Source organism: Acanthaster planci, linkage group LG15, assembly GCF_054643075.1.
Source record: "Acanthaster planci isolate LZ-2023a linkage group LG15, COTS_SCS, whole genome shotgun sequence".
In the NCBI taxonomy this organism is placed as follows: Eukaryota; Metazoa; Echinodermata; class Asteroidea; order Valvatida; family Acanthasteridae; genus Acanthaster; species Acanthaster planci.
The window spans coordinates 7,110,477-7,254,655 of NC_141791.1; the positions used below are offsets into that span (position 1 = coordinate 7,110,477).

At 41.6% G+C, this 144,179-nt stretch overlaps 8 protein-coding genes, 1 long non-coding RNA gene and 2 pseudogenes across 15 annotated transcripts; 4 read left to right on the forward strand and 7 right to left on the reverse strand.

Annotated features, from left to right (window-relative positions):
- Positions 1-277: 277 nt before the first annotated feature.
- Positions 278-20,529, reverse strand: msh2 (mutS homolog 2). Its single transcript, XM_022244986.2, has 20 exons — positions 20,414-20,529; positions 20,247-20,296; positions 18,301-18,336; positions 17,986-18,073; positions 16,362-16,507; positions 15,725-15,931; positions 15,014-15,289; positions 13,840-13,960; positions 13,042-13,155; positions 12,071-12,324; positions 11,629-11,743; positions 10,984-11,129; positions 10,236-10,407; positions 9,345-9,408; positions 7,422-7,644; positions 7,054-7,221; positions 6,561-6,652; positions 4,889-5,043; positions 2,651-2,835; positions 278-1,467 (listed from the first exon to the last, which is right to left on the reverse strand). Exons 1-20 carry the CDS (start codon positions 20,445-20,447, stop codon positions 1,282-1,284), a joined length of 2,832 nt encoding a protein of 943 aa, XP_022100678.2. The 5' UTR covers positions 20,448-20,529; the 3' UTR covers positions 278-1,281.
- Positions 20,530-23,625: 3,096 nt separating this feature from the next.
- Positions 23,626-33,552, reverse strand: sod2 (superoxide dismutase 2). Its single transcript, XM_022245011.2, has 5 exons — positions 33,398-33,552; positions 28,294-28,493; positions 27,101-27,217; positions 25,600-25,779; positions 23,626-24,444 (listed from the first exon to the last, which is right to left on the reverse strand). Exons 1-5 carry the CDS (start codon positions 33,424-33,426, stop codon positions 24,293-24,295), a joined length of 678 nt encoding a protein of 225 aa, XP_022100703.1. The 5' UTR covers positions 33,427-33,552; the 3' UTR covers positions 23,626-24,292.
- Positions 33,553-33,594: 42 nt separating this feature from the next.
- On the forward strand, positions 33,595-46,348 carry sf3a3 (splicing factor 3a subunit 3). 2 transcript variants are annotated; one of them, XM_022245009.2, is made up of 15 exons: positions 33,595-33,856; positions 35,344-35,391; positions 36,330-36,382; positions 38,229-38,334; positions 38,618-38,782; positions 39,945-40,027; positions 40,195-40,333; positions 40,639-40,707; positions 40,824-40,999; positions 42,205-42,277; positions 42,911-43,075; positions 43,491-43,601; positions 44,017-44,107; positions 44,456-44,511; positions 44,879-46,348. In XM_022245009.2, exons 1-15 carry the CDS (start codon positions 33,761-33,763, stop codon positions 44,954-44,956), a joined length of 1,509 nt encoding a protein of 502 aa, XP_022100701.1. In that variant the 5' UTR covers positions 33,595-33,760; the 3' UTR covers positions 44,957-46,348. The 2 variants fall into 2 exon arrangements, with proteins under 2 accessions (XP_022100701.1, XP_022100702.1); XM_022245010.2 differs by lacking the exon at positions 44,017-44,107.
- Positions 46,349-50,667: 4,319 nt separating this feature from the next.
- Positions 50,668-51,981, forward strand: LOC147796643 (uncharacterized). Its single transcript, XM_087146921.1, has one exon. It carries the CDS (start codon positions 51,148-51,150, stop codon positions 51,979-51,981), a length of 834 nt encoding a protein of 277 aa, XP_087003047.1. The 5' UTR covers positions 50,668-51,147.
- A 4,806-nt stretch (positions 51,982-56,787) lies between these two features.
- On the reverse strand, positions 56,788-63,727 carry LOC110984617 (microfibril-associated glycoprotein 4 pseudogene; annotated as a pseudogene). The gene is made up of 3 exons (XR_015427786.1): positions 62,787-63,727; positions 61,766-62,118; positions 56,788-60,195 (listed from the first exon to the last, which is right to left on the reverse strand). The product of XR_015427786.1 is annotated as a microfibril-associated glycoprotein 4 pseudogene (transcript).
- A 243-nt stretch (positions 63,728-63,970) lies between these two features.
- On the reverse strand, positions 63,971-65,904 carry LOC147796644 (microfibril-associated glycoprotein 4 pseudogene; annotated as a pseudogene).
- A 2,119-nt stretch (positions 65,905-68,023) lies between these two features.
- Positions 68,024-71,607, reverse strand: LOC147796645 (uncharacterized). The gene is made up of 2 exons (XM_087146228.1): positions 69,333-71,607; positions 68,024-68,431 (listed from the first exon to the last, which is right to left on the reverse strand). The coding sequence occupies exons 1-2, from the start codon at positions 69,975-69,977 to the stop codon at positions 68,306-68,308; spliced, it is 771 nt and encodes a 256-aa protein (XP_087002354.1). The 5' UTR covers positions 69,978-71,607; the 3' UTR covers positions 68,024-68,305.
- Positions 71,608-74,668: 3,061 nt separating this feature from the next.
- On the reverse strand, positions 74,669-92,220 carry trappc10 (trafficking protein particle complex 10). Its single transcript, XM_087146224.1, has 20 exons — positions 92,037-92,220; positions 90,184-90,265; positions 89,098-89,233; positions 87,839-88,035; positions 87,079-87,283; positions 85,689-85,800; positions 84,875-85,122; positions 84,252-84,398; positions 83,547-83,735; positions 82,946-83,037; positions 82,645-82,788; positions 82,019-82,155; positions 81,249-81,805; positions 80,212-80,353; positions 79,533-79,828; positions 79,056-79,153; positions 78,527-78,653; positions 78,114-78,296; positions 77,567-77,897; positions 74,669-75,998 (listed from the first exon to the last, which is right to left on the reverse strand). Exons 1-20 carry the CDS (start codon positions 92,080-92,082, stop codon positions 75,718-75,720), a joined length of 3,750 nt encoding a protein of 1,249 aa, XP_087002350.1. The 5' UTR covers positions 92,083-92,220; the 3' UTR covers positions 74,669-75,717.
- Positions 92,221-92,233: 13 nt separating this feature from the next.
- acat1 (acetyl-CoA acetyltransferase 1) lies at positions 92,234-101,904 on the forward strand. The gene is made up of 13 exons (XM_022245002.2): positions 92,234-92,387; positions 93,191-93,244; positions 93,716-93,833; positions 94,980-95,075; positions 95,912-96,012; positions 96,933-97,025; positions 97,513-97,665; positions 98,011-98,062; positions 98,354-98,446; positions 98,986-99,099; positions 99,821-99,885; positions 100,278-100,435; positions 100,761-101,904. The coding sequence occupies exons 1-13, from the start codon at positions 92,349-92,351 to the stop codon at positions 100,879-100,881; spliced, it is 1,257 nt and encodes a 418-aa protein (XP_022100694.2). The 5' UTR covers positions 92,234-92,348; the 3' UTR covers positions 100,882-101,904.
- A 905-nt stretch (positions 101,905-102,809) lies between these two features.
- Positions 102,810-130,845, reverse strand: LOC110984619 (uncharacterized). 5 transcript variants are annotated; one of them, XM_087146225.1, is made up of 14 exons: positions 130,690-130,841; positions 127,259-127,402; positions 116,129-116,334; positions 115,168-115,266; positions 113,523-113,621; positions 113,074-113,175; positions 112,112-112,210; positions 111,506-111,604; positions 110,902-111,000; positions 110,441-110,518; positions 109,391-109,513; positions 108,406-108,582; positions 107,208-107,423; positions 102,810-106,240 (listed from the first exon to the last, which is right to left on the reverse strand). In XM_087146225.1, exons 3-14 carry the CDS (start codon positions 116,240-116,242, stop codon positions 104,627-104,629), a joined length of 2,919 nt encoding a protein of 972 aa, XP_087002351.1. In that variant the 5' UTR covers positions 116,243-116,334; positions 127,259-127,402; positions 130,690-130,841; the 3' UTR covers positions 102,810-104,626. The 5 variants fall into 5 exon arrangements, with proteins under 5 accessions (XP_087002351.1, XP_022100672.2, XP_087002352.1 ...); XM_022244980.2 differs by lacking the exon at positions 127,259-127,402 and having other exon boundaries at positions 130,690-130,845; XM_087146226.1 differs by lacking the exons at positions 127,259-127,402; positions 130,690-130,841 and adding an exon at positions 123,031-123,133.
- Positions 124,157-140,338, forward strand: LOC147796646 (uncharacterized). The gene is made up of 3 exons (XR_015427787.1): positions 124,157-124,426; positions 124,871-124,922; positions 140,208-140,338. It is a non-coding gene; the product is annotated as an uncharacterized LOC147796646 (long non-coding RNA).
- The last annotated feature ends 3,841 nt before the right edge of the window (positions 140,339-144,179 follow it).

Sequence of the window (144,179 nt, forward strand, 5' to 3'; positions counted from 1 at the left end):
CTTCTAGACAACTTTGTAGTCGTCAGGTTCAGGGCCTGGAATGGTCCTGTGGATTTGCTGAATTGTACTAGCAGGGTTGGGGGCCCTAGGCTAGGGGCAGATTGGTATGGTGTTTTCATGAGCAAAGTGGAGATCTCCAATAAACCAAAAGTTGAGAGTGACACAGTAACCCCAAAATTTGGCCTCACCGCCTCACTTTCTCTCGTCACTGGCAATTACACTACACTAGAACAAGACCATGTTCAAATCACTTGCCTTGGTATTACCATACAAAGGGTTCTTCAAAAGTTAGACCCGGCATGCTGGTGACTATGCACAAACAGCTTTTATTTACCATGACGGATGATAGTATGTGTATTAACAAATCATTAAAAAAATATTCTTTGCTTACATTGGAGTTGGCAAGTCGCAATACAATGACCATTAAGTTTAAATGCATCCATCAACAGTTTGAAGAGATCGGAAACCATTTCAAGTTAACCAGAGTTGTACATGAGTCAGACAAGACAAGTCAGTCGCCAGTCTATGCACTCATGAATGAACAATGCCAACAGTACTGAATGGACCACGTCGCAGTTCATTTGACCTGTGATTGACGAGCGGTGACTTGGCAACAATTCTTGACGGAAAACTTTCATATTAGCGAATGCAGGTGTTATGCTTTCTTCAATCATTGAATGCTGTTAAATGAATCCATCCATTATGTCCCTTCACAATTTATTTGGCATAAGCTAAGGTACTCTTAAACATTCATTTGCTTAAAAACTAAAAGAACAGAGTAGCTGAAAATTACAAAACCCCAAATTAGCAGCAAGTACCATTTCTATGTAAACTAGCTTCACACTAAGGGTAGGAATCTAACTTAACCCTTACCCTCCTGAATCCTTCACCTGTTGGAGGATTGAGGAGGGTTAGGGTTAATTTGATAAAACTTTATACCGTTTAAACGCTCAGCCAACAAGGGGGTCACTGCTGCCTACCTCGGCATTTGGAAACATACAGGTGTGCATGCATTGTTCACCTGTCCACCGCCAACACACATAATCAACCCAATGTAAACCTATAGATCAATGTGGGGGGCACTCAGAAAAAGCAATTTTTCCAACTTTCCCTCTAAAAAAGTAGATGGATGTAGAAAAGAAATAAAAACACTATGCGGTTAGGAAAAAGACATTAACTTGGACCACTCTTCAATCAATCATCCTGCAGTAAACCCTCCAACTTCACCGTACATAGGAGCTAAATATTGGTGAACTTGCCTTACAGGTCAGAGGTCAGGGTTCAACAGTCTGGTTGCAGACCCCTCTCAGCTGACCTCACCAACAGATCCTTTATGTAAGCATTGTTCTTAGCCTCCACCTCAGCCTTCAGTTTCTGCAGCTCGCTGTGGAGCTCTTCCTCGGACAATCTGTCCGTGTCCAGCTGTCTGACTTTGTCCAGAAAATCTTGGATAATCACCTCTCCCTCCTGAAGATGAGAAACACACAGTAACATTGAAGTATGCGAGCTTGCTCCATATTTCTGATGAACACATCTGAACTCTCCAACACAACCAACTCAAATGGGGCATTTCAAGCAAATCAGATCATTCCTTTTCGGCTTCTATTTCAGATTTCTATTTAAGGTTATGCTTGGAACTTAAAGAACATTTGACTGTGAGTCTTCTGCAAATTGAGCACCTAGTTCACACAAAGCAACACCCATAAAGATTTGATGCCACTATAAGCTTCAGGATAAAGTTCGTTGATAGTATCTCTGAGGTCTCTGAAATTCAAGGCAAATTATCAAAGATATAGGCATCGACAAGCCCTGCTAAGTTCTTGATGGTCAATGGACCACAGGCCGTTTTCCAATACTCAACTTCGGCTCTGTCTCAGGCTTCAACTGTTTTTACTAGCTAACTTTGAAGCTATAAGCGCAGTAATTAGTCTAATAGAGCCACAGAACATTAAATACGATGCAAGAAAGCCCAAAATTACAGTAATCCAATGTAATTTAAATGCTTCAGGTGCACAATCAGGGATTGGTTTTGGAAACGAAGCCTGAGACGGAGCCCAAGTTAAGTATTGGAAAAGGGCCACAGTGGTGGCAAAAGCCAATTTCAATTCCAAACAGCTACGTCCATTCCTTGTCACATTTACCTCCCTAATCCCTGAAAACCACCATCTCGAAGCAGGATTGGGGGGAGGTCTTAGCTGTCCCATGGCCCATCCTTTGGAATTTTGCAGGCCAGAAGAGATATCCTTTAAGAGTACGTCTCTATAGTTAAATTCAACTAAACCCAAAAGGGTTTTGGTCATCTACAGTTCACACTGACATGTGCCATGTATTAACCCCTATACTCAGCTGCACATTTCAAAGGAAAAAGTCTCTTGGTCTACCCGTCTTGGAAAAATGGACAGAATGGCAAGAATGGTGTGACCGATATTCATAAAATGAGTGCTAAATGACAGCAAGACATCAACATAAAAACTGGATGTTCAGCACAACACAAGGATATGATGCAATACTGGGGAAAACTATAATGGGGGGGTCTTTTAAGGTACTCTTGAAGGCTGTGAGAGTAAACCTATGCAGAGGGTTGGCTTTGGCTGCATGGGGATGCTCTTTAGTGAAAACACAAGGGGCGTCAGGGCCCTGGTCATGTTACCTGTTTGTCCAGCCTTCTTTTCTTAGCAGCTGGCTCGTCAAGACCCTCCCTGCTGCTTGCTCCCGACAGGCTGAAACTCTGATAGTCTTCCAGCTCAGCCGCTTTCATCTTGGCATAGTCTATGACCTTCTGGGGGAAGTGGGCCAACTCAGCGACATGGATACCAAAGCTTTGGTCGCACACACCTGTAAGATGGGGCGTGTCTCACTAAATAATCTTTTTTGCAAGTTACACGTGCTTGGTGTTAATTCAGATGCAAGACCACTTTGAAAATAACAAAAATTGCCACTTTTTCGACCACGAAGCTTAACGTCTAGCACTTGAGTTGCTAAAATCAGTATGAGTCCAGCTAGTACTTCAAGTGAGACAGAGGAGTGATTGGCTTTTTAATATCTGCATTTTATTTCAATGACTAACATCAAAACAACGTCAAATTCAACGACAAATGTCAAAGTAGAAAAACTTCCAAACCCTACAAAAATATTAGTTGAGTAAAAAAGAACCAGTGAAACAAAAATATACCTAAACAAGAAAAAAATACAGTGAAGGTAACAAAACAGTGTATCAAAGTTGAGCAAAAGTGAATTACAAAAAAGAAACTAGACAAATCTAAAGCACAGGTTTCCCAAACATTCTTCCTATTGAGATGGACAACCACAACCCCCAAATACTTCTGAAACTTTTCAAAGTTTATTCTTACAAAAAAGTCAGAGCAACTAGGTGACATCTCATGTACAAACAAATGAGAGTTACGACTTTGTTGGACTGACACAACGACTTACAGCTTAGTTATTTTCCTTTCTTTCCATTTTTCTTATTTACTTTTGCTTTTGTTTCTTTTACCACTGTACTACAAACTGTGTTTTATGAGGGCCTGGCCAGGTAAAAACAGCTACTTTCTACAAGCCTCCACCAGTCATCATTTGTAATGTATTCAATCTCTCATTACTTTATATCTTAAGATGAATGGGAATAAGGGAAAAAATGTGCCCTTGGCCAGTCTTCAACATGAGATTAAGACCAGCTCAGGAGAACAGACACATAAGCCACAGGTAAGAGCATTATCAGCGTCCGTTATTCCCATTCATTAATACCTTTTTATTTAGAGAGTCAAAAGAAGTCAACATATGATGGATTTCCAACGATTCTGTTCTAAAGCTTTACTCTAATTTTCCCGAACGCCCCCATTCAATTTTCAGTATATTCCGTTTGAAAGTTGCCCAATAGAATCCCCTTCAATGAACTTGGCGCACACGTGGCACATCACACAGACTCCTGACCAATCAGACCAGATTAAACTGTCTCATATCCAGGTGCCAGCGTGTGATTTACGTAGCAGCCGTTATCGCTTCTTAGCGGGCATTATCAAGAGCAGAGCGTGAAATTAGACCCAAAAAGTGCTCGGACAAAATGTCATGACACAATCAATTTTGGTCTGCCATTACCAGCTTTTGATCTGCCATATTATATAAAAGGTTGAGTTGTAACGTGCAGTGTCAGGGGTCGAAATTAACATTGCAGCATACATGTAACATCTTTCCGGCATACAGCCTTTTCTATTCGCATCGTGTAACACGTACGGCCGATGAAGAGTGTTTATGTACAGTACATTCAGTAGATGTACAGTACAGACTGGTACTGTTTGCTACATTTCCATCATGCATTCTTTCGCATGGGTGCGATGCAGCGGGAACCAGAGCAGCTCTGTTTAATGCATAGAGCTTGGCACACCTGTTTTCAACACTGACAGCGAAACATGAATGTGACGATGCGCCAAGAATTATGGGGCGATTTCACATACATACACACATAAAGCTGGGTGACATGGGCCAGTGATGAGCGATCAGCCCCGATGAATGCCTTGGGCGTAATTAACGTAATTCTAACACAAAACTAACAATAAATCAGACGCCATAATCCCATACATTGTGTTGATATTTTAAGAGCTGTTATTGATATGTTGGTCGGACAATTTGTCCAAGCACCTTTGATTTTCTTCGGACAAACTCAATAAGTGCTCGGAAAATGTCTGATGTTCGACCTTAACTTCACACTCTTCACGTGTTAATACACAGTCACATGATGCATTTCGACCAACAAGAATAGAAAAACTGTCCCAGGTATTTATGGCCCTCTGTGGACCTGGGCAAGATCACATAACATCTTTACTACCTGCAATAGATATCTTTCGTTCTCAGGTTCACGCAAACTGTGCACAAAGTGAGATTGACAGTTTACCTGGTTTGACCCTGTACAGAAGTGTGAGTTGCCCGTCACTAGTCAAAGCTGTCACATGCAGATTATTCACAGTAGGCACGGCGTCAGCGAGAGCTGTCAATTCGTGGAAGTGAGTCGCAAACAGACAGAACCCTTTGATCTTGGTTGCAATGTACCTGAAAACGATTTCAGAAGTCCCCAACAAAGTTTGAAACTTTGAGAAAAGAAATGCCTCAAACTTGTCCAGCAGTATCAACTTGCCTGCAAAATGAACAGTTACAGACTAATTCAATGAACAGAAATAGAACCCATTAATAAGGAGCTGCCCCATTTGCGTGCAGTTTGTACCCATGTGCTTCACTCCTATCTGACCGATGGGGAGTTCACAACTTGCAAAAATGCACGAGTGCCTCAAGCTTAACAAAGTACATCGTGTAGGTGATGCCTCTGCAGTGATGGTCTTCTGTTATTAGGTCTATTTTGGGTAGCAGAAAAGCTTGTGGGATGCTAATGACTACAAAAATATCAATTGTCTGGAATCTGTGTATAGAAAAATGTGAACTGCTCTGTGAAAACGAGTCATACGGCCCTAAATCAGAAACTTTATTTAAGTTTGCATAGGACAAAGGCAACTCAAACATTTGTGCTGATATCACAGTTTGGCACCCTGATAAAAATTAACATTATGGGGGTGAAAACTGTTGAAGGCCCAGTGCTTCATATTGTGCCAGATTTTTTAAAGGCCTCAACTCAAAAGTGACTCTGGCGACTTGTGACCCATTTTCACAGTGCAGGTTACAGATGGGTAATTCCAGAAATTAGGGGTCCAAAAGTGTGACACGTTTGTGTCCGTGTTACATCTGACCTTTGTTATTTGACATGGAAATATCACCGGAATGAATTTCAAACTATTACTTTTGTTTGGCAGGTGATTTGCATTAATTCATCACTCTAGAAAATGTGTTCTGAACTTACAAAATCATATGTCAGATGTGACAGGGACATGAAAAGCAGGACCCCTAATTTCTGGAATTACCCATATGCCACAAAGCATCATAATGCCATATCCAAAAATGCAATCACTGTCTACCATGAAAATCATCCCACAAGCATTTCAGAAAAAGTTCCTGTGTTTAGTAGTTTATTATTCTATGATGTGCTGTGCAATCACCCATTTCTAACATTCACTTCATTGCAGAATCTCGCTCCAGTGCTGCTGTATGAATAAATCAGATTGGTCACAAGAAAGAAAAATTAATTCAATGTACAAAGTATAAGTTTTGGGATGCAAGGCCTCAATAAGCCTTTTAGGAGTTAACTTTGACCCAAATCTGGTACACTGAGTTCTTTAAATTCAGGTAAACATAACTTGAATTCTCCATTCTAAAAACACTGTTGCTATGCCTCGTGATTCAGGGCAAGCTTTTGCTTAGTTACATACAATGTAAGAGATGCCTTGCAACAGTGCACTGCTTTCCAATGGATAAAAAGGGCACAAAGGAACCAGTCCATTCCAGAGATCGATGTGGTGGCTATGTAAAAGCTTGCCCCAAATCATGAGGTATTGCAACAGTGTCTTTAGTCTGGGAAATTCAATTTTTTATGTTTATGTGCAGTCAGATAACTCAGTGCACAAGATTTTATTTAAAATTAACTCACAAATGGCTTATTGCAAAAGCTCTTTTCAACTTACTCTGAAATTGCCCAGGCTAAGCCAAAGCCATCATATGTTGAGGTCCCTCTGCCCAGTTCGTCAATGATGATCAGAGAATTATCAGTGGCAGTCTGAAAATTAGACATCAGATGGAACTACTGGGAGATTGTGAGATGCTTGGTGGAGGCAACCAAATGGGTCCTTTTTTCACAGTTGCGCACGTGCTCAGAACAACACGCGCATGGCCATAATTGTATGCAAGAGCCCAGATCAAGCATCTCAAAGTCTCCAATGAACCTGACACCTTGGCAATTGTGTTAGAAAAAAAACTGAACATTTTTAATCATGGCAAATAGCACTGAAGTGCACAACCAAGGTGAGAGGAGTGCATAATGACTGGGATGCTCTTTTCTTTCAGCCATGTCCAGTTCCACTCACATATCACCTTTGATTCGGTGGCTTTTAATATCACAATTTTACAACCTATAAACCAGCCTTTATACAACCAATGCTTATTAGGGACTCCACATACCCTGAGAATGGATGCTGTTTCTAGCATCTCCAACATGAACGTCGAGACCCCTTTCAGCTGACTATCCCCGGCACCCACCCTGGCCAGGATGCAGTCAACAATGGAGATCTCCGCTGACTGGCAGGGGACGAAGCATCCCAACTGAGCCATGAGGACAATGATACCTGTCTGTAAAACGAAGACAGTCATTTTGTGAAAAGATAAACTTCACTGTCCTGTTTTTTTATGCACATTAGACGGTTGCTGGCCAAATGCTGGCCTTCTTCAATGATGGTCAACCTCAAATAAATCATGAGGTCAGGAGGTGCCTTTGACATCTTTTGATCAAACCCTATCACAGAAGCAGCCCCTATCAATTCTAACCTCACCTGTCTAATGTACGTGGACTTCCCGCCCATGTTGGGGCCCGTGATAATATGGAACATCCGTTTCCCCCTCTCAAAGGTCACGTCATTTGGGATGAATGCAATTTCGTCTTGCATTTCCAAGCAGGGGTGCCTGGCTTGGACCAGTCTGAGACCGCCTTGCCCCTTCTCCGTCAGCGTGGGTCGGACGTAAGACACAGGAGCATGCGCAGAGACGTGGGCAAAGCTGCAGTTGCAGAAAACAGACCGCAAGTGGATCATTAAGTTTCAGAAAGATTTGCTTGATTAAATTATAAAAAATGTTAAGGAGGTGCCACAACTAATTTGAAGCAAAGGCAGTTACTGTCTACTAATAGTTTGTAAACACTAATTTTTGGAAACATATACACAGGCTAATTACAAGTCTTAATTACAATAGGGCTGTGCTGAATATACGAATAACCGAATATTTGATCTTTTGTCGAATATTCGAATATTAGTTTTCATATTTGCATATTTGAATATAAAATTCAAGAAAAGGGAAATTTTCTTTGTTTAAATGAGAAAAATTGCACTGTAGAGGCTTGCTTTAAGCAGATTCAAATGAAAAGCGTCAGAAATCTTACGATTTAAAAAGTAAATTATTCATTAAATAATTTAAAAGGATTACAAATTTTCAACAGAGCAAGAATTCTTGTTTATCTCTTAAATTTTGCTAAATAGTGGCTGGAGGTAATCCTAGATGTGAGAAGCGATTATATTGATCATAATGTACAACTGTGTGCGTTATTGCAACTGATTTTTTATATAGTTTGTTCATCAACAGTCTGCTGGTCGGTACGAACGAATATTTGGATATGCGATCAAATTGAAGGTAGAATATTCGAATAGTGAATTATTCAAATTGACTCAGCCCTAAATTACAAACTATTTTTGTTATGGAACCCCGTTCACACATGGTTCATTTATTTATTATTTATTAAATGGTTTATTTTAAAAACATCATATCGCAGCCTCACGGCCGAATTGCACAATGTTTTACATATTTTACAAATATGGCTAAAAGACAATACATACATACAAGTAAGAAACACAAAACTGGTGTTAACCAGTTGCCATTGGTACTTTTCTACAATGAACTTGTCCCAAGGGCATGATTTTTGGCCTAAAATACCAACTTCTTGAAATGACAAGATGCAACAGCCAAAAAGCTGGACTTTACAATGACAGACACTCAACAAAAACACACACGCAAACCTCCATGGGCTACTTACAGTCTATGTGTGTGTATACAGGCCCTGTTTATTACACAAATTGATAACATTGGTGAATAAATCCTTAAATTTCCATACATTAAAGCCTTGGGTACAATGGAGACATGGGCGGAGCTAGCTTGGAAGGGTGTATCCCCCCTAATAGTGTCAGGAGTGGACAAGCAGTTTTACTTGTACTTTGTACAATGCTAAAGGAGAACAGGCAGAAAGTTTACATCTAGATGAAACCCTGCCGGTTCTGCACACAAAATACACCAGAATGTTATGGGCACAGGAAATTCTACATAGTTACGCTTCATCTGATGAGAAGTGGTTAACACATTGCCTGCCTACTACAAGTGTACTCATAGCAACAGGTGTACTGGATTCTGCCACTTAGAGTATACTTGTAGAAAATGAAAAGCTATCATTATGTGACTTGAATACGATGGCATCACCAAAGAACACAACAATTGTGCTACTGGTAGTGATGAGGACAAAACAGCTGTAAAACGTTCATGTTCAAATAGACACCTGAAAGGTACCAATTAAATATGTGCACATGCATACGCTTGGTAAATAGGAACGCCCCTTTGAAATTATGCACAGCAGTCAACATGTTACACATCTTTTGACCGACAGGAACAATCTCTTATCAGATCAGGAGAAAATGCAAGTTGTTTGTGAATGTTACCTGACTAGAACGTCTAACTGGGCAAGGATGTCACTCAGGTTTAGCATGGGCTCAACGTAGCCAGCTGCAGGCAAAAGTAGAACAGTTAAGGCAGTTTTCAAATCAAAACACAATGGGCCAATTTGCCATCTTTGTTTAAACTTGAGAAAAACAGGTCCACATGTTGCAGATTAAGTACATCTTATGTTGACTGAGTAACCTCTACACAAGTTTTGCAACTCTTGAGAGAGCTTTAGGGGCATTTGGGGGTGAGGATTAGTGCTACCTGTGGCAAAATGAAGAGGATCAGCCAAGGAAATCACGAACCGAAATCCAGCTTTGTAAAAAGTGCTCACAGTATGACAGCAGGGAGTATTTTCTAGGAGTTTTCACATAAAAACAAAGGAATCCCCACGCTTTGCAAAAATGTTTCAGCACAGGCACCACTCACACAAAGGCCATGCCATTCAAGGGTCAACCCACACTCCTCTGTCACTAGTGCATACTTACACAAAGAAGCCATAAGCAAAAAAAACAGATGCAGAAGTAATTTTTTCAATGCTTCAACAAAACATACAATTCCACTGTTTCCACTAACACTATATAATTATAATAATTTATTCATTTATACAGTGCATGCAGATTTCATACAATTATGCTCAAATATGTTACAGAATAATGACATTAAAGTCTATGGTTGATTGAGTTGATTTTTTGCAGAGGGAGGAAGACTGGAGCACCTGGACAAAACCCCTCATGCACAGGGGAGAATAAACGAACACCTCTATTCACACATAGCCCAGGCCGGGAATCGAACCCAGTATCACATCGGTGAGAGGCATGTGTACACCCACTGCCCACCCATGACAACCACTCACACCCTTTGCAAACTGTAGCCATGCCCATTCCTACCTGCTATGCTCACAATCTCCGTTACAACCGCCTTCTGGGTTTCATTGTACTCCTCTTTTGCTGCCATGTGTTCTTCGTTTAACCCCCGAAGGTTGGAGTGGGTGAATCGAACCCCGTTCTTATTGGTGTCGATGGTGGAGTATTTCTTATTATTCCGAAGAGCTTTTTCCTCCTATGAATCAGATAGTTGAATTTCATAAATAAGAAAATTATACATGTTAATAATTTGTTTTGACTGGGCAGTTGATTCTATATTTAATTCTGACAGTTGAAATGGTGTGATGCTGTGCGTAGGTACACAGGAGGATAACATCACAAAATGTACTAAAAAGACAGGCATGATAGAAAAAGGCCGTGTTTAAAATCGTACTGAAATTTGAGGCCCTGTTACGGTTGTAAATTTATAGATGTAAAGTTTCAGAACCTTGTAATTATGTCCAACTGTTTACAAGCTAGTTTTCGCAAGTGGTACTTACAACGCATGTTTACGCACAGGAATTTCGGTCAACACTGTAAACAGCTACATGCTTGAATAAGTTGGCATACTTTATGTGTGAAGCGTTTTCAATGGATGAGTTGTATACTCTGTTGACAGAAGATGGTGATGTATGATAGCTCATAAGATAGTCTCAGGATCAGGGCACAGAGTATGCTGCAGGAGTTTTGCACAATCAAGCAAAATACACAAGACAAATTTTCATCCCAATGTGCACAAATCCATAGTGCTCAAGCATCTGTTGTGCCCTACCTTTCTCGTGACTCTGAAGAAGTATCCCAGCTGGTTGTTAGACTCTAGCTTGATTGTCTTGTTCGCTTCAAGCCCGAGGTCCCTCGCTGCTTTACCCAGCAAACCCTGGATGTCATTCTCTAGACTGTCCATTCGTTCTCTCAAGTCTTAAAATGTAATATAGGAAAGCATTTTTTTCACTTCTCTGTTAGAAGATAAATGCTTACGATACTGATAGGTGGCTTCTTAATCATGAAGTGCTTGTTCGCAGGTTTAAGAACTTTAATGAATTCCTGCCACCTGAGATTTCACCCGGGAAGACCATGTGAGTAGCGCACTCAAGAAATTAAGTAACTAAACAGGAACAGAAATGTTTAAAGGGGACAGGAAAGTTCCAGAAGCAACAAGGTTTCACAAGAACTGGAATGTACCAAATAAGAAAGTTCTGTGAGGAACAAAAATATTAAAAAGAGAATAGAAATGTGCATAAAAGAAAACAGGAATGTTTGAAAGGTAATAAAATTGTTCCAAAAAACAGAACATTGTAAAAAGAACAGGAATGATCCAAAAGGAACAGGAACACTTGAGGCTCTCAAAAAAACACACTGTTGTGAGGCAACATGGGCAGAAGCATGTATCAAAGAGTAGAGAGGACCTCCCACTTACTAGTCAAGTTCTCGTCAAAGTCTGGTTTGATCAGAAACTCATGGTTCTGCACTTGCTCCAAGTCCATCGTAGTCTCCACCATCTCCTGAAACTTGGCAAAGTCAAGAAGCAATTCCTGTTGAGGGCAGAAAATATGGCAATCATTATAAACACCTCAGAATGCTATTCACAAAATCAGGAAACATTTTAATCTACAGTATGCTTATCACAGGAAAACAGAGAATAATGAAGGTTGCGAACTATGGTACATAGACGACTTCATCCTGACGCTGAGTTTTCAATCTTAAAATGTTTAAAGTTTGCCATCATCCTTGTGAACTATGGTTTCTGTACCAAAGCCAAACTACTGCCATTTAGAGCTACATATTTCAACAACCCAAATGCTTCTGAATACCTAATAGTGTAATTTTATTGATTAACCTTTGAACGTTGACCCTCATACCTTAATGGGGTTAGTGAAGACTTCTTTTAACAACGTGCTGTGATTACTGACGTGTCTCTCAAGTGTTTCCAGCACAGCCGGCATGAATTCCACTACTTGGTAGACACGATAGCAGTCCTCTAGTGTGGCCTTCTTGCGTTGCAACCTCTTGGCAAGTCGTTGGAGGTCGGGCACGCGCTTTAGCTGTTCCTCTTGGAGGGTCTGGCGTAGCTCTGTATCACTGACAAGCGCCTCTACAATGTTCAACCTCTCTTCTGCCCAGTACAAATTGAAACAAGGTGAATTAAGGGGGTGGGTGGGTTGTTGGCAGATCTTGAGCAGTGGCCATGATCTTAAACAGTGAGCAAGGTCACACGAGAACCAAGCGCAAAAGTTTGAGTCTACGTGTGGAGACGTGGTGTCATTGAAAGGACATACCTCAAACATGTGTATTGCACGTCCCGACTGATTTTGATCGAAACTTTTGGGGCATGCGCTGTTGTAATACTGAACTGGCTCTTTGGTGAGAAAAAACTGTACTTCAAACTACATAAAAAATACACACTGGTTGCAAAACGAGCACTTAGCTCCAATTTGGGCTGATACTTAGAAATTTATTTGTTTGTAAGAAACTATTGGGGGGATCCTGTTCTGGACAGTGCTAAAATTTGCACAAAATGGCACGACTCCGCAAGTTTCTACTCGGCACGACAAGGTTCTTTTTTACTTGTTTCTAGTAGAAAAAGCAAGTCTGTCTTTGCATGGGGACTCTTACTGGAGAATTAGTGAGAGGTGACACATCAAAAGGAAGCAGTTATTACATTCCAGGTTTTCAGTAAATTTGCAAAGAATATCCTTTAATTTGACATATTTCTGATTCAAAAAGAAAACACCTGGAAGTTCATTTTCATGTTAAAATCAAATCAAGTGTGAAATCTCAAGGTTTATCTTCTTTACCAGATGGTAAACATTCTGACATGTTTTTAACTGACCTATTTTGTTTTTATCCACCAGTGGCTGCTTGATCCACTGTCCCAACAACCTTTGACCTTGAGGTGTCCTGCATTTGTTGAGGAGGCCTAACACTGATGCGGTCTTGTTGCCAGCTGTAAAGTAAGTAGATGTAACACTAGAAGTCCTGGTCTGGTATATAGGGATATAATGTTACTCAAGGAAGACTCGCATGAATTTGTTTTTGAGATTTGTCGTTTTGAACGTCTTCTGTGTGTTTTCTCACTGACTGTACGCTTCACCACTAAAATCTGAAGAAAACGTTGTTTTTTCTGACAAGAGAACTACCTTCACACTAAAGCACACTGTTTGGAAGTTGAAGGGTCTAAGCAACGAACTTTTCTTACGACGCACAGTATGTACAACTTTCAACTCTTCTTATTCTATTAACTTTTGCTATCCCTTTTCAGTTCCTTTTTAATAAACCATGAACTTTTCCACGCTGTCACTCTGAGAAGATGCCATGCATTTAATAGGTTTTTCGGTAAAAACTAGAAACCTAAAACTCACTGGAAACTATCTGACAAAGGGTTACTTGTTGGTTTACCCCTGGCACTAGCAATGAATCATCGAAAAAAAAAAAGAAAAAAACTCATAACAAAAAAGTCTAAATTTCTGGCAACTTTTTTGGTGCTAATGTAAGTGCAATATTGAGGTTTTGCCCAGAATGACGGTTTTCTTCGTGAAGGTGGTGCACACAAGTGTATTTTCAAGGACTAAACGATACTTTAAAAATGATACTGCACAATTGTTTTGGAGTGATATCTTTTTCAACATACCATCTTGTGGGGTGGGAAGAAGACTTAATGCCCTCACAGCAGCTGAGTCCAGCTTCATGTACTGGGCAAGGTCAAAGGTCTTCAGGCGAAATTGGTTGAAATTGCTCTCGTCGGCTAACAACTGAAAAAAAAGAATGGACAAAGTGCACTGAGAATGCACATTACTTCTCCAAAGATCGACTAAAACATTAGAATTGCTTGGAAAATAAACAAAAACCAGTACACATTTTCCCGCAAAGAGTTCTGAAGAATAAATACCGTGCAATGTCTCGAGGCAGCAAAAAAAAGGAGCACACATGGAGTTTGGTAGTGAAGTGTGTCCAACTGCTTAAACTGAGATTTCCAATCAAAATGAGGAAGTAACAGGCTACTTGAGAGTGCCTCCAAGCTTTGTGGTGGATCAAGTAGTCACAAAAATTTTTACGGTAGAGGAAAGGGGGAATTAAGTGAGTAGAAATATTAACTACATGCTCCTGGATGCTTTTAAAAATGCAGTGCACACGTACAGGCGATTTTCAAGATGTTCAGTTTTGAAAATTCTTCAAAAATTCATCATTTCATTTAATGGACGTTTACACCCACACAAATGACTGTTTGGTGATTACTCTAAGCTGACAGGTAACCTTCACCGACTCCTACATATTTCAGCCAGGCCTGCCGCCAGAATTTTGAAGTGTTGCATAATTTCCTTTGTCCCCAGTGAATGCGAGTGGCGTCTTTTCAAATGCGGCTGGATTAGCATGTATTGGTGCTGTGTCGTCCATCAATGGGGCCCTGGAGCACTTTTGTCCATGGTGCTAATCCACGGGCGCGCTATGTCCAAAACAGTGGTATACTGTTTAAAAACAGTGACGGATTACCTTCAAAAATGCAAGCCAAAAAATGATGGCAATTCCCAGCAGCAGGTCTTTTGTTCCAAGTAAGGTCTCTTGTTCAGGGACCAGCTCTTTTGTCCCATTTCGGGCACCCTGGCTCTGTGAATAAACCCATGGTGCCCGATCCCCGGCAGCAAGTGGTTAAGGCCAGGAGGGTTAAATATAATCTGTTTTTGTATGATGTCACATTGGTGTTGTTTGGTCAAAAGCATGGTCACCAAAATGGATGACATCAGCATCCCGAAGCTCAAGACACAAAAAATCGTCAATGTGTAGGAGCAAAAAGTAACAACTAGCACCTCCAGGTACTTGATCAAGGCTGCCAGTGAGGCAACGGCGTGCGTCTTCTCTATCTCTGCAAGCGTGGAGGCCTTCCGCTGCTCCTCATTGGCCCCCTTCAGCAGGCGGTTCAGGTCCTGCTCCACATCCTTGGTGCCAAAGTCGGCCCTCTTGCGCTCGGTCAGGAGCACCCCGCTCTGCTCCAGGAGGCTTTTGAGCTTGGTGGACTCGGTGGTGCCCTCGCCTGACTGGGCAGGCAAGAGACACTCCTTGGGGCTGAGCTGGACGAGCAGAGCCTGGAATTTACAAATAAGTCACACTAAGAGACCTGAGACACAATGGCGTCACATTTTATTTCCATGGGCGCTTCCCTATGGGGGCTCGACACATCACATCCCACTTCACTTCCATGGGAAAGGGCAAGTGGGAACAAGCTTAACATCATTATGTAATAGTTCTGTTGTCTTGACCTCTTGCAACTAAGTTTAAACACCTTCATACAGAAATTTACCATAGCATTTGTCATAAGGATATGAGGGCCAAATTTCATAAAATGCTGGCCCTCCACATAGAACCAATGAGAAGGAATATAAATATGCTGTGAATTTTGTTTACTGGTAACCTATTCTGCTTATTGATTTCTTTTGTACTCAGCAAATTCCAATGTTGACACTGGTCCCAGTAGAAACAAGTTCATTCCTCTAATGCCAGGTTGCCTCTTCAATCTATACCTCAAGATTTGAGAACTGCTCATTGTCAGCAAATTGGCACACTGCCAACTCCCGGAGAGTGGCGTCCACATAGCCCACTCCCACAATCTTCTGCCCACCAGAGCCCTCTGCAATGTGTTTGACGGCAATTACGCTAGCCGAAGCTGACATGTCATTGCTGGCGCCAAAGAGAATATCCTCAAATTGGGTCAGATTTCCGGGTGACGCCTGCAGAGATGTGCATAACGTTTCAGTTTTGTTTAGCATAGATATAAAATGTCAGGGAAAACAAAGAATATAACTATACCAAGCAAAAATGGTTCAATAACGAACAGCTTTTCTTGCAGAAGATGGTGCACATTAAGTATTGGTGTATATTAAGTATTTGTTACCAGTTACAGTCACCTGTACAAATGACACTTCAAGAACAGAATGGCAGGACTACTACCGAAAAATATTTCTGATACTGTGATTCAATTTCTGATAGTTTTAGATAGATCAATGACAGATTAAGGGAAAAAGTCTGGATAAAATTGTTTGAAGTTGCTAACAGATTGCATCTGAATATAATTTTTAAAAACACTCCATTTTTACCAGACCAAATTCTGTAAAAAAAAAAAGCTACGCATTTTTTCCAAAAGTTGCTTGACATCCTCACCTTGAAAGCACACTGCCAGTCGATGCCCTTCCCTGTGGCCATGTTCCTGTACACCTCCACACGATACTGCCGCACCAGCAACAGATCTCTCACTGTACTTTCAAAGTTCATCTTACTCAGTACCACGGAGGCCACTTTCCGCTCTCCTAAATATAAAAATTCCAATAAAAGAAAACCAAAAAAAAAAATGCAAACTGTAGCAGGTACTTACAGGCTACAAAATATCAAGCCACGACCACTGCAAAGTCACCAGCATATCAGCACTACACACCCAGTACTACACAGCTTCAGCGAAGCTGCGACAAAAATCCCACAGGTTCACAAATGTATGAACTCCCAACTCTAAAAGAATATAATTCTGACATGCTTTAGATAGTTACCTACATGTACATGTACACTGTACTATGTTGATACATACATGTACATGCATAGGGTAGTACGTGTACATGTACATCAAACACTTTATCAGTTTTATTGTATGTTCACATGATTAATACACAGAAGTGAGAAAAGAGGAAAGTGAAATATCCATAAAATAATCGCCAGACGCTTTAAGAGCCCAACGGCAGCCTAGGGTCTGTAGTACATTTAGAAGCCCTCCTTAAACACCAATTTCTTGTGTACCAACCTCAAAATACCTTAATGATAAACTCAGGATTTTTCAGACTTGAAACAGATTGTAATAATCCGCAAACCATACATGTAGTTTGAAATCTGGCCATAGTATGTTTACTTGGATCCCATTATAGACATCTATGCCTCATAAACCCGGATTCAGCAATATTTTTGGTTTAAAAAAATCGCTTTTGAGACCCATTTCTGCCGAGCGCCATGGCTAGCTTTTGTGAAAGGAGCTTGTCGTCATCGCTTCATTTACATCTCATGAATACAGCTTTTCTAGGATTTTGTCGACGTAGCGCTGTGGAAATGGTTCTCAAGCTGGTGCATGTACACACTGAGCCAGCATGGTCACGCCAATGCACATAACTACACGTACATGTAGTATAGTAACTCATGTGTAGTTACAGTTATACACTGTCCGAGGCGCAGAGCCTTACTGCTTCGAACCCATCGTGCCACTGGTGCGCCAAGGGATCCCGATCAGGCTGACAATGGGGCCACCGCTGGTGAACGAGGCGGTGCAGGAGACCAAGATCATTTGATACATAAGGCTTGGTAAGTTCAGAGTGAAGCACAGATGTTTCCAATGTTTTTTTTAATGCTATTTTATTCCGAAAAAAGTGTCAGGCCAGGCTGGCAGCTCAGGCATGCAGGCCTTCACACAAAAACATATCCACAAAACCAGGTCCTGTAAGGTCTTGATGTTTTTCGTTTCCACGGTGGTACGTAATCAAAAAAGCATTTCTGCGTGGCGCCCCCTATGGTACAAACGTGGAAAGTTTTGATAAACCAGCAGAATTGGTCCATATGTTTACCGCATTATTACTATTTATTCAGAAGTCATAGTGCCACTTTTCATATATAACTTATTACAAAGATAATACGTGAGTATATCAAACTGCATTTCCCATGTTTTCACCACTGTTGGGGTTGCTCTTTAACTCCTGAAGTTAATTTCTACTTCAGTTAGGAATTCAATAATTTTACCAACTTAGGTACTCACCAGAACCCAAGTATTTGACAACACCAAGTGTTTTGAAGAATTCCCTGGCTGTAAATAGTGCATCTTCACCATGGACAGTGTAGTAATCCTGGCAAAAGATACAAGGTGAGGCTTAAGTAATCCACACTTAATATAAACCAAGTGTCTTCACAACTTACGTAATATCAAAGTCTCTCTTTTTATTTCCCACACGGTTCTTCAGACAAAAACTCACAATAAACATATTAAAGCTAAACCGAAGAGGCACAAATTCAGCTGACAAGCCCAAGAGCAAAACAGGCACAAGAAACAAAAGAAAGCAAAAGAAATACGTACCGATCTGTCAAAAACTCTGTATGTTGTTGGAGGTTTCTAGACAAATGAACAGTTACAATAAGGAAACAATAAGTACAGTGAAAAAAATACCTTTTAGTTGGTTTTTTGTGAAAGAGACTTCAGCAAGTGTCCTGGAAAACACCATGAAGATGATAAAAGGGACAGGAAAGATTTCACAGACCATGTGCATGTACCAAACGGGCTGAAATTCCAATGAGCAACTTCAGTACAGAATTTATTGTCTACATTTTCAACAACTATTTGCTCCGCAAAAGCATAAACTGCCAGCGATGATTCTTTATAAGATGCAAATTTCCTCATAATTTTTTAGCCCCATTGCTAGGGAAAAAGAGCACTCTCACAATACATGTACAACATTCACACTTTAAGTACTAATAGAATTGAATTTTGCACCTTCCTGAAGCAAAAATTGAACTTTTATTTGGTTTCTAGATCAGTGGAGGCGCGCATCACAACTCGAGGACTGCCCTTAAATTCTGTGAAGTCCATATTTGAAGACAAAACCAGTCCCCTAAAAGAGACAATGTCTCCTTAAAAGAGGATTTTGTTTTTCCCAAGTGGGATTTGGGAAAAAATCCCTAATACTCTTTATCAATTCTTTTCCCATATTTTCCATTCATTTAAGACATTGAAGTTGTTTTTTATGAACTCTGTATTTTATCACTCAATTTTATACTGTATGGAAAGGATTGATACTCAGTAAAATTGTTTTGATGTGGTCTTTTTCCCATTGCAGACTCCTGCTTGTAATCCTGGAAGTAAACTGTGGAATTTTGTTTTAAAATGGCAGTCTTGGGTGGTTTTGTCGGCTGAATCCAATTAAGGCTTTAAAAGGATCCCTAGCCAGGGCAATGGTACATGTACTATCCCCAAGCCCTCATGAAAAAAGGTCCCTGTTTGGGGAGACATTCTCTCTTTGGAAGACCGATTTTGTCTCTGAATAAAGAAACTCCGAGTTTTGAGACTGTCTCTGATGTGATGTGCACCCCTACTGCCAGACATGCCGTGACCACGTTGACAATATCGACAATGAGCCAACTTGTTTTCTTAGCTCAATTGCAGAGTACCCTGCCACCCCACACGATCAACCTCATAGCCAGGTACAGGTCAAAGTGTCACACTCTTCTCAAGGGATTTTCACCTTGTACCCACGTAACCATGCATTCCAGGGGTCATTTTTTAGAGTGGCGGGGTATTCTGCAATTACTCTTTTTTCTTAATTAACATCATGTTTCATGTGTTTGAACAGAGTTTGATGATTTAACCAAACTAATCACATAGTCACCTAATCATGTCCATGTAAACATGTAGAGCAAATTCAGCATCACCCAAAACTGTGAGGAACATGGGAGAATACTGAATGGGCCTATGTGTATGAACTGGCGATGTTCCTTTTTTCTTCATCATGTTAACGTTCTTAAATATGCCTTTTTCACATTTCATGTGCACAAGCTCAGAAGATTTAACAGAGGGGAACAAATTCATGACAACGTTGCCTAACGTTTGGCTAAAATGATGAAGGATGCGAGCGATTGTTATTGTAGACAATTTGTTCCCCTCTACGATGTCTACCTTTATTCATTTACTAGCACGGGGATGCTAAAACAACAATGGCGACGAACAGGAAATTGGCTTATAAAGACTAGTATGACAATAATCCCAACCATGCCATATGTCAACACAATTTCAGTGTGCTTATTCTGTTATTGCTTGCCCATGAATGCCCCTTTTCTCATGCCGTGTTTCTTTCATGGGCATGCCCAAACTTTGTCGTGCACACAGTTGTCGTCAGTTGGACTCGAGTAGTGAAGTTGGGGCGAGCGTGGGGCCGAGCCTGCAAAATGAGTACAATGTATGTATGCCCGGCGCAGTTGGCCTGTCATGTCACTGTCACTCCTACCTACATGTAGCTCAGTGTTACTCACCGCGGGCATGGACTTCAAGAATGTAACGAAACCTTGTTCCTGTGTACTGTCTGCAAGAAAGCAATGGCAGCAAAACAGATTAAGACTACAAACCAAATACTCCTTATTGATATTAAATTATAAAAGAACCCTTTTACACTAAGACTGAAAATAACATGATTATTTACCCATCGAAAGTTGTTGGTGAGACTGCAGCGCCATCTTGAATGATATTAACCTCGCCGAGTGTTTTGATGAACATTGGTTTGATTGGCCTAATCTTCCCAAGGGTAGACTTCTTATCCAATCAAGGAGTATGTATCACTCCAAGCTGTATGGCGCGAAAAAGTTCCCGCGTTTGTCAACCTTTTATCCAGGGATTATCTTCGGGGAAGCCTCATTAGCATGTGCGTCCGCGGGATTGGTGCGTTTGATATTCGTTAGAAGGCTTTGTATCATCATACCGTAACACATGTTGCATCAAAATAAGGGAAAAGTAATGGTTTGGAAGTCGGAAATATATCAACAATTCGCTTGGTAAAAGTTGATTTTTAGCCTATCCCTCGTACTGTGCCAGACGATCATCTGTCATTAATTTTCTCATCAAAACAAAACATGCTTTGAAATTTTTACTATTAGACAACTCACAGAATCGTTCCAGTCATACCAGAGAGGTGGCGCACATTTTACAAACCTGTCACCAAATTAAGAGGAGCATCAGAAAGTTTCTAATGATGTTGACCTCAGGATTATTGGTATTGGCAAGCCACTCAAGTGCTTAACGCATAAACGCCGGCGGCGGCGTGTGTTGCTCGCACAGGCGTCACCACAAATCAGAGAAAGCATATATTGTTATCCATACCCAATAATAACCTAATATAAATGCAAACCTTTAAGATGAAATATTTTCTTCTCTGGCTTGTTAAATATATATTAACTCTGAGTACTGTTTGGGGTGTGGCAGTTGGACTTTGTTGCGTACACATTCCAAATAATTAAACTTAAAAGCGGGGGGGGGGTTGAATGAGTGAAAAAATAAATGGTGCAGAAGACAGGGAAACCTATATTGGCAAAGGGGCAATTATTTGGGGAGGGTGAAATTTTCGACAGCCGTGGGCAGGCTTAAGGTTTCAAATAATTTACATCTTAACTTTTTTTAGGCATCTAAAGTGAAATGCCACATTGGGGTTACCAGGCCAGATTTCACCAGAATGGGGAACAATTGTGGAACCTTTTTCTTCTTTTTCGGGCAAAACATTTGTAATAGGATGAATTTTGTGCCCCCCATTTTTTTTTGAAATTCTAACTCCCCCAGAGTTAGGTCATGCAGTTTCTTAGAAATGTGTGGGTTGCTTGGCAGCGCGTGTGGGCAGGTTGGTAGCAGAACTTGCAACCAACCACAAGAGTCCTTGAGGAGGAGCAGATAAATTCAGTGGCCAGTGACCCTTCACTCCACTTGGCTAATGGACTCCACAGAGACTGTTCTGTTGTCTCTGTGATCTCTCCTTGCATTGAACCTGCCACAATTACATATTCGTCCCTGTCCTGCTCTAGGTGAGTTTGATGATACTTTTGTCTTACTTTTATGCCTAGATTGAAGTGTCTATTCTTCAACGCTTAGACCAAGTCGTCATAGGTCAATATCATATTGCGTTTCTGAATTGTAGTCATTGTAATTTTGGCTGAGAATGCTTTGAAAGAGTAAAAGAATGTGCACGTCTTAATTTAAGCCAAAGTCTATTTTAGAAGTTCTATCCATGTTGACATCTGTTTAAGGTTCTGTTGTTTCCAGGTACAAACACCATTTCTTTTGCGATATCTTCCACGATCCGTCCAAACATTCTGACTTCCTAGTCCCAGAATACTGAATGAATTTAACTTGCTGTATGAGTTTCCATTGATTTGGAAGTTTACCATTTCCATGTAAAAGATCTCTGGCGACTTGTCTAAATTAAGTAAAACTTAATTTAGGAAGACGTGATTCCTAGGATTACTTGTATAATATTATTTTACTTAGGTTTTTATGATATATTTCGTCTAGCATACATTGAATAATCACATTCCCTTGACTAAAGTGAACAGAGGGATATTTCCCTCTTGTACAAGTTAAGTTTTTGAATTTGTAACATTCTTCTGTGTATTACTTGATAAGTTTCAATCATTTGACTTGATTCACCTTTATCTAGTTTTTACCATAGTTCCATATATTCAGTAGTTAGTTTTTCTTTATTCTATTTCAGTTCTTATATCCGTGTGTTTAATCTTTTGATGTGTATTCCTTTTGCTTTAAATCGATTTGATTACCCAGAACTTTGACATTTTAATGTTTAATCTTAATTAACTTTTACCTCCTGATTATGATTCACTCATATTTCCCGGACTTAGACTTCCAAAGTTTGACCGCAACATTTGTAACCTTGTAATTCCTAAGACACTGGTCTTGGTATAGTGTCCTTGTAGCACCTTAGTCATTTCTGTGTAGACCAACCCACACACACAAATGAGGTACCCAGGTGGACGAAGGCATTGACCGACACTGGTAACCATGACAACCTTACACACAGTGTAGTGTTTTAAAGGGACTTTCACTTTTGATAGTCCATATAACTGTTTTACTTAGTATAGTTAGTATTTCACTCCACTTGGCTACTGGACTCCACAGAGACTGTTCTGTTGTCTCTGTGATCTCTCCTTGCATTGAACCTGCCACAATTACATATTCGTCCCTGTCCTGCTCTAGGCAAAGACACCACTAGTACTGAGGCACCAAGGTAACCTCAGTGAGCCTATGTACTGCTGGACAGGGAGTGACTTGAAGCGGAGTCGCATGCACTGTGTTCCCCACACCTGATTTACCCAAGCCGGGGAAGGAGAGACTGTGCAATCGAGTCCTACACACCATCTGCACATAGCCAACAATCCTAGCCCCCTTGAACTGCAAGTTCTTCAACTGCAGGCTCCCCAGCTTAGTGTCAAGTGAAGCTAGGGCCAGTCATCCCCAACTTCAACGCAACTTCAAGCTACGCCCTTCATTTAGTTTTATTGTTAATCAATTTCTTGTGTAAACAGAATCCCTGGGTTTTCCTTGTTGTTTTTAAATATATGTATCCTTTAGATTTAGGATGTCTGTATTTTTGTACAGCGTGTTAAAACCTTTCGCTAACTTAGCCGGAAACGCACTTATCTCCACTGGTTGGCTGACAATAAAATGGCGTAAACTAGTAAACAAATAAATAATGTAAGCAGGTGTCATAATTTTCATATTATGCCTGCTGCACATTAATGAACAGGTAAATGGCAAGGTCCTGATACTGTGGGGACAGGTTCAAATAGAGCCAGCAGAACCTTTGGCCAAACAAAATACATGTACACTAAACACAACCTCGAAAAAGAAAGGCAGTGAAATTGTCTCGAAAATGACACTTTATTTTATACATTATGCCAAGCAGTTCTGTCTTTACTGCCTAGAGCTACATTTTTTTAGAATGCCCATATGATTCTTGCAACTTTTGCACAATATCTTCAGTTTAACAATTCAAAATCTTACAATTCTTTTTGATCTTACTGTGTGCGTAATCAGGGTGGTATTCTTTGAAATCATGAGGCGTGAATACAAATCAGATGGATGTTCTGAATTTAGAATAACTGAACTTTTGAGAAAATTCTTTTCTGAAGCTTCATTGTGAAGACATAAGACTAGGCAAATTAAGATGTAAAATGTGGACAGGATCCAGATCTGCCTCACCATACTGTTGCAAAATAAAGGTCTCTTCCATATAACTTTGCATCATTTTTCTAATTAACACAAATCAAACAACATTAGAAATAACACCTGAAAAGAAAAAAAAGCTGGTGTTTATCTACTACACACAGCATGATGTTAACCTGATGGGTTTAGGGTTAAAACTGTATAAATTTGGGATCAATTTTATCTGGTTTTCCACACAGCATGCAATACATTTCCTTTGTAATGCTTTCAAGTCCTTCAAACTTATAACATCATTTTATGACATCGTGATTTTCTTTATATAGTCAATCTTATTTTGATGAGTGTGGAAGAAACAGATTCAAGAATCAGCCATTGCCTTTTGGAACCTCTCCTCAATATTAGCCCAGTTGGCAACATTGAAGATTGCTTTGACGTAGTCCGGACGAACATTCTTGTACTGTAGGTAGTAGGCGTGTTCCCAGACATCAATTCCAAACAGTGGAACCAGACCTGGAAAACATTCAAAAGACAACATGTAAAGGCCGTTCATCATTTCTGGTCTTTCCCTTATGTGGCATAATTCAATTCTATGGACTTACTCTTGCGCACTTCGAAAAGACATGACTCACAATTTATTTGACTTGTAACTTGATTTACGTTTACTTGGAGGAAAATAACTCAGATTGTGACTTGAAAATATTTGCCATTTCCAACTTTTGCTTAACTAAAGAGAAGAAAAAATATCTGTTAATTTCTACACACAAACATACTTGTCTGTTTTACTGACACAGAAGTCTTATATTTAAGATATCATCATGGAAAAACATTAAGCAGAAGGCTACATCTATTTTTGCTAAGACATCATACATGTACATTAGGTCACATCAATAATGTATGTCAGAAAAAGTAAGTAGGGACCATGTCAATAATATGCTCGAACCAAAAAACGATTTTGGATTTCACCTGGGGAAAAAGTTACTAAAATCAACCACTGTACAGTACACTTGTTCTTTGTCTTTATCCTAAAAAAGCAGCTGCCCCTGAACACCTTCTCTGATATCCTTGCAATGCATTTTTCTTTTCATGCCGAGCCTGTAGGAATTCACCAGTAATGTCTTCAGATCAGATCAGTTTGACATGCATGTGCTGTTCTACATGTAAAGGAACTCTCATCTTTGCTATCACAGGTCAGCTAACATTCCCCATTGGTGTGCTCACCACTCATCAGGGGGCCAACCGACATGTGAGGCCGTGAACTATAGATGACCATAAAAGAAACCCTACCTTGGACTGAATTGAAACTTTGCAAAAGTGCTCATACTAAATGTCTGCCAAGTGTCAAAAGACCGGGCTTGGGACAGCCAAGATCTTGGGATGAGGGACATTCGCCATGCAGCTAGCTGCATGAAAAAGTCCAACTCTTCAGGGGTAAAAGTGCATCAACCCCCATGTTTAATAATTTTTGAAGGATCTCGGAAGGGCTAATCCTGAAACAGACTCTCATGCTCCAGGAGCAGTTTAAGACATTTTTCACAAATTGATATCAAAGTTTGCAGCAGATGCTAAGTTTGGCGGCATGCATTCAGAACTTTTGATTTTCAACAGCACCAGTCTGTGAAGCAGAGTACTTACTATGATCTAATCAGAGAGCATGCCATTCATTACCTGTGGTCGGCTCCAGCGGGTCCTGGTTGGCACATGTTGCAATGGCCAGGGTGCGGGTGGTCTTGTTGTAACCCAGCCAGCCCCAGCCCGAGCCTTGGACTCCGATGGAGGCAGCCGAGAGCTTCTGTTTCATGTTGTCAAAAGAGCCAAAGTCCCTATTGATGGCCGACAGGAGCTCCCCTGCACAGGCAAAGATTGCAAAGAAGTTTGGTTGGCTCAAGCACAGGGTGTAGATTATCTGCAATGTCCATTATAGGGCAGTGTTGCAGCAAAGTCACAAGTAATTTGTCAGCAAGTCAAGTATCAATTTTTTCAAGCAGAATCAAGTCCCAAGTCGAGTCTGGTCACAAGTTAATCTTCCCAAGTCAAGTCCTAAGCCAATTTCAAAGCCTGTCTAATGGTGCAATTTACATGGTACTTGTGCACTATTTTTGACTAATTTCACTGACAAAGTGACTTATGATACTGGTCCAACAAAGCAAGTGTGATTGTCTGCCCGATTTTGTTAATTAACATTTTGGTATTTTCGATGATAAAACATGACTAAAATCATGAATAAAATCAAGTATATTTGCTTTTGCATATGGAAAATGTAGAAGGCAGGTTTTTTCATGCATTTATTTTGACAAAAGTTGGTAATGTCAAAAGTCTACCTGTACATCTAATGTCATAATGTTTACATCTGAGAACTACATTGTACATCTTATACTGAAGTTTTTTTTTTCGCCAAGTTAAATATCACGTTAACAAAATGTGACTCGAGTCCAAGTTAGTCAGCAGTTAAACTCTGTAACACTGTTCTTGGGTCACTGTATTCAGTAACCATAAATATAGGCTTACATCAAAATCTTTATTGCCCAAGTCTGTTTACAAGTAGATTCAGGCCTGCATGACTCAGCATCTTTTAAACGCTTTGCATGGGGATTGGCATTCCAAACCCCATGGGGGGTTAGAATTAATGGAGATTTTTAAAAAGCCATACGACGGCAATCAGGATCATACAAAAGTACAGCTCAAACTTCAACTCTTCACTCATGGAATGCATGCAGGTAACATTGCCACATTTCCCTAAAACTGAACAACGTACAGTAATCTATTCTCCTATTCTTAATGCAGAAAAGGGTATAAAACTCAGGTATAAAAGTAAAGTTTTTGAACCTGTGCACAAACCCTCTGACAACACTGTCAAATAGAGAGGCTAGGGGGGATAGTCAAACACTATTGGCACCATGTGCCAGATGCAAATATGCTACTAAATTGGCAAATTGACTGTACTATGGTATGTGTCATATAGCACAAAACAGCACACAAATACATGTACATGAATACAAAGCATGGACTTGATAAAAAAATTTATTTTCTTCTCCACACACTGATGAACCCACACAGTCCTGAATTCACAGAAAAAGAGCTAAATACAGGATTTGACAGATTCAAGGAAGTTAAGATTGAATGTGCAAGTCTACGGTATCTAACACTGGTTTTAGCCGCACCAATATACCTGAGGGTTCACCACCACCGTTTGGTGACATGACAGTCCAGAAAATTGAATGGTTGATGTGGCCTCCTCCATTGAATTTGACGGCTGGCTGCAGGGCAATCATCTTTCCAATATCCCCTGGAAGAACAAAATTTCTGTGAATCAAGTTGTGGCAATGGAATGACAAGGTGCGGTCGATGCAAATCAGGGAGTCCAACAGCTGTCAATTCTCAGGCGGTGGAAGTTGCTGTTGGATCCTCTTGTGGCCAGCCAGGCTTCAGGCCTGAGGCTGGCTGGCTTTGAAATAGATGCCTGCTTGGATCTTGTCGTATTCTACCCACTTCTTCCTCAAAACCTGTTGCATGTGCTTTGTGTTGAGCTTGGTTTCTGGCTGAAACATTAGGCAGAAGGCAGGGAAAGGGGGGGTCACTTCAACTTTAGTTTTTTAGGGTAATTTTTCCTGCAGACCATATTGTAGCCTTGGGGCCTATTTATATAATTATTTACATTTAAGAGCAGTATTAAACAGACAGCAATGATAGAAAGTGGTCTGTTATGTGATATGTTCATTTTAAAGGTACAAATTCGTTCTGTGTCATCATTAAGTGTGTCTGCTAACAACCTTCCACAAGAACCTGAGAACAGCAGTGCCCTCCGTGACGAGTGCATGTACAAGTAGAAGTGAAGGTATGGTAAGCCATCATGAAAAAGTGCTTAACCATGCCTGTCAGTCCTTGCCGCCATACAGTACATAACGAGCTCACTGACAGGCCAGAACAATACCCCCCATGCAAGATGAAGAATTGAAAGCAAATGAAGGAAATCTTGCACTGTGTGAGCCAGTCAATGACGCTATAAATAACAAAATAATCACTGCCTAGAAACAAAGTCTCAGCGCAGTACACCGTACATGTATCTTTAAAAAATCGCTCACGTTTCAAAACATTGCAGAGTTTATCACTCTTCCGAGTTTGTTAGGTCTCAGGAAAACAGTCCCTTAGGAAACCACTGAGCTCCATATATTTATTGCAAAGAATGCCATTTCTGCTTGCTTGTGTTAAATTGGGCCTTAAGGCCCATAACTAATGAATGAATGAGGTATGGTTAGGATTAATTATATCATGCTAACAGCAATTCTGCTTTAATAGAGATACATGTGATGTCCACATAAACACATGTACATTGTACATATAATTTGGAGTTATGATTCCTACCAGCTTCCTGGGCTTCTTGCAGTTGCTTCTCAGCGAGGTTGAGATTGTTGACATAGGTGGCATGGTGCTTCTTATGATGAAGCTCCATGATGTCTGCATTGATGACAGGAGAGAGGGCTCCGTAGTCATAGGGCAAGGGAGGGAGGGTATGCTCTAGGCGAGAGTTGACGGTGGACAGGGTACCAGGACTGGCCAGGAGCCTAGCAGCAAAGAACATATAGGCAGACAAGGGTGAATGTTTCAAAGGTAAATGAGTGGTGGAATATCTGGTTAAATCTGGGGCCATCACATGTCACACATACATATAGACAGGTAGAAGATAACTCAATCTCTCAACCCTTCAATGCTACATGTACATGCATTGGAAGACACAAAAAGGGAATAGAGGCTAATTTGGTTTCTGAATTAAGGTCAGATTGATTTGGCTTCTGTCATTAGTCCTGTCTGGTACGGGTTGGGTCCAGTTTAGTTTTGGATTGATAATTTAGGGGTTGTATTGGCTTGATTACTGCATGAAATGAAAAACCCAAAATACATGTACCACATGTAGTATAAAAAATAAATTAATAGTTAAAATATTTTAAAAGTCGGGTACGTGGTTGTAAAATTGCAGAGTCACTGGCAGTGCAACAAATGCACTCTCCATGAAATGGATTTCCATCAGTCTGCTTTCTAAAGTTTTTGTTCTCTTTTTGCTTTGTGCATGTTGTGTTTGTTGTGTTGTTTGTTTTGTTTATTGGCTCAGTTTGAGCCACTCAGTTCAGGTTGAGGCAAGAATTTCCTGCTGGGGTACTGGATCATCACAATTTTTGACTGTCTATCAACTGGGTCACATGTAAGAAGAAGCTTGATCTCAGCCAGATATGAAAGTTATCAGGATCTGAACAGTGGAAAATGAGGGAAGTTACACATGTCTATACCCTTACATGTATCTTTACCATGTTTACAAGTTCTCCATCAGAGTTACGGTAAAGTGACCTTAGTCTACACATGTACATGTATGTATCCTGTAAATCACCACAAAACATGAACCAATGGCAAAAATCCACACAATCTCAATGAAACTTGACCAGGTTGAGATATTTAACCATCTAAAACTGTCCAGTCTTTTACAGACGAGTGTGGGTGCCGTTGCTGCCATGTGAATCAGGAAAGACGTTGGTCAGTTCACATCTTTTCGTGTTCGAATTCTGAACCCGAAATTTGCTATTTGAAAAATTTCTCACAAAAGGTGCTTGCTGGTTTATTGTGTACATGTGCACAACAGAAATGAACATTTATGACAGTAACACAGACAAACTTCCAAAAGTTTCAATGCAATGGTAAGGTTGAGTGCTTGGGGTGGCATCACGGTTTGGTAAAATCTGCAAATTTGTATTACCATAAACCAAAGAGGCTCCAAAAATACATGCAGCAAACCGAAAATTGGAAATGGTTCAGAAACACAAACACACAGTTCCAAGGTTTGCAGTACTTACATGTACATGTACAGGTAGAATAATTGTCAACTGCATGGTCCTTTTGATTGACACAGGAGGCTGCAGATTTGTAGTTTTAAGAAGCGAACCGGAAATAAAATGCTACCAATCTCAACATTCCACCATGAATTGTTAACCAGCAATGAAACTTTTCAAATGTTCATTTTGAATTGGTGAGAAAGTCAACTACATGTAGATTTATATTAACGGTTAACAGGAACAAAGAAAATTATAATGCAATTCTGTGATGGCCATATTTTTTTACAGTGACTCCAAACTTGTTTCATGATTGTGCAGTTGCATGGCGAAAGAAAACTCCAGATACATAGTAAAAAGCAAGTGCCAGGGCAAGTGTAAAAACTTGGCTCACTTTGACTCCATAATATGATTTCTTAGTCATGTGTTCATCACCTACATGTAATTTGCCGTTTTGACTACACTGCCTTCACTACATGCTGGTGGGGAGACATTAATGTGAGACGAGTCGACATCGTGCATGTGCACGCACGGTCAGGCTGTTCAATGTGGCCAGCCGTCGTTGCATGCAATTCGGAATCTTCACAGTGCAGTCCACCATGATGATAGAGTGATGTCATGTTTTCATTTAATTCAAAGTTTATAAATTAATGTCAGTTGTAACTTGTCCAAAAAAAAAAGAATTTTTATAAGGACGGCAAACGAGACCAGAAATATTTCCAAAGAAATCTAGACAAGTTTTATAAAGAACACCGCACCCCGAAAAGTTACATGTATTTAACAAAGCCATCATTCCCCTACAAAATGACTACATGTAAGTCCAATGACATTTTTTCCAGAGCCATAAGAATAAATTGAAGTCCCCCCCCAAAAAAACCCAGAATTCAGAGTTTAGTAAAGTCCCCCCCCCCCCACATAAAAGGAACATAATTAACCCTGCTTTAGTTTTACAGCACAAATATGCACAAGTGCCCACAGTCACTCTCTTGCATGTGTTTTCTATATGGAACACAAACATGCACAGGTTCAGTGCGTACACAGGTGGTTGCCAGCACAAAATGATCCAGGGTCTTTTGTGTAGTCCTTTTCACTGCATTTGGTTTACTGCACAATGATGCACATGGAACAGTGAAGCACAGTTGTTGGGCAGCACAAAAGTGCAATCTGATATTCCTGTGAGGGACTGTTGGTGCAGTGCACAACACGACACAGCTGTGCTTCTTGGAGGTGTTTTACCAAGTGACCCAAAGAGTGACTTCAGCATACATGTAGGAGGGTTAATAAGGAAGTGAAGTTGGTAAATGGTCGGGTTGATCGACATCCGTCATGTAAACCGACAGCGCAAATGCCCACAGCAGGCACTATGCAGAAAATCATGCTGGCTTCGGGAAATTTATGAAGATCTTTCCTTGACATGTTTGTTAAATCTGATTTTAAACATGCTGAAAAGGAAGAGCAAGAAATTTACAACCGAACTGATAACATGAAGCTACAAACTGTCTTAACCATGTGTTACATGTACATGTAACTCAAGGTACATTGTATGAGTTCTCCAAAGGGGAAGAATTCCATATACGAAGTTCACTGTAATATCGCGTAATTACTACAAAAGTATCCTTACTATGATCGCTGAATGAAGACGATTCCAATAGGCATTGAAGAGCTGAACATCATAGGACAGAAATATGGAGTTTTGGGCACACTTTTGGAGCTACACATGGACCAGGTTTACATCGACAGGCGGCCATCTTTGCTTCTGAAGAACATGGCAAACGCGCACGACGTGTGCGCATGAACCGAATCATATCCGGAAAGAACCATTATGTAACAGGGGTTGGGCTGCCACAAGCATTGAGGTAATTTTATGCATGAATCCGCAACACGAGGAGTGCAGAGGGCCGTCATCTGTCTGGATGGATCTACACAGTTCACGAAATGCTGCGCAATGTGCCCTACTGTACATGTACATGTACATGTACAATTTTTACTTGGGGGAAAATAGTGCGTGTTTTGCGACAATTTTAAAGTTGGACAATTTCTTTAGAAGGAAAAAAGGGGCCCAATTTCTTTTACAGACAGTTTGTAAGTTGGACAATTTGTTTAGAAGGAAAAAAAGGGCCCAATTTCTTTTACAGACAGTTTGTAAGTTGGACAATTTGTTTAGAAGGAAAAAAAGGGACAAATTTCTTTTAGAGAGTGCTTGTCAGTTGGAGGAGTTTTTTTCTATATTTATACAGAGGGAAGGGGAAAAGGGAGCTGAAACCTGCCTTTAGATTATTGTGTGGCTATCTGCGCTCTAAAATGTGAGGGGAGGCTTGTACAGGAGAAGAACATCCTTAAGGATTTGATTGAAGTGGTCTACTCCTGCATGTCGGCAGCGCCACATGTATTCGGCCAGGTAGAACCCAAACTGGTCGCTTCCACTGTGTGGATAGTCACCTCTCTCACCAATTGCGCGTAAGACTCCAATTCTCGCTCATAGTGCATGTATTGCTAATGGATAAAGCAAGACTCCACCTAGCCTGAGTTCTTATACAGCATTGGAACGAAATTCCTTCTTTCGTACGGCCGACTGCATTTCTACTTGTTCTTTCTCTTTTGGTTTACATAATACGACGGAGATAACTCACGTCATACAGTCAATTGTGCTCAGACATGTACCTTACCTAGTTGATTTCCTTTGGCACAACCTACTTATATTAACAACGGATAGCCACATTTATTTATATTTAAATATTCTAATTTATACAAATATTCGTGAATAATTACATATTCAGTTTCATAAATATTTAATTTTTTTAAATATTCATCTTGACCTCATCGTGACCTCTCCTTAATTCAACCGTAACTTTATATGGAACATATCGAGTTCCTCCGGCAACAAGCGCTCGTGTGGCGTGGTCAGTTAGACTGCTGTATTTCTATTCCTAACAGTTCTCTTCATTGCAGGTTCGCTTCCCCTTTACGACACAATTTGGATTAAATGTATTAAATGTGTATACTAACTGTAATAATCCTTGTACTAATGACAGGAAAACTGTGGAGAAATAAAAGGACGGGATAGTGACGGAAAAGGAAACAGTAGACGATATAGTAGGGGAAAAAAAGAACGGCAAAAGGACTCACTTTTTTGCCGTTTTATTGCGTGGGGCCCCTTCTTTTTAAACCTGTCCCCCTAAGTTACTGAACCCCCTTTCACATCTCTATCCCCCAAAAATAAATGTCGCCCCTTTTTAAATCTGTCCTGGAGCAAAAATTTCTCCTAAAAAGTGAACTTCGTATATGGAATTCTTTCCAGTGGTATGGTTGGTAGGCCATTCCCTACATCATCCGACTGTCAAAACAATTGACATGATCGGACGAAAAAAAGAAAATGGCACTGGACTGATACTGAGTGATAGTCCCTTCCCCCCCGCCCTAGCTGCCCTGGCCACCAAGTTATGGTCCTTTTTAATATTAGCACCATGGTCTGAACAGTGGTAAATGTATCTGGGTACGGTGCATGTATGTACGTGTACGCGTGGTCATGATCTGCGGTGATGGTCACCTGGTCCTGCTGGTCACTGCCGAGTGGTAAACTTATTGGATCTGCTTCTGAAGTTTTGTACCTTTTAAGCAGTCTTTAGACAGTAAATTTTGAGAAGCCTTACCTTCTCAACACTACAGCACGTGACAACATGATTCTCCAACTACTGCTGGCACTGTGGTGGAATCACACCAAAATGACTAAAATTCAACGGGCGATAAAATTCGCTAAAAAAAGTTGTGGACCAGGCGCAAGCTAAACTCTTGGTGGCGCCAGAATTAATTTAGCTCGGCGCCCTCTTGCGTTCGTTCAGCGCATCGTGTCGATTAACAACGCGGCCTGGCTGTTGTATGTTGAACGTTTTGTCAGTGTCGGTGTTACAACTGTATGTCATGGAAATTTAAAGTGTGTAGACTCAAGTCACTCGTGTTCAAGTTGTAGTAATTTTATTTTAGAAAGGTGATAAGGCAGTGTACCTCTGTGAATCATGGAGACAATTTTGGAGCAACAGAGGCGGTTACATGAGGAGAGAGAGCGGATTGTTGAAGCCATGGTGAAGGAAACGCTACACAAGAAAAGTTCGGTGAGACATGCATGGTGTGATCACGGTGACAATGTGAACAGGGCATGCAGTAGCCCCACTAGTGTGGCAAGGACTCTCACTCCCGATCCATCCTTAGCCACACATTCGTATGCGCAATTTCATGTCGGCGTACTGAACATTTTTGGTGCACCCACTTATAATCGTGGGCGCAATTTCTTTTGCATACGAACATGATTCTTGTTCTAAATACCATTTATTGAATGATTTCACTCACGTTATTCAGGTATTTTCCAGTCTTTTTTCCTTTATCCATTAAATCTAACGGGCTCACTCTCACAGTCGCCATCTTTAAAATAAGGTTGTTGAGCATTACGTCACTTGACCCCTCATCGTCTCAACGGCTGTTCCATGTCAAGACATCTAAACTGCTGCCAAAGTTTTGGAAGAGTCCATTGGGCATTGGTACATAGTATCTTATCGCTCAGTCCGTTTATTACATGTACATTTCAGCCAAATGCAAAGTGCGTCATTATTCATGTACATGTACGTTCCCAAATTTCCTTGTGCGTCTGAATTAGTACAGTGTTAGCTTGGCTTATGCAGAGAAAACTACAGTATGTCAGGTTGGGCCTGAAGGATCATCATCGTGCAATGATCAAAATTCACTGAAAAGAAAGAAAATGTGAAAAATGTCATTATAAATACATGTGTACATGTACATGTATGCACAAGGACCAGTATTTGTTGACCACTGGTTGGGCAGAAACTCTTAAAGTGTGTCATTATACATGTACAATGTACATGCTACATGTACACAGAACAGGGTCCCGAAATTTACAAATGCCGTGCATGTTCATACTACTAGTTCTAGGCATATACATGTACTTGTAGACTGTGTCAATGTGTCTGTCGAAATGGGTCATGCTACATGTACATGTAGTTAGCGTCAACAAGTTATTCAAGTACATGTAGGTACAGTACACACATGTATTTGCAAAAATTTTGTATTAGCACCGATTACATCTAGCATGATTACATGTACATGTACTTACGCTCCTAAATCATGTCAATATCATATTCAGTGTATGGTTACATTTAGGCCTTACAAAGTACGAGTATGGTAATATGATATTTGAATGTGAAAATTTGAGCAATAACGTTTCGCCTGCTCGATCAGCCTGACTGGCTGACATCTTGTTTTCATGTGGACGGCAGAGAAAAAAAAAATGGCAGCCCACACATTACATACTATCATGAAAACCGTTCGTTTTCCTGCGAGAATTTGGAAGCAATTTTGCTGTTCTCTCACATAGAGGTACATCATGTACATGCACATGTATGATATTTTCCAACCACTTTAATTTTTTTATGCACTGCAATATCCAATCAACCCGGTCACTGTCTGACAAGATGCTGAATGATTTGTATGATACTGTTAGACATACATGTACCGGTACCTCATGAATTCTTACTGGATTTTTGTTGACTTGTAGTGTGTGCTGTTTTTCCCTTCTTTTTTTATGCAGAGCCGTGAACAGATTAACTCAGATCAACGGACCAGGAAACTCCTTGATGTGAGTCATCTTTACATGTAATAGAGTATTGCACCCGTTTTTGGCTGCTTGAATCAGTCATTTAAAACAGGGTTCCAATTCAGTTCCTGCAGCCCGCGTCCTTGTGGCATTTCATTTTTTCATCAGCAGAGGGCCAAATAAGATGCAAAAAGTGGTCAGTCATATCAGTCCTGAATTTGGTCAGATGGTTGCCCCTTGTGGAGCATCAACTCTTTTTCTGGATACTCATTAACCCTCCTTTTGCTGTAACCGTCAGAACAGTCAAAAATTACTTCCACTTAATTTCCCCCAGTACACGGACACATGTGGGAAATTTGAGCGGTTTTGACTGACAGGACAACTGTGTCAAGAATGTGTCTTTGCATAAGAGGGTTAATTAATGGTTTCACATTGTCCAGTACCATCCGATTTCCTACGTCCACGATGTACACTGTATGCTGTGTCACCCTCTGAATCAGTTACATGTACATTGTACATGTATGTAACTTACCTGTAGATGGATGAAATCTTTGCACAGCATTTTCTCCTTAAAATTCCTCTCTAACATACATTGTATGCATGAAAAACTGACGGACAGTCCTCGAGATATTTTCCAGAATTGAAGTGGTGTACAGATGGGTGTAAGTTTTGAGTATAAACTTCCAGATTAAAGGAAATCATCAATTTTTATTGATGTACATGTAGTAGTTCACTTTTCTTGATGTCTCATGGTGTTGGAAGCTTGGATAGTTTCAACCCAGATCAATCTACAGTCTGAAATGTAATACATATTCATGAATATCGTTTCTGTATTGGAGCTGTCCACTTCACCTTCATTTTACTCCTTTTTTTTTCTAATTTTCAGCAAATTTCAAACAGTGTTCAGTATTACATGTATATTGAACTAAAGTCCTCGGAATAAATTCTGGTTCCGCAATTCTGATTTTACATTCTGACAGAAACACATGGATGACACAGCCATGCTGAGAGACATCTATGAAGACAAAGATGGGTAAGTCTCATTGCTGGTGTTTTAGTCAAACTGTTGCAATACCCCAAGGACCGTCATAAGACCCCAAAGACCATCAGAAGACCCCCAAAGACTAGATCACAAGACCCCCAAAGACTAGATCACAAGACCCCAAAGGCTAGTACACAAGACCCCCAAAGACCATGACAAGATCCCCCAAAACCACCACAGAATCCCAGAGCAGGGAAATTTTTGAACTCATTAAAAATTTACATGTTAAATAAATTGTTAAATACCGGTACCGGTACCTACATGTATGTACATGTAAACATACATGTACAATGTACATGTGCCACAGGGGCATTCTTCTCATGTCCTCCTTTCATGCACGGGAAACATGGCTCACTTTATTACGGCTTCATGGAAATCTGTGACAGTACAAAGGACCATTCAAAGGACAAGTCACAAGACCAGTCAGGAGACCAGTTTTACAAAGACTGGCCACAAGGCCGGTCTTGTGATGGTTTGGGGGTCCTATGATGATCTTTGGGGCAAGTATTTTAACAAAATTTTTGTTTCTCATTTTTAATTTTAAAATCATAATTGAAAAAGTTAAATCACATTTTTTATTTAAATATTTGTAAAATATCTTTGTTTTCAAAAAGGTTTTTGGTCCTGAAGTTGAATGCGTATAACACTTACATGTAAATTACATGTGTATGTAAAACACATCTCAGCATAGTAGCTACATGTCACTTAATCATCAGACATTCTTTGAAGCACTTTTTCAGTCAAATGACTATACATACCAAAGAATATGGCTGTACCAAACACTGGCTAATTTTGGGTGTCTTTAGATGTTTCAGAAGAACCGGTACATTTAATTTGGCCAATTCTTCCTTTCTAATGAATCGAACAAATACCGGTACATGTACATCAATATCCATACATGTACGAGTACCACTGAGTACTGTACATGTACCGGTGTACCATACACATTTGTGATAGAAACTTTTACTTTCATGTACATGTATGTACATGTTATAGCTGAAAGTTTTTAATTACATACATGTACATGTACTAGTTTTAAGACTGTCACTTTCCCAGATATAATTTTTTATCTATGTCTGATCTATGAGAACATGTATGTATTCTGCACAGAGGTTTACATGTACTGAGTACATGTACATGTAGGCCTACATGTAAGTGATGTAGATATGCTGGCTGGTGAACCACAGAAAAAGAATGATCGCCATGAATTGACAGTCTTAACCCTTTTAAAAGTCAAGTAATTGTTCATCCCACTGGCAGTGGAAGGTGGGGGGGCAGGGGACCAGTGGCCCTCCCTTACTTTTTGGACTGGGGGGACTTGTCCCCCTCCTCCCTCCACACTTTCAGCATGGCCTATAATTGGATGGGGCATAGTGGATCAGCCTATTAATGGCTGATGCCTGAAGGTCCCACAACTACCCTCCCCGCTTGGAACAAATTGTGCCTCCACTGCTGGTTCATTCACAACTGAACTTGGAATCCATGTGTCCTAGATGTACAAAGCAGTCTTGTGCAAAAGGTGGAAGTTGGTCACCGTGTAACAGCTCTCTCATTCTTCATTCATAAACAAACCAAAATGTGATGGTTCTACATGCATCAGTACCTATTGCAGCTGTATTTCCACTTTGATTTTTTGCCAGATTCCCTGTGTTTTTCAATTGTGAATGAATCCAACGTTGGTGAGAGCTTGACCACTTGCCCATATGGTGTGGAATTGCCCATTCAGCCAAGCTGGGTGATGCATGTGCTACAAAGTTATAATCAACGTGTACAACTACACTTGTTGTTGCTAGAAATTCATTTGTGCATTTCTCTTTGTCACCCTTTTCCTATGCAGTCTGCGAAAGGAAGAGGTCCAAGCATTGTCAGGGCCCAATGAGTTCCAAGAATTCTACGCTCGGTTGAAAACAATCAAGGACTTTCACAGGAAACACCCCAATGAGGTACTTCTTTTATTTTGTAGTATTTATAAAAATCTCTGTTGAATTAATGTGATAAGCAATCGTCATGCTGTGTACACATAGATGACAGAATTGATAATTTCAAAAATTTTCAGTATCAATTGATAAATAATGAAGCTGTTTTCTGGTAATGAAATGAACCAAGTTAGTTTAATCATTTGCCAGAGTTTGTCATACAGTAGTCCACCACTAGGTTCTTAGTGCTTGTTCTGATTTAATCATATCTTTGTGGATGACTTAACGTGCTCCATTTCATATCTTTCAGATTGCCATCCCGATGTCCTACGACTACGATCGGATGGACGAGGAGCGAGCCAACCCAGTGGAGGAGAATCAGACCTTGGTGGAGTTCACCGATGAAGAAGGTTACGGCAAGTACCTGGACCTCCATGAATGCTACGACAAATACATCAACCTAAAGAACATTGAGGTAAGGGTCGTCACATATTTCTCCTTCCAGCACGTTTATGCATCTATGTACTTGCAGCCGTGCAACTTTTCCTTGGATCAGACTTTCTTTGTTTTTTAATGACCTCCCCTTGTTGCCTGATTTATTTCTTGTATATCTTCTTGTGGGATGGCATTGTGCAAAGATGTTTACATTTTTGTAAGTGAGGGAAATAAGTAGTCAGATTTTATAAATCTGAATCGGGAGATTTTTTGAGGATTTGCCACTTCTACCGGTACTTTGCATGGGATTTCATGGCCCTAAATGTGCCAGTACAATGTGCAGTTGGTGTCCTGTGAAGTGGAGAAGTTTCAGGATTCATAAAGGATCCTTGTGGCAAAGCCAAGGAGGTTATGGTTGGTCACTCTCTCTCAAGTTTCTCAGAGAAAAACACAGAATGTCTTTCCCAAGTTTTTTTGAAGAATGAGCTTATGACTTTGCTTAGCACAAAACATTTGCTGAGTAAAAACAGGTTATCATCCGAAAAGGCACAGTACATGTAGGTGTGTTCATGTGACTTATGTTCTGTCTATATTTACTTTGCGCATGAATGCATGTACTACTGAGTGCATTATGGCATGTACCTTACGCATTCATGTTCGGTTGCGTAAATTGCACTGAACAGATCAGAAACGAACAATTTTATTGAGTAATCATTGTGCAACTTTAAGTCGGTTTGTATGAGAAATGTACAGATTTGTTTGTGGAGGTATCAAAAATTGTCTGGATGTGAGAGAACTTGGCGATTTTCTACCAGGTTGCGACAACTAAAAGATGAAAACTTACATGTGCAGAATGGCCTGCTGAGTTCATTTACAAGCAACAACAGTTTAATGACGGCTGTGATATTTAAAAGGAACAGACACTGTGAAAACTGTGATTATTCTCGTCCAGGGCATGTTAATAAAAACATTGTGCAGCTCAGCAACCTTTCTCAAAATCAATCATAATTACGGTACATAGAACGTATTGCACAGGTACTAAAGTTTCATGAAATCGGCTGCTGGTCGTTGCCGTTAATGTTGCTTAACTGTTGGACCTACAAGCTTGTTTAGCTACCGGTAATAACAGAAATTTTGACTAAAATGATGAAGAACCTTTATGATGGCAGACCTTTCTTCTCATTCTTCTTTCTCCAATTCAGAAAATTGATTACCTGACGTATCTGGCGACTTTTGATCAGCTCTTTGGCATCCCGAAAGACCGCAAAAATGCAGAATACAGAAGGTACATGTACGTCTGATAATGAGAGTACCGGTAGGTCTGTTGGTCAATATGTATGCTCTATCTTGAGTTCTTCCAAATATCCTGAAAATCCTTTTCCATTGGTTTGTTTTTTATTCAAAAGATTTGTGGATATTTTACAATTACTTGGCATAATGTCACTATTGCAGATATTTGGAGCTTTTGCTGGACTATCTGCAGGGCTACACACGCCGTCTCAAACCCTTGCTGGACATGTCGGAGGAACTGGACAAAGTCAAGTCTGATTTTGAGACGCAGTGGGAAGGGGGTACCTTCCCAGGGTGGGGGGTAAGTCCACAGAGTTACCACAAGAAATTTGGATTTCCGCCCAGAAACCATATTAAGGTGAATGCTGCTTAAAACCGCAATCAAGCACCAGGCTTTTCCTCATTAACATAAGCACCCAAAGTTTGGAGGTGTTCGAATGATTGACCCCATTGGGATGAGGTCATCCCCACCTGCTGACCACCAACCCACTGCCCAATTCCCAAACTGCATCACCACCTACATGTAACCAGCCACCGTGGCCCTGATGTCGATTCCGCATTTGGAATCTAATGATGCCAGTGTGTTACTTTCCATTTCTCCTTCAGAAAGAGGCAGCCAGTGCCTTGGCACATGCAGGAGCCCATCTGGATCTGTCTGCCTTCTCCTCTTCTGAGGTACGTAGGTAACTCGGGATCAAGAACCTCGAGTGAGATTGATACTATCACACACCAGGTCTTTCAATCTGAAAGGTTTGTCTTTTCCATCCAATCTTTACCCTTTTCTTATCAAGGAATTGGCCTCGCTGGGTCTGGATCGTCTGAAATCAGCCTTGATGGCGCTGGGCCTGAAGTGTGGTGGGACTCTGGAAGAGAGAGCTCACCGTCTCTTCAGCACCAAAGGAGTACCCATGGACCAGTTGGACACCTCGCTGTTTGCCAAGAGCAAAACTGGAAAGGGGGGTAAAAAGTATGTATGGTTCTGTTCACCCCAGTGCGCTAACCTTGCATACCTAGTGTGAACTTGTGAACAGATGTCCACACGATGCAGGAAAGGAAGACGTTCTGTGGACGCAGGACGTTTCCTCATCTCTGAAAAAGAAGTTTAGAGGCATTTTGGGGTTTGGGTCTTCTGTCGTCAAAGGAAGAGGAATAGTCAAGGAAACCTTGTACAAAAAGCCAGCTATATACAGTGACTCCAAACCTCTTCCTCCTGTGGTGGGGTGCATGCGCATTCCATTTTGCCCTTTGGGCCTATCAGACTGATGGCACTGGTCACGGTTAGATCCACATGGGGTTGAAGGTACATGTACCATGTCTATAATGATTTTTAATTATTGGTACGAGTAGGGAAATTAATTCCACATCAATTTATTAACCCCTTCACGGCAGAATTATTTTGACCGCAACTGCTGGGCTGTGGTATGCCCTGAATGGAGGGCTTTGTCCAGCAGCAGGCCCCATTGAACCAGCAGCTGCATGGTGAATAGACTGTATGTGTGGTATGCACTAATCCTCACACAATGGTGCGGTAGTAGCAGTCCTCAGTAGCGAAGGGGTTAACTGCAATTTTATCATGCAAACGGTGGTGTCGTCACTCCCCCCCCCCCGTATGCATTGTCGCCGCCCACCCTCACGTGTGCATACTTCATGGACAGTTCCTTACACTGTGGGTGATACTATTACGACTAATGGGAAATATGGCTGGCTTTTGGAAGAGTCACAATTGCCCATTGTCTTTTGCTCAGTGTGACCCAGCGCATCCATTTTCGTAATTGGAATAGGCCCAAGAGCCTTGACTTCCATGGAGCAAGGGTGGATGTGGGTAGCAACAGAGGCCATGTCCCTCCCCCTTTTTTATGAGAAAAAGGCAATTTTTGGTGTATTTCAGTTCCCTTCCTAGACGAAGCTTGTAAAAAGCCCATAAAAGGACACATGAAAAAATACTGAAGTTTTTGGTCCCCCTAAGAAAAATTGGTCCCGGATTTATCCTCATCAGCGAGCAAGTTTGTTTGAAAATACACATTTTTCATTGCTTCCCACAGATCCCTTATAAACTGTCTCCTATAGAGAACATGTGCAGACAAGTTTCAGACCTGTTTAGTGTTCCCTGATTTGTTGCCTTTTTCCATTTTCATACTCACCTTTTCATTTCCTGTTTGGCATCCATTACAGAGATAACAGCGGCAAGCAGAAGGATATAGCATTCCTAGAGGCACAGGTCTACTTCTTTGCCGAGCTGCTTGGGGTGAGTTGGCCCAAGGAGAGAATTATTACATGTTTCCAGGATGGAGGGTTGATATTAACTCTCCTATACACTGCAAGTTGACAAACTTGTTCCAAAGGTGAAGCTGAAGAAACCAGTTTATCAACGTCTAGCTCTGTAGAGAACTGACATTGACAATCAACCTGGAATCAGGTATGTCATATTTGTTTTGCCAGACCTGATACATATGGCATCACCATATGTTAGGGCGACATTCACATATGCCTCCCAACATGTCCAATGCAGCGTGATCATTGAGGGATTTCTCTATAAAGCACATGCACAGTGAACTGTCGCGCAAGGGAGCTGGGCGACAGAACAGTATACAGGAGTGTTTGACCTGTGTGGGGAGCCTCTTGCTTGTGCCTGCTGAACTGCCAAAATAGCAGCTTGCACGTGGTAGTGAATGGACCACTGGTAGTTGGGCTCTTGATTATGAATACGAATGAGGGATCATGGTAATCTTGTTTACAACTTTTCTGTCAATTCCAAATTGCATAAACCAAGCACAGTTAACTCAGTACTTGTTTAAAAATGTTTAATATGGTGGCAAGTTCACCCATGAGTGGAGCTACGTGTATGCATGCTAATGCCCAACTGAATCTATGTTGTCAGGAGCAACGGTTGGCAACACGCGAGAACATCCAGCGCAAGCAGGCACGCACGGACGCCGAGCGCGAAGATGACGAAGAGGAACAGTACAGTGACAGCGACAGTGATGACGACGACAACGAGGTCATCTACAATCCCAAGAACCTCCCCCTCGGATGGGACGGCAAGGTAGGCCAACAATCTCAAACTGTAGGCTCTGGTATACATGTGTACTTCAAGTTCCATTTCCCAGATGCCATTGTCGCCAAAGGCCAGTATTTACAATGTTAAGCTATAATGCTGCACAGTTGGTGAGAAGAATGTGTCTTTGGCACTGCATGAAGAGTCCATGGTTGCCAAAGTTTTTGTGCGGTGTTTTGTACTTTTCCCACTCTGTAGCACATTCCACTGTCCTTTTTATAATGCCATTTGTTAACAGCTTTTTCAGGCATAGTGTGAAATCAATTTTCACATGTATCTGTGCAGTGGAAAGAATAATTTCATTTGGCTTTGCCTCAAATAGACCTTTCGATTTGTCACATTTGCCGTGCACTCATCAGCAGACAGTACCAGACTAGCCTCATTTGTCTATTTCATCCTGCAGCCCATTCCATACTGGTTGTACAAGTTGCATGGTCTAAACATCACGTACTCCTGTGAGATCTGTGGTAACCAGACCTACCGAGGCCCCAAGGCATTCCAGAGACACTTTGCTGTGAGTGGACGCTTGGAATTCTTTGACTGCAGGATGTACTTAGAGCAAAATCTTCATAGTTTAACCTCTTTTTGTTGTAACAATCACAGACAATCAAACATTCAATTGACTTCAGTTGATCATAACTGTGGTCAGCACTGTGATAAGTCACATTCAGTCAACAGACAGAAGCAGGCGAGTGGTAGGTAAAGATGGCTTTTCAATCATCGACAGTTCAGGCACGGCGTTGTGAAGTTGTACAGTCACGGCCAGTCAGCTCAAGCTTGATTTGTTATGCTATGCATCTGTTTACTGAAGACTTTCAAGGGAAAAAACACTTGACCATGACACAGCAACTTCAAATTAAGGTTTTCTAAGGTTTGAAAATAGCGCTCTCGTGTGGAAAATTTGACTGCTGTTACTTTCCCATTTCCAGGAATGGCGCCATGCTCACGGAATGCGTTGCCTGGGCATTCCTAACACGGCTCACTTCGCGAATGTGACGCTGATTGAAGATGCGCTCTCCTGTAAGTTCCACAGGGGGACCATACATTGGTGAAACGTTTTGAGGCATGGGCCTAGACATGAACTCATACTCACATTTCAGCCTGGAAACACTTGTTTCAAACAAATAAAATAACAAGAAACTTTTTGACTTTAAATTAATTCTTGGTGGATATTTATCATTGATTTTCACACCTTAAAACCTTTCTTTTCTTCTGAGAACTGTAAAGTTAGACAACAGTGTAAAGGATGACGCTCCAAGAATTTCAGGCAGCATTTTGCGCGAAGAGATAACGCATGGTTTTTAACACAAGCAGCTCTGAAATTTTTGATGTATTCTCTGACTCCTGATTTTCTCTGTTGCCCTACAGTGTGGGAGAAATTGAAAGAAGCCAAGTCATCTGAGCGATGGCGTCCAGACACTGAGGTACATGTAGGCCCATTGGTCAATTAGTCTCGTGTCATTGTTCACAATTCCTCTTTGGTTGTGAACAAGAACATGGCCAAATGTTCAGAGTTTGCAAGTTTAGAGCCCAGTCCTGCCATACTTTCAGGAGACAGATGACAAGAACCCCCACCAATGCTCAACAGAGGCCCGTCCAAAATCCCCACTCGTAGACCCAGCAATGTTTTTCAGGGACAAATTATTTGAGAGTGATTTCTGAAATCAGATTGAAATTGCTGTAAAAATTTCCAAATTTTTTTTGTTGTGAAAGTTGTGGAGCATTTTGAAATAAAAGTTCAAAGTAGAACCAGTCAACTCACTGTTAATCTCCTCATTTCCGTTCATTTAGGAGGAGTTTGAAGATTCAAGCGGTAACGTCGTCAACAAGAAAGTCTTTGAGGATCTCAAGAGACAGGGACTTCTGTAAGAGCTGGGGTTCCAACTTTCCAACTTTCTGTTTTCATTCAGTAGTGAGAATCCTTTTGGAAGTTTTTTTTGTGTAAAATAGTATTTTTGGTTTCTGTTAACATCGAATGATCAAGAAAAAAACTGGTCTGTTGAACTTCCGTCGTGGGAAATGTTGATCAAAGGGTCCCTGCAACGTATTTTTCTTAATCTGTACTCTCTTAAATGTACGTTTAAATAGTGAAGTTTTTTAAACATGTAACATTTTCTGTGCTTTTCCTGACGGTTGTCATGTTAATGTTAAGTCATTTCAGGAAGTCACTTTATTATGAGGGTTTTTCTGCTCAAATAGCGAGTGCAAATGTGCTCACCAAAAATATCTTTGTATAAAACTTTGTTTACTGGCCAACTGTCATGAACTGAAACACCAGCAAATTACCGGAGAAAAAGAAAATGTCAGATGGTAAAACATCAAAATTAAACTCTGGCAAATGTTTGTGCTGAAATTACCCTCAAATTGAGGCAGCTTTTTGAAATGAGATCAAACATTTCTTCAGGAATATATAAATTCACATTTGCACAAAAGCCAGAAATGCTCCTTCAAAATGGCCCTCATAATGGCGAAACAAAACTTTGAAAAGCCTCAAGTAGGACATATGAGAGGGATTTTTCAAAAATCTCATATCAAAATTTACTTGGCATGGACTCTTAAACACTAACACCCCAAGATTTTCCATTATCCCCGTGGAGGTTCAAGGAGGGGTTTGGAGGAGTGAGAAAGGTAGAGAACAGTCACTGTTGTTCAAGAAGGGGCCTGTGCCACCTTAGATCACCAGTTGGTTTACGGTGGAGTATATTTGAGTATTCAGTATAAAAGTTCCCTGTAGGGAGTTGTTAGGGTTTTCAAAAAATCGGAATAAAAACAAAACTCTCGATGGACTTTTTGTCATAACTAACTGCATATCACAATCTTGTTTTCGCAAGTACATTTAAACTAAGCGAGCACTTGACCTTATCCACCCTGAGTCGAAGTGCACCGTCATCGACAAATAAGAGACAGGCTGGTGGATGTTTCTCAAGCGGACTCGTGTACACACTAAGTGACCATATACTTAAACAGAAATTGGTCGCGTGTACCCAGCACATCCCGCACGCATACATGGCGAGTTCCTACCAAAGGACAATTATCAGAATGTAAAAATACGCCCTCTCTTGTTTCCGCAAAATGCAAATTGCTTGCATTCATAACATTAGCATGTCAACAGACTGTTCATAAATCAGGTTGAATACACGTCAGCCATGGTTTTTGCTCCACAAATGTGATGTGATCTGCCCAAGCCCTTCACGTGGGTGGCAGAAAAGTTGTGGAAATAAAGTGAAACGAGCTGTGGAAAGATATCAGTATCAACTGTGATTGTGGAGTCATGCTGGTGCAGTGTTACTTTTCTCACAGTCCACCCCTGTGAAAGTTTGAAAATTCTTTAGGCAAAGTCCACAATCCCGAAAATCTACTAACAGAAAATGAGAAAACGAGGTTGTCCACTTTGGACGCTCCATATATACTTCCGGTTCTTTTCTAAACCACAACCACACATACTCATAAGAGAGATATATTCTTTCGCATGGTGCTACCGCAAGCCTTTCCACCTGTTTTCAGAATTTGTTTCAAATTTTATGCACCTGGATTCATTGAAATAGGCATGGTTTAATGTTTTCTGATTAGTTTTTAGCTACCTGGTTATCTCTGTGAACTTCATTTGTTTGTATTTTGTTAAAATAAGCTACCGAAGACTTGTCTAGCTCCACGCCCCAAATAAACCTCAAGCTGGTGTGATGTTTCTTGATGGAGGCTTTGCCGACTACATGTACATGATTCAGATTCAGAATGGCCCCCAGCCGCGGAAAGAAATCCCCAGTAAAGTGATCGAATGCGCATGCGTTATCTCTCAACTAAGCTGTGCACAAGGGCATGGGAATGAACGTACGCGTAGCCATGACGGCGTTCGGCAGAAACGGGTCTCAAAAGTGATTTTTTTTAAGCCAAAAATATTGCTGAATCTGGGTTTATGTGGCATAGATGTCTATAATGGGATCCAAGTAAACGTACTGCGGTCAGGTTTCTTATTTTCTTCTACTCTTGGGGTTGCTCTTTAAAAAACGTGGGCAAGCAGTTGCAGTTGATTAAACGATGAATGGCAGCGTGTTCAGAGCGAATTGTGCGTGACGCACTTAGATTGCATGTAAATGATTAAACAAATTTTGTTTACATGTGCTCTAAACATACGTTCCCGTTTTTACTCTTTGGTACTGCTATCTCTTCTTTTCATATGTTGCCACAGCATTGTTTCGAATGGGCCAGATTAAGTAAACGGGATTTTTTCACAATCGAAAAATGACTTCATGGAATTTTATGACTGGCATTCTTCAACTGTGCGTATAGTTACCCATGCCGAGGGGTGCCGTTTCGGCTACTGTAGCCCGCCGGTGTTTTGAGTAGGAGCTGCCTGTCTGCGTAACTTCCACATAGCCAACATTGATTTGGCCAAGATCAATAATGGAAATGCACCGTGAACCATAGACATCGCAAACATTACGTGACTAATTCAGCGAACGCCGTCCGTCACCTCATAGCCAACACCCAACGCTCTTCTGTCTTTGTACTAAAAGAAGGCCTGGAATTAGGCCCCCCAAGACTGGTTTTACTGTTTGGCAGGTGCACCGTGCGTGCGAGATGGCGAGCACAACCGATTAGCAGCACCAGTAGGATAGGAGGGAGCTAAATTCACAAGAGACGAACTGCCAGAAACTAGTCTTGAAAAATCTGGCAAAAATTACCCGAATAATTCCAAGCATATGCAAACTTCACGCGCTCAGGTTACCGTGAATGATTGCGCATGTGCCGAGAACCGCGCGCCATGCAGACTGCAGTTAACTTCTTTAAATTCGGCTCAGAAAAAAGTCTTTGGTAAAAAATATTTGCTGGCATGTCAAATTATAGAAACTGAAAAATTAATTGACCTAGAAGAGAGATATATCCTGCCAAAAATCGACCTATCACTTCCCAAAATATAAAATACATGTACAGTACGTGAAGTCCAATATGGTGGTCCCGCTCACAGACGTACAGTTACGGATTTATACTTGATGGTCTTTTTCGGCAAAAGCCAAAATAAAAATAGACGCAAATATTTGAAGGGTTTTAAATTTATAGAGAAATCAACTTAAAACAGTGATCCCCTTTACGATAGGTTCTAATGCTTAATTTAATCTTTGCTGACAATAAGGGTGCACCCACGCAAAAAGGACCTAGGCCTAAATATGTCCGCCGAGCTCATTAATAATAGTTATACACTCAAAATATTCTATAGTAGAGAGCCATGAAATTGAGGAATTGGAGAAATATGGCACTGAACCCCTGGCCCGGACTTTGGGCTTCAAATTCTGAGGAATTTGAATGCAGTCGGGTCCGGAAATGGCACTAAGCCTATTTGGCCGTTTTGCAGAGGGATGTTTTTTCAAAATGGCTACTTTTCTGGGCAGGGACATTTTCTTCATTTTTAGGAATGGTCTGCTTCTGGTGAAAATTTCTCAAAAATTCATTGGTCAACCCCCCGAAAATTGAAAGGGAAATGAAAGGGGACATGTCGATCATCGTATTTCTGTGCAGCCTGGACACCTGTGGGAGTTGTGAGTATTTTTAAAATAATTGCAAAGTGTGGGGATTTATCATTGCTGTCTATGGGAATTTATTTGTAGTGGTGCACCCATAACTGCGTCAGGTCAACTAGACTGAATCTAGAACCCAACGACTTCGGGTAGGTAAGTTTATGCAACGTTCTACAATGTCGTTTTTCGGGGATGAATTAAACGGACACGCATGAACAATTAAACGAACACGCATGAACGAGGAGACCGCGGAACGATATTGCCGCAAGTGAAAGGTCGTTCATGAAATTCGTTTATTACGTATTTCCAGCAGGTGACTTCTTCAAAATATAACTTGAGGGAAAATTCCGAGATGAGTGTTTCTTGGGGTGTTGTAGTTAAAAATCATTCTTCCCAAAATTGTAGAACGTGATAGGACGGCCCCATGTATAATCCTCACAAGCGGACCGCGCATAGTTTCCGCAAGCTCACTGCGTGACCTTTTACTTTCAGGCAATTGCTTTGGCCAATGGTGAACAATATTAGCCATTCAATTTGTAGCCTACTATTCTTCGTTCATTATTGGCATGCAATTTAGCAAACTTGAAAGTTAATGAAGGTTCTAGTGCCTCGAAAATTTCTATAACGTTTTCTTAAGTAGGCCCCTGACCGAGCCTATGGGTCTTACGGTACCTGGATCCTATCTTGCTTGGAGCATGTATTGGTGGGATTTATATCTGGGACTTATGCATGCAATAATACCAGTCTGGCCAATTTTTCTTTTTTTTTAACCCCGTAATCTACGGATTTTTGCTTTAGTGGTGTTAATTTGTGCTTGAAAAAGAACTACAGTGCTGCGCGCACAGTTGGAATTTTACGTGGGGCGGAAATGCGACATAAGGCCTTTTCACACTAGACAAATGTCAGGGTTGACGCAAGTTTAAAAACTGGTAAGGATTCACACTTGAAAAGTATTCAAGTATCTGTATTAATCCTGAGATCGACAGACTTCAACCGGCGATGAATTCAACCCTGCTCCGGACCAGGGTTGAGAATTTCCAACCCAGTTTGAAAAACTTTGGTGCCCATTTCCGGGTTGAGCTCACCCCAGTAATATTAATTGTAGACTCGGTTCACAAGAAACAAGTCTGAAACAAAACCGGATTGATTGAACTGGGTCCACCCAGGGTTGAGTTCAACCCAGGCTGGGCGGCTGTAGTGTACGTAAAACGGCGTTGGCCTATATATTGCCGATGTTAAAAGTCCAAAGGGTTTCAATACATGTCACTAAAGCTTGGAGGACCTCTCGTTATCACAAAGCTTTAGCTGCTGCTAAATGTCATGTGACATCTCCGCTAGGAATCGTGCTACGCATTGCAAAACGTAAACAATCCAAACGTAACCCCACGTGACCGAAATACTAGGCTCATGTGTGTTTCCATTGGGTCTTCCATGCTTCAGATGCATATACATATACAGGCACTAGCGCACCTAGGATTTGAAGTTTTGATACTATTCTTTTCTCTCCTGTATAGAGTGCACAGCCGGCATCAATTTATTTGTCAGCATATTTCTTGTTAAATGTTATGAATCTTTTATACCGGATGCATAATAGCATTATTGGCATAATAGCATTATTGATGCACTTGGCCACAAAGCCATATCCGACTCTGTCGCTTTACATGTAAGCTGAACAAGCCTGGAGGGAATGATGCAGACGAGGTTGCAATCAAGATCAACTTTAACAGACTTTTTTCATGGAAAAGAAAACTAAAAGCTGAAATAAGAGAGGCGAAAGGGGTGGACATCTCAGTCTTCTTGAAAATAACTCTCATCAATGAGCCACTTAAATTGTTTATATGTTTGTCACATTCTTACGGACCCCCCCAAGGCGTGCGCTTAGCTATCATAGATCATAGTGATTAAGTGATGATTAAAATTCAACTGTTTTACAAACAAAATTAACAACTTGACCATCGATATCAGAGGAAGAGGAATCCCTCCAATACTTTTACAATCCATCGGGATATCACCTCTTAAGTATCAACGTTTGGAACTGAATACAGGTATATATTTGCAGTACAGGTGTAGCGTTTTTCCCCCTTGTAAAAATAAGAACACTTGCATCTACAGTAGACTCCATGTACATTTTTCTAAGCAGTAGATTAGGAGCCTTCAACTTTTGACCCTGTAATGTCAAGCCACCTAATTGATTTAAGAGCACTCCTACACAGGACCCACTTTTATTGCTTTGGCCTTCTTACCACATTCCTCTGGCAGACTTCTGGTCTAGGATTTATTACTTTATAATTAGATTTTAGTTAGATTTACCCTTGTTCTTCCGGCCTATGTTCCCAACCCTATTTTCACCACTTGGTCATATTTTTAGCCAGTCTCATCACAACCACTCTCCAAGCAACATCTCTATGCGCAGTACTCCCACTCTCTCTTGTACAAGCTGAAAATAGTTTAGAATAAAAGTTCCTTTCTCAAAAGTTAGTACCTGTTGTCAACATTGTTCCTTTTTGTACGACACTACTAAATTGGTGACCCTGACGTGATTTGAAAATGCCACTCGAAGAAACACCAGCAGTGGGCTCGACTGCCACACCCATGACAGCTGCAGTTAGCCTGAAACTACCTCAGTACTGGCCAGCAGATCCACATGTATGGTTTGCTCAGGTGGAGGCCCAGTTTGCCACAAGAGGGATCAACGCGGAGAAAACGAAATACAACCACATCATTTCAGCTCTCACCCCGTCAATTGCTCAGGAAGTCAGGGACATCCTCCTAAATCCTCCACAAGACACCCCCTACAAAACCCTGCGTGAGGAGCTGATCAAAAGAACAACGGCAACTGAACAAAAACGACTACAGCAGCTTCTGACAGACGAGGTACTTGGCGATCGTAAGCCGACGCAGTTACTGCGGCGGATGCGCCAACTCCTCGGTGACAGAGTACTGGAAGACTCGATCCTGCGCCAGTTATTCTTGCAACGGTTACCGGCTAGCGTACAGATGGTAATCACCTCGGCAGGAGACTCAATGACGATGGAACAACTCGCCGAGCTGGCTGACAAAGTCATGGCTGTGTCCATCCCATCTCACGGGGTAAACTCAGTGGCACCGGTGGCTACCCCAACAGCAAACCTGCAGAGCGAGGTAGAACTTCTTCGCGGCGAGATAAATCGCCTAACTACTCAAATCCAGAAACTGGCGACCAACCCTCAACGCTCCCGTTCAAACTCTCGCAGTCGTCGACCCCGTGCCGGCACTCCAACTCCTCCGGATGACGGCAACGTGTGCTGGTATCATGCCAAATTTGGTGACGGGGCCCACAAGTGCACCCAACCCTGTTCCTTCAATGCCAGCAACCAGGGAAACGGCCAGGCCGGCAAGTAAAGGCGGCATACTCTGCCGGCCACTCCACACCCTCTCGCCTGTTTTATGTCACTGACCGCCACTCTGCACGCCAATTCCTCGTAGATACAGGAGCTGAGGTGAGCGTCATCCCTCCTACCCCGCAGGAGCGCACCCACCGTCGACATGGGCAAGATCTCCAAGCAGCAAATTCATCGACAATTGCTACTTACGGTGAGAGATCTTTGACACTTGACATTGGTATCCGGCGGCCATGTCGCTGGGTTTTTGTAATTGCAGAAATTCAGCAGGCCATAATAGGCGCAGATTTCCTTCGTCATTTCAATTTGCTGGTAGATCTTCGACATCACAGGCTTCTTGATGCCACAACCAAGTTGAGCATCACCGGCAAAGCCTCGAACACACAATCGGTCGGTCTTGTCCTCGCGCCACCGCCCCCATCACATTTCGCAGACATCCTGAAGGAATTTCCGGACATCACCAGTAGATCATCCTGTCGTGACACTCCAGTCAAACATAATGTTACGCATCATATTGTCACGACAGGCCCGCCTACAGCGGCCCACCCACGGCGTCTAGCCCCTGACCGCCTTAAAGTTGCTAAGGATGAATTCCAGCACATGATGGCTCTTGGCATCATTCGCCCTTCTGACAGCAATTGGTCGTCGCCCCTCCATATGGTCCCCAAGAAGCAACCTGGTGATTGGCGGCCATGTGGAGACTACCGAGCCCTGAACTCATCCACAGTGCCAGACCGTTATCCTGTGCCCCACATACAGGACTTTACCAGCTCACTACATGGCACAACGATATTCTCAAAAATCGATCTCGTCCGTGCATATCACCAAATACCAATGGCACCGGAAGATATCGCGAAAACAGCCATCACTACACCGTTTGGACTTTTTGAATTTGTTCGAATGCCGTTCGGATTGCGCAACGCTGCCCAGACATTCCAGCGATTCATCGATGAAGTCACACGCGGACTTGATTTTTGTTATGCTTACATTGATGATCTTTTGATCGCCAGTGCCGACGCCGAACAACATGCTCAACATCTCCGTCTTCTGTTTAGCCGCCTCAATGAGTATGGAGTGGTCATCAATCCGGCCAAATGTTGCCTTGGTACGGAATCACTTGAGTTCCTTGGACATCGAGTTGATGCTCAAGGGGTGCAACCACTTGAAACAAAGGTCAGTGCCATCCGCGATTTTCCGCAGCCAACTACTCTGACCAAACTGCGCGAATTTCTCGGACTAGTTAACTTCTACCGCCGCTTCATTCCTCATTGCTCGCAAGTCCTCCAGCCACTCACCGATCTGCTCGCTAATGCAGGAAAGAAATCAGCACCGTTGCCTTGGAGTGACACTGCTACGGCTGCATTTCAAGCGATCAAAACTGCCCTCACTAATGCCACTCTCCTCGCTCATCCCAAGCCAGACGCGCCTCTGTGCGTCATGTCAGATGCTTCGGATGTCGCTGTTGGAGCCGTTCTCCAACAACGAGTGGACAACGCATGGCAACCACTCGCATTTTTCTCCAAGAGACTTCAACCCGCCGAGACACGTTATAGCACATTCGGTCGCGAATTGTTAGCCATTTACCTCGCCATCAAACATTTTCGGCACTCGCTTGAGGGTCGACATTTTCACGTGCTTACAGACCACAAGCCGCTCACATATGCTCTCAGCACCTCATCTGACCGTCACCCCCCTCGCGAAAGTCGCCACCTCGACTTCATATCACAATTTACCTGTGACATCAGACATGTGAAAGGTGGAGATAACGTCGCAGCCGACGCACTATCACGTGTTGAACTTAACACTCTTCGCTTGGAACAATCTTCTCTCATCGATTTCCGCAAAATGGCGGAATTGCAGACAAACAGTGCGGAACTGGCACAACTTCAAACATCATCGTCATCCTCCCTCAAATTCCACGCCGTTCCGCTCCATTCTTGCGACACAACATTAATTTGTGACATTTCGACAGGACATCCACGTCCGTTCGTGCCAGTAGAGTTTCGTCGCACCGTATTTGACGCATTGCACTCCCTGTCACGCCCAGGCATTCGCGCCACGCAACGCCTACTTACATACAGATCGATATGTTTGGCCATCTATCAACCGAGATGTCAGACAGTGGGCCCGATCATGTATTCAATGCCAACGTGCAAAGGTTAGCCGTCATACCTTTGCCCCCCTCTCTCAATTTCCTGCCCCGGACTGTCGCTTTTCACATGTCCACATCGATCTGGTAGGACCATTACCACCATCCAATGGAAATACATACATGCTCACATGCATTGATCGTTTCACACGTTGGCCGGAGGCCATCCCATTGCCTAACATCACTGCTGAAACAGTCGCTCGTGCTTTTGTCACACACTGGGTTGCCTCATTCGGCGTTCCATCAACTCTCACCACTGACCGTGGTGCACAGTTCGACTCTGCACTCTTCCGTGCCCTGACCAACCTACTTGGCACTCAGTGTATACGTACCACTGCTTACCACCCCATTGCCAATGGCCTAGTGGAACGTTTCCACAGGCAACTCAAATCATCACTCAAGTCACAAGTTGACACAACCAATTGGACAGAGACATTACCACTCGTCCTGCTGGGGATTCGAACCGCCGTCAAGGCAGACTTCGGCCACAGTGTGGCTGAGCGTGTCTATGGAACCACTCTTCGCTTGCCCGGAGAATTTTTCGATACTACCACAGATGCCGTGGACCTCGACCCCACGGCCTACGTTCATCGTCTACAACGCTCCATGCAAAGTCTTCAACCACCCCCTGGCCGTTCCCAACAACGGACTAACATTCATGTTCCCTCAGACTTGCATACGTGCACCCATGTTTTTGTTCGCCGTGACGCGGTACGCAAACCTCTCCAACCCCCCTACGATGGCCCGTTCAAAGTTCTCAGCCGTTCAGACAAACATTTCGTCATCGACCTAGGACATCGAAAGGACACTATTAGCATTGACCGCCTCAAATGTGCCCATCTAGACATTGCCAAAGAAACAATTAATGTTCCGCCCAAGCCTAACCAACCTGCCCCAGCACTCGCACCTAATATCGCTCTCGATCTTAATCACAATTCCTCTTTGTCAGGCACTCCCTCCAAGCGTACCACACGCTCCGGCCGTACCGTCCATTGGCCAAAACGCTATGTTACATTCGTTCGTTCCTAATTTTTTTTGTTAATTTCTCAAGTCATTTTACTTTCCTTTTCATTGTGTAGTCACTCACTGGAAGGGGGCTCCTGTAGCGTTTTTCCCCCTTGTAAAAATAAGAACACTTGCATCTACAGTAGACTCCATGTACATTTTTCTAAGCAGTAGATTAGGAGCCTTCAACTTTTGACCCTGTAATGTCAAGCCACCTAATTGATTTAAGAGCACTCCTACACAGGACCCACTTTTATTGCTTTGGCCTTCTTACCACATTCCTCTGGCAGACTTCTGGTCTAGGATTTATTACTTTATAATTAGATTTTAGTTAGATTTACCCTTGTTCTTCCGGCCTATGTTCCCAACCCTATTTTCACCACTTGGTCATATTTTTAGCCAGTCTCATCACAACCACTCTCCAAGCAACATCTCTATGCGCAGTTCTCCCACTCTCTCTTGTACAAGCTGAAAATAGTTTAGAATAAAAGTTCCTTTCTCAAAAGTTAGTACCTGTTGTCAACATTGTTCCTTTTTGTACGACACTACTAAACAGGCACCATCGTCTCGGGTTTTCGCGCACTCGCCCTAGTCAAGGCGCGCGTGGTACCCCGGATGTTAGTAACACGAAACCGTGGCTCTCCGGATTACAGTACAGTGATAACACGAAAAAGACCATCTCAAGGGGAAGGCTTACGTTTTTCTTTACATTCTGTAGATAATTATTTGTTGAGAGAAATTCTCATGCATGATGCATTGGATGTTTCGGATATTGAACAACAAGAATTACTCGCATCCATATCTATTTGACGTCCCACGCGCACACAAGAAAGGGGAACGTAGATACATTTCATTGGGTCATTGGCCATATTCTTTTCACTCGTTTTGTGCAAACTTTCAATTACCAAAATCATATTGGAGACATGTACAGAGGAACTCCAAAGTCCCTTGAATAGGCTGGTAAACAAAGTACAAAACGTACAGATTGAGTCTCCGATCAATAGTAAATTGTTACCCTCGACATGAAACAGTCGTCATATTAACTCCATTATTCTTACCAGCTCGATCGAGCGAGGACCGGAGTTTGAACATTCAATTTATCAAGGGCCATGGTTGACTTGTTGAAGAAGCATCATTCAACAGTGATTGCAAGGATGGTGCAAGATGGACGATCAATAGTGCGAAAATGCATGGTTGAAATGGCGAAGATTGACGATGGAATATCGATATCGAGAGTTCACGATAAATATAGCCAAGGACGAACGTTCAAATTGTAATATCAAGCACCAGTGCAGCGTTCACGTGGCGAAGGTGGATAATTGATATGGCGAAGATAAATATAAATCCAGGTCGATAACAAGCTCAACAAAACTATTATTTTTTCCTCCATTTTGGCCCCTGGAAAAGATACATATAGCCTGCATAGATAGACCCCCTACGACACTCGACGGAGCATACGCGTAGGGCCCTATTTACGGGTCTAACCCGGATACCATGCAAAATAATACAACTGCTTTTTGCATTGTGATGTAGAGGGCGCTGTCTAATGGGGCAAAAACAAGTGGCAACGTGACTAAACTGTCCAGTATTAGAAGGGTTAAATTTGAAATTTTGACAACTTTTGAGATTCCCTTACTTTTGTACCATATTTATTGACCGTTGCTTCAAAACTGAAACAACTGAAGGAATCTCTACAACAATTTTACTATCTAGAAATGTGAAAATCTAAAATTCGATTTTGGAAAAACAAATTCGCGTATGTTTTACTTCGGGAGTATGTTCCTTCAATGATCGCTATTGCTGTAAAGTTGAGGATCAGTGAAGGATTTTGGAGGGTTTTTTAAAGAATGTTTAAGGAATGGAAAGAACTGAAAAAGGCTTCAGTGCGATAAGCATTCCGTTGTAAAAATTGAATCATTTATGATTTTGTGTTCTTTATCGACTATACGCCTACTACACGTGAAATCATAAGCACAGCTCTATGTACATTTTACTTTGACTATACAATTTTGTGCGTGTAATTTTTTTTACTCGGCTATTTGTACAAACTTGGCTTCGTTATTCGTCGGTTGCTAAGGTAGGTCATGAAGGTAATTTTTTTCTTATTTCTTGTGTTTCGCAAGTTGTAATGATATATCAATCTTATTATATAGCTACATTTTACTAATGAATTCTCTAAAAACTAATCACAGTCACAAGTATATCAAGTATGATACAGCTTTTACCCACGTTTCACAACACAATTAGCATCTAACAACCAAGTTAATTTTGCTTGTATTAAACTTCTTCAAAATTTAAGTCAACTTTACATCCATTTTTTTTAACCTCGACCTAAGCTCAGTACGTGTAGTGTAGGCCTAATCAGGGAATCGATGTCGCCCAGCCAATATTACCCAGAGTGCCACCCCCTAAAATCTTAAAATGAACACACACTAGCTATATATAATCTCTGCACTTTCATTTCCATTCACTATGCCCTGGACAGATCGAGCGTATCACCAGCTACAGTTGCAGTCAAGGACCACAAATCAATCGACGAACCTAATTAGGAAATAAATGGAACCCTCGATCTTCCTTCTTTCAATCAAGAGTATATTGTTTGCATAAAGTGTTTGTTTCAAACTTCAAAATAAATTCCTCAAAGTGGCCTCAGGTGCTGTTGAAAGTGGCATTTCTAACATATTTCTTAAATAATGTTGACATTTGTGTAAAGAAATGTTTGCAACGACAAGTAAGCTACACCTAAATTCCTGTATTTATAATTCTTTACCCATTCGAGAAGTAACTAATAGGTTTCAGTGCAATTCAAATAATATTCAGTAATCCTATATCTTAACATAAAGCTGCATCGCAATGAACGGTTACTCTACCGTCCTGCCCAAAATTTACATGTACAAAGCCAATTGATCATATACAGGGCGTCCACATGAAAAGTATACAGAGATAAAAAATACATAAAAATGTCGGATGTGCATTGACAGGAATGGTGGTTATGTCCGCAATACAGGACACAGCACATTAAACTTATGAGGAAGTAGCGAAAACAAAGCGGATTAGATAGATTTAGGTACATTCCTTGTTTTCAAGAATGTATTCTAAAGCAAAGGCATTTGTATTCCGCACACTTGCATGGTTGAGCCTTGTTAATCAAACATGCAAACTTCTCACAGTGCCAATTTCAGCACCCTTGACACCGGTCCAGTTTGTTCATCTCTGTCAGTAACATTACAAGCTGTTCACCATTGCAAAGAGGGCATTCTGCCCATTCTAGAGATAGTGTCTTTCCCAAGAGTAGTTTTGCCATTAAAGTAATTTCTTATCTCCGTAAACTTCTTATGTGGACGCTCTGCACTTGCAAAATTGTCCCTAGCACTTTAAGATATCTACTGCACAAGTATAAAAGCTTTAAAATTCTTGAACAAAAAAAGACGTGAATTTAATTCTGTAGCCGAGCTACGCATTTGTTTGCAACGATGATGTATTATACAAATTAATTTCGGCCAAATTATCCAAATCCTTCTAAACTGTCCCCTTCCATTCAACATGAATACTGAGTAGAAATGATTGATGTCTAATTCCCATGGGTGTTAATCCCGAGGGGTGGGGGTATATATCACCACTTTTTAAGGTGAATGGCTGGGCTGAATCAATCCCCCAACCTTTTTGGTGAGTAAAAATTAAAAACTGATTATTCAGACTTCCATTGACTAAATTGCATTCAATATCACTTAAAAGGGGAAACAATTTTTTAAAAGTCATTAATGTACAACTCTGAATACATAATTATTACAAGTAAATCAATATCATGAACATCGAACTCTGTGTAGTGGAGTCCCCCCCCCGCTTTTCAAATTTTCATGGCCAAGCAGGTCATCCCCCATCTTTCCCCATCCCCAAATTTTTCTGCAAAAAATTAAACCACCGCTAATTCCCGTATCTTCATATTACATTCTTTGAGAGAAACGCTCTCCCCTAACCACTGAGCCCATGAGATTCCATGGTTGTGGTTTGTTTGTACATTCGGGAAATATTTGCCATTCAAGTGAGAATCGGAGCATTTCTGAAACCACCAGGCACCTTGGAATTTTTTTGCGCAGTTATATTTCCAGGTGTCATTGTCATTGTCCATTGTGGTGAAGGATCTCCCGTTGTGTCTTGTCAGAGCGTCACCGGCTGTGCTGTTGACATCGTAAGTGATGAATGATAGAGTGTACTTTGCACCAGAAATCGCGAAATCTTCATACTTGGCCCATGCAGTGTTATTGTCCCAGCCCCACAAATCAATGCGAAGTTCCCATTTCAGCTGTGATTTCTCGGATGTGAGACTCACCAAATTATCATTGCCCAGCCAGAATTCACCGAGCAGATCGCCAAAGCCAGCCTGGTAGTCTGTCCAGTTACGGTAGAAGTCCACGCTGCCGTCTTGTCTCCTCTGAAACACGATCCATCCCCCGCCGTCAGTTTCCATGTCACAGTAAACACGCAGACCGCACCCATCAAATCCGTCCGGTTGAATAGTGTAGACACCACTGGAGGAGAAGCCTGCTTCAAAGAGCTGCTTGCAACTTCGGTGACGGCAAGAGTCATTACGAGCCAACCCAAAGACAGGTGTCTGCTCATCTGTATCAAAATACGCGCTGCCCTGATCTTCCAAAAAATCTTGAGGTGACTCGTCACGCGTGACATTGCTCAGTTGACAGAGTTTCTTGCATCTGTGGTAGTTAACGGACTTGCAGTCTGGGTCCATGCTGCATTCTCGGCCACAGAGGACTGGAGAGGACACTGTTTTCGTCTGGTACACAGAATTCACAAGGGCCACGTTGTCAGCTCTGAACAGTTTGAGTTCCTGGCACAATCCATCACAAGGAACTTCAAAGCCTGATGCTTGGGATGCACTTGGCATCAAGATCAACAGTAGCGCAAGTACGACGAAAGCCATTTGAGGTACATGTACATTGAGGTGACGAACACGAAGCAAAATCAGCTTCTTCACTCTAGTATAGTCTTTCAACGAGCACTATGTTCCCTGGCTGGTGCTTGGCGTTTTCTTTCACATCTAGTCTTTAAGCAATGTTTACAAGGTAAGAAATGAACGAGGTTTAGATCACCCGAAGGTGCAGCCTAGTTGCTGTCTTCCTTAACTGCCCACGTATCAACACGCAGATGCTGATTGGTCGTGCATGCATTTGTATCATACCGGTCGTGCATAATACGTTATATTGTTTCAGGATTGGTCAGTTCCTAATTTCACATCAATACACCTTCAGTGTCTATGAATCTCTACACTGAGACTAAAAAATCTGAACCGTTTGACAGTACTGTATTAGTTTCCACACAGGCAGAATCATTATACCACGGTCATTGGAAATTTAATTGGTAGCAAAATGACCACTTGGTATGCTACAAGCACACATGTATCATTTTCGATCGAGCGCATACAGTTGATGTGTCATGTCCTCAGCAATGTAATCGTGTAACCTTGATGGGTACGAGGATGGACAGCGCGCGTCGCGCTGGTAGCTCTGACCACGACGGAGACCCGTGTGTTATTAGAGTTCCGCTGTGCATGCGCCTAGCTATGCTCATGGAGGCGAGCAAAATGCTTTGAAATCACTGTTTCTGCTATGACCACAATTGTTGTTCATATTAACACTCATGTCGTCTCTTCTCGCCTGCTGTTCAACCTTGTCAATATTTTTGACCGGGATTTCGTGTCTTGAAATTCAGCCAGTCGGGAAAAAACCTCGTGCTTCATGAGTCCTCAATTCCTCTGAAAACCAGTTTGTTACAAATACTATATATTTCTCTCTTTTTAAATTACACAATTTAAATTTAAAGCGATGTTCCGTGTTAAGCTCGTTTTGGTAGTTTGTTTGCTTGTTTTGCTTTTTATTTAGAGCACACCTTCAGATGACCTTGCATGAATATAACATTGCCTCATTATCTGCGGAGGTTGAGATTTTGCAAGTTTTGCTTTCAGCACGAAATAGCACGATGCGCGGAGTTGAAACAGCACATGCCGCACATCAATTGTAATATCACACTTGTTGTTCCCGTGGATCGACCACCTATGACACTGTCCACCATGAGATTTTGTACAGCTTAGTAGTTAAGCATTCGCAGTCGTGCATTACCAATGAACGTTTTATTCTTGACCCAATTCAAATTTCACGTGTGCCAATAAAATGGGCATTCTTCCTGGAATATAATAGTGTTCAAAAATCGTATAGCGCGCAAGATGATCTTTGATAGCGTTACTAAGCAACGACCCACATCTAATTGCTTTACAGGAAGAATACCAATGAGACGGAAAAGAAAATTAATTCTTGCAAAGTTAAGAGCACAAACGGCAATCAAATTAAATTTTCTTCGCTGGACGAGACTATTGAGATACAATCGTTATTATGAAATCGGCTGTAACAACACTGTAGATAGTTTTAATTCCGTGGCCATTTCCAAAGACCGTTTCATACTAAGTGACAGCAAAGAGAAGTTGAGGTTACCATGTATTCGCAGATGTGTACCTGAAATATTACTTCTCTGGACCCAATATTCACATTAGGTCTAAAGCTTGAAAAAGCTGATTTTTTTACATTAAAAAATAACCGGGTTAATGAATGGCGATCCTTACTGCGGAGGTAATAGCTCACTGTCACAAAACACTCTGTCCATCCTCAGGAGACTGCAGGATTTTAAGTGGGAGTGGAGCTTATATGGTGTAGAGAGGGATCCAGATGTAGGAATTAGCTCGGTGAAGCGTTGAGGCGGGAACAGTGAAGGCGGGAACAATGGATGCTGCGCTGGATCCTGGTACTGCATGACCTGAGTGTGTGCTTACTCAAGGGTGTCAGTTGGAGTTGGCAGTGGGAGAGTGAACAGCCGGGTGCCAAGGGGTAGAGAAGACCCATAGGCTAACTAAGGAGGGAACCTAACTTGGGAGTCCTAGGGTATAGGAGACCAAGCTGGTCAATGATTGGACCAAGCCTGTGGAAGAAGAACAAATCTGTAATTTTGAAGAAAATGGCCACTATACCGCAAGGTGACCACTGACCAAGTTCTGTGAACAACTTTTATGAAGTTTTGTCCAAACATGCCACTGACCAAGTTTGACAATAATTGGACCAAGGTTGTGGAAGAAAAATCATGTTGTAATTTTGAAAATGACCACTAGTGACCATTAGGTGACCACTGGGCAAAATGCTAGTCACTACATATGAGATTCCGGAAAAGCTAAATTCTGAGCAAATTTAGCTGAAATTGGTGAATTAATTTGGAAAAAGTCGACGATAATCAGTATGCTTCGCACGGCTGATATAACAAGCTGAACCGTTTGTCAGAAATGAAACCTACATGTATGCCTCCCGTCTACTCAAATGGTTCCGTAAAGCTCAGTATATGGTTTGCACACGCAGTCATGATTACCTGTGAACGTTTTACTCTTGGCTCAATTCAAATGTTAATTCACGGGTTCTAATAAAATGGGCAGTCCGTGTGGTATATGATGTTACTAAGCAACAACCCATATCTAATTGCCGATGGGACTGGAAATTCTGTTCACTGGGCGAGAGATTTAATATTTTGAGAAATTCACTGTTTACAGGTGGATGGGAATCCATTATCCACGTGTGTACGAAAAAAAAAACAGTTCATACCTCATACCTGTCTCCACAGCTGCAGGTGATGAAGTGGGCAAGCTGTCTAACAATCGAGGTGAGGCTTGGATATCAGATGGACCCTATCCGACGGTGATCGACAAAATTCGCAGCAGATAGTAGATCAGAGAAATATGGAAGGGCTGCGTAGCACCGTGATCAGAAAATCGACGAGAATATAACATCAAATCGGTGCTCTGAAAAGATCAGAGCACTCAGTGCTCGATTTTCTGATCACGGTGCATCACATTCCGGATTGGAACACTGACGCCCAACGGTTTGAAAGTGGACTTATCCGCAATCAAATCACTAGTCCCCCCCCACAGCTCCGATGAAGGCCTAGTGGGGCCGAAAATTCAGCACCTCAACAAACCGATGAGCACCGTTTTTTCTTACTTTGTGCCTACATTACTGATCATCAGTGCTCCGCGTTTTTCTTATGCTTTGGAGTTAGAGTTACATGTAGACTGCCCCAGGTTCGAGGCTCAGAGCCTTACTTCTTCGAACCCATCGTGCCGGAGCGCACGCCAACGGGATACAGATCAGGCTGACGATGGAGTTGCCGCTAGAGAACGAGGCGATGAAGGAGACTAAGGTCGTTTGATAAATGCAGAGTGAAGGACGGATGTTTTGATTTTATTCGGAAAAAAAGTTAGGATAGGCCGTGCAGCTCAAGCGTGCAGGGCTTTGTACGAATACATATCCCCGATACAAAACCAGGTCCTGCGACCTGCCCCTACTTGGTTAACAGCTTCGTCAGTCGTCGGCCCCCACGGTAGCTACAGTATACGCCGGGATCATACTTGCATTACAAGTAATGTGGGTTATTGCATTACATGTCGTCCCTGTGGTAAACTGTACGTCGGAGAGACCAAGCGTCGCCTTGGTGACCACTTCGCAGACCACTTGCACAGTGTGCGCCAACAAACACCTGGTCTCACTGTTGCGCAGCACTTGTGCGCCGCCACATACTCTCGGTGACGTAAGCGTCTGCATCCTACGGAAAGCGTCATCTGATGTACAGCGTAAGGAACAGGAGCAGCGCGTCATTTTCGAACTTGGAACGCTGTATCCAGGAGGAATGAACGTGGACCTTTCTGCGTTCATTCAGAACTGAATGTGTTTGCCCTGAAGAAGGTACTCAGTTACCGAAAGCTCAGCAAATACACATTTCAGAACACTGCTTTCATATTATATTCTTGTCTGTATTCTCATCACGGTGCTGACATGAACACATTAGCTATATTTAAACTCCGCACTTTCATTTCCATATACTACGCCCTTAAAAGATCGAGTGTATCACCCATCGGTTGGTCAAGGACCACACATCGATCGATGAACCCAATTAGGAAATAAATTGAGCCCTCGATCCGCCTTGTTTCAGTATACATTGTTTGCATAAAATGCTCGCTTTAACCATCAAAATAAAATTCCTCAAAGTGGCCTCAAGTGCTTTCGAAAGTGGCATTTCTAACATATATCTTAAGTAATGTCGACATTTTGTTTAAAGAAACGTTAGCGACGACATGCAACCTTACGCCTATATCCCCGCATATATAATTGTTGGTACATTCTAGAAGTAACTTATAGGTGTCAGTTCAGTTTAAATATCTGTAATAATACATCTTACTATAAAGCCGCACGCTATGACAGTTATAAGCATACAATAAACGATTTCTTTAACGCCAAAAGAGAAACTTTACAATGCTTAATTGATCATATAAATTCCAAAAAAGTTGAACCTGTAGTTCGTTCTGCAGTTGATCAATTCGTATGCACTGAATTTAATTTTGCAGCGGGCTATTTGCTTTTAACAATGATGCGTTATATACAACCAAATTTTGACCAGAAACTATCCCCTTTCCATCAACACTGATCGAATTAGCTAAGAATTGTTATTTAATTCCCGCATCTTCATGCTGCATTTTTTGAGAGAAACGCTCTCCCCTAACCAATAAGCCCAGGAGATTCCTTGGTGGTGTTTTGTTTGTACATTCGGGAAATATTTGCCATTCAAGTGAGAATCGGAGCATTTCTGAAACCACCAGGCACCTTGAAATTTTTTCGCACAATTCTTGTTCCAAGCGTCATTGTCATTGTCTGCTGTGCTGAAGGACATACAGTTGTGTTCTTTAAGAGCGTCACCGGCTGTGCTGTCGACATTGTAAGTGCTGAATGTCAGGGTATACTTTGCACCAGTAATCGTGAAATCTTCATACTTGGCCCATGCAGTGTTATTGTCCCAGCCCCACAAATCAATGCGAAGTTCCCATTTCAGCTGTGATTTCTCGGATGTGAGTGCCACCAGGTTATCATTGCCCAGCCAGAATTCACCGAGCAGATCGCCAAAGCCAGCCTGGTAGTCTGTCCAGTTACGGTAGAAGTCCACGCTGCCGTCTTGTCTCCTCTGAAACACGATCCATCCCCCGCCGTCAGTTTCCATGTCACAGTAAACACGCAGACCGCACCCATCAAATCCGTCCGGTTGAATAGTGTAGACACCACTGGAGGAGAAGCCTGCTTCAAAGAGCTGCTCGGCAACTTCGGCGACGAGAAGAGTCGTTCCGAGCCGATGTAAAGAGAGGTGTCTCTTCGTCTGCATCATAATAGGCACTGCCTTGCTCTTCCAAGAAGTCTCGGGGAGACTCGTTCCGTGTTGCATTGTTAAGTTGGCAGAATTTCTTGCATCTGTGGTAGTTAACGGACTTGCAGTCTGCGTCCATGCTGCATTCTCGGCCACAGAGGACTGGAGACGGCACGGTTTTCGTCTGGTACACAAAATTCACGAGGGCCATGTTGTCAGCTCTGAAGAACTGGAGTTCTTGTCTCAGTCTCCCACAGGAATCTTCAAAGCTTGATGCTTGGGATGCACACAGCATTAAGATCAACAGCAGCGTAAGTACGACGAAAGCCACCTGAGGTACATGTATACTGAAGGGACGAACACGAAGCAAAAGCAGGTTCTTCATTCTTGAATGGTCTTTTAACGAACACTAATAGATTGACTTAATTTCGCAATGTTTTGCTCACTGCTTCACATGTTGAAAGTCAACGTTTTTGTTCTTATAGTGTAGTTGGCGTAGTTGGATAAGCGGTCTTCTCTCTGATGCATGCACACAGAAACCGTAAACCAAACTCTGGGTAATTTATACAAACTAGAAATGAGGTCCCTTTTCCAGAAAGGTTGCTTTGTCGCTCTCTTTCCCGCTCAACTGCACCCTAGTACCAATACTTGTAAGGTGCTGATTGGTCATGTATTTGCAGTGAACCGGGTTAAACCTTATGCGGTCATGTAGATTTCATGCTGATTGGCTAGTAGTAGTTTCCACATTCACAATATACATGCACCTTGGCTGAGTTGTTTGTCAGTCATACTTAGGCCTACATTGATGAAATTAATTTGTAAAGTCGCAGTATGCGGTTTCCAGACGCAGAATCCTGATATCAATGTCCGTTATCCTTGAAGCAATCCAAGTGCCAGTCTAAATTTGGGAATAAAATTGACATTTTGTATGGAACATGGCGCCGCGAAGCAACAGCCCACATCTAGTTGCTGATCGTGTGATGATTACTTTTTTGACTGGCAGAATTTCTTGACTGCATGTCTGACAACACAAAAGGCTATGGAATAATTCATTTTTAATCACTCGGCAAGATTTTCTTTCCATGTAAGAGATATGCAAGCGAGTTGACGTAAATCCACGTGTGTTTGTAAGCACATGTATATAATGGCATACGATAGACGGGAAATTGCTACGTTTTTGCCATACGACAGACGTCTACCTACATGTAAATTGCTACGTTTTTAGACCTTACATGAGCATTAGGTCTAGTACACTCAGAAATATACGGTGTTTCTTCATGATAAAAAGTATACCTTGAATAAAACAAACCTCTCACTGAAAGGGAAGGATATTACCCTTTTGTTTGTTACGAAGTTATATCTAAGGGCCGTCTTTCAGTAAACGCAAAAAATAAAAACGGATAACAATACATGAAACAATTCAGCATTAATTGAGAAATAAACTTCAGGAACAATCTTCGTTATGAAAGATTTTAAAGTTTAATCGAACCTTTAGCGAAAAGAACAGACAGGTCAACTTAACTGAACATAGAATCTATCGACTGCAGGTAGGTAAATCTCTGCAACGCTGTACAATATTTCGTTTTCACGCAAACACGTGAAAACAGCCCATGCACGAACAAGGGGACCTGGGGACGATGATGTTGAAAGTGAAAAGTCGACTGTACATTTTTTTTTGCTCATATCCAGGTGACTTTTCCAAATGTTACTTGAGAAACGCGAAAATAAAATTCCGACATGAAAGTTTCTTCAGTTCAGTTTGAGTTAGAGGAGCTAATTTCAGTTACAAATCATTCTTCCTAAAATTATCAAGTGTGAACGGACGGCCCCATAGAGAGGCACCGCGCGAGGGTTCTGGCATCTCGCTGCGTGTCCTTTCACTTTTTGACACACCTTTGGGCTCAAAGGGATACCCAACAAAAAAGGTTAGGATTAGTATAACCAAATGGTCGCGCTCTCTCAGAACTAGACAACGACATGCTTGTGATTTGGAAGAGGTCCCTGAATAGCTGCATCTAAAACGGTGATGCCGGATTCCAGTTAAGACTCGAACCTTGGTGGCCAGGCTTTGGTAGCATACCTAAAATCTGCATTTGAATTAAGAAATTTAAAACAATTAATTTGATTAGAACTACAAACCAACTGAAAAACTGTCAAAGCCTAGGTGAAATGCATGCAGCATAGCACCTATATGTACCCACAGAGAAGACAGTTTCTTCAGCGATACAGGTATAATATACACGTACCAAAAGTAAAGTGCTTATCATAATTTAAATCGAGCTCTAAGTTTCAGTTTCCAAAATTAGAGTCAACAGAAAGTTGTTTACAGGGAACTCATGCCATCGACCTCGTGTGCGTTTATTTTTGTACATGCTATACGTAGCTACAAAATGCTGTTATTTTACCTGTATGTGATGCCATACGACAAGCGTCTACCTAAACTGTAGCTATTTAGACATAAACATGAGAATTAGGTCTAATGCACTCAGGATAAAGTTCTTCTTAAAATAAAGGATCATGATGGTGTGATATGAAGCATGGATGTAGTGGAAATCCTTTCAACCTATTATATTTTCTGACTTTACTTCCAAATGTCCAACTGCGCACATCTTTTTATGCAAATTAGAACGTACAGATTATATTACAACTCGGCTTCAAGCGTACAAACTTGGCTTTATTATCCTTCGGTTACTACAGTGGTCATAACTATTTACACATTAATTTTCTAATGGTTTATTTAATCACTAACACGCGCGTATATTTTATTTCACAGATGATTCAAAAAATTAACAACCAGAAGTACATCTAGTACGATAAAGCTTCAATTTTGCACGATATATTTACATCTAACACTATTAACGGGTACATTCAAGAAAACCATTACGTTCTGGAACCTCTGCCAAAAACGATCTGAACCATTTCTTAAACCTTGACTTTAGGTCAGTGGTGCAATCAAGGGTTGATACCCCCAACAGCAGATGTTAATGCCGCAGAGCCCCCTCCTCCTTTCAAGCGAATGCGTCCCATGTGAACTGCACATTTTCAATTGTGGTCGGTGCCCCTGGATAAAAATGGGTATAAATATTAGATAAGAACCAGATTGACAAAATGGACCCAAGGGATCCTTATCTTGTACAAGTGAAGATCATATGTACCTCTTATACATGAATACGCATACTCCAACCCTCAAGGTGTATCAATTTTCTGTATATCTTTCTTTCTACAGTTGCTGATACCTGCCACTGCGACTTACTCAAAGATACTAAGCTGTGTTCTAATCCCTCCCTGGCTAAATTGGCTGAGACGGACATGAATAAATTTCCTTCTTACATACCAGTATCCTGCACTAATAAAGCAAATGTATGTAAACGTTTTGAAAGAAAACAATGAAAGGAGTAGAAGGGTTCATGTTGATCGGTTTGTATACATGGTATTGTCAAACATTAGTGCTATATATTCGTATTTCAAACGTCAATAATATGCGTTATGCACACTCTGGTCAGTTTTTGCCCCTGTAGTGTGTACATGTATATTTTCAAGTACTTTTTTACGTTTTATAATTCCCGAATCTTCATGTTGCATTTTTTGAGAGACACTTTCTTCCCAACCCACTGAGCCCACGAGATTCCTTGGTTGTATGCTGTCAGTATATTTGGGAAGTATTTTCCATTTAAGTGAGAATCAGTGCATTTCTCGAACCACCAGGCACCATGAAATCTTCTAGCACAGTTTCTGCGAGAAATGTCATTGTCATTGTCCATTGTGGTGAAGGGCCTCCCGTTGTGTCTTTTAAGGGCGTCACCGCCTGTGCTGTTGCCATCGTAAGTGCTGAATGACATAATATACTTTACACCAGAAACTTTGAAATTGTTGTACTTGGCCCATGCGCTGTCGTTATCCCAGTCCCATAAATCAACGCGTAGCTCCCATTGCAGTTGCGATTTCTCGGATGTGAGACTCACCAAGTTATCATTGCCCAGCCAGAATTCACCGAGCAGATCGCCAAAGCCAGCCTGGTAGTCTGTCCAGTTACGATAGAAGTCCACGCTGCCGTCTTGTCTCCTCTGAAACACGATCCATCCCCCGCCATCAGTTTCCATGTCACAGTAAACACGCAGACCGCACCCATCAAATCCGTCCGGTTGAATAGTGTAGACACCACTGGAGGAGAAGCCTGCTTCAAAGAGCTGCTTGCAACTTCGGCGACGAGAAGAGTCGTTCCGAGCCGATGTAAAGAGAGGTGTCTCTTCGTCTGCATCATAATAGGCACTGCCTTGCTCTTCCAAGAAGTCTGGGGGAGACTCTTTCCGTGTTGCATTGTTAAGTTGGCAGAATTTCTTGCATCTGTGGTAGTCTGCGTCCATGCTGCATTCTCGGCAACAGGGGACTGGAGACGGCACGGTTTTCGTCTGGTACACAGAATTCACAAGGGCCATGTTGTCAGCTCTGAAGAACTGGAGTTCTTGTCGCGGTCTCCCACAGGAATCTTCAAAGCTTGATGCCTGGGATGCACACAGCATCAAGATCAACAGCAGCGTAAGTACGACGAAGCCATCTGAGGCACATGTATACTGAAGGGACGAACACGAAGCAAAACAGTTTTTCATTCTTGAATAGTTTTTTTACAACCACTATTAGATTGACTTCATTTAGCAATGCTTTGTCCAGTGCTTGACAGTCAACGTTTTTTCTTCCACTTTAGTTGGCGCAGTTGGAAAAGCTGCCTTTTCTCTGATGCATACAGAGAAAACCTATCTTTTGGTAATTTGCACAAACTAGAAATGAAGTCCCTCTTGCAGAAGTCTTGCCTTGTTGCTTTATTTCCTCAGCCGCCCCAGAGTACCAATACTTGTAAGATGCTGATTGGTCATGTATTTGCAGTAAACCGGGCTTAACATTAAAGCTCAAGATGGAGAACTTCACCGTGAATACTCGTAAAACGTTGTAATCACATAGCCGCCATGTAAGCAAGCGTTACGCCTACGCAATGCACATTAATGCACAGGCGCAGGTGCTGCGGCAGATATGTACTTAGTAGTATAGTAGGGATCAGTAGCACGTACATATACACCTGGTGAGCCTGCGCCTTAGCATTACCGTGAACCGCGCAGGCGTATCGATTACTCAAATGGCGCCCACGGAATAATTACACCTTTTGGGCAGAGTTGTTCATCTTGCGCTTTCAGCGCTTTACAGACTTTGCTTAATATTATGCGGCCGTGTTGCATTCATGCTCATTGGCTAGTTGCCAAATTCACATTAAATATGCACCTTGGCTGAGCTGTTTGTTAGTCATACTTAGGGCTTCATTGCTGAAATCATTTTGTAAAGCTGCAGTATGTATGCAGTTTCCAGACACTGAATCCTGATATCAATGTCCGTTATCTTTGAAGCAATCCAAGTGTCAGTCTAAATTTATTTGGGACATGGGGACAATGGCACATGGCGCTGAAAAGCAACAGCCCACATCTAGTTGCTGATCGTGTAATGATTACTTTTTTGACTGACAGAATTTCTTGACTGCGTGGCTCAGAATACAAAAGGCTATGGAATAATTCATTCGTAATTACTGGGCAAGATTTTCTTTCCATGTTAGAGAAATGCAGGCGAGGTGACGTAAATCCACGTGTGTTTGTAAGCATATGTATATAATGCCATATACGACAGGCGTCTATCTACATTTAAATTGCTACGTTTTTAAACCTTACATGAGTACATTCAGAAATACAGTGCTTCTTCATGATAAAAATATACGTTGAATAAAACAAACCTCTTACTACTAGGGAAGGATATAATTATGTTGCTTAATCGCAAAAATAAAAGTAAATGTGCAGGCGTAGTTAGGCAATTGAACAAGTCTTTTTCTTTCAGGAGAGATTCAAGATTCAAATTTTACCCCATCAACAAATAAGATGTTGAGGATCTGAAGAGGTGACTCTTGTATATACCAAAGGTTATTGTATCTTAATTATTTAATTCATTAATGCTTTATTATTTCGGGGGTAACCTTTCGTTTGTTTGGTATAGCATGGAAGCAATCACAATTCTCTCAGCCCATAACCCGTTTGATACCGTGCGTCCGCGGAATTTGCATAAAATCAACAATCATCTTGTGCAATTCGTTACTAGCGTCCTACTCACGAATAGAATTTGGATTTTTTTTCGTTGGTTTGCGTCTATATAAAACTTCCTGAGGAAAAGACCTTATGTAAAATATTTGCTGCCAGATTAATTTCTAGAGACTAAATTACCTAACGTGAAAGAAATATCCTGCCAAAATTTCACCTGTCGCTTCAAAAAAATCTAAACATTTCTGAAGACAAGTGCTATTCGGTATCTTCATACCTTGGCCTTGATGAACAGTTACGAAGTTATATCTAAGGGCCGTCTTTCTGTAAAAGCAGAAATAAAAACGGATAACGTTATATGAACATTTCAGTATTAATTGAGAAATAAGCTTCAAGGAACAATCTTTGTTATGAAAGATTTTAAAGTTTAATCGAGCCTTTAGTGAAAAGAACAGTCAGGTCAACTAAACTGAACATAGAATCCATCGACTGCAGGTAGGTAAATCCCTGCAACGCTGTACAATATTTCGTTTTCACGCAAGCACGTGAAAACAGCCCATGCATGAACAAGGAGACCTGGGGACGATGATGCAGAAAGTGAAAACTCATCCTTGAATTTCATGTTGCCCATCTCCAGGTGACTTTTCCAAAATATTACTTGAGAAACACGAAAATAAAATTCCGACATGAATGTTTCTTCAGTTCAGTTTCAGTTAGGCAAACAAATTTCAGTCCGAAATCATTCTTCCTAAAATTATCAAGCGTGATAGGATGGCCCCATATAAATTCCTAGAGAGGCACCGCGCGAGTAAGGATCAAAAACTTGTGGGTAACGTCTACGCTGACGAGCCCGTTTGGTAGATACCACACTATCAACAATCTGAGTTTTAAGTAAACATAGTTTTCCTTGAATTCTTATAGACAGGTTTTAAAACCAAATTAATATTCCATAATATTACAGTGCTCAGTTATCTCCATTCTCCGCTACCCCTTCACGAAGTCAATCTTGGTTGGATGCGAGCTTTGCAATATTGCACTGGCGGTGAAACTTGGACGTCACAGGAAAGTCATGAAATTCAAGTAGGCCAGCAAATGCAGCTTGACAAGGAGCAGTTATCTTCCTGTTTCCTTCGAGCCTTCGCATGTGAAATTGATAACATTACGGTCATTGAAAAATGATTTTTTTTTCACGAGGGTGCACGTAATTTAGAACCACCTGATTACGGCTTCATGTGTACAAACTTTGATTCGGTTAATGATGTGGTCATAAATATTTGCACAGTAGGTAAATGCTCATAGTTTATGAATCACTAATACACACATATATTAACATCTAACACTATATGCATCTGCCTTCAATAAAATCATTAAGTTCTAGAATCTCTTCAAAGCTCAGGCTAAACTAAATCATTTCTTACATCTTGACTTCAGGTCGGTAGTGAACTCAAGATTTGATACCCCCAACATTATTATATTAACAGCAGATATTAATGCCGCAGAGTCCCCCCCCCCATTTAAAATAGACGCATCCTTTGTACGCTGCACATTTTCATTCGTATTCAGTGCCGGTGGACAAAATGAGTGTACCAAATTTACAAAAATGGCCCCAAGGGACCCTCTCTTTTTCTGAAGATACCTGCTACATATGAATATGCCTCCCCTACCTGTTTTTTTTTTGTTTTGAAAAACGAAGATGCAATACACACCAATATTTTAAAATGCTAGCTCTGATATGGCAGTACATGTACATCTCAGTCGCCTGTTGCATGTGTGTGAGTTTGTATACAAATTCAAATCGTGGACCTATGACAGTAGAGGACAATAGGGTCCGCGGTTGCCGAAGAGTCCTCGGTCGGAAAACGTGTACAAAACATATGGAGGTCTTCCGAAAAAGTTCAAGTATGAACGAACAAAAGAGGAACAATAGGGAGTCCACGATTGAAGGCGTTTACACACTTGCGTGTGTGTGTGGGGGGGGGGTTGAGCAATCATTATGACCTAGTTTTGGGGTAAATCCAATCCAAGACCCCCCCACACACACACACACTTAAGTGCGTATTTGCCTGCAACTGGGGACCCCCTATTGTTCCTCTTTTGTTTGTATTTAAACTTTTTTAGAAGACCACCCATATGTTTTGTACACAGTTGTCAATCGGGGACCCTCTGTCAATCGGGGACCTTATTGTCCTCTATTGTTCAGGGTCCCCAATTGAATGCAGAAACAAACTCACACACACAAATCTTGGGTGCGCCACTGCGTCCATTGAAATGATTGTGTGCAGCCTAATTCAAGTACGCTTTGCACACGCAGAATTATGATACCAATGAACAGTTAACCCCTTGATGGGGCGATTTGTCAGTTTACGTTTGCGAATAATGGCGCTGCAAAGCAACAGTGCGCAACTAGTTGATTTTCATCGAGTATTGCCGATAAGACTAGCAAATGTTACTTCTTGGAAGGTCGAGAGACCAAATGGCTATGGAATTCAATTTCGTTCGCTGGGCGAGACATTATTTCATATTTGAGAAACAACGGTGTATATGTGATGGGGCCTATGCATGGCCATTGATGTGCATTTTGTTTATATATACACACAAAAGACTGGTTCATACCTGAAGCGAAAGCGAAGCAAATTTCACGTCACTAAATATTTGCAGACAATACCTATGTTACTACTCTTCTCGAATCAACAAACGGCTTAGGTCCAAAGTATCTCGAAACACGCTTCTTCTTGATAAAAACAGCCGTTTACGGAATTTAAATTTACTAAAATTCTTTTTCTTTCGGGAGGTTTGAAAAGTCTAAGTCATCAACAGCAAACGTAAAGTTGTTGATGGTTGATGGCTTGAAGAGACAGGCAGTCCAGTGTTGGCAAGGATTTTGAGTTCTCAACACATGTACAATTTTTGTGCATGTGGAAAAAATTCATTTTGGATCTCAGCTTTTTATCTTGGGGCAGTTTGACTAACTGAACACTCCCAAACTCCAAGTATAGCTTCCAGTCCATATTAATTTACAGGGGCTCAATGCTGCTTTGAGTTTCACTGGTTGCTATACAGCTGAGGATTTGGGAAGATGTTTGTAAAAACATTCATTTCAACCTCAAATTCTTAACTGCGTGTAACTCATAATGTGGAAGTTGTTGAGATAAAGTGAACGTAACGATATTTCTGGAAAGAGATCTTGTTTTGAACAAAGACTTTAAAAAAGTATTATTTTATCATGTAAATAACTTCGCACACAGCCATTGTTATTTCGTTTATTTGACTGACTTGACCACTAAATCTGCCATCATTGCACACAGCATTTTTGAACAACTATTTTTAGCAATAACTATAAGGATTATGGGAATTTCCTGACTATAATAAAGCTACTTCAATTATACAAATTCTGCTCTGTTGTCTTTTGATATTAAAGTAGTCGTAAAGATTAATCATTTTACATTTTGTACATTAAAAAAATTACTTTCTAATTACGTACCCAGACACATATTGCACAGATGCCTGAAAAACAACTTACATCCCGAAGTATACATCAGGTAATATGATACAGCTTTATATTCAGCATAAGATAATACCATGCATTGACCACTAACCTCAAACCTTGTTACATATGCTGTACTGGGGGAGGGAATGCCACAAAACTTGCAAATTCTCTGATTTTTTGGAGGTTTGGTACTAAATTTGGAGGTTCCATTTAAGAGAGAAAGGTTAATAAAATTGTTTCCGCCGCCATTTTCTCATTATGTTTCATAAACAAAATAAAATTTCCCCCTTTTGGTATTGCCCACCCCCCCCCCAAATCTGCCAATGTACCCAGGTCAAACCATAATTCCCCAACCATGAATTCGGCATGAGATTCTGATTTCAGGGTCCAAACTGAAGGGAGAAACTGCTACATCTTGGTCACCTTCTTGCTGCATGAACATCACAGTCGGCCATTTTAAGCTGCAGCCATGGGCATTTCTTTGAAAATCCAACCGTTCATGTTACTGCTAAAAAGTAATCTTCAGGATGCAGCCAGAGTCAAAGGTGAGCTTCGATATTGGCTCAATAACAAGCAGGAAAGCTTCATTTGAAGCCTGTGTCTCGAGTTATGTTTGTGTCTTTACTAATTGGAAATATGTAGGTCATAGCAGTAAGTCTGGAAGCCGGTTTTCAGACACACCTTTAGGCTTAAAGGAAAGCCAAACAGTCAAAGAAAAATTTAGAATCAGTATAACCACACTGTCCTGCTCTCTCAGAACAAGATAACAAAACTGTTCTGATTTGAAAGAGATCACTGCACAGCTACGTCTAAAACCGTGATGTCGGATTCGGGTAAGACCCGAACCTGGGTGGCCAGGCTTTGGTAGTACACCTGACCGGCAGCAAATGGGACCAGAGATGCAGAGCACGCTTTCTCCATAGCTGCTGGGGTGAGAGACGCCGGCTCACTCAAAAGGCCATTGGAGTTTGGCACGACTGGGCCATCCAGCTCACTTGCAGCAGCTGTGCCGTCAGGTATGATACTGCCCTCACTTGGCTGATTCAGAACAACTTGGGTGACCGGCTGTGTTCCTGAAAGTTCAAATAGTTCCACAACCGTTTGGAAAAAGATGTTTGTCAAAAACTGCTTGTCTTCTAATTCTAATTAAATAAAAGCTGTCTATACTATTTGCCGATGGTATTATTTTTGTGGAAAAATACGCAACAGTAAAGTTAAAGTTTAGGCGTCAGTGGTCCACTTCCACAAGACTTTCGGTCTTCGTGAGTGTATAAAACAGATTTGGGATTAGTGCATTAAAGGTGTCAGCTGCAATGAATTTTCTTAAGCACAGTTTTTCTGCAACTTTTCACTCCTCTTTAATTGATGGAAACTCTTTTACATTCCTATTTGGTTAAATGCCCTAGAAACTGCACTTGTTTAAATATTTAGAATTATCAACGCTTTCCTGGACAACTGGGGGCGCTATTGCTGTGATGTCATGCGGGGAAGACATACTTCATTGTACAAGTTCTTCTGTTCAACTTGTAAACCCAGAATATACTCACTTGTTGCTATGTACATAAACAATGAAGCAGCAAAGAAGAGAAAGTTTAGAGTCTAGCAAAATCTTTACAATGCAGCACATTTCTGTATAAAAACCAAGTTAAACATTAAGGCTTTCTTCCTGGGATGACATCACAGTTTTGCTCATGAATATGGAAATGTTCATAAGCATAAGACCAAAGCAATAAAATACTCTTAGAAATAGTGAAACAAAAGTTGAGAACAAGGTTAACTGACACATAAAGGTGCATTTTGAAGGTTTGTTTTTAAAACAAATTAACCCTAACCCCTAGGGTGTATATAAAATCATATTGAAATCGGAGGATTTGGGACTATTAGGGCTATTTCAATCTACCCCTTAAACCTTCAGCTGAGGTGAGTTGAAGCAAGCTTGACTTTTTAACCAATCAGCCTTGCCTGCGTTCACAGACAAGCGGATCATGTTTACTATTAAGCTACAGCGCAGTGAGGTTAAACATGGACATACACTGGTCCGACCTTTTGAGGAAATAGCCTTTCCTATTGACCCATACGCAGTATCGTTTTTGGCCGTAAATCTAGACTTTTTGAAACATGATACCACGCCCACTTTTCATAAGTACAGTCAGTGGAATACCACATATACTGCAGCTTCAGCAAGTTCTGTACAACACCTTTTTCCACGAAACAATGTCTTTTCTAAACTGTTCTATCTATCAATATTGGCTATGCAGCACACTGGCCGAGTGTGCTGCACAAACTGCATAAGATGGGGTACGCAGTCTCTATGCATGAGTATCACAGGGACTTAGGAGAAGGGGAAGCACTGATTAAACTGATGAACCATTCACAGTGGAAGGGACAGACTTCCCTTATTCTCAAGCAAATTCCCCTTCCTTACTTTATTTTCTTCCCCCTTTCTGTATTTTTCAGGGGTCGGGGGGGGGGGGGTTGAGGACATGTGCTCAAGATGCCCATGCCTCTACAGACTAGTCACATGCACTGGAAATACAAATTGTCAGGTTGATGAAGTCCTCTACAAAATATCAAGAAAAACTTATTGCAACTTGTCGTTAAAACATGAAAAAGGTATGTCTTTGAAATCCAAATGACAAACCTGAGGGTTCCTCGATGCCTGTGACGTACTTGCTGAGTTTGACCTTTGGCAAGGGCAGGAATCCAGCCAGCAGGGGCATGACCTCCAGGGACACGTCCACACCTTCCTCGCTGGTCGGCATGGCAACGACCCCCGTGCTCCGCCCACAGACTGCCCACATGTGCTTCTCAGCCACCACCTGGTACATGAGTGACGGGCAATCCTGGTCCGTGATTGGAGGGCTGTTGTCGAGGGCAGACTGAATGTGGAGCTGGAGGCTGCAGAGCATCCCTGCTCGGCAGAACTCGTCACTAGGAGGCGGTGTGACTGTCGAGCTCACCATGTATCTTGTCTGAAACAAAATGACAGTCTTTTCCTAAGGATTTTTGGAGTTGATTGTGGGCAAAATCATAACCCCTGGATGGAATCAGTATCTACTCTAACTTGCTGCAGTCAACCGAACCAACTTGAAATGCTCCCCTTAAATTCCATCTTGCATTCCCACGTCAGATGTTCTGTTGTTTTTGGTTTACCCCTTTTTCAAGTAGCATTGATTGCTTAAACCTACCCTGTAGTCTTTCAGACTGAAACTGTGACTAAGTTGCTGGGGTTCTCCCTCTCCATTTGTCGTGGCATCCCCCTCCCCAAGTGCGGTGTACGTCAAGGTGAAGCAGAACCCTGCTTCATCTGTCTGTTGCTGAATGTCCGCAAGAAACCAGACGTACGACATTGTCTGACCAGCACACAGCATCTGAAATATTCAAAAAAAGGTTACAAAGATTATGGAAATCACATAATGCAAGCACTTGGAATTATTAAACTCTAGCATAAATTGTATTCTACTGAAAAATTTCTCACTAAAATTTACAAAAACATCAGAAATGAAAACTTAGAACCTCTGAAAATGGAAAAAGAAATCAAACAGAAATTGTAAACATAATTTAATAAATATTAATTTTCCCCGTGTAGGTCAGTACTTACAGCAGAGGCATTCTTGCCATTAACACTCTGTAACTGATATGAATCATCTGATGTTATCTGTAGCTCAGGGGATGCTAACATGAACTGCATGCTGCAAATGTTCTCCACAGAAAGTTGTACAAGCTTCCTGTAGCGATTAAGGGGGAAAACACATGGCATACAAATGTTGAAGAACTCATAGCTGGTCGGGAATAAAAGCATGCTTCAGCCTAATTTTTTTCTTCCTTGTGCATTTCCTGTGATGTTGTAACAACTGTAGCTCTGGTGACGTGGGCAAAGGCTGTGACAGAGGTATCCATCGTAAGTACATATATAGTACAGGTAATGAACAATGGTAAAAGAATACCTTTGTCATAGGTCAACAAAAGAAAGGCTTGTGATTTGGAACTAGACAATCATAATGGACCAGTGCTGGACATGTGAGGACTTGTAATGGACATGTGAGGACTTGTAATGTTCAAATGAGCACTTGAGATGGATGTGTGATACATGAGGACTTGGCTTCCGTGCTCATGAAATGACCCCTGACCTCTTTCCAGCTGTGTGGAGCTGGTGCTTGACATTGAATGGCTGCTGGAATGTCAAAGTAGCTATGACTGTCTCTGACCAAGGGCACCAGATGGTCATCTGTATAAGGAAAAATACATAATATGAGGTGGAATCCAGACCACAATCAGTTCGGAATGCCTCATTGAATTCCAATACCAAAATGTGAAGTCTAATACAAGTCTCAAAAGTTGTTTCCCAGTAAAAGGTAGTATGTACCATTGGTAAATTCTCAAAATCAGGAAGGAAGAATACTCCTGACAAAGCCTGTCTTTGTCTTGATCTTGTGAAACCCTCCTATGAATCTGCTGGTCTAGCCAAGCGACTAGTTTTCTTTTTGTTGTCTGCTAAAATTTCTTTTCAGGGTTCAGTTGTCCATTTTTGGGGGGATCGAGCATGTCTGTTCATTTTCTTCTTAAGCCAATCCATAACTCTGCTAGTCCATCCTGTGTGTCTTTACCTTTTGTTCAGTCAGCTCCTCCTCCTCTTCCTCGCCAGGCTCCGCCCCCGAATCTACGAGCACCGTCATCACCATCACACTAAACTCTTTCGTCTGGAAGGGAGCAATGTCTGGCAGGCTGACTGTGGCACCATTCTCCTCTGCCTTCACTTCGTATCCATCCGCCTCCTCGGCAGGTAGGGCCCTAAGTCGGCCAAGGGTCTGGACAGAGAGGGTGTCCTGAGAGCTGACGGCAAAGTAACCGGTGAAGATGGACATGCAGATCTCCTGAGGGATGCCAGCTAGAAGGACAGAACCTACACACCCAGAGAAAAAGTTTCAAAAGAAAATTAAAATTTGTTCTATTTTTAACAGTGAACCAATTTCCCCATTCTGCTCAGTTTTCGCAGGCTTGTAGGGTAATCTGAGGATCTTTGCTTTTTCCTTGGGTGAGCAGAGAATCATCTGGCCTTCGGTGGGGATAGTAATTGGATGAATGGATACTAGGTTTTGAAAGTAGGTTGGTCGGGTGGGTGGTTTGTGATGTGGATAGCTAGTTGGTCGAAGCTGGTCCAACGTTTTGCTTGGGAACCACATCCATTCTGAAAACACTATTTGGAACACAGTCTCCATATTGCTTGGCTGACGCCCATTTGACACATTCTGACAGACAGACAATCTGACGGTAACTGGAAGGTACCATTCTTGGGCGTGACAGTCAGCTGTGGGTCAGGACTGGACACCTCCATGCCGATGGCTGGCTGTATGCTGGGCAGAAGCAGCTCGACTCCTCCTAGCTGCACAACCAGCTGCCTGCAGGAGTACACGCCGTTCTCAGATGCCTGTCACACAAATGATTACATGTCTTTTTTATAATGCTTCAGAAATTATGTCACAACCTAAAAATCTCCAGTGTCTTCAAATTCATCAGACCAATTTTAGTTTTCAATCTGTCACTTCTGGGCAAAGCTTGAAATTAAGATATGGAAATGGAAAACATGTTTTCATCTCCGAGCGACAATGTCATCATTAATTTTAAAAGGGCACAATATCACCTGGAGATGTCAAGAGATTACATGATTACTTTTGAGGGAATAATTTACCATTTGAAACTAACTTTATTCTAACTGCCCAGAAGCAGCTGGATTTGATAAAACAGATCACAAATAGCGACTGGCAAATGCTACAGCAACTAGCTAAACAGTAAAAGTCCCCAAGCTAATTTGTTGCATCACAAAAACCATCATTTGACTCAAAAGCAAACATCAGAAAATAACATTTCAATAATAATAAAAAGAAGAAGCCAATTTGTAAAGCGCTGGTATCTGCCACAAAGGCGCTCACGACACTCACATCCTCGTTATCTCTGCACACTGGAATCACACATCATCTGAACATTCCCCAAACCATCTCAGCTTCATGGAGAGTATACGAGCCCCATGCTGCCATTTCGGCGCAAACGGCTAAACATAACCGTGTCTGCCCTCACAGGTACCCATTTACTCCTGGGTGGAGAGAGGCACATAGGAGTGAAGTGACATGCCCAGGATCACAATATGCTGCCACCGGCTGGATTCGAACCCCTGACCCTATGATCAAAAGCTACAACCCCTAACCACCAGGCCACATGCCTCTATACACCACAAACACTGTAGTGCCAAGTTAATAAATGCTTTGCCCAACACAAAATGGAGACCACGATAGACGATCTGATTACTTTGAAGCAAACATGCTCACCTTAAATGCAAATGAGAATGCGTTGTTTCCAGGTTTCAGTGCTACGTTCTCCACCTGCAGTGGGTGACTGCAATCTTCCTTCTGCAGGACCTCAAGACCCTTCCCAAGGGAGGACGAGCTGTCCTCCCTCCTCAAGACGGATGAGGTGTTCTTGCAGTAGATGACTGCACAGTCTAGGACCTTCTTGCCATCTCTGGTCTGATAGCGGACGTCCTCCACCAGCTCCGGGATGATCGCCGGCTGGCTGCCTAGGAAGAGGGACCGTAGGTAGCCATCTGTCACCATCCCCCACTGGTCCACCGTCGGCGACAGGCTCTTGAAGCTACTTTGCGATTGGCTCTTTGGGAGGGAGAGCTGGTTGGACTGGTCGTCCGTGTCCTGGCTCTCGTGGTTGAGAGCCAGGGTGATCTTGTCAACCGCAACGGTTTGTGGGAGGTTGCTATGGATGCACAGGATTATTTCGCCTACCTCGTTCTTTCCTAGTCTCCCTTCGGCTGGGTTGAGGTCAATGTTTGTAAGATGAGCCACCGAGTGTAATGGAACCAGTGCTACTTTCACTGGAAAAAGAAAATACAAGTCTTTAAAGAAAAACTAGAACACCAACAGTGACACTAACCACACATTTACCCAAAGTCACCTCCGTGATTCAAATTTAAGAAATCCCCCCAGCCCAACATTTATCACAGGTTTTATTTCATTCATACTCATTTGTCACTTCATGGATGTCATCCATTCAAATACACAATGGAGAACTGAAATTGGTTCCTCACATAACTGGTCCTCGCTGTCAGGTTCTCCGGGCTCATCAGCAAGTTCTTTGGCTATCTGGAGCATCTCATTGCAGAACTCCACCCTCTCCTGCATGGACAAGGCACAGTCGCCAGCCAGGAGACAGCATGTCTTCAGGTATGTGGAGGAACTTCCCGTTAAGGTCCAAATTTAATCACTGCCAAATGAGGGCGCCGCAGTAGCGGCGCAGGTGCAAACATAACTGCAGGATACTTGCTGATTTGTTTGAAAATGCATCAGACTTGTATTAAAAGTGAATAAATGGGTGGTTAGGTGCTAACTACAATAACTGTATATTAATAAGTCATGACTTCATCTGCTTGTATCCCTATTTGGCAGCATCACTGCTCCCTTATTCGACAATGCCTGGATTCATATGTAGTTCTTTTTATTTTGTTTGAGTTAATTCAGTTGTTTGATCATTTGTAATCTGTATGGGTGTTGTCAAATAAAAACAAACAACCCAACAAACAAACAAAGCAACCATATGATACAATGCAATAAGGGCTGATAGGTCCATGTATGACAATGGGCAGAATGGCAGAGAAGCTTTAGATCATGAATATTCATGTGATATTGTATGAATTGAGAGCCAGGTTCATAAGGATATTTATGCTTGTTGCCCAGTTTTTTCTGGCAGTTGGCAATCTGTCGGCGAGTGTTGGTCACAAGGAGATGCCAGCCTTCCTTCTCATAGATGCGGACGGCGTCGATGAGGAAAGTCTCTGCTTTCGTCCACTCACCTTTCTTCCTAGAACAGTGCACCGTTCAAGAGAGATTCTATCAACGGATGCATCACAAAAGGGCAGCGATCCCTCTCAATTTCCCAGACATCTGTCCGTAAATGATGCTAAAACATTTTAAATAGTCTGGCAACAGATAAAGGTGTTGACAGGAACAATACTCACATGTAAAATGTGGCAAGGTCTTTGCCAATTAACCTGGCCGATCGCATGCGCTTGATGTGCTTGAAAGTCCCCATGGCCAATTCTGAAAGCTCCTTTTTAATGAGAAAAAAATAATGGCATAGACACGAGTGATTAAAAAAACAAGACAACAGTACTCAAAGGGAAAACGTGGTCACAAGTCAAAGTAAAACTTCTGTGTGACCCCTAACTTTGCAATGAAACGCTCGTAAAACTGGGACTTTTCTGAAAACCATCTAGGCGCTGATACTGAATTTGCCCGATGCTGAAATGATGCGTTGGTCATTAGCATAATATATTTAGTGCTTGTGCTTGCCACGCACTTGGGCAAAATTTCACAAGATTACTTGGGTGAGACTTGAATCCAGGATCTAATGCTTGTAGGAGGCCCTACTTGCTGAATCAAGTGATCAGTGTGGCTTTGAGAAAGCAATACAATTAACATTAATAACTGCAGACAGAACTACGCATCAAGGACATGTTCACTGCATTATGTGAAGGGCAAAGTCAACATTAAAATATACATCTCCCTATGCAAAATTCAAGCAGCCATACACATTGTCAGTACAGAGACGTTTCTTACCAAGTAGTGTTTCTGGAATGCCTCCGACGAGCTGAGCGCCTCTCTCAGCTTCTGGTTGGGGCTGTTCTCGATGATGCTGGCCTCCTGCGTCTGGCCCATGCCCCCGAGCAGACCCACGACAAGGTGCAACTGATCTGAGTTGGAGATGGAGTCCGGTAACAGACCACAGAGGTCCCCCAGCTCTCGCAGCTGTAATGATAAACAAGACCAGGTGAGTTAAAGCTAGACTGCTCTTTGGAAATTCAAGCCTCTCAGAAAACTTACCACCTTCTCCAGCTGTGAGAATTTGTACAGGTATGCTACGTACAAATGATACATGTAATTGTTTTTTCAAGTACCTGGGATTAGAAATATGTAAATTTGGGGGGTTTTGTTGCATCTGGCGTATAATTTTTCAATATTTAGAATTTATTCTTTAATTTCCAAGACTGAACGAGTACTGCAAATAACCTGCCAAACAGACAAGAATAGTTAGAAATCAATTTCAGTGATATCCCTTATCAAAGTACATGTATACTTGTCAGGTAACAGGGATGGGAAAATGTCATTGGTTGAAAAGAGCCATATTGGTCACAAGTGTTCATTTTGTCAATATGACCACAATGTGATGCAATGTGACCATAACACAATTTCAGTTCCAACCGAAGGAGCCTCTGCTGCTAAAAAAAAATGGCACCCTCTCTTGGTCCAGCTTGAGGCTCATACCTTGGACTGGGCGTACACCCACAGGCTGGCCGTGAAGTGGGAGTAATTCTCAACGTTGGAAGAATCTGTATACTTCTCACAAAACTGCAGCACTTCCAGACAGCTCAGGAACACCCAGCATGCCATGCTCCCAGGCGGCATGGAAACCTGTCAGAAAGCACAAATAAACTGAGCAGTGAAAAAATTCAACCGAAAAACACCAGAAAGGCAGAAATAATGATGTGGCGCTAACATAGCGCTTTTTACTAAAAGGTGTCAACATGTTTCACAATTATTACCCCCACTGAATGGGCCATGAGATCAGTTTTCTGCTGAAGCTTCTATAATCTGTTCTCTATCCAAACCGGTACCCAGTCATACTCCTGGGTGGAGAGAGCAGACAAGGAGCAGACAAGGAGCAGACAAGGAGCAGACAAGGAGCAGACAAGGAGCAGATAAGGAGCAGACAAGGAGCAGACAAGGAGCAGACAAGGAGTAGACAAGGAGCAGACAAGGAGCAGACAAGGAGTAGACAAGAGACTTTGCAAAAAGTAGGACTATCCAATTTTCCAGTTGGTACTCTTTTGAAACGAGATGGCTTGATGGAAAAAAACAAAGGTTTGGGAGTTTTTCTAATTTCCTACCTCCAGTGTTTTTAGTTCCTGGATGCAGTTGTGAAGAAAGGACTGGGCCCTGAGGGCCACCTCCCACGGTCGTTTCATTGTGAACAGCAGCACGCACTGGCGGGCAAAGAGGTAGTTACGGAGCTCCAGAAGGGACACCTTCCCCATCTCCAGGACTGACCGCTTGCTGGCGATGACACTGGGCAAGAGGTTGAGGCCATCCCAGCAGGTGCAGGGGGCGAGGAATGAGGACAGCCAGGAAGGATTGTCTACAGGGAGATGGGAAGGACATTGGGATATCTTGCCACTTTCTGGAACTCTAAAATACTCTAAACCTTGAACTGCTGCAGCACATCTATCACGCAATACAGGATGTGCAGCTGTTAATACATTTGGAATAGCAAGAATAGAGGCTTTGCACGGTAGCCGTCTTACACAGCTTTTTTTTTGGTTCCACAGGGAAACCTCCTTTGTGCATGCCCTGTGGAACAAAATCACTGGCCTGCAAGATGGCAGCCCTGCAAACCCTCTGTGCATGTGTTCCACCATGCAAGCTCAAATGTGCCTCAAATCATAATGATACTATTGTTTTGTAAAGCATTCAGCACAAAATGTGAACGTAAACATGAATATGGGAAGCCATAACAAATACTTAGCACCAAATTGAACACACTTTTTCAACAAACCTTTCTTTTTCAAAATGATGCAATTTGTACATGTTATATCTAAAGCCAGATTACTGTGACCACAATGTATTCTTTTTTTCGGCCTGATTCAAACTGCACTACCTTTAATTTCATTGGACTCCATAAACTGGCAGTAACTTTAAACATACCCCCAGCATGTGTGTTGATGATGGACTGAGAGAATAGCGCATCTAACTCATCGTACTGCACAAGAGCATCTTCTTCCAAATGAAACAACTGGAAGGTAAATGCTAACTCCTCCTACAAACAAATTTTAATTAATATTCATTAGGATGTAACTCATCGTACTGCACAAGAGCATCCTCTTCCAAATGAAACAACTGGAAGGTAAATGCTAACTCCTCCTACAAACAAATTTTAATTAATATTCATTAGGATGTAACTCATCGTACTGCACAAGAGCATCCTCTTCCAAATGAAACAACTGGAAGGTAAATGCTAACTCCTCCTACAAACAAATTTTAATTAATATTGATTAGGATCTAACTCATCGTACTGCACAAGAGCATCCTCTTCCAAATGAAACAACTGGAAGGTAAATGCTAGCTCCTCCTACAAACAAATTTTAATCAATATTTATTAGGATCTAACTCATCGTACTGCACAAGAGCATCCTCTTCCAAATGAAACAACTGGAAGGTAAATGCTAAATCCTCCTACAAACAAATTATAATTAATATTCATTAGGATCTAACTCATCGTACTGCACAAGTGCATCCTCTTCCAAATGAAACAACTGGAAGGTAAATACTACATGTAGCTCCTCCTACAAACAAATTTCAATTAATATTCATTCGGTAATTTCTCTAATTTCAGAATAAGAACAATATCTTCCACAGTGAAAAGTCACACGCCTACTTCTTTTCCAACGAAAAGCGAAGAAATGCTAAATATTGAACTCGAAGTTGATTGTGTTGGAGCGAGCCCCTTTTGCACAAGGTGAATTAGTTGTATGTGAATTAAACACTGTTGACTGAGTTCAGAAATGATTTTTTTTTCAATTTGGTGGATGGAGCTAACAATGAGGAACCACAAGTCATATTGCTTTATGTTCATGTACGGGACAATTTGTGCTGAAAATAGCTGCAATAATCAAGACTGGAAAAACTGATTATTTCCTATCATGACTCTTGCCAGTTCAGTTAATTCCATTATGCACAATACCCCTATTCATAAAGACATGCCAATATATTCCTCATAGGGTGAATTTAAATCTAGCTGTTTAAGATTTCACTTTTTAGCACTTGGCTGGACAAATGAATACCCTCATGGTGCAATGGAGGCTACGTTATCCAAGCAATGGAGGAGAAAACAAGTTAATTTGGAGAGTGCTCACTGTTAAATCAGAATTTTAGCAAGAAATTCTTCAAAGTATGTGGCTGCCTACGTCAGTAGTAATATCCATGGAGAAACACATGCCATTTGCCAAAAGGTGAGTATCATGATCAGTTGGAGGATCTGGCATTAATTAAAGCAAAGATTGCCAACAGTAGTTTTGGCATTCACGGTTCCACATACCTGGAGAAGGAAGTACTTGCAAAAGTCCCAACCCTTGTCGTTTCGTCGCTCCCGCTCGGCACGGACAAACTCCTCAAAGCGACCCAGGAGACGGCTGTAGGCAACCAGTACCAACTCACGCAAACGATGGATGAAGAGTTGCCAGGACTCCAATGAGCGATTGGTGGGCACTGGATTGTTGGGTTCATTGAGAACAATCACTCGTCTGGGCAGACAAATATTTTGAAAAAGAGGTAACTGAGCTGAGCCAACCCTCTGCTTTGATTATTTTTTTCATCCTGTAAGAGTGCGAGAATTTCTTGTGTGAGGCCGTCCTTTATAAAGTTTCTCCTAATGCCTTTCCATCATTTTGATACCAATTTTATAATAATTAGACCGACTGTTCTCATGACATGCCTTGTTTCCAAGACTCGTAAGTCCAAAATGTTAACTTTTCACGTTGACACGCTGAACGCATGCGGACCATTAACTATATATGACCATAACAAAGCCTTCAGTCAGAGTAACCCTAACTGGTATGTAAAATCATATTGAAATCGGAGGATTTGGGACATTTAAGACTATGTGAAACTTAAAACGTGTACTCATAACACACATCTTTACTTATATGCATGCCACATATCAAAAAGACCAGTCATGGGACAACTGGGATCTCTAAGGAGGCACAGATTCCAACCCCCCTCCAAAAAAACCCCAAACCCCCAGATCTTTTAAGGTGAAAGGTTACAGAAGAAATCTGATCTTGGTAATAGCCACCAACTTTTCCTGCTTGCTGCAGAAGTCGCTCTTGATCTTATCCAGCACCGACGTTCGCGGGAGTAATTTGGACTTGTTGCCTCGCTTGAGGTTGGAGGTTTCTACCAGGACAATCAGCCAGTCAGCCATGTTGTGCTCCTTCAGGCTCTGTTGCCAGGCGGCTATGTCATCCTTGACGACCAGCTTGTAGGCATCTGCATCCTGATATTGCAACCAATCAAGAAGCTAAATAGAAAAGGTCTACATCTTCTGTGCTCTGTTTTTTTATTCATTTTCTTCAAAAGTGAAATAACACAACAGGAACAAAATTGTCACTTACGAAATGTACGAAAAGAACGTGTGAATTCTTTGTTTCTTTACTAACTCTTATCTATTTTTGTTTTCTTTATATATTCAATCAGGGTAAAGCCCTATCAGTTATAAACTATTTTCCCTCAGAGCATGGGGGGTGTGAGAATCTATATGCTTGCTGGCACCTCAATGACAATGAAGATATATACAGTTGTACAGAATATAGTGGTAAGACGAAAACCCTGAGCAAATCATCTGGGAAAAAACCACGGAATCAAGACAGGACTGAGGACCCAATCTGAATGTGGGCCTGGGCAGGATTTGAACCTGGGTCACAGAGGTAGAAAGAGCTACTACCGTGACTACACCAACCTGACCCTCCCCAACACTTACGCCATTTCTTGCCTTATAGTTCCTTTAAATTCCATCAAGCAGCTTCTCCAACTCACCTACATGTATGGGCTGTTTCATGTGAGTTTCCGTAGTCATCAATGATCATAATAGGGTGCTCTTACTCACCTACATGTATGGGCTGTTTCATGTGAGTTTCCTTAGTCATCAATGATCATAATAGGGTGCTCTTAAGGGAACATGCATTAGTATCATCCCTGATCATGAGGCCCATAAATATTCCTAAAGACCATCTCAGCTCCTTGGATAGAATACAGCCTAATGCTACCATTTTAGGTGTGAAAGGCAAATCAAACAGAACAACCCTCTCTGCCATCACAGGTACCCATTTACACCCCTGGGAGGAGAGAGTACAATAAGGGTATAGTGACTTGCCCAAGGTCACAGCATGTCACCCAAGTTGGATTTGGACTCATTGACCCTATCACTGGGAGTTTCACAAAACTTCACCACTATAGGCTACATGTCCCCACATCAAGATCATACAATTTCACATCTTTGCCTGTTGTTTTGCTTTTGTACCAGTTCTGTGTCAAAAAAACAAACTCCATTTATACTCACTGCACAGTCTGTGAAATAGATATGAAAGCAGGGCTTTCTGAAGAGAGTACGCTCGTTTTCCTTGGCCAGTTGCTCATGGTTGAAGGGCACGAATGCAACATCCACAAAGATCATCTTCGGAACCCGGCCGTAAGACCTGGTTGAAAAGCCACAAGACAACATAAGCGACTTACATGTGGGTAATTCCAGAAATTAGGGGTCCAAAAGTGTGACATGTTTGTGTCCCTGTTACATCTGACCTTTGTTATTTGACATGGAAATATCACCGGAATGAATTTCAAACTATCACTATTTGTTTGGCAGGTAATTTGCATTAATTCATCACTCTTGGAAATTAAAAGATGTGTTCTGAACTTACAAATTCAATGTCAGATGTATCAGGGACACGAGAAAAAAAAAGGACCCCTAATTTCTGGAATTACTCGTGTACCTTTATCAATGTTCAGAGAAATCAACAGTAAACATTTGCTGTAAAGGGCTTTCATGGTAAACTTTGATAAAACAGCTCATCAGCAACTCTTTCTACTACAAAAAGAAAGCAGCACTGTCATTGGTAAAACTCTAAGAGAAGTAAAAGACTTATCTGATGACTGGGATGGTGCCAAGCTCCATGCAGCTCACACAAACATCTTAAATGCTGGTTCAACCAGGATGTGTCATGAATAGCAAAAATACATATTTGGTATTTGCACACCTCAAGTCAAGAATGCGTGGCTGTGCGTGTGGTCCCACCATGGTAATGCTGTCTCCTTGGATATCATTTTTTTCATCAAGAGATAGATCTCTGTACGATGATGCCACACCATGTAATACATGTGTGGTTTTCAATGGTGCTCAGGGGACCGTGGACCTCCAGTGGCTCCATAAGGAAGTGCACATGTAAACAAAGTGTGGCATCAACTGTAAGTATGCAGGCCTATTGGGCATAAAACTAAGGATTCCCTGATAGCACTCTTGCCTACAAGTGTAAAGTGGGAGAGAGATAACAGAGTGAGCAACTACTAAAGAATGCTGGTCACAATGAATCAGCAAAGAGACACTCAACATGTCCAAGAAATCTTGCAATCTGGAAATTTTAGTACCCACCTTCGCCATTCTACTGGGTCTCTGGGTAGCGTGTTCAAGAGCTCCACCCGAATAGAAGAGAAGAGTTCCTGGTCTCCATGATCTGGGGGACAAAAATCACAAAAACAGACAAACAATTCTTAATATAAAAATATATATATAAAAAAGAAAACCTGAATTCTAACATTAAGTTAAACAAAGTGTATATTTTGGCGTCATCCAGTCATGCCAGTCGCAAATAACCTAATTAAATAAACACATATTGTAATTGTACATGTAATTTATTACACATACTGTAGCCCTTGTGACCCTATATCCCATCATTTCCTCTTTCCGATGAATAAGAATCAAGCTCTCTCTAAAATACTGATCTACAGTCTTTTCATTCATTACTGCCTGCATGATGGAGGTCAATGCATTGGTTACTCTCTAGCAATAGTTCTCCCTCCAACTTCCATTCTTTCACTTTTTCTAAATACAGTTGGCAATGGCATGATTGAAATGATTACCAGGTAACTACATGTAGTAAGTATTAAACTCACTCTCCATTTGTGTGCGTACATGTGTACATGTACATGTAAGTCCCCCAAAACATGCATTATTCATTTTACGTTGCCGTAGGTCTACTGACTGGCACAAAAGCAACAAAATCATCCAGTCTGGTCCATACACTGTACATGTACATGTAGTTTAATATCCACGTCCTTACATGCCTAACACGGTAAATATTTAACATCATGAGATTTACATGTACGCTCATATGCTAAGACATCTGATAGGAAAGAATTCTATATCTAGACATCATTTGACACCCTGTGCACCAGCGCTATGTACATGTACATGTAGGCCTATGTACAATGTAGATACATGTATCAGTCTGAAAGTTATTCTACAGTGTAACAGTAGGTGTACAGTACACACCACAACATGGAGACAGTGTCTAAACTCTGAGAAGTCTCTTATTCGGGGACAAAATATGTCCCCCAAAAGAGAGAATGTCCCCCATGACAAGGATATATCTTTCATGAGGGCTTGGTGATCCTATAATTACCCTAGGGATCCTTTTAATGCCATAATTGGATTCAAAAGAAGAAAACACCCAAGGCTGCCGTTTTACAACATTTTATACCGTTTACTTCTAGGATTACAAGCAGAAGTCTGCAATGGGACACAAAGGGTAGGAAAAAGACTGCATCAAAACAGTTTTTCTGAATACCAATCCTTTTACAAATAAATTGAGTGATATGGTACAAAGTTTAAAAAAATAACTTATGAAAAAAAATGGGCCCTATGGGGAAAAAATTGATAATAACATGTGGATGTTTTTATCCAAGCCCACTTGGGAAAAATGTTCCCTCTTACAGACAGTTTTTCTAAGTTTTACTTTAGGGGCCTGGTTTTGTCTCCAAATAAAGGGACTTCTCCAATGTTAAGGACAGTCTCCGAGTTGTGAAGCATGTGTACCTCTACATCTGTCATCAGGTTAGTCATCAGGTGCCTTATTTCACCACTTACTGTGAAAAACAATCAGACTTGACAATCATGACAACAGGTTGCGGAATTACTATACCACAATATTTTCCATTTTTCCCTGCTAAATTCTACGTTTTACAAAATTGTTAGGAGGCTAAACCTATCACTTTTTTTCTGATGGCTAATTACAGCATAGGAAAATTATTGATATCCGTACACAGAACTCTATAGCTTACCAACATGACATGACCAAAACGCAATTTAAAACAGAGATATGCCAAAACATGAAGTGTTAGTCAAAGTTTATCACGAACTTGATGCAGCTAGTGTAGTGCACAATGATCAAGATCATGAACAATCTGAGGAATGCACGCAGAGCTAACCAGGACGGGAACACTCACATGATACGATCGGTTTCCTTTCCCCATCCTTGCTAATGGATGCCATTATATGAGACAAAAAGGTGGTAGATACAACACTCTTGTTAGAAATTCTAGAGACTCGGCCTACATTGTACTTTGATCAGAGAAATTGCTGATTTCCAATCCCATTTCGTCAATCTGTTGCTCAACTCTTGGTGGCGTCCTTCCATATGCTCATATATATCTAGCTGTGTATGTACATTGTACATGCACATGATATAGGCCAATGTACAGTACGTAGCATAATTAGAAGCAAGACACAGCACAAGTACAAGTTACAACGTTAGCAAAATGAACCCTACTTTTTTCAAGTCAGTTAAATCTTTTTCTGTAAGTGGAGAACGCTTTTAATAGTGCAACAGTAGCTATATGTTGATATTTGTTCACTTACATACATGGTTTGCACATCAGTGAAGTGGTCAGTACAACTAGAGCCTGCAGCATAAGCTTTATCACAAGTACTGCATGGATGATTGTACACAATGGTAGAAAAGCATTGTGGGAAGGAAAAAGGAGCAAACATTGCCCCTTTTTCCTTCCCACAATGCCTTTCTACCATTGTGCAAAATCCACCCATGCAGTACATGTATTTGCGATAAGTCTTATGCTCAACTTGAATTGGGAGTTGGAGAACAGCCTGAAACTCAGAGAAGTCCCTTCACACTGGGACAAAACCCACATATGCCTATCTACCCTTCATCAACTCAGTTTTGCTTATTGTTCAGGCCGTACACTGAACGCCAGCAAGGTTTTGTGATGGAAAGGAGGCGTCTGATGGAATTATAATTTTGTTTTTTCAGTGAAATTGGTTGATTTCTCTTCCCGTAAAAATAAATCATGACATTCTTGCACCTGGGGATTTTACATGAACGTAAAACCCAAAGGTGCAGCTGGCACTGAACTAAAGGTCATCCTGATCATCATTTAATAGCTTACAACATTTTTGTAAAGCTAGATTCAAGAACTGAACTCTGGTTCAAGCTGTTACTTTTTCCTATACATGTATCACAGCAATTCATTACCCAGTAATGGGGGAAGAAAATAATCAGCGCATTGTTCATGGATTTTGTATGGTACACTGTACATCTCATGTTGGTGTGTGTCTTCCTTCATTCCTTATTCCTTTGGAAAAGGTATTTCGGGTTCTAGCCTCGAGAAGAGCATATGCCACAGCAACAGGTTTGAATGTAAGTATACATTTTTAAAAGCATTGCTCTGAAATGTGATGAATTTGATATTACTTGTCAATAATTCTAGCCCTTTTATTGTTTTCATGATGCATATTTGTTGGGTGCGATCGGTCCATCTGCACAGTCAATCAATTGTAGCACGAACTGTCAATCTTACTACATTGTCAATTCCTCAATCAGCCAGTAACCTTTTCCTCCTAATTCACAGTTGTGGGAAATTATTTTGGACAAGGGAAGTAAAGTCAGAGATTTACTCACAAGTAGACAAGACGATTGAGTGATAGTGCAGATTACAGTAGTTGGTCATGTCCAACGTCAATTATAAATGGTTAAACCTTCTAGTGTGTGACATTTTAAAGTCTGTTTTTGATATCAAGAAAAGTTGAGCAAGCTTTTCTGTTCTCAAATGTAATACCAGGGCTCTTCATGTCATGTTTAGATTGGATATAACATTGTCTCTGTTACCAGGATGTTGTGATAGTGAGTTCTGTGCGAACCCCCGTTGGCTCATTCAGGGGGGCTTTGGCTACGCTCCCAGCTCCCCGATTAGGCACTGTGGCTATTCAAGGGGCCATCCAAAAAGCAGGTGATCATAAAGGGGTTTATTTGAACTTGCCACTAAGTTTTGACTGTGAACCAGGGTTGTAGCTACGCTGGCCAGTGCCGGCCTGTGCTGGCCACCACTCAACTTTACCGGCCGGCACTGGGGATGAAAATGGAGCTTACCGGCCAGCACAAATTACGTGTACCTTTATACTTACATGTACATAACTGCAATTTTTAACATTGAGAAATAAAAATGGGCTGTTTTTATTTTTTAAAACTTGTCAAAAACAGCCGGCACTGAAAAATTCCTAGCTACAACCCTGCTATGCACCTAGATGGAATTCATATACGGATGCAGCTTGACACACTCGGCACGAACCCTAGACTGATCTGAAATCTTCCAAGTGTTTTCTAAGTGAATACATGAATATGTACGCTGCTAAATTTGACTTTTAGGACATGTTATTGCTTTCATATGGTTAATGGGATACTGCAGAGAAAACTTACAGGTGTTCGTGGTATGGAATTCTTTCCATAAACCTTACTATCCTGGGTCCTTCCAAATCCACGTTGAAGTTTGGGAGGATTCTGTAGCATGGTGAGGAATTTGAGTGCCAACACTGTCACTTTGGTCAAGGGTTGATATTCCTTGAAAGCAGTGTACATGTAGCTCTGGAGGTTGCAGAGTGAAAGAATGCAATTAACTCAAAGAGTTTAACAGCAGAATTAGAGCACCAATAGAAGCAAATTGCCCGTGGATTGCAACCAAACGGGGTGGTAAAAACTGATGATAAATATGACATAGATATTCCCAAATCAACTGTAATTTTACCTGTGTCATCATAAACTTAAACAGGTCAAAAAATGTTGTTTTGCAACAGGAAAATAAATCCTAGTTATACACCTGCTTACATGTGATTCTGAAAAGTCATTGATCTTTCAGCATTTGCAGTAGGACAGGTTTATTCATGTACATGTGATTTCATACACTGATGTATACATGTAGGCCAAACCTAGAGTAGAATTTGAAAGACCTGATGCAAAGCCAAGTTAATATCATCCATGCATGATGGTACAATGTTTCAAAAGTTTGATTTCCTTTGCCTTGGAAAATATGAACAAGTTTGCTGGTGTTTTACCGTGATCTGTTAACAAACTTTTTTGTTATGGATGGTCTTGTTCCCAGGCATCCCTAATGAGGAAGTTAAGGAGGTGTATATGGGGAATGTGCTTCAGGCAGGGGAAGGTCAGGCACCCACCAGGCAAGCAGCTCTTGGTGCTGGTAAGGATCTCATTTTCTGTGTAGCCCTCTCAGTCCTTGAGTTAATGTCATGGCAGCGCTTGAAAATCAGAATAAAGTTTGTGTCCACAGCAGTTAAGTTATCACAAGTAATACACTGTATCTGAACTTGTAACACATTTCAGAGGTTCACAGAAGACTTTCAAATGCAGTGCAAACTGGCAGTGTTCATTCTTAGGTTAAACTGTCAAATTTCCCTTTCATTTTGTACACGTAAGCCTGTGAAGGCATAGACTATTCAAAGGGTGCATTGAACTTCAATTTGTCTGCTGTGTAGGTCCTGTTGTCACACTGAAGTGATGCCAGAAATGACATTATTTTGAGGAATACTTTACAGAGATTGTTCAAATGACTCTCAAGTGTCAACATTTATTTTAGAATTTGCCAATGTTGCTAACATTTTCAAAAATGGTATGAAAAGAAGTCCCAATTTCAAGTGATAAGGAATTTTTACATGTACATGTATCTGTCTACTTACATTCTTACAGCATTGTTACTGAATGATGCATATGTACATGTACCATTATTTCTTAAAATTCAATCTCCTTTTTGGGTTGAAATAACTCCAGAGAAGGTTCTCAATGTCTCACTTCCAAATTTTGGGTGTGTTAACCCCTTAACAACGGGATTCTTTTGACCACGACTGCTGGGCTGCGGTATGTCCAGTGTGCAAAGCCCTGTCCAGCAGCAGGCCCACATTGAAACTGCAGGTGCATGATGAATAGAATGTATGTACTAATCCTTGCACAGAGCTGCGGCTGTCGACATCTCGCGGTGTGAAGGGGTTAACAACGAACATTGAAATGTTTTCTTCTCAGGTCTACCTTTGAGTACGCCATGTACTACCATCAACAAGGTGTGTGCGTCTGGGATGAAAGCTATCATGATGGCAGCACAGAGCCTCATGTGCGGACACCAGGTAATAGGACAGCACCTCAGCATAAGAAATGTACCCACGTATTCCTTTCAGAGTGCTCCGTTTGGACAGCATTTATGGTGTAGTTCAAAAGTAGAACATAGGTCGTATCTAAGATATCATGTACAGTAACTTGATTTTGGATATTACCAGACTTCGTACGTTTGCATGATCTCGGGAGCCAAATTCTCACATCATCACTTGCCAGTTGTTGTTTTTACTGTTTACTAGTGCCGCATGCAAGGATTCAGGCACAAGTCAAATATGCTAGGGTACTGAGTGGAACTGTTGCCCAGACGAAGTACGCACGGGCAGGCGTTGCCCAAGCAACTTTACATGCACACGTTACACATTACATTGTTTGAAGATGTCCTGGCAGACTCTGTATGCAGTAGTGAATGAAACCATTACTCGTCCTCATGCCTGAGCAATTCTCACTGTGTTGTTGCAAATGTTGTCTTGGAGTCTCCAAAAAGCAATTATGGGATAAGCAATGGCACACTGATTTTGAACGGGCAACCAGCGAGGGGCAGAATTTGTGAAGTCCAACTTTGTAAAGGACTGTGTTTGTTGTATCTTATGTTTTAAAAAGTCGGTATTTCAGGCAAAAGTAATCCACCCTGAGTTGAAGTGCACCCTCATCGGCAAAGGAGAGACAGGCTGGTGGGAAGTTTCTCAACCAGGCTCGTGCATGCACCCGATGCACTTGCGAGGACCCATGCACTGTACATTCCAACGTAAATTTGTTGAACGTACTCAGCACGCTCAGCAACCAATTTGCATAAACCTGCGCGCTCATTTGGTGAATTCCCACCAAAGGACCCTCGCTTATAGCCACTCGAAGCAGAAAACCCTGTCTTGGAGGTCATTGTGGATAAGCTGACTCTAGCTGACTCTTCTTTGTATCATTTCCCCCCCCCCAGGATGTCATGGTTGCTGGGGGTATGGAGAGCATGTCTAATGTACCATTCCTGATGCCAAGGGCTGAACCTACGTATGGAGGGCAACGTATTGAGGTCAGTCAGAGGTCATGCGCATATGCATGAATGGATTCTGTCCAATCAGAGCAAAAATAGCAAGCTGTGTCTTTTAGGAAGCATTTATTTTTGGCTGTCATCATTTTTACATGTAACAATGTTGGAGATACATGTATGAATGTTAGTTTGTGACTTGTCGTTTGGAAGATGGGACTGTCGTTAAATGCCTTTGATAGAAATTATAAGGGCTAAAGCCAAATTAATTTGAATCTACTTTTACCGTTATTTCCTGGTGGATGTTTTCTGGAGGAAAGCCAAGTACCAAGGACAATTCATTTGCAGTTTGTTTTCCACACTCTAGTGATTTCTTAGTAAGTACATAACTGATACCAGGCAGTGAAAATTAAGTTAATTATTAAAAAATGGAGTGATAAAACCGTTAAGTGTTGAAACGTAGGTCTTAAAAATAATACAAACCCCAAAACTTGAAATTTGTTGGTCAATGAATTCTCATTTGATATCTTAGGATGCGATCGTCAAAGATGGGCTGACGGATGTGTACAACAAGATTCACATGGGTAACTGTGGGGAAGACACGGCCAAGAAACTGGACATCTCCAGAGCAGAGCAAGATGAGTTTGCTATCAGCTCCTACAAGAAGAGCCAGACCGCAGGGGCAGTGAGTATCACCGTGTAGGTCGCCCTGTGTGGTAGCGGAATGGGGAGGGTTTGTGTTGCTAGGAAACTGTTGATCTCGGTGTACTTTTGAAGCTGTGTGTCACTCAGTGTGGTCCCAGTGTGGGGAGGATTTTTCCCGCGAGAAAACGATTGACCAAGTTTGTAGGATCTGTTTAGTGCCCAGCACCACTTTTATTCCCAAAGTATGCATCTAGGCATTCCACAACCCAGCAATAACATGGTATATGTTTTGTGTGTGCCTAATTTTCTGTTAAAACCTCATGAGAGTGTTTGAAATGTTTCTGTGAAAAAGAAAAGTTGTTGATTTCTGTGTTTTCATTTGTAGGCCGGTATCTTCCAAAAAGAGATTGTTCCTGTCAACGTACCGCAGAGAAGGGGTAAGGCACTGTAGGACAAAAGTGTCCAGGAAACAAGAAAATGGAAATATTATAGTAGATTTCATATTCTAAAGATCAATTTTTTTTAGAAAGTCTTACGTTAAAATTGGTTGGGGCCAGCAATCATTCCTTGCTGTTTTCAATGACCTGGTTTGGATAATACATTTACCATTTCTAGATACAGTGAATAATGTGAATAATTAATGAATAATTGACGAATAATTAATGAATAATTGAGTAGGTAGGTAGAGTGTCATTTTCACCCCTGTAGCTGTTTTTCTCTTGGTCCAGGAAAGCCAGATGTAGTTGTGTCAGAGGACGAGGAGTACAACCGAGTCAATTTTGACAAGTTCACCTCCCTCAAGGCGGTCTTTGAGAAGGATGGTGAGGCCCCTGTGAATCTGAGCTGTGCTGAATCTTTCAATTTCAACAGAACCTTTCAAACACTTACACACAGAAATTGGGTGAACAGTGTGGGTTTAATCTTTGGGCAATTCCACATGAAGGCAGGAATTTGGCCACTCTGTTGCCAACCCATTTGTAATTGTACTTTACAAACAAAAAAGAAGTTTTACAAAAATTGGACAACAGAATTAAATGTCATTGCACTACCTACTATTTCCAACTTTTTTTTCCAAAACTGTTTTCAAGATCACCTACATGAATAGTAATGAAGTTGGCAACAGTCTGACAATATTTCCTCTTTTTTGCGTTGAATTGTCCCATTAAACGATACCCAATGGGCTTCCTACGTTGCTCGGCTCACGCAGTATCAAGAAGCAGGTAAATTTGGAAGAGTCTAGAGGGAACACTATGTTTTAATTTTGGGACTAAAAATACGATGTACATGTATCTGCCCAGTTTACAAATGTTTACATTGGCATGCTTTAAATTTTATTTCTGTTTGTTTCCTGATAACCCAGGCACAGTAACGGCAGCTAATTCCAGCACGCTGAATGATGGTGCTGCTGCGATGGTTCTCATGACATCACAGGCAGCAGACAGACTCGGCGTCAAACCACTGGCTAGAATCCTAGGTGAGGGAGAATATTTCTGTAAGGGATCTCCCGTGTATTGACAGGACCGTCTTGGGTCTTGTCCCCAGAAGATTAAGCATTGTCATTGCTGATTCCTGTACACAGATACCAGCTTGTGTTTGCTCTGATAGTCTCGCTGAGGCATTGTAGATTTTGGCCATTTATCAAAAGACCAGATCAACTTCCAGACAGCACATGCTTGATTTTGAGGTCTGTATATGTGTTACATTACTCTGAATTAATATGGGTCTTTCGTTCTATTTGTTATGTAAAACTTGCGCCCACATCCAACACAAAGTTATTAGACCATTTTAAGGATGTTTGAAACATCGGAAGGGTTAAAATTTAAAATTATTTGAAGCTGTGATTCCAGGAAAGGAGACCTAGTAAAAGAGATCCTTAATTAGTAGGCACCTACCACTGTGGATTAATCCAATAACCTAAAGTAGAAGCCACCTCTGCAATACAGCACCACCCTTGCCAAGGTATGACACCAAGGTTACTATAGTCATAGAAAATCCTGGAAAGTCATGGGAAAAACTGAGAAAAGTAGAGTGTCCTGAATCTTCTTGTGAGGAAAAGTCATGGACATGATGACCATGTAAGAGTTATTCTTGATAGGCTGTCGTAAAGCACTGAGCATACTGTGCTTTACACTGTGGCATTGATGAAGGCCAAGACCCAGTTTTCAAAGCTGCGGTAATTTCTCCTCTTCCTGCAGGTTTTGCTGATGCAGCTGTCGCACCCATCGAGTTCCCAATTGCACCTGCCCATGCCATGCCAAAGGTCAGCAAAGCCAAAGGTCATTTTGTGACTCTATTGTGCGGTGGCAATTAGCTGTGACAGAGGCTTTCTTGTATTAATTGCTAGCGTTCGTCCCTGTTATACTTGTGATTGGGTGTATGATTTCACCTGTGATGGAATCAACTGCAGCTCTGGAGGTAGCTGCAGGTTTATCATTGATATCTCGTAGTTCTCCTGACGACGGACAGAGCACGCTGTCCGAAACATTGAGCCTCTCCGGTTCTTATCAGAACCACACAGACTCAGAAAGAGATATTGCATGGTGCTTACCGCAAGCTTTCCATCTTAATCTCGTAGTTCATCAGCAATCTTAATCCACAAAGCTGGAACCCTTACCAAAGTCACTTGAACACCCCATGATCTCAATGCCTCAGGTCCTGGAGCAGACGGGAGTCAAGCTGGAGGACATCTCCATGTTTGAGATCAACGAGGCCTTCAGTGTTGTCGTCTTGGCCAACATCAAGCTCCTTGGACTGGACGCCAGTAAAGTCAACATCAACGGGGGAGCGGTCAGCATGGGGCATCCAATAGGGTATGGCCAAACTTTGTGAAACTACGGTTCAAATAACATTGCCTATATGACAAACACTGTCTATGGAGGCAACATGGGATTCAGTAGAAAGACCGTTGAGGTTACTACCGTTCAGACCAATCATGCTTGAAGCAAAGAAAAGCCGGTGTACCTGTATGGTGTAATTTCACCGAACTACTCCAACTGTTGTTTGTAGTTGTCCGGCATGACTGTGTTTATTTCCCAGGAAGTTGAGATGGGTGCAAGGAATGACTATATACCTGCCAATCAGGGGTAACAGCAGAATGTAAAGTTCTCTTTCTTATCTGGTCTATTCTCTCTACAGGATGTCAGGGGCTAGGATTACCGGCCACATGGTCCACAACCTCAAGCCTGGGGAGAAAGGCCTTGGAGGGATCTGTAATGGAGGGGGTGGAGCTTCAGCCATTCTGATTGAGAAATTGTAGGGGGTTGCACAGAGCCGCACGCTGAGTGTGCTTGCAGTGCAGTGTGTATGAGAAAAAAAGAGAGAATTTGGTATTTCAAAGGAAAAAAATAACCCAAACTGTCCCAACCAAGATCACAACTCTTCTGTGTACATGTATATACAGCACCCAAATAATTCCCTGTCATCTGAATGGTGGACTATTAATCATATTTCATGTATTGCTTGCCCCAGATTACAGCCACCAGGGTCTTGCAAATAGAAATTGAACCCTTGGCAATATTTTTATGACCAGTTGGCATAGTCACAGTATTAGACAAAAAGACAGATGATAATGTCAAACAGGAAGCACTGTTCCTTCTAAAAGAAGTTTTTGAACTCATGTTTTGCTGATGGTGCTCATGCAAAGAAAAACATTCAAATGTGTTGTCGGCCAATTAGAGGAATTTGTTGATCATGGAGGGAGGTCCGACAGCTTTTTGTCGGGATTTTACTCTTGTGTATGAAGGCAAAACAGTGAGAAAGTTACCAATCAGACGAGGATTTATTCAGCTAGTGCTTTAAAAAGCTAATGCATGTTTCACATTGGAATGGAGAAAAATGATTTCTTTCAATGATAGACGGAATGTTCCATTTTTGCCTCATGGAATGGAACATTCCATTTGTTGCCTCATGATATTATTCTTACCATTGCACCCATAGACATTCATTATTTGTATACATGTAATATGACAATTCCATGAATGGTCTCACAGCTCCAAATACCCTCAGGTACACATTTTTTTTTAAAGTTTTATTCTTGTACATTACTACATTAACCCTAACGGTCTTGAATGCTACAAAGTACTACTTAGTAGTAAAATGTAGTACTCAGCCCTGTCCCTTGTAAGAGGACATGACATTATTATTCTCTGAAGCCATAAAATACAATAGAGAAGACAATGTACCATACAGTGCTGTGGCACTATGAATGCATGACTTTATTGTTCTCTATATGAATAGCAATGGAATAAACCTAGCAAGAAGTAGCAATTTGTAGCGCTAAGTCCTTCAGGCTCAGAGTGTTACGTAGTATTTTGTAGTACTGAGTACTCTAAGCCAAACAACGCCTGGTACTGTTAGGGTTAAAACAAGCGTATTCTAAACAAGAGAAGTACAAATTCCCAAAACATCATGGCTTGTTCAACAACTTCAGGTTAGTTTAGCTTTAAAAAGGAGAGCTTTTTTGGAGTGGTGTTAGAGGATGGCATATGGCATTAAATGCAATTGTTTCCTTTTTTTTGCATTCTGCAATGATGTCACTCCAGTTGGGCCGTTTGTTGGTTTTGTTTCCTGTTTTTGCATGAGTTGTGTCACTAGTGGTGAAAAAGGCCAAATCGTACAAGCACTTGGTGCAAGAACCAACAAGGATGCAAACGTTTGATGTGAGATCAACTAATTGTCCTGTGAATTTATAAAAGTTGAACACACTGGAAGTTGTGGAAAATGTTGCTGCAGACATTTTGTTGCAGTAATTTCATTTAAAGTTGTGTTTGGAACATCATAGCTTTAAATGCGTGCCCCCTTTTTTTAACTTTGTCTGTAGTTTGTTTTGACTACACCCCCCCCCCATTGCCATGGTTTAGGGGCCTACATGTACTTCTAAAGGTTGGAAGACCCCATAAAAAGCATCCACTTTGTACATGTGTGTACGGGTCTTAGTACGTGTGTAATGGCTTCACCGATGGTTATAACACCACCCCCCCTCCAAAAAAAATTCCTGGATCCATCTGCATATGTTGAAACGTAGATGTTGTGAACACCAGTATTGTGATGGGGGACAACTTTTGTCCCCACAGCTACAAAACAAATTGTGCCCAGGCTGCTGCAGAGGCTAGCAATCCAACTGTTCCACTGTACTGGAAACGTGGCCAAGTCGGGGGGGGGGGGTTGTTAAGTACCACAAGTTACTTCCCAGGTACCCCTGACAGTGGTATTTTATTTTGACTTCATACAATGAAGATGATAAAGAAATAAGTTATTTTAACGAAAGTCCATCCATTTCATTTTTCTAAAAATTCACTATTTAAATATTTAAAGGCACTCTGCTTTTGTATTTCCTTTTGCCGTTAAAATGGCCTTGACGTGTTTCAATTCTTCAATGTCTTGATAGGCACTGCGGCGAACACCCTTTTACCTGCAACCATTTGCATAATAATTTTATGTAACAAGTATGTACAGTCTGTGCAGAAAAAACCTTTGAATGAATATAATATTTGACAGCTGATGATGTTCATGGTGAAAGGTTGAATTTATAAACATTTTTCTTGGAAAACTGAACTGGCTTGTCTTTGGTGGGCCAATAAATCACAGATGAGATTATGGATTAGTAATAAAAATTATGTTCATATATTTGTACATTTAATGTAAAAATTTAAACATTTGCATCAACTGCTTTAAGGCACAATAAAAATATCTAAACCAAGGACAAAGAAATCTTATACACAGTGCTGAAAAAAATCAGTTTCTAAAATAAACCTTTAGAATTTCTTCCCTCCACTAATTTTTTTTCTTTACTATGAAAAATAAACGAGAGGCTGCATATTTTGGAAGACACAAAATAACTGGGTAAAATAGTTGAAGGATGTAACTTTGCTTGGTATACCAAAAGTTTGTGTGGTCCATATATATAGACAAAACACAACTCCATGCAGTAAAAAAAAATATCAAACACCGTAGTTTTCTGTGGGACTGTTTACACTAAAAGTGGATAAAACCATTCAGTAGGGTCATAAATGGCCATGCTAAGAAATCTGAGCAACTTTTCAAAGATCCCACACTAACATGACATGTTGGCTAATCACGGTCCTCTTTACATCACCGACTGATTGGGAGACTATTGGGAGACAGAGTGGGCATGCCTTTGTCATGCCTTCAATTCTTCCTCAAGGTGCGCCATTGTTATCTTGGAAAGTTATCTACAGAACAATTTTCAAACCAAATGTGTCAATTTAAATTATCACACAAACATACTGCCTTTGAGTTACTGCATTCTGTTGCCGTTAATTTCTGTACATAGGTGCTGACACTCGCTTACCTTAGAGGGAAAATTGCTCAACTTAGCAACATAACAATGAGAATCACTAGGTTTGGGTATGCGTAAGCACAAGCACGCAAAGCAACGCCATGAAATAATGGTTACCGTACACAAAATCTTGAAAGCGCAAATTTTCTGCAAATTGTTAAGCAGCTCTGTGAAACAGCACCCTGGCAGTTCATGTAGATCTGCAGATTAAATAACGCCCCACCCCTGATTCCAACAACAGTACAGACGTGTCTTCTCTGGTTTTTCTCCATCTGTAAATCCCCATTATAAATTAAAAATACAAGTACACACATCACTGTGTACAAGGAAATAAAATTTGACTTTGTAGAAGAAAATGCTTGGAGCACTGTACGCATAACAATATTTGTAAGTACAATGTATGTACAGGAGAAATTAAAATAAAATGTAAAAAGTGAGACACTTCATGAACAGCTGGTTTGCCTGATGAACTGCATGCTCTATTCAATCAATCAATACATAAAATACTGATAGCACACTTTAAAATAAAGAGTGAAAGTTTCAGTGATGAGCAGGACACCTTTTGTACACAGGTATAAATTTAAATGGTACATGAAAAACAAAGGTGAACTTAAGTTACGTCAGAAAACACCCTCGGCCCACTCAAGCCCATGCATGCAATATTCATGTAAAACAGAAAGCTGGCACCAATATAAACGTGGATTCATATTTGAAGTTCGTGAGTTTTCCTCGAGGGTGTTACCTGAAGACTGTCTGACTGGCTCAAGTCTGCTCTGGCAAAACCCTTGACATACGCAGATGGTTTGGAATCCTCGGTGGACTTGGGGAAGTCTGCCCTGGCAGTGCCGGGCCGATTGTTTGACTTGCGCATTGTTTGCCTCTCGCGTTCCATGGCAAAAGCCCGGATCAAGACATCGTCGATGGGGTTGCGACGAGTTCGGATCGAGGACGCAGTCGCCGCATCTCCCGACGACACCCCAGAGGAGGAGTTTGAATAGCCACACTGATTGGGCGAATACTGGGATGACGAGGGTGAATTTGAATCTGGGGAGGTCTGATTGGACTGTGGGTTGCTAGGCAATGACTGAGCAGTAACATCTGCAGGAATTCTGTATGCGGACTTTTGCCATGAAGATGCACTGACGGGTTGCTGTCTCACTGCCTCCTGGGAATGTCCAGAAGCTTTTGTGTGATGTCCCTGCTGGCTTTCAAACTGGGCTTTCTGCTCCAGAGCGATCTTTGACAGTCTCTTGAAGGGACGGTTGTCTGAGGCATGCGGAGCTTCCGAGGTGCACTCCGATCCCTGGACTTGCGTATCGGAATGGTTGGCCCGGACAGGACGGCGCGACACTGTCTTTAGTGAGATGGTACTGCTGCTCGAGGATTCCTCCCCACTGGAGTCCGTCTTGAAATTAAAACTCGCGGCAACCACTGCGCTCTCAGGTTCTCTGGGCTTGGAAGACTGCGGAAGATCGGGATGGGCGATGGGGGGAATGTATGTAGCTGAGACCAGCTCTTTTCCCGAATGATCATCCTTGGGGTGTCCAGGGCTGGCAGAGGCATTCTGATGCTGCACTGCCCTTGTGAAGCTGCTGGTTCTCCTGCCCCTGGGTGGGGGTCCACGCATCACCATTCGTGACCTTCCCCTGTTATCCTCTGTGTAATTTGATTGATATGCATCGTGTGATTGTTCTCCGTTCACGTGATGGTTCAGTATCCCATTTTGTCTTGGGTGGTTTGAATGGGTCAGGCGTCCATCTGCGCTGGCGACTCTGGTGCTATGACCTGGATTCGGGGACGGCCTCCTCCTGGCAATCATCCTTCCACTGGGGCCAACTATCTCTGCCTTGGCCCGCTGCCGTGTGTTGGGATCTGATCCCGATGAGTCCTCAGTCCCTTCAGAGATCCTCTCGAAGCCGGACGGATTGCCGTGCAGTGGCTGGCGCTCGTCCGAGGGATAATACACAGCCAGCTGCTGTTGGACCGTCCGCAGGCGCACCTCAAAGTAGCGACGCAGCTCCTCGCGCACGTAGCTCAGCCGGCGCTCGTACTCTTCTGACCAAAGCGCCCTCTCCTGCAGAATGCGGCGGTCAATGCGGTGCAGGCACTCAGTGCGCTCGGAGGCCACACGCTCCTTGCACAGCTGGTCCAGGCAGCTGCCTTGATGTGTCAGCTTCTTGTCAAGCGAGACCAGCTGGTGTTCAAACTGTGCCCTCGTGGTGTCAATCTCGTACAGCATCTTCTCCTTGCTGGCCTCCAGCTGATTCTGGAGTTTGTGGATGTAGATGGAGCAGGTGCAGTAGCTGGTGGTCGTACCCTGGATTGAAAATGAAGGAAATACCAATCTGCCAGATGTCATATACAGTGTTCTCCATAACTTAAATGTATAGTACAACCTAACAATGTGAATCACGAATCACCAGAGCCACTTGAGTTTTAGAATCTTACACACAGTCAATCAACATCCTCCTCAACATTGTTCTTCCCCCTTTTGTCTAGTTTCATCACTTTGAAAATCTGAAATACCCAAAAAAGAGCTCCATTTGGTCTTTCTAAAGCAAACTACATTGTACATCAGACTCCCTTTGCAATATCAGGTCGCATATGGTGCTTTTATATTGCCTGAGGTTGGTTAACAGAAAGATGCAGGTGAAAAAAGGTGTTTGAATCCTGAGGAAACTGTGGTAACTTCACGACTGGCAACAGCTACTCTGGATCATCAACAACCACATCACAGATTTTGCTCACACAAAGCACTAATGCATTCCTGTAATGTCAACTTTGGGCAAGTGAGGGCTGGTTCCCAACATGTCATGTTAAAGATACAACAAGGGCTCTGGGTAGTACAGGAGATGTGACCTTTCAACATCAGTAAAGAAAGGTAACGGTAAGCACTCAAAGTTTCATCTGAATGAGTACAACAGCATCTTTGCATAGGCACTGAACGGAAAACAGTGCTTCGTGAAATGTCTGTCACACATGAATCTCCTTCTCAGGTATGGAACTGGGAAATCAGAAAAAAACATAAATTCCAAACAGCGCATCCAATTACATTGTACAAGCATTTTTTTTTCAATTTGACATGGCATCCGACGAAAGTAAACAGAGGAAATAAGTTGAACAAGGGAGGGTTGCATGCTTGCTATTCTCCTCACAGTCCAAATGCTAATTGTGCATAATATACATGTAGTTGACACATAAAATTGATGTGATCAGTGCACTACAACAGTTCCCCAAGGTTTCTGTTATACGAAAAGAAATAGGTTCTGTATGTCCCTTTTTACCTTAGTGACATTGCCTTTGTCGTCTTTGTACAGACATTTCTGGTGATGCTTGTGTCGGTGATGATGACCCTTGCCGTCAACGTCTTCAAACTTCACGCTGTGGATTTGCTGATGGAGCTGCTTCTCCCACAGCACTGCGTTCCTCAGCTCCTCCTTGACGAAGGTCACCTGCTTGTGGCTGGTAGTTCGCTGTGACTGGTTGGTGGCAAGAATTGGCTGAGGAAACAACGGCAGGATGCCCTTGCAACAAACAACCCGTGCAAATTTCTGGTGGCTGGTGTAGACACTACTGGTGCTCTTTAGAGAACAGTCAAGTTTTCTACTCGTACTTCTTATAGTTATAAACGAAAACATTGATTTCTATTGCTTGGATAACTTTTGTTTAACCTAGGGGAGTCAGGTTGGCAAGGTAATTCTTTCCTCGCCTTCCACCTCTGTGGTCCCGGGTTTTGATTCCCGGCCTGGTCCATATGTGGATTGGGCTTTCAGTCCCTACCTAACTCCGTGGGTTTTACCCAGAATATTCCTCTGGGGTTTTCCTCCCACCTCTAAAACTGTAACTGCTTCTTACTGTCTCCCCTTTACTGATGTTGGTGAATGTGGGTCGTTTGGCGGCTGCCTGAGGCACCCTTGTATGCCATCGGCTCAACCCTGTTTAAATGTATTCATTTTTCCATGCTTAATGTCTTCATTGTACTGCACATTTGAGCGTATCTATATGAAGTTTGCGCTTTATAAATGAATAAATTATAAATATTATTATCAACCTTTTTAGTTCAGTAAACAGCATTTTCTAGCTAAAATAAACCAGCGCTGTCAATGAACCGTTCACACATCACAGCAAAGCCATTACAAAACCGTCAAATCATCCAGTCTCCAACGTGAATGCGCTATTACAAGCTCTTCACATGAACTGTGACAACAGCATTCCTTGTTAATCCTTGTGTCTAGAATTGTGAAGGGACTTTTGAGAGGGCTTGTGAAAAGTCCTTTGAAAGACCCAACTACAATATTGCATGAAAGTAGACCTTTCTGCACTCAGGGTCCATGTCCTCACAGTGTTCTCATGTTGTGAACTTCAAACGTTCTGGGGATCCTCATCAAACACGGTTCTATGATTTTGCTTTTGCCAGTTCAATCCCCAAGAGAGAACCACACCTAAATTCTCTTATCCCATCTGACATACTCCTGCACTAACCTTCTTGGCCAGTGCGGACGGCTTCCCTGATTTCTTCTTCCGTTCCTCTCCATCTTTCTTGTGCTGGTGACTTGCGGCTGCTCTCTCTTGGCTCTCCTTTCTCTCCTGTTCACGCAGCTCCCTCCTGCCTCTGACGCGAGCCTCATTTGGCTTAATGGCATCGGCCACCTCTGCATCCTAAAATTTAGTAACAATATACCAAACTAGCATTTGGAGCTACCCGTACCATCCTAAAAACTCTTGCCACATCCTACTGATTCCATCCCCAGGGGCTGATTCATCAAAAATGACCCCAAAGCAAAACATCTGCAGGGAGATTAACTTGAGTTTAAATTGTGTTAAACTTTTATGAACATGAAGCATGAATGCTTGATCTGACATCACATAATTACACTCGTCTCCACTTTCACGCCAAGTATGAACTGGCCTTTACTGGGCTCTCAAAAGAGAAAAAAACAAAAACCACTGCTGTTGGCAAGGGTTGCTTGGTGCCATTTCCAACATACATGTATGTCCACAGTTGGGTAAGTTTCTCTCTAAGGAGCAAGCTAGCGGTTTGTACTCATTCTGTAGAAAAAGTTGTTTCCCTCGCTCAGCGTCCTTTGCAGGCACATATCAACTCAAATTGATGAGCAGTTTGCTTATGAACCCTCTTGTACAAACGTTCTTGGACTTCATACATTACTATATACATGTATAACAGAAACTTTACATAATCAGAAATGGAAAATAAATAAATACAAAGGGAACTTAATTTTTTCCTTGTTGTATGCAGGATGTTGTGTAAACAGCATTTTTATTACCGAGTCCAGAAAATCACATCGACAGCGATGCAGCTTCCACAAAGCTGTTCAAACTGTTCAATCAGCCAAATACAAGAAGCCAATGTTGAGCATGTCAAAAGACTGCTCATTTGCTACCATACCCAACATCATGCCAGACTCCATTGGCATGAATTTCTCTGAGAAGCCAAATGAACACAAACCTGTTTGTGTCTGTGGTGCTGCTGGGTGGCCTCGGGTCTGTCCTGGCCTGCAGCTGGGGGCTTGTGCGGGGTTTTGCTGTGGTGGTGGTGGTGGTGATGGTTGGAAGACTTGCTTTTCTGCAACTGTTGTAAAATCCACATTGACATTTATAAAGGAAGTCACACCAGCCTTGTCGAACAGTAACTCTCCAAGGACCAACGCCGAACTTGTCAGTTCCCGTATGCCATTTACAAAGAATACATACAATCAATGTGTCCTAGGGACGTCCTAGGGACATGCTGAGGGTATTTTCAAGATGTATTTTTGCGTTGGGGAGATGTTAATTATATATAACGGTTTTGCCCTTACCCAACGTATATTAATAAGCACTGTATGCTCAGTGCTTGTCCGAGAGCTTGCGAAAAAAACCTCACAAGCTTACTCGCGTGGGACTCGAACCCACAACCTCCTGCTTACTAGTGCAGATGTCTTAACCACTCGACCACCGAGCTTGCTGGGGTCGGCTGGCCCCAGCAAGCTATAATGCTGAGGGTACATGTGCAAAGCAACTGGGAAGTGAAATTTCAAATGCTAGAATGGTGCATCTGCATGTTTTACAAGTTCAGGTACAACACACATGTAAGTGATAGCATTAAAAATGGTGCTGGTACCAGATACCCACAGGGCTTGGAAAAATTGGAGTATATTACCATTTTTGGAGTTTACAAGTAGAACAAGAACCACAAGCACGACTACTTTTTTTTAAACATTGAATGCCCTCTGCTTTTAGCTGTATCATAACTATCCAAAACGGTGATTCAGAAAGCAACATTTCCCAAAGAACATGTAGATACATGTACTGATAGGTATCGTGCGTCCCTATTGTCTGAGGTAACCATCTATCACTTCATCAATCACGATAAGTTTGTGCCATGTGCGGACTGAATATAAGTAATACCAGACACCACTTAAAAAAAAGCTTTGGCGAGCAATGCTATTGTAAATGGGCACAGACACGATTTGGTTAAACTGTAAGAGTTATTCTTACTTTACCTGTAAATTCCCCTTACCTTAATAGTAGCCAATATGAGCATGACAACTTCAGCATGATCATTCTTTCTGGCTATCTCCAAAGCTGTCTCTCCATTCTGATGTCAAAAATGTGAAAATTGCTGATTAGTACCAATGAGTCATGCACACAGACGGACTGTGAGTGCCCCATACTATCATCATTGACCCACTCCGAGGTGCAACTGAGAAATAATTGTACATTTATTGGAGTCGTATGTAACGTATCAGAAATCGAAGATCCGGATACAAATACTGCACTCAACCACTCTTCCTGACTTTTAAATCTTTTTAAATTCCTCAATCGGTCAAACGGAAGGTCATTAATGCCAGCACACAAAACTTCATGGCAAGAGAGATGAAATTGATCTTGGAACCAGTTGTTTCTAAGTTCCAAAATTCTTGAAACCAGTCAAAACGTTCTCTACCGCCATTAACTGTCACCAGGCTTACCCTAACTTACATTATTACTGATGCTGAGATCAGTGGATGCTTCAATCAATATCTTGGATATTTTCTTCTTTCCGAGTCCAGCAGCAACGTGCAGAGCCGTGTTCCCTTCCTGAAGGTAGGAATAAATATGAAAGCAACAACTGTTGACAAGATTCTGTCTAATTGACAGCTTCAAAATGGGGCTAAAAACGTAAGAAGGGAACAAAAACATTAAAACCTATTTCTAGTCTCCTACAAAAAAAAGTACCGATGCCAGGAAAGACTATTAATGTAGGCACTGTGAAGATGTTTCTAAGTCTCCAACAAAATTGAGTGCAAACACCTGCTCTAATGTAATACATTTCTGGAAACACACATTTCATTAAAATGGCAAACATATTTTTTCATCAACAGATTATTCTGACCAAATATTAATCGGTCAAATTTTCTCTTATGGGCCAAATCAGACAGGCTCATAGTTCTTATGTATGGGGTCCTTAAATCCTGAAGGCATGTGGAATGCTTTTATTCAACATCTAAACTATGCCAATACATCTAACTACAGGTCCTGACTACAGCTGGAATATGCTGGACTACTCCTTCTGGAAAGATTGTTCATATCCACTTTGACTCACCGAGTTCGTGATATTAACATTGGAGTTGGCACTAACTAGGATCCTACAGCAGGTGATGTGGCCAAACAGAGCAGCGATGTGTAACGCAGTCTCACCATTCTGGGAAATAAAAGAGAACAGCTTTATATGAGATTGGTGAGTGTTTGCTATTTCCACATGGCATTAGAGCAAGACTATATGGACGGCACAGTGCACCACAGGTTGTGTTCAAAAGTTATAGTTGCAGCAGGAAGTAACTGTGTACCTGTGGAAGGCACTGGCTTGCAGCTGAAGTCTCTTCCCACAGACATGTGTGATACTTAAAGCCATAGCCACTTGCTTTGAAAAAGACCGTGCTCATGCAAACCAATAACACTCTCGTCCCGCGCACACAATGATGCCAGTGGCACTGAACTTGTATGGTCGGTTTTCAAGGGAATGTGCCCAACCTTTTGCCAAGAGCTAAAGGTAAAGTGCATCATTGTCCAAAGATGACAGAATCAAACAATAGATTCACAATCTGTGACAGAAAAAAATCTTGTTTCCGTCGTGAGCCTGTCATCCTGCCGTATGATAATGCAAATTACCTAGCTGGTTTACGAGTGAGGCTTAGTCTACTTAACTTACGTTGTTCTTGATGTTTGGGTGGGAGCCAGCTCTGAGCAGTATCCTCGTGGTCTCACTGTGGCCATTTTGGCAAGATTGGTGTAGAGGCTTATTACCATACTTAAAAAAAAAGAACAAAAATATTGAACAGTATATTTCCAATTCTTTAAACTAAATTTTGGCCATCTTTGCGAGGTGTTCTAACAGCACTGTCATTCCAAACAAACTGAGACCTGAACATCTATTGATTCAAACCTTTTATACCAAACATCTCTTGGATTTTTCTTATCGTTTTCATCTGTAACAATGGCAAAGCCATCCAAGGATTGTAATGCCCCAGAGCTAATATATAGAGACAGTTGTGACATGAGTTTCTCAATTTTTGGCACCAAAATGGTGGCTTATACGTCTGGGCCCAATTTCACAACGCTGCTTACCGCAAGTGAAAAATTGGCGCTTACCATAGCAGAAAATTCTGTGCTTACAGCGAACTTACTTCACCGGTTAGCAAGGAATTTTGGCTTGCGCGCATGCGCACATTCCGTAACTAAGGATTCTTTGTTTAAAGGTTAGTGCAGAATTTTTCAGCCAGCGCGGTTAGCGCAGAATGTAGATCCTAAGCGTGGAATTCTGCGGTAAGCAGCGCCATGAAATTGGACCCAGTTCACATGGACAATTACCACACAATAGCTGCATGCTTTACCGGCTATTCTGGTTCCAGAGGCTGATGTCGGGGCTACAATCTCCACACACAGCAGTAGTGCCGATGGTTCCAACCCCCCCAAAAGGAGGCTGAAGGCCACTGCTCCGCCCCCTACAATCCCGGCTAAAATGGTTGGCAAATATCACAATAGGAATACCCTTCCCTGGTCCCCTGCTGCAATGTTATCTTCAGCTTGAGCACACCACACAATAAGAGACACCGCTGAGAAGGGGACCCCAAGTAAGATTTGGCCAGGAACATACAGTGTAGGTGACTTTACCTTGTTGCTTGCATGTAAGTTGGCCTTCCCTTGTTTGACTAATGCGACGACAATCTCATCATAGCCAGTCCAGGTGGCCTCATGCAATGCAGTGTTGCCATTCTGTGCACAGGAAATTCACAAACACAAGCACATACATGTATTGTGGTTCAAAAGTATGGTATGTATGCATTAAATGTACTTGGTTTGTCATGTTTGTCAAATAAAGTGAATGAACACTTGAGCATGAGATCTTTGAGTTCAGGAACGGTCTTGCCTCTGTGGTACATGTATATCTGACATGTCCAAGAAGGTATGGTACCAGAAGTTTTATCCAGCAAAGTCACACACACTTCATTCAAAAACTGCATGATGGTTTCACATGTACACGTATATCTGCATTTACAAATTGAAGACAAAGATTGAGGGGGGGGGCATTACATCACACCTGACTTTAATCACAGCCTCACCTCATCTTGTCTATCCACCGCACACCCCTCCAGCAATAATGCTCTGACCGCATCTGTATGGTTATCAATTGCAGCCCGGTGCAAAGCGGTGCAACCATACTGAAAAATAGAGGAGATGGAAGGATGTGAGAGAACTATAAGGCAACTACCATGCAAACGTGTGCAATAAAAAACATTACAATTACAGAGATGTCAACTTTCAAAATAAAAAAGTGTAATCCTATCGCACTTCCAGTTCCAGTTTCCTGACCGACCCTAACTGTTACGCGCGACCCTAACAATTTCATCGGCAAATTAGAAACAAAAATTTTTTGGAGCTTTCAAAAATTCTGTTGTCTTTTCTTTCAAAACAAATTTGTCAGCAACTTCTTTTCCTGTCCAAACACTTGTATTTACCTGACTAGCATTGTGCAAGTGTGAATTGTAATTACATGTAATTGTTGATTATATTTTCACATTAATTCTGATGAGGCAATTTTTGGCAACTTTCGTTCCTTTCAATCAGCACAAAAATTGTCAAAAACATCTTTACCTACCGACCCTATTTAATCGGAAGCAGAGCTTTTTTTCCTTGGCCTAACTAATGTGCTTCTCGGTGTCATAAGATCCAGCGTGGGCAATATTTCTCATGTCACAGTTCATGTACATGTGTTGCAAAACACGTAAGCTTCTCCACGCCAAGACTTTGCAATAAAGGCCCATTTTTGTGGTGTTTTCGTCCCTGAACTTCAGCTCACTTGTTGCCATTGTGCACAACAAGTCAATTTGCTCACCAAACATCCAAAAATCAAATCCTCGACAGTCCTCCAATCCGTTCAACTTTAGCACGATCATGATGGTCAACACAAATGTATACAATATCGGTACCGGTACATTGTACAATGTATATGTACAATGCATGGACGTACGTACACAATCACGTTGCATATATCAAGTGCAATACGCCTATTCGCCGACTGTTCATTATACTGTTTATTGGGGAGAACGGATGATTCAACCAAGCTGGTTTCTACCGCTACTCACACAGCTAGTATGCACAAACTGCAGGGTGCCAGTGACACATTTCTGACGTGCATATTATGAGGCCAGCTGCATGCTAGCTTACGTACCGGTAGAGTTTATACACTACTGTATGGTTTTCTACCTTCGAGTTGGAATCTGTAAAGACCTTACATATAGTCTGGATCGTACAGTCTTAAACAGACTACACAAATCATAAAAATTAGGCCTAAGTCGTACAAGTTACATGTAGCATCTCTGCAATTACAGGAGGACCCATCTGAGCCGATGTGAATTGATAAACACTCACCCAAATATATAAATAAAGGCATATTTACTCTTCAAATGATTTCAGAATACAAACATTAACACAATTTTTTCAAATGCCTTACTGTACCCCTGGTACATTCCCTATCCTCAGCAGTCTCTGTGGGTGTTTTCAGAATTCGAGATCCTGGTATCAAACGCCAGTATCATGCACAGACTGCTGACACTCCAACAAGCTTCGAGGAGAAATTGGTTCAAAAGGGAAACCACTAGGTTTTCAAAATCATTCGTTTTTATTTGACATCTGCAAAGATTGTTGGAACTTTTCGATTGAGAGCGTTCTAGATCCTTTTTTTGAAACTGTTAGCAGGTGACTCACAACATCCTGTGCATCTAGATCACATCCCAAATGAACGCACAACTTGACTGCTTCTGCCTGGCCATAGTTTGCTGCGTAGTGGAGTGCCGTCCGCCCATACTGACAAGAAAATAACCATCCGTTTATTGGACCGATACAATGTACATGTAACAACACTTGAACAGGTACACAATGACAGTAAAGCTCCAAGAAATAAAATGTGCAAAATGCTTACTCAAGCCTATCCCAGTGATACAAAACTTGTTAACGCATATCTTCTATAATTTCCTTCAAACAGATTCCTCTCAAAACTAAGTTTTCTGCCACTTTTTTATTTCCCAAAATTTTCACAACAATTATGGGAGCATAATTCAAACCCCATCCCTAAGTGTTATGGTCAAGTCCCAGCAAGTCCATCACCTGACTTCGGTGGGTTTTACCCAGAATATTCTTCTGGGGTTTCCCCCACCGCTACAACTGTAACTTCTTCTGTCTCCTCTCGAGAGATTTCTTCAGGCTTGTGAGCTACAGTGGCTGGGGCACTTTTGAGGAATGCTTGGTTTCATTACCGAAAGACTTACATAAATAAATCACAAGTCATCCAGCATTAATAATAATAATAAAGCATTTATAAGGCGCACTATATCTGTAAAGCATTCAGAGGCGCCGGTCTACGTGGAAAAATGAAAAACTCAATTGTGCATTCATAGTGAAAAAGCTTGTGAGAAGAAGAATGTTTTGAGATGATGCTGAAATTGCTTGATGTCATGTTCTTGTCTTAGATGATCCGGGAGTGAGTTCCATAAGCGTGGTGCAATTGTACCTCATGTACACCGGGGTTGTAGAGGTGGCAAACATGCTCGGGAAATAAATTGTCATACAGCTAATGATTCCAACCACAGTCCTATTGACATCGCATCTATGAAACTGGGTCTGATTAACTGCCAATCAGGGGAGATCACCTCACAGGCTACCAACAAACCTTGTCTGCTGTGAATCCGGCTCCTGATTGGACCAGCTCTCGGATGTAACTCACTTCACCTTTGCTGGCAGCCAATCGTAACCTTTCTGACAGTTGAGCCGTCTGCTGCGCCATGCCCTACGCCATGTCTCATCAGTAGCCAAGTAACTCTCCTCTACATTGTTGCCAACGCTGTTGCACGGTAACTTGTCAACATCAACATGTACCTGCGATTTATCAAGACATAAACTTAGAATGAGTACATTTTCTTTTCTTTGCATTTCTGTCCTCGAATTTTGGTGGGGGAAATTTACATACACTAACAGTTTTGGGAACGCACAGATAAATTGCCTAGGGAAAAACCTTAACGACTTAAATGCAAGACCTCTTTTTGCTTTTACATGCACATGAAATCATCTGGTATTAAAGTTCTATATAAATTAATTATTGATTTGCAGTGCATTCAACAACCCAAGCTACATTGTACATGTATTTAGGCCACTCACCTTCACTATTATGCACAAACATACATGTACATGTATTGAAGCGTAGCAGAGTGCTCGGGGTTAAGAACCAATACCAGTACATGTATACAGACATATTTTCCCTTAATCGACACATTTTAGGAGAAATGAAAGGATGTTTGGTAGACCCTCAACCATATATGTACATGTATTCTTGTCCCACAGTGGCTGAGACCCCAAAAAGAGTTTTCAAAGCTACATTTGTACATTATGGCCATCAGTATGCCCGTCCATCACATGTACATGTGCATGTATGTACAGTATTGTACACATGTACCGGTACCATAGTCAATGTACATGTAGGTGAAAACAACAAAAAACTGCCTGCAGTCTGCCATTGTTGGCTACATGTACAGTACAGTACCGGTACACTTGAGTTCCTTTACACAACCTGTCAAATTGATTGAGAGTGACTGAACCATCCACTTCATCAACCTCCTTCTCCACCCTCTTTGTCTCCCCATTGATCTCCTTTATCCACCTCCCACCACCAGTTATTGATGCTGTGTCCAGTGGGCTTGCACATCAAAAGGACGACGCAACCCCTTGCCCCACAAATCCTGTGTCAGTGTCCAAACAATTCTTTGTCGGCAGACAATTTGTCAATGAACACATACCGTGTGCCAGCCGGTACACACGCTAAATAAAGCTTACTTGCTTCACAGAAAATGGGACCTGCACAATGATACTCGCAAACTGAAAGTGGCCAATGGAAAATGTTTTAGAAATCGCCACTTGTACAATTTCATATTTTCCTATGGGTACAAAAACTATACTAGGCAAGATATGGGACGGAGGGGTACCCCCCTTACCTGTCCAATCCCTACACACACTCTAGACTATTGTTACCTAACACATCCCCCCTAGGAGTCTGTAAAGAATTCCTGAGATTCCGATCAAACAAAGACCAACCAAGGCGAGGGGGGTTCTCTCCGACCCATATCTTGCTTCAAATGACAAAAACAAGTACTGGGTACACTGTACATGTACATTACCAATTGTGCAAGCCTATTTTGTTATTTTGTTCGTGCAGATTCACCCAAAAGTCCTATACACAGGACCTTTGTTAGCAGAAATGCCAGCTCCAAAAAGGTAAACAGGGACTTTATTGTGCAATCTTAAATGAATGGTTTAATGGCAACTGGTCCAGGTCATTAAGCATTCCATTTAGGCAATTTCAGACCAACAGAGGTTGCTAGCTTTTGGTTCAATGGGTGCCCTGCTGCATGTGTACGTAGGAAGTTTCTTTCACTTTCACAGTAAATATTTTTGAACATACTGTACATGTACAGTACACGTATTCATACGTTATTGTACATGTAGATCATTTTCAACATGTCAAAAGGGATTTTCTACATTGTAAAAACAAAAAGAAGTACTACTTTAAAGCATTCCTCATCTTAAACTTGAAAAAGGACATTATACACACATACTAGAAAAAGCTGCAATGTAATGTAGGGAGTACAGTTATGTACATGAACAGGTCTGCATGTTAACAATACCCCCGGTACCATACGGTATGTCCCACAGAAATGTACATGTACACTATACAATACATGCAAACAAGCTTCCTTTTGCAAATTCAGTCAGTTTACTGAACCATAAACTGTACTTTCTGGGGTATCCAATTAAAAACTGAAAATGAAACTGACACTTATCAATGAAGGAAAACCTACTCGCAAGCAGGCAAAAAAAAAAAAGTACTATATGGTGTCATGTAATGGCACGCACTGATCTGCAAATGACTACCAATACAGTTGTTAGTTGTATGTTTCAAGAAGAAACAGCCACACCACAGTACTATTACCTTAGCAAAATCCCCCATTTTTCCTTCCACTTGGCCACGCTGATTGATTGGCTAAGGTGAGAAAACTGTATAAAAAGGCAGCTTGGGCAATTTACATGTACCGGTATCCTACCCTACAATGTTTTCTCAGGACTAATACAAATACATGTACAAGTTTACATGTACACATGTACCGGTACACTAGAGTACTTTATCGATCACCACCATAACTTTTACATCAATTTTATAAAAATACAAAGATGGTTATGTACATGTAAATCTCAGAAAACCAAAAGTATTAACGGTGTTTCAATGACTAAACAGATTAAAATGCTTTGTCTATTTAGTTTAAACTTACCAGACACATTAAACATGGATGTCTCGTTCTTCACACCAAGTTTTAATCTGACATCTGCCAATACATGTACATGACTTACATGTAATCTGTGATAAAATCATTTGCCAAGAAGGTACAATACCTCAACCACTGTTTTGCACAACTGTTCCTCACTGACCATACACTCTGCTCTCTGCCAGCAATTCTCAGAAAAATTGGTGTTAAGTGTCCTGCCAAGAGCACTTGAGGTTTGAGATGTGAAATGACTAATATAATTCCAGGAATGAACCCCATGAGGTCAAAATGGAAAACAAACTCCTCATCAGAGGTTCAATATAAATTTATACATGTACTGGTACATAACATGCATCCAATTTATAAGCACCATACATCTTGGGAAGTCAGAGGGACCCAACTGCAAAATGAATCCACATGAATCACAGATGCCAATAAAGCAAAAAAAAAATGACTGGAGCAATCCATGTACTCTCGGGAACCAAAACCTCCACTGAACCACAAAGGCATGTATCTCCAGCAAGTAACTGAACCATCTCATGACAGTTGGAAACTACATGTTCAAAAAAGCTCTTACTTATACATGTACACTGTACCACACTAGTCTGTCACTACATGTGCGGGAACATGTCTCCCAAGAGTCTTCAATGTGGTATCACTTTCAGTGTTTGACAGTGACGCATAATGCAAAAATATACACAGGTGCATTTTGGGTAAATTGCAAACTGGGCTGGTTTTTTTCTCTCTCCAAACAATGAGTGACACAGACATCTGACATTCAAGCACCGGTAATCTGAACAGATTTATTGGCCAGCTACATGTACATGTACATTTTTCCCCTGGGCTTGTGATTCAAAATTACAGTGTAATTTCTCATTTTACCGAGGGTCACAAGCACAGTATACACAAAACATGTCTACAAGTCACTTTTGCAAAGATTTGTGTCTGCACTTGAATTTGGAGAAATAACCAATGACTGGAGGGATGATTTCTGGAGACCCTGGCACTATAGAGGTCTGTACAGAGAGTCCACTATCGAGACTCCCAAACCAATTAACATACCAAATGGAGTGGGATGTGAACAGGGGTCAGAGTCAATAGAGGCAGGGTGAGAAAGTGCACACTGAGATCTTCAGAATCCATTTCTCTTGCACACCATGGGGGAACTATAGACAAACTCACCAATGCAATTATCCCCCTAACGGTGCTATCAAATGACAAAAAAAGTCCCTCTCTTGTCTGAAGAAAAGTCCCTAATGTAACTTACAAGGGGGACATGTAACTCTAGACAAGATAAATTTTCCTTGCCCCAACCCGAAAACATTAATTGGGGCACCTAACAGACAAACTTTTGACACACTCTCCCAACACTGTTCTCCCCAATGAGAACTAAATTTGTCCGCACAGAGAGAAAAAATGAGCAGGTGTACAGAAAAGCCATTATGTACCGGTACATGTACATTGTACATACCAGGTACATGTACATGTACCACCAGGGCTGTTCACTGAGGAAAGATTCAGACAATGAGCAAAGGCCTTCAAGTTCAAGCCTGCGCAGGTAACAAATGCCAAAAGGATTCCACTGTGATGATCTATTGTATTCTTGACCAACTTTACAAAGGGAAGGAAATCAGTATCAGGCTTTCAAGCATAAAATACATGTACATTATGTATGGATTTACCAGTACAACACTGTGTGACATGTTCAACGTACATGTACCAGTATGTTAGCAAACATGTACCTGTAAGTACATCTACCGCGACTGTACATAAAACCTGTACATGGACAGGTCTAGTTTCTACAATCCAAGTAAACTTTTGCAGGGATTTCTTTTCAGGCAACAATGCGCAGAATGTGGAATGTACCGTTATGAATACCGTATGGTGAGGTACCGACACAGACACAATGTACACCAACACGCTCATAAACTGTTCATGAATGTCTCAGTACATGTGGCAGATGGACATGCATTTACCGTATGTGTTTATAAATTAAAACATGAGTCTGCATGTGTGTACAGTGTACATGTACCCTACAGTATACAAGTGGTACAAAGAATATGGTATGATTCACTAACAGGCTTAACACCGATACAGTTGATGTAGCAGCACCCGGTACATGTACAATGTACATGTACTGTATGCATGCAATACCGGTATGTACATGCAAGTTATGATGTACATGTACGTGTGCATGTGTGAGCATGTACATGTACATAAAGTGCACAGTGACCATGACCGCTGCTCATGGCACTATCATAATCCCTTCTCAACAGACCCATAAATACTGTATTAAAACCACTTTAGTTGCCAGGGGAGTATGCTCCCTACGCTGCCCTTTCATGTGCAAACGGGCTAATGAAACATGCATCTCCGTCCTCACAGGTGCCCATATACACTACCCTGTCCTAACTTCAATTTACACACCCTGGGCTTTTAGGTATACTGTACCGGTACATGTACATACATGTACCTGTACACTGTACATACATACATGTAAATGTAGGTCCAGCACTCATTTTCAGTCCAAGTTTTTTTAATACATGTACATGTTCCAGTATTAATCAATGCCTTTAAACAGAATACTCCCATCAAAAGCAAATAATAGCAGGGCTGGCTTCCTTAAACTTTAAAGACACAGAATTTACAATACTATTACTAAACACTGCACAAGTGCTGGTATACATGTAAATTATGTACATGTATACATACATGTACGTGAACATTGTACATGGACATCATGTGTCAATTCATGTACCAGTACACATACATGTACATGTAATTAAACTGTAGGCCTACACTTTTAAGCTGTGATGAGGCAACCGAGCATCAAAACACAAAGTGTTTTAACAAAGTTTTCATCCCTTTCAACTGATTTTTTCACAATTACTAATATTTCAAACCAGAACTAAAAACTAACACCCCTCCCCCTAAACTGTGGGATCCACCACAGGCGGGGCGGATGTCAGACCCACAGTTCTGGGGGTAAACTAAAACCACACTCCTTGAAAATTTTACTAAAGTGAAGAACTACCGACCGTAAAGTGATGTTGTACATTTTCATGTACCAGGAATGCATTTTCAGTGTGGTCCTGTCTAACATAGTAAAAAATCCTGAAAATTTCAATGTGCAGCCAGCCCCCTGGATGCCATTTTTCACAGGTTGTAAAACCAACCGGTTTTCCCTCCCTTATTTTCAGCTCTAATAAATAAAATGTACAAGTACAGACCTGTGTGGTGAAGCATTGATGTACATCTCCATTGTGCAACTTAATTGCATTGGCGAGGCTTAGTCAGGGAAAAACCATGTGGTCTTGTGGTGAACCACTCAATGGTTTGGGCCAACAGGTCAGGCACATTTATGCCAAGTGGGAAATCTTTGAAAAATATCTTGCCGACCTCCAGGTCAAAATCTGGTGACACCCCCACTGGCTCCTGTCTGTCATTATTCCATTATATGGTAGGCTGGGTAAACATAAGGCTAGGCAATTCCCATGGGGCAGCGGGAGGTGCAGAGAGGAATGGTGAAGAATGTCCTGACTTCACAGACTTAGCAAGACTACAAATTGAATTCCACTTGGGTGAGGCAGGAGTCCAAAACTACCTGTATCTCGCAGAAGTTGCCAAAAAAGGAGTCTCCAAGAGACTGGCAGGAAATATTGCATCACACTGCAGTGAAAAGTCGACTATTAACTTACCTTTCTTCTCCTTGGTGACATCACTCATTTTTCTTGAAATGTGAACACTACTGTATTTTTGAGCTATTCCTCTTCCTGTACATACATACAACATCTACATGTACATGTACCTGTATCTACATGTACGGTACATGTACCTGTACATGCATACATCCTGCCGGTAGGCTGTAATTGTTCTCAGGTCCATAAATAGATGGCACGGCTGGCACACATAAACATGTTTCACTGACGGAATCAGTGACATTAATCTCCTAAAAAACTAAGAACTAACCTGATCTGAAATATATCCCAAGGGCAAATAACGAATCTCATCCACCCAGACCCAACATCGGGTACATCAAACTATGGAGCTCCATGATCAAACTGTGGTTCTGAATTACACACAGTGAACTGAGAATCAGAGACTGTCCGTCCTACCAGATGTAGAAAATACCACACACAATGTCCCAGTGGGCAACAGTAGGGGCCTACATGTACAGCTTGCCAAGTTTTTGAATATTGTATATTATAATATATTATTCTATTATATATTATATTCATAAAGTGCACAGCATTGAACTTACCGGTATTCTATTAAGGTAACCACAGACAGGCAATCCACACTCCCACAACCTAAACAGATTCCAGTGGCCTGGACAATTCCAATAATCACCCCATATCAGCTTTAACTTCAACTCAACATGTGATATCCTACAATGGGTAAATTGAATTAAGAAGAAAGTCACATTCACTGGATAGGGTGTCCCTGTCTTAGGGGTGTAGATTACAATGTACCCTACAACCAAAAAAGTTTTCCATACAAAAAATGGCTGGATCAGGTTACAATGAATGTGCACCCTTTTTTAATGCTGGCTTGACAGCGCTGCACATAAACCTGTACACATGTGCCTCTATCTGGTGATGATTATACATGTGCATGTATACGTGTACATGCAATATTGAAATTACAGACCCTTTGAAACCACTTCTAGACACCTATAATCACCTGTTTGGAGCATTGCTAGAGCTATGTACATTTATTTGCATGTTTCTGGAACTCAAGTTCCATTCGGCTTCTGAGAGAGGGAACGCGGTCAAACATTTCAACATTATAATTCTCAAATGACCCAAAAACAAACACAAATGGAGAGAAAAAACTGAAATTGAAAAATGAGCACAGGTGGAAGGAAAAACTGCCCGATTTTTCAAAAGCACAACCTGAAAATCATGAGGCATCCCAACTGTCTCGATCCCAAAGTTTGAGATGCTACGGTACATGTATCTCACAAATAGGGCAATATCCCAACCTGCCAAATACCGGGTTTAACTTGAAATGTTGTTTTTATGAATCACTGAAAGTTTGTCCAGCTGACTTTTCCTACAGGCTTCATGTACTTACCAGTAATGTACATGTAGCCTGATGTTTTACATGGCATCTGCTGTGCTACTAATAAAGTACATGTACATGGCTTCATTGTAAGCACATGTACATGTACACTAAGTTCAAAACTGAGGTGATTTCAGTCACTGTGTCTGGCACACTCTTACAGAAAAGCAGACAGCCAACAGCATACTGGACTCCTGCATGGAGGTAAACCTCCAAAATGATGTTTGTACTTGAAGCAGTCTCCCAGCCGCCGGACATCAGCTCACAGTTTATCCAGATCTCTGGCTGTGGATTACTTCCTGCAGAGGTTGAGTTAACACCACATGTAGGCCTACACTGTACAGCATGTACAGGAACACTTTGGGAAGTCTGGATTGGAAAGATGAGAACAGCTTCCTCCAAGCTGTGATGAGAAGAGGTGCTGACAAGGGGGGATTTCCCCAAACGCAGCCACAACTGAAGATTGGTGATCAGGCTGTGCACCAAATACATTGTACATTGTATGTACATGTACACCGTGTACTCACTGCACCACCCATGGGAAGTACACTGTATACTGCAATGGATTTGGATACACGTACGTGTACATACCGGTATGTACTAGCCTACATGTACATGTACAGAATAAAACTGGCTTACAGCAAGCAAAGTTGTCAGGTTTTGCAATCTTCAGAAGAAGAATAATCTTCTTCTACGCAGGAGCACGGTACATTGTACAGTATAGTACATACCAGCTGTACACAGAAGGTTCCTGTTGTCTTTTCATTTGCCTACCCAATATTTAAATTAAGGAATAAAATTAGACGCTACAGGAAAGTGAAGCAGATTCTTGACGAAGACGTATCGGTACAAGTACCGTGTACTGCTACATTTATGTACAGTATAAGATGCACACATCAGCTTTCAGTCTCAAATATAATGTGCTGGTTGTACTTAGATGTATATGTACATTGTACATGAAGTTCAAAGTTTGTGGATTCAAAAAACATTTTGAAGGAGAATACCAAAAGAAATTTATGTTGTTTCCCCAAACTCAGCTTCATTGTCCATAAAAGTGGCCAGCATGGAAGCGGTGACTACACAATAAAGGTAGGATATTGCACAGATCAATATCATTTTTTTAGATTCCATTAAGAGCCACCTGAGACTTGGAGAGGCGGCAATATCAAAAGAGGTGTTGTGGGTGACGCTGACCACAATCCAGCATTAGCTCTGGATCGTTGGTCATTGTGAATACAAATCTGGTGGCTTTTATGAGCCTACTGTATTGCACAGAGGGATCACGGGCATCAAAGGCCATTTTTGGTGGGGATGTCAAACAATATCTATAATGCATGATTTGCTTTACACAAGGTGTCAGACCGAAATTGACTGTGGGGATTTCACACCTGTAGGTAATACACATGGTTTTGATTCAGTGCTAGTGACACCAAAACAAAACAAAAAAAACCCAGAAGCACTTAGGATGTATGGTTCATTTAACTAAACTCTCTAATATCAATAAGATCAAATAAACTCACATTTGCAGCTTGTTCAAGTGCAAAGAAAGTTTGTGTGATAGAGGGGTAAAGTTGAAAATCCTGAGTAATGGGATAACAGCTCATCATGAACCATGTACATGTGCATACGTATATTTCAAAAAGTATTTGCCAGTACAATTTCTTGCAGACATGTGATAAACTCAAGTAAAATATCACGGAGAATAAGCCACTTGCAAGTTAAATTTGAATAAAATCTGGTACACTGTGTTATCTGATTGCGTAGAAACGTAACAATTTGAATTCCCCAGACTAAAGACTCTGTTGCTATATTTTGTGATTCGGGGCCAGCTGTTGCATAGCGACCACCATCTCTGGAATGGACTGGTTCCTTTGTGTCGTTCCTATCCATTGAGAACAGTGTATTGTTGCAAGGCATCTCTTATGTAACTAAGCAAAAGCTTGCCCTAAATCACGAGGCACAGCAACAGTGGTTTTAGTACGGAGAATTCAAGTTGCTATGTTCACATGAATTTAAAGAACTCAGTGTACCAGATTTTATTCAAATTTAACTCGCAAAAGGATTATTCCTCACAATTTTTCATGTCATGTACTGGTGTGTTGATGTACGGAGTGCAATCATCGTAACTGAAACGTTAAAAAGCGACCAAAAAAGGATCTTAAGTGACCACATGTACATGTACAGGTTCATGTACATGTAAATATACCGGTACACTGTATGCATCTCATATAAACTTCCTCAGTTAACACCCACGATATCCCCTTTACACTGCACAAGTTACCAAATTGCCTGAATTGCATTATTACAGAAAGTGTACATGTATACAGTAAGCCTTTCCAGAGAATACATGTACACTGTATTATACGAGTAGAACAGGTTGAGTTTTGCCTTAAATATGCTCTGAGAGAAAATGGGAAAAACAATTAAAAGAACAGTACATGTACAGTATGTACTGTACCTGGTGTATATGTATGGTACATACCTTGTGCACACTGTACACTGCATAGTGTACCCTACCCATGTACATGTACACCGTATGTACATTATGCAGCTGGGTGGATTTGGGAACGTTCCAAGTAGGATTGTGAATTCTGAGCGAGTGTGCAAACAAGAAACTGTCTGCTGTCTGAAATGTCATAGAGTCTTTGAGTCCAGGCCACATTGGCTTACTGTACTTCTCAATCACCTACAATTTACCATACATGTGTTTAGCCTCTCCAATTCCAATGTCAATATTTCTGTCCCGTTTCCACATTCTGTCCACAAAACAAACAACAGATGACAGATTCTGCTGTGTGGGAGTACCATACTGGGACATGCACACACTGCACAGTTGATAACAAAAGAGATTAATGAATAAATATTCACACAATAATTACAGGGTACATGTACATGCATAAGATGAGTGGAGTACACCACAAGTTCACAATGCGACCACTTTGATTTCGGTCAAAGTCCCTCTTATCTTGTTCTGTGTGACACTTGACGAGCTCTGGCAGGGTTGATGCAGTAAAATTCCCATTCCTAACAAGTCAACGATGGCATTTTGATTATATGTACACAGTACACGTTATTAATTACTTTCTGATGAACGCTTTCTTCCAGCTGAATTAATGCAGTATCTTTTTGGGGGTAGGATAAAGGTAATTTGTCATTCTCCAGTTCAAATGCTGGAGAACTGCTTAACATGGGTGCATTTCTTTGTTGTAGGTTTACAAAACTTCTTCTCACCAAAGTTTTGGTATATCTTGGACTGACAAAAATAAACCCTTTCATTGAAAGGAATACATTGGGGTCATTTGCCACTAATTATGTACATGTACATGTACATGTAGGCCTATAGAGTGTGCGTTTGTGTGATGTTTAGTCTACATGAAGTTGGCCAGAATTTCAACAGGTGACAATTGTGTCCTTAAAGAACTTACGATCAAACAATCCAGTTTTATGTTGTTGTACCCAGAAGAACCGGCATAACAGGCCTACATGTATCCCGATACTTGTGCTGCAGTTTTACTTGGAAGCAAGATGGCAGTGTTTGATTACGAGAGGTGAAGCAAAGAAAATGACACCTGCACAACAAAAGACGACAAAAATGAGAACCTTGGATAAACAAAGGGAACAGCAATGCCAGTAGTTAATTAACAAAAAGGCCACTTTTCAGTGTGTATGGAAGCACATCCCTCATCACTGGATATCTTTCAAACTTTACGGGGGTTATGTATTTAATCGTGGTTTCTGAACAGATTAATGGTGCTGGAAGAGAGACAAGTCATCGAAAGTGTACAGTACCAAGGCATAAGGAGTAAAACATCACCTGCTACGCGTGGCAATCTGCCCCGAGCAGGCCCACTTTTCTGAGCAACAGAACCTCCACTGGTGGGAAGTGCACATCACTGGTTCACAAATGACTAGGAAGTGCACTCACTACGGTCGCGTGGCTAACATTTTGTAAAGTTCAACAAAATGAACACTCCCAATCAACACGGCTCTTTTCAACCGACGAGGGGGGGGGGTGCTTGTGCTGAAGGGGGATAATCAAAAGAGAGTCCAGGTACATGTACATGTACATGTACCCAAAAATCTGGCATGAAAACTTGTACCCTTTTTGGTCTCACAAGATGTGCTAGAGTTGCCAACACGACATGAACAAGACCCATTACAAAAAGGTAAAGGCTGCAATGCTTATCAGAATGATGAGAACCACAGAAGAGTCCAAACAACAATGTCATACATGTATTTACTTGACAGAATTCAGTCCGACAGTCGATAGAAGCATGTGTCATCAACTGCACTCTATCGGTACATTGCTTAATGCTTTGTTTTCTAAAATCCTGTCTGCACAGGGCTTTCTTTGCTAATGCTTTTAAAATCAAGATAGTATGGACAATAAATACAGACTGGGGCATTTTTGTTCCTACATGTACGGTAGTCCAGCAGTTGCACATACGGGGTACTTCTACTGGCCATCTGCTGCCCATACATGCACCTGACAAGATTTACATGAGTTGTAATTTTTCCCAAGACAATAACTTGGGAGCAGATAATGTGAATTGGTAAAAATGGCTGTGGAAAGCAGACATCTGTAGCCTTGAGTGCAAGATCATACTGTACAGGGGAACACCACACATGCTCTCTGCATTCTTTCACTGTGGTGGTGTGGGGCTTTCGTAGCAAGTTTCCAAAGTGCTTTTCCCCTTTTAGTCACAATCAGTTATAGATATATGTACGTGTATGTCCTGATACAGGAAACATGATTGGTGCTTCCTGTGCATCATTCTAGTACACAACAATACTGTGCATGTGTCAAGTCAAATTATGAAGGCTTAGTAGTGTTCTCCCATTAACTCAGTCAAATTTTCCTGTCAAAAGTCCAAGTGTGGACAGTGGTCTTTGTAAAATCTTCTAAGAAAAGAGTCCAGTGGGGATGCGGCCTACATGTACATGTGAGTCAGACCTTCAAATGATATACAAATCATTTGTGTTTACTTCCTTGACCTTGATAAAGAGCAAACCTGTCTCTATGGTACCGATATCTACCGGTAGGATTTTCGTGTGCATACCAGTAGGATTCATATATACATGAACAGTATCTGCCAGTCTCTTCCCAAGCCCAGTTCAAAAACTGGTCCTCTCCCAGAAAACTGTTTGAAACTGTCACCCCTGGGTGCTGGCGGTATCTGAGGCCATTCCACAACAACAAGTTTTTGGAAGGAAATGTGAGGACTTGTTCAATGCAGGGGTGTGAGTGGCCACTTAAAATTTAAGCTGAAAACTGCTAACAAAAAGCTGAAATGTGAAAAGTTCCCATACTTTTGTGCAGACCAGGTGAACAAAAAAAGCTGAAATATAGGGTCAACATATAAACAAAAAAGCTGCATTCTCACACCCCTGTCAATGTTTACCAGTGTTAAAGATGTAAAAATGGGAGGCTTGTTAACTTTAACCAGGCAAAACCTGCTTGCCAAAATTATTTTTTTTGCCTTTGCTCCAGGCAGGTGGCTAGATGAGACACTGATCATATTGGAGTAGATAACTTGACATACCTAACTTGTGATTCAAACATAACACCGGGCAAATCAATTTGAACAGTTCACCCACTTATCATAATTAAATCCACACATTAACTTGACACGAAAGCATACATATGTACAAATTTAGTATCTGGTTTTAACAAAAGAAAAGAAAGAGGCAGAGCTCTTTTTTTCCCAAAATGGCCGACGTTCATGTTTAAATTTCCAATAAACTGTTCAAAGAGAAAAAAACAAAGTTGCTACCTAGTTCTTATATATCTATATGGTAAATGTTTGGCAAGATTACTGACAGTTTGATGGCAAGTTTATACATGTAACTACTGGCTAATCAAAAACACAGCCACCACCATATTTAGTCATGTGTGCAATTTTCAATTGTAGCAGATATTCACACACTTCCACACAGACATGTTTGGAGACGGCGTGGTCAACTGCATACATGATGCACAGTACATTATACCGGATAAAAAGTGGCCAATACAGCTCGAAATTGAAAATGTAACTTGCAAATACATTATTTTATTATCCAATGGATTGGGTAACATTTGGGCTATTTCCACCTCATGTAAAAAAGTTGTTAAGTAGGCCTACGTGTACACATACGTACATGTACCGGTATGTACAGCCTAGCTGACTGGTGATGGCTTGAAACATTTTTACCCACTCACCTGAAAGCCACAAAATCCTCTTTCAATTAAAAGAAAAGTCTTCCCATGAAACTTTTATTCTAATGTAAGGCCGAATAAAAAAACTTAAAATTGAATGCAATTATCTCCAATTCATCCCATAAAAATGCATAGTCCTACTATGTAGTTATATACATGTAGGTAAGCCGCCAGTAACAAATTTGAGATATATGTACCATGGCATGTGCATGTAAGTTCTATGTGGACACAACTTGGAGTGCAAGTTGTAATTAATGATGCAAAATAGAATATCGCGCTAAGCTCAAATACAAAGCCTGATCCCATTTAAGAGTAAATCATGGTAAATATAGTTGTAGGGCCTAAGTAAACTTAAGCCAATTTATTGTGAACTGCAATATGTAATTGATCTGCTGCAAAATTTAACTGATTATCCAACAAGAATTTCTTTCAGAAGTCATACTTAAGAGGGTCCGTGGTTTGAGCCAACACGTCATGCACGTGAATCCCTGGTCCTGAGCGTATACTGTGTGTAGCAGGCCTCATTCGCTCCCGTGTACGTGGACCGTACTACGCGTGGCCGTGCATAATAACACTAAGTTATACTTTTTACCTCCACACAGACTACGGTATAGTTTGCAGATTGAAGATACTTCAACAATCGCAAGTATTCATACTTACCCAGTGCAAATTTGGGCCAGCGACTTTCCAAATGTTTCGATAATGCACGTTAGAATTCCTACGACTTTCTTGACAACCTGCGTTGTTAAAACTGTTCAGTATTAATACACAAAATTGCATCACGCACTACTTAACTTACGACCATGCATGACGCTGTAGACTGGTACACAGCCCCACGCTAACCGCACTTCACAATAAGGGTGGCCTTGAAAGAAGCACCCGCCTATGTAATGTAAACTCTTCGAGTAAACAATATTGAGACGCTTTATTGTGGGTGTTAAACACACACGGCTTAGGAGAAGGACTTTCTTTTTCTTTAGTCGCGATCGCAATATCAACTTTCTTTGTTGGCAATTTCCTTTGTTGGACTGTCGCCAATTCTTATCACCCAGGGTCAAGGGGGTATATGTAACTCTCAAGTGTCGTGAGGCTGCGGGTGTTGGGAGTCTGAAAACATTGTGGTTTTCGTGGAGCTTGAAGAGGGTCCCGTTATGATGTCAATTATGGGTGTGGTGTGACAGAATTCAAGATTGTGGACAAATTTACGTTTAGCAGCAGGATACGGATTGCTTCTCCTTTTCTGTTAACTAAAATGTCCGAGGCGTGCGGACAGGACAAATCAGGTCGCTGACTCAACGCCTTTTTAAAAGTTCCAGCGCTTCACCATTTTTCTTTACAAGTGAAGTAACAATAAGCCACATAGTGTTTTGTGCACTTAAAAGGAAAGGAAAATCTTGGAAGGGAAAATCTGTAAAACGGTTGGTTTTGCATAAATTTTGTTTTTGCCAAAATACATTTATATATTATATTTCAAATTGCGTAAACCATGATATATATGCGAGTAGTTAAAGTTATAGAAAATCCCAAATTTCTGCATTTGTTTACGTATAATTTGATTGTTAATTATTTTTGTATTTCCGTTGGTTTCATTAGAGAGTCATATCAGCCAAGGCTCTAGATAAGAGTGAAGCTAACCCATTCATCATTTTCCCCTGATGATTTCCAAAGATACCAGTTGTCCTAAGACGACAGTTTTCCTTAAAACATACAGAGCTGAGATATTACTGAATCCCTCAATGTAGCCAGACCTACGAATGGCGGCAGTGACATCATCTATCCAATTATTACTTACAGTGCAATTCAATGTTGCGTCGTACCGTTTTGAGATTTCAAAAGCCTACATTTCACTTTACCCACTCTATACACTATGTTCAAGCCTAGTACGTGTATGTACCTTTCAAACTATAGGTAGCGGGTTTTCATGGCTTCCATCTTACCGGCTAGGGCTTTTGTTCAACAGGAATTGCACAAAGGAGGCTTCCCTATAAAAAAAAACTGCCCTCGAGGCTGCAACATGGCTACCATCTGTATCGAGAACAAAACGTTCAAGTGTTGTAAACAAAAATCCCATTTGGCCCCCACCAGAAAAGCCATACATTTAAAAGTAGGCCCATATAATAAATAAACTTTAGGCCTGATGCCGGCCACAAATAGTATTCCATCTCCAAGTGACAAAATTATCACCCAAGAAAAATAACGGTTGCTGATAAAAGTAGGCCTACACGCCACCTAACTCAAATCGATACAGTCATGGCAACAGACGCAGCTCTTGTGATTTTCAGATCTTTCACTTCTAGTCATGTGTATTGAAATGGTGACAATTAATGATAGATGGGTGCACTAGGATTAATTCCTCCCTGCGTTTTCAATGACAGCATGACAAACAATTATTCCATTATGATAATGTGATGTCGTAAATAAGTTTACTAACGGGAACCCCAAATTAAACAGCTGCGCGCTGTTATCAACTCGTCTTTGTCCATCTGCTTAGACTGCCATTTAGGTTCGGGTGCAGTTTTGTTTTTTCAGTTGTCAACGCATGATATAAAAGGATCCGTTTCCCAGATAATAAATTAAAATGTCACACACACACACACAAATAAATTACGATATCCACACTGCAAACAAGCAAGCTCATTTATCATAAACAGAGAACAGGGTAAAATGTGTAGCTCCCAGATGGAATGGCGCCACCTAATGGCAAAAAGTTGTTTGTATAAGAGGGCGCTCTTCAAGAGCGCCAATATTATTTTGTTAGGCGCGCAATTCGCTAAAACTAAAAGCCCAGCGCCTGAATAGGGCGCTCGGGAGGGATGATGCCTTTGCGCTTTGATTGGCTACGTTGTGCACAACCAGCTGTGCTCGCAAGGTTATCACTTCCTGTTAGCGAAGCGTTATTTGATTTTTTTTTGTTCGCCGATGGCAATGTTTTGGCATTGGCAAAGTGTCGGCTATATATTAAAAACATGGCCTTGTGGTAATTTTATCTTCCCACTATCACTGACCAGGTGTTCTTGGCGATATATTTCAAATCATTGGTTATCTTGATCAATTTTGGATGAACGAATAATGTGAAGTGAGAATATTTCCAGTAATGAGGAAGAAAAGAAAAAAAATCGAATTCGTGCGATTCACAATAGTGCGCCTCCAAGAGTTTGCAATGCGTTGGCCAATCACGACGCGCGAAATCTGTTGGCCCTTCCAAACGCGCATTGGGTCGAAAGATTTCGCGCGTCATGATTGGCCAACGCGTTGCAAACTGTTGGAGGCGCGCTATTGTGAATCGTCCGTACTGATAATCGCCGCTGTGTAACGCACTGACCGAGTTCGTGCGCCCGACAGAAATTTACCGGCAATGTTTTGCGTGTCGCTATCTGTGATCCCGCGTGACGTTTTTCCTTCATTAAAATCTGTGCGAGGCCATCAGCCCTTGGTGATGAGCGAAACCAAACACACCCCCCCTGCTTTGTGTTGGTCATTGTCTCGCAGGAATCTGGGGAATTCCTTTCAGACACCTTGGGGGATGTGTTAAGTAACAATAGTCTGGAATGTGTATAGGGATTGGACATGTTGGGGGGTACCCCTCGGTCTCATTTCTTGCTGGGTATAGCACTGAATCTCAATGTTGCACTGATTTGTGCACAGAACATTTCTAGATTCTTTAACCACTGCTTTGGCAAATTTCATTTTCTTTGGCAATTTATCACTGTGAATGCATATGGCAATAATCCAGCAAAAATCCTTTTCACAGAAATGTTCCCAGATGGCAAATTTGGGTTCACAATTTAAACATGAAACATGTCTTCCTGGATTTACATCAAAGCAAAAGCGCCCCCACCTGTCCATAAATGCTTGGTCAATACTTAATGTTTGAAAAAGTGCACCGTTCAGTTCACACAACTCAAAAAAATGTCAAAAAGTCTTCATACCTGGAAGAAGAGTACAGAGATACACAAAAAGTGATTCTACTAAAAATTTATTTCCTGGATCTTTTAAGATAAAATTAAGTGTGAAAGTTGTTCGTTAAATATATGTTTTGTCGTTGTGTAAGCAGCCTTCCCTCGGGTGTGGTCGACCGGTTACGTAGGGTATTTCGTGGTCAAGTATTTCATTGTTCTAAACTTTCTATAGCCACATTCCTTACCTTGGGTATGCATACCAAGTTGTTCTTTGTACATGTATTGAGATTCCTAGAGCTTATTGGGCCGTTTTAGGGCGTGTTTCTCCTGTAAAAGCATGTACATGTGCGTGCGAGCTCATTCCTGCACCAATAGCCATACCTTTAGAAGGACAGACTTTTCTTTAGTCTAGATCTTGTTATCTTCGCTTGTTACGTCGAGTTCTGTCTGCTGGAATCGCAGTCTTCCTCTGAAAGTCCAATAGCCCAGCACTACCAAATTAATGTTGCCGTAATTGCTTAGAAGAAACATACATCATTGAGTTGCGGTGCGACTTAGTCACTTTATACATTGTTAAATTCAGCTATTTAATGTAAATTTGACATGCAAGTTTTTGGATCAATTTGTGTACGCTGCAAGACTATGGCTTTATGTGGATACTTTCTCAATCTTTTGATTTATTTCTTGTATTTTTTTACATGACCCACTATTCTATGGTGGCCTTGCAAATTGCAAATTCTTATAACTACATTCGGATTTTCATTACTGAGTATATCTTGCTGCATTGTAACCACATAATCGTTGCTGGGAAATTTCTGACTTGCTGTATTGTGTGGGTAGTTGGTATTGAATTATTTACGTTTTCCATATTTCACACAATACTATCGGCTCTTTTGTTTTCATTTTCTCATCTTGAGTCGAGCTTCTTTTGGGCTCCTCTTTAGTATTTTGACTCCACACCGCATGGTTACACCATTATTTGTGTTATGTGCCCCAGTTAGTACTGCCCCCGGAAGTTTGCGTCAGGGCTGCTCGAGACTTTGGCAAAAACAAAATTTTAATGCATATAATGGCGTCTTTAAACTCAGAGTGAGGACATATTTTTCAATCGTTTCACAACTAAATGTTTATTGAAACTTGTTAATAGACTTCATAATGCTTCTGTCGAAAAACAACAGCGAGCGCAAAGGATCCTTAACGGCCTTTCAATGACGCTTCCAAATGGGAAAATGGGTTCAATGAATACAATGAGGTTGGGTGGAGGGACTATGCTTTAAACCACAGCCACGATATAATGACCGGCCAAGTTCTAGTCATTGGATTCCTGGACCATTTTCTTCCCAAACGCTCACACATCAGTTCTCATTCACAACAATCACGAACATGGATTTGCCCTAGGCGGTCGGGCGGCAAGTAGAAGGAGAAAGAGGGGAAAGGGGGAAATTAACAAAATTAAATTCCCTTTTCTGCTCGACTTGACATTGCGGTGAAGTCTGCGATAATCATCGCTCCCAGCCCGGGAGCCAAGCGGGGGGGGGGGCAAATTGGGGGCACGGGGAATTAATATGCAGTCTGCCTGGGCCGAACGGTTGCCGCACTGCTGACTAAAGAAGAGATATTGGGCCGATTGTAATTGCATTCATCTGATCAGACAATATTAGATTAAAAGCAGATTTTCCATATTGAGGTTTTGGGAGCGCTGTTTGGTAATGATATGCAGATAACGAGGGTGGGTAAGGTAATTCTTGCCTTTGTCTAGTTGTGTGTCGCATTTCCTGGTGGTCTATGTGTCTTCCTAATCACCTCTGTTGGTCTGGGGACCGTTTACTTCTCATCCGATGTTTCCTTGCCCCGGTAGCACTTTAGTCGGCTGCTAGAAAGTACTTTGTACCCCATATTAATGAGGACAGCATGAGACTTTTCGATGACAAGACGAAGCACTTACAGTTAGCAATTCCTTGTATTGCAATTGTCCTGAATTCTAAAAGAGCAAGGCTTTCTGGGATGGCAGATGCGCCCCCCCCCTGAAAAAAAAGCCCGACTGTCTCAGATATGATCTTGTTTTTTAACAAGGCATGCGTGTAAAAGACATTCAATGAATACAATGCGGTCGGTGTGAAGACATTCATAGCGAATATAGCGGTAAAGCTTCAATGTAACCATACATGGCTGTTTGTAATGATCGTTATTTTAGTTCGCGCCCTCATGCGTGTTGGCGCGCTTGTATGAAGAGCTTACCCGAGCGCAAAACGGACATTTCAAGAGAACATGGTGCCAAAATGGTCACGACATGTCACCACAAAAATCCTTGAAGGTTCGTAACAATGCCGTTTGCTAATTTCTATGGGGAAATGTAATCCGCCCTGGGTCTCATATGGAGTAACTTATCCTTTGTACAGGTAAGCCTACTCTCCATACTCTGAAAAAATATTCCGCCTCGATATTTCACTGATTTCCTGCTTTATAAACCCTGTCCAATCTCTTACTGGCAGACAAGTGAAACTTTAGTTACTTTCCAAATGTACATGTCTCTGTCCCATTACCTCCTTTTTATTCAATGGCACTTTTGTTGGCAAATTATTCCACTCTATGCGAATATTATGTAAACATTGCTCTACATTTTTTTATGTTAATCTTGAAATCGTTGATTTTTATCTTCCCTGGCTTTCCCCTTCCTACTCTGTGCTCGCTTTCACGTTGGCCCATTGATCGATTCTCCTTTTCCCGCTGATATCAGAATGAAAACGGTCCTAGAGGAATGATTTGACCCGATACTGCCATGGGCAACAACACGGCAGATTTTTGTTGTCTCAAGTGAGCTGTTAAAAAAAACGCGGCCAAGTCGTTCGATTATTTTCTTCGTTGTGTGCACTGTTGTTGTGTGGAAAGTGAACACCCATTTTATTGTATTTTTTATCGAATTCGAGGAATTAAATGGATTTTCCCTCCCAGTCTGAGTCAACTAAAACTCGGTGACACAAATTCCCCTGGAGACGAAACCCCTTATTCGATCTAAATTCAGTTCATGGTGTGTTGTTCCTCAAAACTTTTCTCTGCCTTGTCTGGTGGAGTCATTCTGGGCCGGCGGGTGAGGCGATGTTTTGGGGAAAAGCAATGAAGCACACGCGCGCAAATCCAGCCTGTTAACTCTGAATTTCCCAATCGACAAAACGATATGTTTCCTTCATTTGCAACTGATGTTATGTCGTGAGGTGAAATTTAATAGCAATGACGTTTGGGAGTTTAATCTGTCAGAGGGATCTGAGTGAATAGGGCGTTATACTTGTAAGTAGAGGCTTGAGTCTAGGCTTGGTCCCATTTCAGCCTTTACGACCTTTCTGTCATAAAAACGAGACGGTTGCTGAAAACTGCCCCTACTATAAAAATGCCAGGTCTGTTAGATCAGCCCGGTCATACCACACAATTATTCCAGTGGTAATTTGAATTTCATAATACATGTAACATGCAATAGCCCAGTATTTACACCGTGACCCCGCGAATGCTCCAAACGTCGGTTTCGGGGGCAAGAACAAGACACGGCGAGCGATGTCTTTGTTTTTCTGAGACTGAAAAGTGCATCGTTCCTATGTACTGGACATAGCATACAAATCTATCATAATTCGATTATACTGGACGTAGAATGGCATTCTTGAATGAAGAGGGGAAAATGTGCTCCTACTGCTATATCAATGACAGTGTGAGGCGTGTCAATATCATACGCTTAGTGACAGAGTGAAACCCAGCACGATGTGTGGCAAAGCTGGACCCCCAACTGCGATGCATAAGCCGTAATATACCCTCGGCTATGCACTCGCCTCCGTGTAAATCTTAAAGGACTCCCCATGCAAAATCCTACAATACAAGAAGGGACAAAAGGAGGGGGTTCCCCTTTCCCGTATCCCGGACTATATATGTGGACGGAGAGTCATTCTCAACTGTGCTTCGAAGTCGATTTGAGATGCTTTAAGCTTAAAGGGGCTAACGTGCTTCGAATAATTAGTGGATTAGTAATAACACAATGTACATTCTTAGACAACGTATTCTAATACTCCCTTCACTGTTGCAAAGATGCCAAACTTTCAGGTTCCCCATCGTCTCATTTTCATTGACCTCGTCACCAAGACTTCGTTCCTGAATCTCCCTATGGACTCAACGTACGCCTCGGCATCGCTAAGCTGGGGCCAAGGCGCGCACGTGCAAGGACTGATTTCGTCATGACACACAACTTGGGCTGCATTAATGTCTTCGAGCTTTGAAGGATCGAGTCCGCACTTCTGTGTACGCGTGAATAATGAATGTGCTTTGATTGAGTGAAGGGGTATACCCACAGTGCTTTGCAATGCCTGAAAGTTTTTCAGTCGAAGAAGTTTTTGAAAGAAATCAACCCTTCCCTGTGCACTTTTCTGTGACCCGACTATGCCTAATAAATCGTCAGTCGGGTGGCTGTATGCCAAAGGTCCATAACACAACCAAACTTTATCTGAGAAGCTGGGCGAAAAAAAAAATACACGTAACGCCTGGTGATATTTGCTGGTATAATGGAAACTTTCATTTAATTATTACAAGAAATTAAAGACTGATGTGACAGTCACTAACAAGTAACATCGCTGATCACCTAACACAAGTCACATAACCGTCAAAATTAATATTCAGTATCATCGGGTCTGGGAACCAGACTGCCGTTACTGAAAAATAAAAATGACTGCGGTAAGTACGAGCATGGTCCCTTTGATGTGCACTATCCACTCTGTGCATGACAGAGTGGATGGTGCACATCAAAGGGACCATGCAATAAAATTACTACACAACCCTTGAAAAAGATACCTTTGTGTTTCAATTAAGCTTTTCTGGACAAGTGAGGCGCCGGTGATGTGAGGCAAATCGTGGAAGACACTGTTCAGTTGAAAATTCAACCCCAAATTTGCTATCTGTAAACATTTCTGAAAAAAGGTATTTACACAGAATAACTGTCAAAGAAATGGAAATTTATGACAGCGAAATATGACATTTCCGTAGCATAAATCAATGCAAAAGTGAGTTTTGGTGACGGGAAGTTTTACTATAAATATGTAAAAACAGTAGTATAAAGAAACAAAAAGCTCCCAAATATAGATGAAAACGGTCAAACCAAACAGATAATAAGGTTAATTTTAATGTTTAAAAAGTGCACTTTTCAGTGCACTGAACTCCAAAAGGATTTCAGTTTGAAGACTTTGAAGAAGAGCATAAAGATGCGAAAAACTGAGTCTCAGACAAATCCATTGCATGGATCCTTTAATTTTGAAACACTGTCCGGCTCACGTAATGCATCGCTCACTGTTTCTCGCACAATGAACACGTAGCAATGCGGCTATCGTGAGATATCATATCGATCTGTTTGTATATCGACCTTTATTCTGACATCACTCAGCATAGTGAGGGCCAGCGCGGTCACGGAGCCGATTTGGAGCTGTAATGAAGCGATATATCATTTCCAGAAACGCCACCCTTCTGACCGAAACTCGAACAATGTGCATGCGTTTGGTAGAGACTGTAAAGGTCGCCCAGTATGTCGGCCGAGTTTCTGTGTGCAATTAATGTAATACCAACAAGAAATGCTACTGGAATCATATCTATCACTTCGCGACTGTCGTCAATTTGATGTATTCTGGATTTCATTAGTGGGAAAATTATTTCTCTCTTACTCACGAGTCTACTAGACGTGCATTCATTCATTTACCCCCCCCCCTTGAATTACATGTCTGTCCCACCATTAAGAGAACACGAACTAAAAGTCTTTGCGTATAATAAAAATCCCTCTGAATAATTATTGTGCACAGCACTCGCGAACCACATTTATAAGCAAAGTACTGGTTTTCTTGATCTGTGAAGAGACAGATCAGTGCAAACCAGAACTGATCAAATATCTTCAGTTTACATTTGCAATGTTCCTCTCCCTATCGAACCGAAAGACAACGGCTGTCAATCTGTCAACATGGGCGAACCATCGAATTGACACTGCTGTCTTTTCTCGAACGATGACCATCGGCGTCCTGTCTGCTCTCAGCTACAAGCAAATCAAATTCCCAAGTTCAACCATGGAAGCTCCCGCTAAGCTGATCTTAGCTTGTAAATGTTTCAATTTGCTCCCCTGGGGATCGGGGCCATCAGATTCAGCAATTAAGACGACAGGTCATGCAAGTTCTTTGCCTGTATGATTTCTCCAGATCGGTATGTCCACATGCATCCCATTTAAATTGAACATCGCGTCTTGACCTTTCTTTCCTTTTCATTCCGCAGAAGCGGCAGGGTGCACCTTTGCCTTCTAGAGACTGTAGCAGACCTCGGTCACTGCTGAGAAGTTCAACGTTAATGCCAACTGCCTGGAGTTTGCCGAGATGTTGACGAGTCTGTGGTGGTTTTGACAACGGGGCTCAATTTTAGGAAGCCTCTCGGGCAAGGAGCGTTGCTTGGCAGGATTTTTTTTTGCTTACACATTTTCCTGAGCTTTGTGAACGTTAATTTGTGTTTAAATAAAATTGTCATGTCATAGTTCAAGGAAAACTATCATCCAAGGGTGGTAAAGAAAAATGAAATAATCAGTTAGTTACGGGTTTAGGTTGTTTTATCGAGGTGGCGGTTGTGGTACTTGCAGGGCAGTAATCTGTATAAATACTCTTTAGGTGATCACACAACACCATTAACACGAGGGTAAAATGGTAAATGCCGGAATGTAGGGGAAACTTCCTAGGAAATCGAACACTTGAGGAAATACGAAGGAGATCCTAACTTTGAAGTAAACACCAAAGGATTATTTAAGTTGTGTCTTAACGAAGGCTCAGGCACGCAGGGGTCGCCAGGCTACTAGTGGGGTTGAAAGGGGGAATGCGTCCGACTCATAGGTAGCTCATCTCACTGAGGAAGAGCATGATGCCACAACATGCAATAAAAGGTAACGAGGATGAGGACGCGGAATGATTGTAGAAGAATCTTTCTTTGAGAAAGTTAGAAAACCTAAAACAAAATACATATTTTTGTTTTAAATTGTAAGCATTAAAGGAAACTAAGGAGGAAGTTCCTGGAAAATTCCAACGAAATTATAGAAAGTTCCAGGAAAAATGCATGGATCAACCTGTAAGGACACTCAAATTTGGAAAGTGGAAGCATTGAATTATACTGACCCAGGCAGCATGAAGGCTTCAAGCTTTCCCCTTGGAGCTTGACGTGTGAAGCAATGTTGTACCACTGGTATTGTCTTGCTCTCGTTAGAAATACATGGAAACATAACACTGACGATCTCAATAAATTGTCTTCGATGGGCGCTCAAAAGAGTCAGAGATCAGTGTACCTAACGAAGTGCCGGCGGCACGAATGCGAATCAGAGAGGCACGCCATGGCGGCAATTACACTGATTGTGCAACGGATGACTTCGGGTTATTGCCCAGACTCCTCGAAGAAATCGAAGGGAGGAGATTAAAGGGACGAGAAAAGGGTATAATGTAGGGAGGGACCCACCGAGGAGCCCGGGAGATTGCGAGCGCGGTGTACCGGCAGACTGCCGCCGCCACAAGAGACATGCTGAGACCGTGCTGAGACGAGACCCATGAGATATATGGAAATTGGAATGGCGAGGGTACCAATTTATAAAAAATGAGCTAGAAAAAATCTCGTAATGTAAGGACTCTCGGGCTTGGTGCAAATCCAGAAGAGGCGGGGCAACTTCCTGGAGACGGGGTGGGGAAATTCAATCACAAAATAAGGTAATTTCATGCCGACTCCGTCCTTTATCGTTCTTTTTTGTCATTTTTACTACTTTTGCGTTACTGACATCCACGTGATTAGCAGCAAAATGACGCATACACACAAAATTGGCACATTATTGTTTTTGTCTGGCATAAAACAGCCGCCAAGCCAATGCGCCATCCCAGCCGGGGTCAACAGCCGAGAGAACACACCCTGGTTGAAAATGTTTGAGCAGCGCTTCATCTTAGTACAGATGTCACCCGCACGTCATTCATTTTCCTTGGGATTTCACCGGATAACAGGTCCCCTCCTCCGGTCGCGCATCGCATATGCGAGCTCCCCCCCCCCCGCTCTTTGGCGCGGGCATGAATGTCAATCTCTCAACAACTGACTGATGAAAGGCCTAAGCAATTTTCGGTACTTCATTTCGCACAAAGCCCTCAGCATTAGATGTATCTGTTGATGATAAATCTGCCCCAATTTTTGCTGCAGTGGAGACCAGATTCTCCGGGTCAATAGAGGAGAATGTTTGGACGGGTTTTTATATAGTCAGGAGCCTTTAAAAAAAGGAAAATACTGCCGTTTTTAAATGCATACTCCATCCAACCGTTCATCCATCTTTTTGAGAGACGAGGATGGTTATGGCTGATGGATGGGTGAGGCAGCCATTAAAAGAGGGAAAATGCCTTTGTCTTCGCTTCACCCGTTAATGCATACATTTTTATCAGAGATTTTATACATAAGCGGGAAATCTGTCTCTGAAGAGAAACGTAAACCTTTCGATGAGTAGTTCGGCAACTCAAACACCACCCACCCATGCCAAAATCGATGGAAATAGTGTTGTCCCAGGGGTTCGAAATCCATCGTTCCAATTGGGACTCGTGGAACTATCTCTGAAGATACATTTTTTTCTGTTCGTTGAAAGCTTTTCCATGCGGCTTTGGTCGACTTCGGCGGAATAACAAAATAAAGCGCTTGAACTGTTTTCTAAAAGTTGCATTATCTGTGCTGTCTCGAAATGGTTGTCTTTTTTTGTTCTTTGGCGTTCCATACACAATGGCACTTTCTTGCTAGTAGCGCTGAGCTCTCTCAGACCGAAATCATAATCGTTGTTCTTCTCGGGCAAAAATCAGACCAACAGTGGAAACGAAAGCACATATTTTCTCTAGTTCGAGAGATATTGGGCGAGCTCAGCCATTAAAACGGAGCGACTCTACCTTGACCTTGGTATTTTGGGCCATTCCGATTAGCAGGCCTTACAAACAAATTTACTGCGTCACAAAACGCAGGGACATGTAGGCCTACACTGTACTTTGCCATCATTTTTGATTTCATTGATCTTTAGACGATGGTTGGTTAATGGCCTCATTCTGAGTATCGCTCAGGCTAATGTGCCTCGAGGGGGGAAAATAGTGCCTGAACACCCTCTCTTTGTCCTGTGCAAAGTTTGTGAAGTAGGGTCCCATATGGTTGCAGACCACTAATTCAAGTGAGAATTTTTGACCAGCTCATTAGCATTAAAAGTGCCCCCTTCCACAGTATCTTTTGAAAAAGGAGATTATTTGGCCCCCAAAATAATGAGATTGTGTAAATCGTTGCCAGGATCAACTCCCTGGGTCTTTGAGCTTTCATTTGAGGGCAGAAGGGCTAAAAACTACGGTTGAAAAATGGTCCTAAGTGCCCGAGAAAGTGGAGGGTTGCCACTTGAAAAATGGCTGCAATCAGACTTCGGAAAAATCACTTTTTGGGGGGTGATTTTGTTTTGTGGGAATAATTAAAAATGTAATTGGTTAACCCACAAAAAATTGAAAAGAAATTGAAAGATAAGTGACCAGCCAAGAATTTCATTTGTGTTTCAGAAATCTCAGGGATGTTGGCGTGCATGCTATTGGGCCCTAAACGGTGCTGATTTTACACTGTTTTCAACGGGGTTTGAATTAGTGGACTGGACCCATATGATTTCCGTGAAGCTGACTTCTGATTGTGCCTTCAATCTTTTGATACAAGTTGCGTATAGTTACTACATAGCGCCCTCTGTTGACTGCATTGCTCCAATAAGGGGCAATTTTGAATGTTTCTCCTTCCTTCGTCAGAAAAGGTGCATTTTTAAAAATGATTAATGATGACTAATCATTACAAGATTCCAAGACTGGATACATTTTGCTGATGTAATAGAGAAAGCGGTTCAGCACGTGCGGAAACTGCACATTATAAACATTCGAAAAGCCTGGAATTTGGAACATTTCCTGTCGAAAGCCTGGTTTCCGTATCGATGCAAGAAACGCAGAGAGCAGCGAAATCAAGACGCAAACCGCTACGCAGACATATGGAAACACATCAAACGGAGGTGTCGCCCACAACGCACACAAACGCAAACCAGCCCGCGAACGATCGGAAAAGTTGAGTCAGGGTCAACTTTGCCGATTGTCTGCGTCGAGTACCCGTGGTATCCCCATAAACATGCATGCTGGCATGACCGGTGTGCAACTACGTCCCTCTCCCTTAGTTCCACGAATTCCAGTGATCAAC

Bases quoted from the DNA above. Each gene is read 5' to 3' on its own strand.
- trappc10 (XM_087146224.1), bottom strand. From the start codon at position 92,082: ATGGCATCCATTAGCAAGGATGGGGAAAGGAAACCGATCGTATCAT. The intron at 80,354-81,248 runs GTGAGCATGTTT...TTTGTGTGACAG, and splicing joins CATTCTCATTTGCATTTAAG to GCATCTGAGAACGGCGTGTA. The intron at 78,297-78,526 runs GTAAGTACTGAC...TGAATATTTCAG, and splicing joins ATGGCAAGAATGCCTCTGCT to ATGCTGTGTGCTGGTCAGAC.
- msh2 (XM_022244986.2), bottom strand. From the start codon at position 20,447: ATGGCGCTGCAGTCTCACCAACAACTTTCGATGG. The intron at 9,409-10,235 runs GTAGGAATGGGC...TTTTGCCTGCAG, and splicing joins GGAGATTGTGAGCATAGCAG to CTGGCTACGTTGAGCCCATG. The intron at 2,836-4,888 runs GTAAACTGTCAA...CCCATCTTACAG, and splicing joins TCTGTACAGGGTCAAACCAG to GTGTGTGCGACCAAAGCTTT.
- LOC110984619 (XM_022244980.2), bottom strand. From the start codon at position 116,242: ATGGCGCAGCAGACGGCTCAACTGTCAGAAAGGTTACGATTGGCTGCC. The intron at 115,267-116,128 runs GTTTGTTGGTAG...TTTTCTTGTCAG, and splicing joins CCGGATTCACAGCAGACAAG to TATGGGCGGACGGCACTCCA. The intron at 113,622-115,167 runs GTGAGTCACCTG...TCTATTTTTCAG, and splicing joins ATCTAGATGCACAGGATGTT to TATGGTTGCACCGCTTTGCA.
- LOC147796645 (XM_087146228.1), bottom strand. From the start codon at position 69,977: ATGAAAAACTGTTTTGCTTCGTGTTCGTCCCTTCAGTATACATGTGCC. The intron at 68,432-69,332 runs GTGAGTCTCACA...ATTTTTATCCAG, and splicing joins GGCTGGGCAATGATAACTTG to GGGCACCGACCACAATTGAA.
- LOC147796643 (XM_087146921.1), top strand. From the start codon at position 51,148: ATGCCACTCGAAGAAACACCAGCAGTGGGCTCGACTGCCACACCCATG.
- sod2 (XM_022245011.2), bottom strand. From the start codon at position 33,426: ATGTTGTCACGTGCTGTAGTGTTGAGAAG. The intron at 28,494-33,397 runs GTAAGGCTTCTC...CTTTGCTGCTAG, and splicing joins CGTGCTGTAGTGTTGAGAAG to GCTCCTGGCCAGTCCTGGTA. The intron at 25,780-27,100 runs GTATATTGGTGC...TTGCCTGTGCAG, and splicing joins CGGTGGTGGTGAACCCTCAG to GGGAGCTCCTGTCGGCCATC.
- sf3a3 (XM_022245009.2), top strand. From the start codon at position 33,761: ATGGAGACAATTTTGGAGCAACAGAGGCGGTTACATGAGGAGAGAGAG. The intron at 40,028-40,194 runs GTACATGTACGT...TCACTATTGCAG, and splicing joins AAAAATGCAGAATACAGAAG to ATATTTGGAGCTTTTGCTGG. The intron at 40,708-40,823 runs GTACGTAGGTAA...TTTCTTATCAAG, and splicing joins CTGCCTTCTCCTCTTCTGAG to GAATTGGCCTCGCTGGGTCT.
- acat1 (XM_022245002.2), top strand. From the start codon at position 92,349: ATGAACCCTACTTTTTTCAAGTCAGTTAAATCTTTTTCT. The intron at 93,245-93,715 runs GTAAGTATACAT...CTCTGTTACCAG, and splicing joins CCACAGCAACAGGTTTGAAT to GATGTTGTGATAGTGAGTTC. The intron at 98,063-98,353 runs GTAAGGCACTGT...CTCTTGGTCCAG, and splicing joins CAACGTACCGCAGAGAAGGG to GAAAGCCAGATGTAGTTGTG.